This window comes from Amphiura filiformis, chromosome 2, assembly GCF_039555335.1.
Source record: "Amphiura filiformis chromosome 2, Afil_fr2py, whole genome shotgun sequence".
Taxonomy (NCBI): Eukaryota; Metazoa; Echinodermata; class Ophiuroidea; order Amphilepidida; family Amphiuridae; genus Amphiura; species Amphiura filiformis.
Genome location: NC_092629.1, coordinates 34,638,741 through 34,755,385, shown reverse-complemented (window position 1 = coordinate 34,755,385; position 116,645 = coordinate 34,638,741). Strand labels below are relative to the sequence as shown.

Sequence of the window (116,645 nt, the reverse complement as noted above, 5' to 3'; positions counted from 1 at the left end):
CATGGTTAGAATTTGAAAAACAGATTTGGCCCCGTTTTTTGAGCCCTGTTTTCTACTACACACGGCATGATGAAGGTTTCCACGAATTCGGCAGCCATGGCAGCCTCAACCATGCATGCACAAACCCACGGTCCATGATCATGACAATTGTGTTTTACAATCTCATTTCAAATTCTAACGGTTTGTAAGTTATTCAAAAACAAGCTTGGGAAAAATGTCAATAAAACATACCTTTCCATTTCTTCGACCATTTCTAACGGGCTAGAATCGGGGCTAAAATGTCCATCTCAAGACGCTAGATGTGCTATGTCTACAGCTGCATGTGTGAAATGTCGTCTATAAGCTAGTAGAGACTAGCTCTACTAGCTTAATTTGTCATAAGAGTCATGTCATGTGATCAAAAGGGCGGTAAATTCAACTTTAGTACAACCCTTGGTACGGTCCACAACCATGATTCGTTCTACCAATTCGTAAAGCCAGAAAAGTTAGTTGGACCAACTTTTGCGGTGCAACTAATTTTCACTTATTAGTAAAGTACCATAATTTGGTAAAGTTCGGCATGTCCGTACTAACAATTTCCCTCACTGCATGCTGTACTAGCCAAGCATACTAGATGGACGTTTAGTCCGACATTAAAAACTAGTTTACCAGGGGAAACTAGTGGTCCTACTAAACAAAAGCTTAGTTCAGCTTACATAATACGAGTTTTTGTTTTCAGTGATGCCTTGAATATAAAAGGCCGTTTAACCGTTTATAATACTCAGACTGCCCGAGATTTTAAACCAGTGTTCTTAATTAACCGGTTAATTATAAATGGCGGTTAATTAACCGGTTAATTAACGTTAATTAACCGGTAAGATTGGTTAATTATGGTTGGAAAATATATAAATCCGAGCTCGGAATTCAATATGCCATCATACTGAAGAACATTGTGCAAGCATTTAACATGAGCAGATGAAGTGTGCTTGTCCACCTTTAGCTTTAAAACATTCCATTTTAAAATTTTAAAATAAAAAAATTATTTTCATATAAACTTATAATGTCAGTTCACCAAAAAATTCATTCATTGACACAGGCGCACAATGACACTGTAGTCGCATACATTTTTAATTTTATCAACTTTTTATTTATTGGTTGAAACAATCCTGGGCAAAAATGGTATAATCTGTTTGGGTACTTGTACAACATGTGGTGGGGGTGGCGTTCTGCCTGGTTGAATGTGTACGGGATGTGCCACGGTTTTGGGATACCTTTTCAGCAATTTTGGTATATCTATGGGTAGGTGCAACAAGCGCCGAAAATTTGCGCATTTTGGGTCATATCAATTTGTAAGTGCTCTTTAGCAATGTCGTATTTCATTGAAACGTATGACAAAACAGGCAAAAATAGTAACTTTTTGCACAAGATTTAGAAAAATAATGTAAGGAACACTTGAAGTTTTGACTTTTAAAACCTACATTTTGGTCAAATGTGCTTGGATAGGTAGTTTTCAACAGATTTACAACATTTGCCTTGCTATAACATTGAATTGCGTTATCTGTTGAGTGTTGACCTAATGGGGAAAAGAAGAAAAAAAGTAAAATTTAAAAAAAAAATGTTAATATTGCAAATCCAAACTTTTTGGGAGAGAATTCATGCATTTTGGAAAAAAAAAGCGCAAGTTACACATTTTAGAAAACTGGCGCACATATTTTGCTCTCAAAAAATCGCACACTTTCCCGATGTTTATCTATGGGTGGGTTTTCAGTGGAGACCAATGCTCCTAAAAGCCCCCAATTAGAGCACATTTGGGTGCTTTTTGTGAAATATTGGTACACTGATAGCAGGAAATAGTAGGTATAGAGAAAGTCAGCATCCAAAAGTCTGCATGGCACATCCCTGTACCAAATTTGTCAAAGAACCACCCCCATGGATTTGTACAAGTGCTCATGCCTCGATGTGCTGTATGACACTCTAGGACTAGAGAACAAGAAGAAGAATACTATTTTAATATTTCCAGTGAATGAAGTGATATTAAAATGTTAAAACTTAAAAAAGCATCAGAATTATTCAAAATTCATAATTAACCTATTTTACCACCGGTTAAATATGATGCGGTTAATTAACCGGTTAATTAACCGGTAAGATTGAGGTTAATTAACCGACTAAGAACACTGTTTTAAACACTGCTTATAATTAACACCACCCTACACCAAGAGTTTAACATTTTAAAGCAATATTTACAGCTTGTACAGGGTGAATGCCAAGACAGTAAAACCATGCCTTGAACATATTTAAGGACCGTTTATAATACTCAGACTGCTCGAGATTTTAAATACTGCTTAACACTATACACTACATCAGAGTTTAACATTTTAAAGAAATATTTACAGCATCTAGAGGGTGAATTCCTAAAACAGTAAAACCATGCCTTGAACATATTTAAAGGCCGTTTATAATACTCACACTGCTCGAGATTTTAAACAATTCTTAACACTATACACTACATCGGAGTTTAACATTTTAAAGCAATATTTACAGTAAAACCATGCCCTGAACATATTCAAAAGGCCGTTTATAATAGTCAGACTGCTCGAGATTTTAAACACTGCTTAACACCACCCTACATCAGAGTTTAACATTTTTTTAAAACAATATTTACATTTTACAGCATGTACATGGTGAATGCCTTAGACAGTAAAACCATGACTTGAACAGGACCGTTTATAATACTCAGACTGCTCGAGATTTTAAACACTGAATAAAACACCACCCAACAGCTGAGTTTAACATTTTAAAGCAATATTTACAGCATGTACAGGGTGAATTCCTTAGACCGTAAAACCATGCCTTGAACATATTTAAGTGCAGTTTATAATACTCCGACTGCTCCAGATTTTAAACACTGCTTAACACCACCCTACATCAGAGTTTACCATTTTTTTTAAAGCAATATTTACATTTTACAGCATGTACATGGTGAATGCCTTAGACAGTAAAACCATACTGCTCGAGATTTTAAACACTGAATAAAACACCACCCAACAGCCGAGTTTAACATTTTAAAGCAATATTTACAGCATGTACAGGGTGAATTCCTTAGACCGTAAAACCATGCCTTGAACATATTTAAGTGCAGTTTATAATACTCCGACTGCTCCAGATTTTAAACACTGCTTAACACCACCATACATCAGAGTTTAACATTTAAAAGCAATATTTACATTTTACAGCATGTACATGGTGAATGCCTTAGACAGTAAAACCATGACTTGAACAGGACCGTTTATAATACTCAGACTGCTCGAGATTTTAAACACGGCTTAACACCACGGTCACCACCCTACCCCGGGCACCCTACATCAGAGTTTAACATTTTAAAGCAATATTTACAGCATGTACAGGGTGAATGCCTTAGTCAGTAAACCATGCCTTGAACATATTTAAGGGCCGTTTATAATACTCAAGACTGCTCGAGATTTTAAACACTGCTTAACACCACCCTACATCAGAGTTTAACATTTTAAAGCAATATTTACATTTTACAGCATGTACATGGTGAATGCCTTAGACAGTCAAAACAATACTTTGAACATAATTATTTAAGGGCCGTTTATAATACTCAGACTGCTCGAGATTTTAAACACTGCTTAACACCACCCTACATCAGAGTTTAACATTTTAAAGCAATATTTACAGCATGTACAGGGTGAATTCCTTAGACCGTAAAACCATGCCCTGAACATATTTAAGGGCCGTTTATAATACTCAGACTGCTCGAGATTTTAAACACTGCTTAACACCACCCTACATCAGAGTTTAACATTTAAAAGCAATATTTTTAGCATGTGCAGGATGAATTCCTTAGACAGTAAAACCATGCTTTGAACATATTTAAGGGCCGTTTATAATACTCAGACTGCTCGAGATTTTAAACACTGCTTAACACCACCCTACATCAGAGTTTAACATTTTAAAGCAATATTTACATTTTACAGCATGTACAGGGTGAATGCCTTAGACAGTAAAACCATGCTTTGAACATATTTAAGGGCCGTTTATAATACTCAGACTGCTCGAGATTTTAAACACTGCTTAACACCACCCTACATCAGAGTTTAACATTTTAAAGCAATATTTACAGCATGTACAGGATGAATTCCTTAGACAGTAAAACCATGCTTTGAACATATTTAAGGGCCGTATATAATACTCAGACTACTCGAGATTTTAAACACTCAATGCATCAAGTGGTGAGGGTAAAGTGTCATATGGGCCGTAGCTACGATAACTTTCGCTCCCTTATGATTCATTTCATGTTTTTTCTAGGTTCCTATTCTCTCCTGAATGAATCTTTTCATGCCTTGTCCTGTTACTCAATTGGCTGAAAGCTTTATTGCAATAGCTACATCGATAAGGTTTCTCTCCCGTATGAATATTTTCATGTTTTTTCTTGTTTCCCAAGTGACTGAACGATTTCTTACAATAGCTACATTGATTAGGTTTCACTCTTCTGTGAATAGTTTCATGTATCTTCTGTTCATGTTCTGTGATGAATGATTTGTTGCAGTAGCTACATTGATGAGGTTTTGCTACTGTATGTATCACTTCGTGTAACTTCAGTTTATGTCTTGTGATGTAAGATTTGTTGCAGTAGCTACATTGATGAGGTTTCTCTCCTTTATGAATCAGTTCATGTTGTTTCTTGTTTCCCAATTGGCTGAATGATTTCATGCAATAGATACATTTGTAAGGTTTCTCACACTTGTGAATCATTTCATGTGTCTTCACGTCTTGCGATCGCCTGAATGACTTGTAGCAATAGCTACATTTATGGGGTTTCTCACCCGTATGTATCATTTCATGTTCTTTTCTGTGTCCCTTTTGGCGGAATGATTTCTTGCAGTAGCAACATTTATGAGGTTTCTCTCCCGTATGAATTCCTTCGTGCTGGTTCTTGTTTCCCACTAGACGAAATGATTTCTTGCAGAACCTGCATTTATGAGGTTTCTCTCCTGTATGAATCGCTTCATCATGTTCATGTAAATTCTTTTTACGTTTCGTGATGAAAGTTTTATCACATTGATGGGTTTTTTCGCCGGTATGATTTTGTTCATGTCGTTTCTTGTTTCCCAAATAGCTGAACGATTTGTTGCAATAGCTACATTTATGAGGTTTCTCTCCTGTATGAATCTTTTCATGTTGTTTCTTGCTTCCCAAATGGCGGAATGATTGCTGGCAAGTGCTACTTTTATGAGGTTTCTCTCCTGTATGTGTCATTTCATGCTGTTTCTTGTTTCCCAATTGACGAAATGATTTTTTGCAGTAGCTGCATTTATGAGGTTTTTCACCTGTATGTATCATTTCATGTAACCTCTTTTTGCGTTTTGTGATGAATGATTTGTTGCAATAGCTACATTGATGAGGCGTTTCTCCTGTGTGAGTCATTTCATGTTCTTTCTTATGTCCCAGTTGGCGGAAAGATTTGTTGCAATAGCTACATTTATGAGGTTTCTCTCCTGTATGTATCATTTCATGTAACTTCTTGTAGCATTTGGTGATGAAAGATTTGTTACAAAAGCTGCATTGATGAGGCGTTTCTCCTGTGTGAATCATTTCATGTACTTTCCTGTGTCCCAGATGGCGGAAAGATTTATTGCAAAAGCTACATTGATGAGGCGTTTTTGCTGTGTGAATCATTTCATGTACTTTCCTGTGTCCCAGATGGCGGAAAGATTTGTTGCAATAGCTACATTTATGGGGTTTCTCTCCTATAGGATTCACTCGATGCATCACATGAGGTTTATCACATTGATCATGTTGATGAGGTTTCTCTCCTGTATGAATCTTTTCATGTTGTTCCTTGTGTCCCAATTGGCCGAATGATTTGTTACAATAACTGCATTTATGAGGTTTCTCACCCTTGTGAATCATTTCATGTATCCTCGTGCCATGCAATTGACTGAATGATTTGTTGCAGTACTCATCCTTATGAATATTTTCATGCCGCTTCTTGTGTCCCAACTGACTGAAGGATTTCATGCAGTAACTACAATGATGAGGTTTCTCACGCGCATGAATAAGTTCATGCCGATTCTTGCTTCCCAATTGCCTGAATGACCTGTTGCAATAGCTACATAGATGAGGTTTCTCTCCCCTGTGAATCGTTTCGTGTCTCTTCATGTCATACAGGCGACTGAATGATTTCTTGCAGTAGCTACATTTATGAGGTTTCTCTCCTGTATGAATCATTTCATGTTGTTTCTTGTGTGACATTGTCCCGAATGATTTGTTGCAGTACCTACATTTATGTGGTTTCTCTCGAGTTTGTGTTATTTCATGCATACACTTTACAGATGTATAAGCATCATTTTGCTCTTTTGAGCCCTGGTGATGTAAATTCCTCCGTGGTACATCCCCATCTTCACTTTCATTCTTTCCCAATTGTAAATCCCATTGTCTGTTCATGGTATCTGAAAAGGAATATCGGGAAAAGAAAGGGAACTGAAACTATTAGTAAGATAGGCAAGTCCAGCTGAACTTTTGATACTCTAGTAGTTTAAAATATAAATGTTGGATACACACTAAAGATAATATTTTCAAAAATGTAACAAACATTCGGTGCATGCAGGCTTTGCCGTTTGAGGAGAGCTAGCCTAGAACGACTCCCCATCACTCCCCTCAAATAAAGCTGAGGAGAGCTTTTTATTACTTGCCTACCTTTGGTGTAACAATAATAACCACATATTATACCAGTACGGTAAAAATGCTCTCCTAACAGCTGAACATTGCCTAATGCTCTCCTGGAGCACTCAAGGAGAGCGATTAAAAGCTCCCCGGCAAATTTCAAACGGCAAAGCATGTGCATGAACTTATTCATACTGCAGTACTCCGTTTTCCTATACACAATACACAGTGCTCTCACCATTGACGCGCGACCTTTACAAATAGTGTATGTTAGAAGTATATTGCATTTGCCTAGTTAACATCACTGTGTGAAAAATAACCGGCCAATATTTAAACTATTCTCCAAACTTCTAGCAAATATATTTCTCTAACATGACCTAAAATTACAGCTAGGTTAGATGTTCAGAAATAGTCGCACTTTCGTAGAATATGAGTGAGGGCAAAGCATAGCTAGCTCATAGCTAGCCAACTCCCCGTGTTAATTGAATGGAGATTTGACCGAAAATATTGAGCTATATTGGTAACGGACCGCTCCGTTCTGAAGAATGCCACAAAAAAACGGTACAAGCTACATTTAAACTATTCTATGAAATTCTAGAAAATATAGTTTTGTCCTAAATTTTTAGCTAATTTAGGTGTTTGGAAATAGTCGCACTTTTGTGTTTTAGGAAGGATATGTAAACGACAGATAACACCAAAAATATGAAGAAATTATTTCCAAACCGTGTTAAGTCAACAATCATTATGTTGCTCATTTTCAAGAATGCTGGTTAACAAAAAGCAGGCCATTGTCTCATTTCGTGAACAAAGGTCCACATACCATTGTTTCCTTGCGTTTCCTTTATAATCAGTTACCCAACTGAAGCTGTATTATAGCACCTCATAGCGATATCGCACATATAAAACAGACACATGTGCACAACCAGAGAAGATCCGATTTAATCAGTTGAGCTGTTTCAATGAGTGTTATCTTGGTTTAATAGCTTTTAATGGGGTTTAAGTCCTGCAAAGGTCGAGATTAATTCTACTGTAGACATGACTGCATCATGTTATTTTTCACACCCTGTATCACCAGCTCCCGAAAAAAAAAAACTAACCATTTTATTAAAGCTCATAGTGTGGCCTGTAAAACATTTGTAATTTCTTTTGAAAATGTTTGATAATAGTACTACTAGCAACCCAGCAAACACAGAACGTTTTCGACATCATTCGCAAAAGGTTATAAAAGGTTGTCAGAAAACGTTTAAATGTCGGGTTATAAAGGGTATATTAATGGTAAGGTTAAGGTATAAAACGTTTTCATAACATTAAAGAGGCTGATCGGTTTCGAGTTAGCATTGGTCTGAAAAATTAAATTTCTAATATTGATATTGAAATATACCTCACAGTTTTGGTCAATATCTCTACTAACTGGAACTATGAAAAAAAAAGTTGAAAATGCATCCAGTATTCTGGAACAGCCCATTATTGTTGAAGGGGTGTGAGTAATATGTGTCACGGACGGACATCGCCAATTCAGATTCAAATAGCAACATTTTCAAGTTAATGTTACATTTTCAAGTTTGGTGCTGTGATATAGCTAGATTAAACGTGTATTTATAAAATAATATAAATATTTTATAAAAAAAAAGTTGGTGGGAAATAATACAGGCGCTATCATTTACTAACAGCATGTCCGTCCGTGACGAAAAACACGTTTGAAAGTTTTTTAACTATTTGCTAACACAGGGTAGAAAAAAAAATAAAAACATGCTGAAGTATCAATCTCATTCATGACCTTTCCCATGCAGGAATGATATTTAACAAAGGCACTTATTAATTAAGATAAATCTTCAATTTAAAATTTGTCATGGACGGACAAAATAAGTGTCACGGACGGACATTTTAATTTCAGGGGGGTCTATTTTAAAGATGACCAACCTCTTGATGCTCAATCTTTGCAAAGCAACAAACATTAATTGGTTGAACATATATAAAGCAAAAGATGCCTTCAGTTCACTTTCATTGTTACTTTATTCACTACTGAAAATGGTACTTGGTGTCAGGAATATTGGTCCCCAGCCATTTTGAGACAATTTCAGGGGGGGTCTATTTTAAAGATGTACAATCTCTTGATGCTCAATCTTTGCAAAGCTATTAACATTAACTAGTTAAACATATATAAAGCAACAAATGCCTTTAGTTCACTTTCATTGTTGCTTGATTCAATACTTAAAATGACACGTGAGAACTGTGAATTACCTTTAATATTGGTACACAGTCATTTTGGGGCAAATTCAGGGGTGTCTATTTTAAAGATAACCAATCACTTGATGCTCAATTTTTGCAAAGTAACTAACATAACTGTTTGAATATATATAACCAAAAGATGCCTAAATTTCACTTTTACTGTTGATTGTTCGGGGCTGTTAGATATGGTGAAGTTCTTTACACAGACTTCGGCCATATGGAGCAAGTTTAGGGGGGTCTATCTGAAGAAATAAGGGTCCTTTGTTGATCAACTCTTGAGGACAAATTTAAACACGCGTGATTAACACAAATATAGTAAAACCAAGTTTAGAGTTCTTTTGATATTTTATTTATAAGCTGTCGAATATAGGACATTGTACTAAAATTTGTGATAAAATGTCCGTCCGTGACAAAATTTCTGAGCTGTCCGTCCGTGACAAAAATAGATATTTGTTGTCATAACTCAGAAAAAGTTTGGAGTTGCAAGATAATTTTTCTATGACAATGTGCAGTTACTGGAGCTGCTTCAACTAAGGGGTAAATAAATAACAATTTTAAAAGTTGCTACTCTGGTTAGCATTTATGTCCGTCTGTGACACCCAAAAGTGTCCGTCCGTGACAAAATTTGTCACATTCTCCTGCAAAAGATGAAGCTTGTTTCCAATATCTGTGTGTCAGGTAATCAAGCCATGTATCTTGGCTACTATTGTCCTGGAAAGTATTGGTAAGTATTGATTAGTTTAGATAGAAATGACAAAAGAGTACTGAAAAGTAGGGGAACCTATTTCTATCTCGTCCGTCCGTGACGCAAACATTTCTTTTGTTCTATTTTTAGTAGCAAATCATACCTGCCAATTTTTTTTTCAATAGGGCTAATGATACTCTTCATCATAAAACATAAAACAATGAAGTAAATGTCAGCAGTTGTTTTTCTATCAATTTCGAAAATGTCCGTCCGTGATTAAACCGATCAGCCTCTAAATAACATTTGTCATGTTTGTTGGTAATAACATTCCAAAAACATTTTTGAAAACTTGGTACAAATCATTCTAAACAGAATGTTATTTTGGGGTTGAAAAAATATTTTGCAAAAAATGTTTGCCCAAAATATTTACAAATATTTAAAAAGTTTCACGACCTTTATATAACCCGACATTTAAATGTTATTAAAACGTTTTGTAAAAACATTTTAAGAACATTTCTGTGTTACTGGGTGCAAATATTTATAATGTTATGACCTATATAACCCGACATTTTAATGTTATTTTAAAACGTTTTAACCTAAACCAAAACCCAAAATATAACTTATTTAAAACGTTTTAAAAACGTTTTTGTATTAGCTGGGAAATGCAAATTTACAAATATCCACGACTAGGCCTAGGCTAAGTTGAGATTACATAAATACATTTACGATTTACAATTATTGATTCGTAAACATAAAATTTGGACGATTAAGCTTTGTCATGTTTGTGCACTGTGAGCGTTTGTGTATTTCATACGTATTAGGCCTCTAGGGGAGAGTGGGGTAAGTTGAGCCAGGGGGTAAGTTGAGCCACCCCCTCTAGAAAGAAAATTTAAAACTTATCTTACTTTGCAGTTCCACTTATTTGTATATGACATAACAGAGGCTTCTCAAGTGTAATATGGAATCATTTGAACATAGGGTAAGAAATCTGCATTAGAAAGTTCATTTTTCGCACTTTTTTTTGAACTTTTGGCAAAAACCAATTTTTGTCATGTTTCACCCAGAAAGAAAAAGGCTAAAATGATAGCATTCTGGGTATTGAGGATGTGATATATGAACACTATTGTAGAAAACTATTTACAACTGTAACAAGCTTTAGTCAGGCGGGAGGCTTGGTTGTTGTCAAAAAGGGTCACATGGGGTAAGTTGAGCCACAGGCCATGGGGCAAGTTGAGCATAGGAAAACCTGCAGAAATTTCCCTAATTTTTTATTCAAAGTAAAATCTTGTCAGAAATTACTTGTATGCAATATTTAGATCAAACTACTTCTATATCAAACTATTTTTCGAAATAAATACCTGAAAACAGCAATTTAAAAAAAGGCAAAATTGAATTGCACAGCTATGGCATATACTGTGCATTTCTATGGTGGCTCAACATGCCCCCGCGACTGGCTCAACTTACCCCACCGTTGGGGTAAGTTGAGCCAATTTGCACATGAGTTTTGGCGTCTCACTGTGCGAAAGTGCAAAATATTGATTACAATTTTGTGGTATCATAACCAAGTAAACATAGGGGAAGGTGGGGCATAACGGACCCCGGGGCAAAACGGAACCACCTGGAAAAATAGGCCTTGGCAATACTGCCGTCTATGCAAATTATATTGAGGAACACAAGTATGGCTACGAGGATTTACAACAAAAATTTTATCTGAAACAATCCACTGACATTCGAGCAAGATCGAGTCAAAAAATTACTACCCGTCTGGTGTAAGATATGTAGATGTTTAATGCGCTGAAATTTTACTTCATTAATATCGGATTCCCAAATAATTGTGTATATTGTAAACACGAAGGTACTAGCTATGAGCTGTATTAAGTGCATGGCCTATATGCTACGATGTATTATGCATGCAACCAATTTCTAAAAAATCGGGTATGGGGCAAAACGGAACCCTAGGTGGGGCATAACGGAACAGGGTTCCGTTTTGCCCGGGCGTTTTGTCCCACAGATGGGTTCCGTTTTGCCCCAATTGGACATAACTTGTCTTCACTCAAGGAAATGTAGGCGTTATCTAGGGGCCTACTCGAACATGGTAAACACTTCGCTGAAACATAGACATATAACTAGACCTACAGATAGAAATAATGATTAAAAGTTAACCACTTACTCCACAGAGATGGTAGGCCTACTGAATATTTCTTTCTAATCAAATATTGGTCATACATATTATAGGCCTACTAGGCCTATAAGAAGTTAACTCACTCCACAGAGATGGTAGGCCCACTTAATATTGTAACTGAATATAGGCCTACATATAACTAGGACTAAGGCCTACCGATGGAACAACTAATATAAGTTTGCACCCAGGGTGCCGTTTTGCCCCATAGGGGGGTTCCGTTTTGCCCCGATAGTGGGGCAAAACGGTTTTTTTTTGTTGAAAATATTTCTTCATTTTTATAAAAATTGTAAGATTCAAGTTATATTGGTTAATGGTATATTAAAGGTAAATACAAACTTCAACTGAATATATAATTTTTACAGTCATATTACTTATGGTGACGTCACAGAGCATCCTCAAAGTTAAGTGTTCCGTTATGCCCCACCTTCCCCTACATATGTTTCATATGTAACACTGCATTTGGGTCCTGCTTTATTTATTTGAGCGTAGTGAAAGTAAATGTAAAAAGTGGCTCAACTTACCCCACTCTCCCCTACTAAGTCGGCCAGCCTAGCAGGCTTAGGCCTGAAATAGGCCTATTAGGGCCTAGGCTATAGTCATGATAGACATCATGCAAACCTGAACGGAAGCGAAGCTGAAGATTCCACGAACAAAATAAACTAATTAATGTAAAATTGCATTCCGATTGGTATGGTATACAAAAACAAGAAAGAATTAGGCCCAAGCTTTACTTAGTTATTAAATAGGCTACATAAATTATGTCATGCATGCATGCATGCATGTAGCATGTGTACAGTGTAGGGGAGTGTAGGCTTACCTATTAAATGTTACCAAAGCATGAATGCTGCAGCTTCAACGCTTAGAAAATACCCGAAAATAGTCACGCTATTTCAGACCCGGTGCAATCAGAGAAAAATGAGTGCAATCTTTTTTGGAGAATCTTTTGCAACAAGTGTCCGGTCCGGGAGATAAATTTTTAATTTTAGTCAGATTTGTATCTGATCTAGAGATCAGTGGTTTGTATGCACATGGCGAACGGGGAATTAATGGATAAAAAATCCCTTTAAAAGGGACGAAGACTAACTGATTGTGATAAATAGTAAACGTTGTTAATAGCTGTTGTTCAACGTATAGGCCTACTAATTATTTATAATACATTGTATAAAATCATGTGGCGCTTTCTTCTAATACGGTGAAAATTTATTGGTTTTGGAGAAATTGATTATTTTTTTGCAAATATCAGTAAAATATGTTTAAAAATTAAGCAAAGAATCGGCCTACTTTACTGGTGACAATGTTTCATTAATACGGTATGTGTAGGGTCTAGGCCTATAGACGAATCCAAATACACGCATTCCTACACCTGACTAGCAGCCTTTAGTTGGGTAGCAATGCACTCAAAATGTGAAATGATTCGGGGGCTGGCATTTTCTTCGGAAGTGGGGGTCACAAAAATACAGGGGGGTCATAGAATTTTCAGACCAAAAATAGGGGGGTTATAATTTTTTAACACCCAAAATAGGGGGGTTATAGAATTATTAAGGGCTGGTGACTCAAAATTTTCGCACGCTGCGCGCGCATTTTTTAACTTCGCAATCGAAATGTGCATACAATCTACACGCTCCGCGCGCCTTCTTTACACTTACAATACAAATTTTAACACGCTCCACACACTTTCTTCACTTTTAAGTTTTGGCGCGCTCCGCGCCTTAGTTCCAGCAATGAATAATTTTTCTTGAGTCTGCGTAGTTGGAAGGGGGGTCATAAAATTTTTCGACCCGCGATAGGGGGGTCGTAAAAAAATTTGCCCGCGATAGGGGGGGTCATAAAAAATTGACTCCGGTCACCGACATATTTGGGACCCCCCCTTCCGAAGAAAATGCCAGCCCCTTCGGCCTTGGCGGAAATTTTAAACTGCATTCCATCACCCGTTATTACACCTTCCGCGAAAACACAGGCAGACAAAAGAATAACACAATACAGTTCCCTTCGACAAAACACACAGCATGGTCTATTCGCTGTTGAAGTGACATAATAATCGGATTAACTACACGCGGACGTATCTAGCCTATGCATTGATGTACTTGGGAACAAAAGGACTAGGCCTATATGTATGAATAGATGCGACGGGATTAGGCCTACCTGCGGAATTATCTCCATATATTATTAGCTATTATTCTATTAACCCTCCTCGTCCTTGCATCTTCTCTAGGTGTTAGGCGGCTTTTATTTGCACAATTGGACGCTCAAAGCACCAGGTTGGTGCTGGCGGCTACCCAAAGATGTCCGACCAAATCCTGACCATGACTTGGCTACTTGGATTCGTCTATAAGAATACCGGTATAAGTTTTGAAAGTTTCGAGGATCTGATTGGGTATCACACCTTTTTGAATGAGTTTAAATCGGCAATAAAAAGGACAGAAAACATTCTGCATTGCATCAGTCATTTGACTCATTATAGAATAGTCTATAGGCCTAATGACTAACTATTTTACTTGTTAGTACTATATTGACTAGGCGAGTCTTTGATCTGTCAGTGTATTGAGACACAAATAAAGTTTTATTGAGACATATAATACTAGGCCTAGGACTATTATATATTATCAAATGACCCCCCCCCCCGTTACGCTACAAAAATGTACGAATTTTGACGATCGGCAGATAGCGACTGACAAAAATACACAGCCATGATAAAGGGAGTGCACAACAAAATTGCCCTCCACGACCAACCCAAAAAGTTTTTGTCTTCTTCTTCTTTTTTCATTATTATTGGGCCTGCTTTATTTTCATTAATCAGTTTTTTGTTTTTTTGTTTTCAAATTGTTTATAGAAGCATGTTTTTATGTCTATCAGGTTTTTTTTACGGATTTCTGATGTTATTTTATGCTACAGGGATTTTTGTTTTTGTTTTGTATATAATTTTTTACTGTAAAACAACAGGTTTGGTTTATGTAATCGCAGACATGTTTCTTGGAGTGAATACTTACGTATAAAAATATAAATCCAGTGCATGGTTGAGTGTATTTGATTGTTAAGCTTACACATGCATACTGAATGTCTAAAAAATTTAGAAATTCAGTTTATGAGTGAATCTGGGTTTTGGAAAAACTACTCTAGTGGCAAAATTGTCATAATAATAATGCCTAGTGCATGCTGTATAGTGTATAGATTTGAAATTTAGAAATTCAGTTTACGAGTGATTCCGGGTTTTGGAAAAACTACTCTAGTGGCAAAATTGTCATCACTGGTCATATAGGCCTAGTGCATGCTGTAGTGTAGATTTGAAATTTAGAACTGTTAATGACTGAAACCGGGTTTTGGAAAAACTATACTCTGGTGGCAAAATTGTCATAGGACTAGTGCATGCTATAGTGTAGATTTAAAATTTAGAAATTCAGTTTATGAGTGAATCCGGGTTTTGGAAAAACTACTCTGTTGGCAAAAATGTCATAGGCCTAGTGCGTGCTATAGTGTAGATTGAAATAAAAAGTGGGAGAAACAAGATTATTCCGTTCAAATGGTGTATTTTTTTTTCACCAGAGGAAAAACTGACGAATCCTGCAAGATGGCTTTAATTTTTGTTTTCATCATAGGCCTATAATAAGAGATATGGATAAATGACGAGTTAATATAGTCGCATTCTAATAGATGAACTTTTAATCTTAGGAATTTAGAGAGTATACATTGTGAAACAGCTTCTTGCATGTCCATCAATATAATAGCATGTGTTGTGCAAATTGTAAACACACCTATCACTGAAAAAACCCTCAGTTTTCTCACAAATTTGGCAATTTATTATTTCAATAATGGCTTTAAACACCTATTTAGGGCGTGTCTGTGCCAAAAATCGCTTCCCCCCTCTACATCTACATAAGGGGCTGTGCAATAATTGTGAGCCCTTGGGGAGGGTAAAATTGGGGGGGCAAGAAATTTTTGGCACACATTCTTGGGGCGCCTTTTAAATAAAACGCTCTATAAAAAGGCTTAGGAAAACCGTACAGAAACGCTTACATATGCAAATTTTCCTGCTCACAACATGTATAGGCCTATAGACCATTTAAAGTTTGCAAATTGGGATCCCAAAAATTTAACATTGTGCATGGGGGGGGGGAGTGATTTTTGGCGGGCCAGGGGGGGCAAGCGATTTTGGCGTGCCGTTTGAAATTTTACCCCCGAAGCTGGGGCTCATAATTATTGCACACCCCTAAATACGGTACTCAACAAAGTTGCATGAAAGTAATATCTAGTTGAGGTGATCAAAGGCGCCAGTTGAAAACAACATGGCTATACAAAACTGAGGAAAAAATAATAACTGAAGCAGTCAGCTGATTTGGCAATATGGCGTTCCATTCTACGATTGTCCGGGGGAAGAAACTATATTTTGTAGGTGTTTATGTGAGGTGTTATAACTCTAAACCTTTGGGGATGGTATTGACGAGTTTTAACTCAATTAACTGCAGTGCACTCTGTGTTTGAACATATTCAGGAATGGGTATTGCAATTTTACCATTTTTAATACAATACATTGTTAGCATGAAAGTACAATACATTGTTGTTAATCTATGTTGTCTTCTTCGCTGCTCAAGTAGCAAATGAAGGCCACTCCAGATTTTGAAGGATGTTAGTGACCATGCCCTCTGTTCCCATCCCAGGTAATTGTTTGATACTAACCGAGCTGCCCTGCGCTGCATTAATTCTTTGGATGTCGGACACATTTCGACCTGCCAAAAATCGCTTGATCCCCCCTTTCGACCTGCCAAAATTGTTTGCCCCCCTCCCTTTTGGCCTGCCAACAAATCTTTTCCCCCACCCCTATGAATTCAGCACCTCGGAGGTACACAAACACATAATTAGGCCTACTAGTATTGCACCAGTAGCGTAACCAGGGGGACAGGGTGCCCCCTGACAAAAAATTGGAAAAAAAGTGCCCCTCTGACAAAAAAAATTGAAAGAGAAAATCTGGAGGGCAAAGGAAAAGAAAAGGGGCAGGGAGCGCCTTTACCACAAAAATCCGATAAATGGGCCACATTGTCACAAATAATATAGCCCTTTTCATATACCGATCATGGGCGAAAATAGTGTAAAATATTAATTTTTTTTCTCTCTAAAAACTGCAATTTTTTTTTTTCGTTTGTGCCCCCGATATTTTGCCCCCCCCCCAGAGAGCTGGCTACGCCCCTGCTGGTAGGCCTATTGGGTGCATTTTCTAGAAATTAGGAAATGCTTTGAGCATGTTTTAAACAGATTAAATGAGTAGGGTAAAGTATACTAATCAATATGCCTTTTGTTTGAAGCAAATCGGACATACGGTTTCCATAATACATCAAATTATATTTTCTTTGTATCTTATTGTTTTTATCAATATAGGGTCAGTCCATGTCGAAACAGATTGAGTGTACACCCACCCTCTTGGATTTTGCTCTCCTTTGGCTCAGGGTACCTTTCATGGATCCCTAGGTGAGGTCACAAGAAAAAATTCAAATTCCATTTCGTTTGCGAATGGCGGGCAATCAAAATTTGGCGACCTCGACCAAAATTGTGAATTTAAGGGGTCCAAATGACAAAGTGCTCTCTTTGAGGGGCACTTTCTTCTTAATTGAATCAGTTGTGATCCTCTTTTTGAATGTGGTCACTCACTGGCTGTGTCTGAAATACCTAATGCCAAAAAAGATAGATTTCGGAATTTCGTTGGGATTTCAGAGGGGGTCAAAATCAGCACTCCATACTGTTCAATCAAATTATCTTTGATTTTGAAGGACCCATGATAATGCCACAGTGCACTTATAGGTCCTAATTATGTTCAGAATGGATTAACCATGTGCCAATGTCTATGAGCAATTAAAAAAGAGACATTTCTAGACCCCTACAGAATTTTAGGCCCCCCTAAAGTGGTTCAGCCACAAATGGCGCTTAAAATCGGCAAATTTTGACACCTAATAACTTTAGGTGTACACCAGATATGAATTTCTAGTCTTTTGCATCTGAAAGAATGTAGTCTAATGTTACTAGGAACATAAGATATGTTTTGTATTTTTGTGTTTTGATACTTTCAAAAGGTCGTTGACCTATGAACATTTTTCGTCATAGCGCCCTCCTGAAAGGTCTGACACATAACAAACTATACATTTTGGAATCCTCATGACCATACGAGTAATTTGATATATTACTTGACATAATTGGGAGCATTCTGAAAATTTGACCCCCATAACCTGTACTTTGCATGTGCATCGTTGCCAGGAAGTGCATTTTTGAAACCCATAAAAATCCATACAGAGGAATAGAAAGTAGTTTTTTCTTATTACTTGACTCAAGAGCAACTTGAAATATCAGGATAAATAATACAAATGGCTATAAAGTGATCAAAAATGTAAAAAAATATCATACTAAAATTGGCATTTTGTACCGTATCCTGTATGCATGGTATGTTAGGCAAAAATGACTATTTTTGAAAGCGTCAACTTAATACTAAAACACAAAAAATACAAAACAAATCTTATGTTCCTAGTAACATTAAACTACATTCTTTCAGATGCAAAAGACTAGAAATTCATATCTGGTGTACACCTAAAGTTATTAGGGGTCAAAATTTGCCGACTTTAAGTGCCATTTGTGGCTGAACCACTTTAGGGGTGGCCTAAAATTCTGTAGGGTCTAGAAATTTCTTTTTTGAATTGCTCATAGACATTGGCATATGGTTAATCCATTCTGAACATAATTAGGACCTGTAAGTGCACTGTGACATTATCATAGGTCCTTCAAAATCAAGATAATTTGATTGAACAGTATGAAGTGCTGATTTTGACCCCCTCTGAAATCCCAACGAAATTCCGAAATCTATCTTTTTTGGCATTAGGTATTTCAGACACAGCCAGTGAGTGACCACGTTGAAAAAGAGGATCACAACTGATTCAATTAAGAAGAAAGTGCCCATCAAAGAGAGCACTTTGTCATTTGGACCCCTTAAATTCACAATTTTGGTCGAGGTCGCCAAACTATGATTGCCGGCCATTCGCAAACGATAGGGAACTTGATTTTTTTTATTGTGAACTCAAATAGGGATCCATGAAAGGTACCCTAAGCCAAAGGAGAGCAAAATCCAAGAGGGTTCGTGTACACTCAATCTGTTTCGACATGGACTGACCCTATAGTTAATGAGCTAAGAGGACTGTAAAGGCTCATTAATATGTAATTATTGCCAATATTTTGCTAAAAATCAATGCATAAATGTTCACGGTACTTTTATTTTGCATACCGTACTTTTGCCCTGAAACTTGGTCAAAGTGTTTCTAATATGTTCTAATGTATTATATAGTGAAGCCGCCCCCTAATTTGCATAATTAATGAGCTAATTTGCATAAATGCTAATTAATTATGCAAATTAGGACGGCTAGCTCATTAATTATGCATAAATTATCTGGAAGTCATTAGGAACACTTTGACCAAGTTTGAAACCAATACTCTATTAAATAAAAATGTTATGAACATTTATATGCATTGGATTTTCGCAAAATATTGGCAAAAATTACATATTAATGAGCACTTTCAAGTCATATTAGCTCATTAACTGTAGTGATAAAAACAATACAATACAAAGACATTTAAAATGTATGTATTATGAAAACCGTATGTCCGATTAGCTTCAAACAAAAGGCATATGGATCATTGTTCTCTGCCCTACTCAATTAATATGTTTAAAACGTAAATAGAGCACTTCCAAAATGCCTCAACACAATTGCACCACCCCTTAGGTTTTTCAATCATGTTAAAATCGGACTTTTGACCAAACCGACTGGAAAACAAGACTATGCTTTTTACGCAACCAATTTTTAGGTCGAGGGTCATTTCAAGGTCAATTATCTCAACTTCGTTACGAGATATGTCACGGGTTTTCTGTGTAAGTAAGCTTAAAGAAAAAAAACTTGTTTACACTGAGCTGAACTAAAAGATACTTTGAATTTGCTGAAAACAGAAGATTCCTCTGGAAGTTAACTTCGTTTTAATACTGACATTGTAACGTGTATGCCAACATGGCATTGTATAAAGTGGTTAGTCGACAGTCAATCTGCAATCGTTTTCTGCCGGTTTTGTCCCGCAGTAAAGCAACGGCGTCATCCGCGGCCGCAACTCGTATCCTTATTTATGGATCATATGATTAATGAATATTAAATCCAAGTCAGTTTGTTTTTAGAAATATTTTTTACGATTCCATTGCATTCTCATGATTCTGCAGGGAGCTGTAAACTTGGCCTAGATGATTTTGGTTTAGTTTAGAATTAATACTCGAGCTAATTCAAGTCTAGCCACAAATTCTGAATTAGTTCACCCATGTCCATGACAATGACTGAATCATGTTTCACAATGCAAACTTAAAAAACAGGCAAAGCAGACATGTCATTTATCGTTATGACATTTTCGTTATTGATTGATGCTGCCCTATTTTAATAAGTTTGCACTGATGAAGAGTCATCTCAGTTTGGGTGCTGCGATTTGGATCATGTGCTAATTCATTTTGATTTATTCTGGATAAATAATGGAGTATTAATTACAATTTCAAGCATAGTAGTTCAAGAACCTATATGATTAATAATAATATTTATAACAAACATGCAACTATTTAAGCTACAGGAGCCTTGCATTTTTACATTATGTGCAAAATCTATCTCTATTATTGAAATCATGAAATTTGAAATTGTGTTGCACCCGATCTGTGTACAGATCCTCCTATACCGTTGAGTTGTGCAGAGCCAGAACAACTATGTCTATGGTATACATGTAGGTTCCAGTTCAGTGTTCGATTTACCTGGATTCGCATCGCAAAATGCGAGTCATTTTTTACAAACTGCTACTCAACTACACAGACCAGTAGCAAAAAATGCGATCCCAAAAAATTGGGGAAAAATGCCTACTTGCGATCGTGAACCACGCTGATATACCATCATTTGCAAGTTGCCATTTGTCGAAGTCAAAAATGTTTCCATAAATTCTATTTCCAAGAAAATAATCCACAAAAATATGACTCAAAAGTCCCTAAATCGTGATGTTTACGCCATTAAGGGATCCAAAATGAGCGTTTATTGCGTTTCGACAGTATTTTGTGTGGGACATGAGAGCACCTCAGACCTATCGAATTGCATTCTGAACACGAAGCATGTCTTTCTGATATCAAATAATATTCATTTTTTAAATCACAATATAATACAAATTTTATGACAAATTATAAAAATTTGATATTTTTCAAATTTTTGATATATAACAGTCCTCGAAGTAAATTATATAAATCTAATGATATATTCTTAAAGCGTATGTAGCAGGGAGGAAAAGCCGACGGTCAATTGAAAATTTTGACCTTTCATATTGAAGATATGTATTTTTTTCCCCAAAAGACCTAAATTTTTTGGTGGTTTGGGAAAAAAATCCATATCTTCAATACTGAAAAGGTCAAAATTTTCAATTGATCGTCGGCTTTTCATCCCACCTACATACACTTTAAGTATAACTCATCAGATTTATAAAGTTTACTTCAAGTACTGTTAAATATCAAAAATATCAATTTTAATGATTTGCCATAAAATGTGTATTAAATTGCTAATTTCAAAAATCAAAATTATTTGATATCAGAATGACATTCTTCGATTCAGAATGCAATTCGATATGTCTGATGTGCTCTAATGTCCCAAAATAAATACTGTCCAAACGCTCATACCCCAGCCCTTAAACTAAATACAGTATCCTCCCTTGTATGCAAATTTATTTCCATGACGTGTTGTGTTACAAACTTCCATGTATTACCAGATAACTAAAAACGTGCATTAAGGCTGGCATTTTCGGTCGGGTAAACGGGTACCGCCGAGATTACATTACCGGTAGGAAATACCCTCCCGGTACCGAATTCAAAAAAAAAAAAAAGTTTTTTATTTTTTGGTTTTGTAGTGTCCCTGGACCTAGACCTAAATGCTAGGATCATTCATGGTTGACCTAAAAAAAAAAAAAAAAAAAAAATTCAATACATTTTGAAATCATTAATAGACTATGACATGCATACAAATTATCAATTTTCATATAAAAAATAACAAAATATCTTGAAATTTTTTTTTTTTTTTTTTTTTTTTAGGTCAACCATGAATGATCCTGGCATTTTTTTCTAGGTCCAGAGACACTACAAAACCTTAAAATAAAAACTTTAAAAAAAAAAAAAATTTTTTTTTTTTTTTTTTTTTTTGGTACCCGGTTACCCGCCTGAAAATTGCGGCGGGTACCGGGTACAAAATTACCCGAAAATGCCAGGCCTAACGTGCATATTAATTTTATGACGTCATAGAAGTAGCACTGTTTATATGGTGTATAGTTCAGTGGTGATATGGAAATATCGTGTGTCCAGTGTCCTTGGTGACAATCTTCCAAAATTATACAAGATTTTTAGGATTTCATAGATTCCTCACATTATTTTAATGCTTAACAGCTAATAAATTAGTGAGTTTCCTCTACTCAAAAATGTAGGACTTCTCTTGATTACTGAAGGAAAATTTGCGTTTAGAAAGGGCACACGATAATCAGCTTAGGAAGTTTAGGTGCCGAATTTTGAACCACATTCGGTCTGCAACACTGCAGTTGCATAACATTTTTTAAGCATTGAGTACTGGGATTGAGTAATCTGTGAGAAGATAAGAAAATACAAAAAATCGATAAAATATGGTGAAAACAAACTGCTACTCAAAATTTTGGAATTGCTACTCAAATCTGAAAGTGAGTAGCAATTTTTGCTACACAAAAAAATAGATGAAAATCGAACACTGTTCCAGTTTCCTGTAGGCTGTAAAATACATTCGAGGCTATGTTTCATTCAAAATCTAGTCGGATTCGCTGAAGCATGATTGACACCATGACCATGTAAAGCAATGTAACTTACTGTAGTTCAGAAGTTAACACAGCTGATCACAACAGGCGATCGCATCGAAATTGTTTCTTAAAATTGCACTTAAACAAAATTTTGGATTGTTCAAAATCTTTACTCCAATCGTACCTAGTCGACTCATCAAAATAAATTTCATCCAAATTTCAACATACAAAATGAATAACATCTGCTGGCATCGAATGTGTAATTACCATGTGCAAATTTGAAGCTGGAGTTCTTTGACGAAGCCACGCGCAAAGTTCTCGAGTAAGTTTAGAACAACTTGTCTATAGGCCAACAAGTAGCGTAGAATTCTTGACCTTTTTTTTTCAAAAATTGTAACCACAAAACAAAACCAGTGGCATTCCATTTTTTGACAATAATGTTTGAAGGGGGATTCATGTTTCTTTCAGCAGTGCACTGTAGCCAGACTTTTAGTGTGTGTGGGGGGGGGGGGGCAAAGTTTTCCCCCCATGTGATGCGATCAAGCAAAATCAGTCGGGAACTCGGAAATATTAAATTTTCAGTTTCTTATACATTGTAGGATAGTAAAAAGCATTTCCTAAGCTGCATTTTGAAGAAAACTCCATTGAAATTGAGCAACCAGTTCCAAAGATGTGAGCAATTAAAGAGTCTGTTTAAAATCAAAGGGAAACAAAAGGAAATGTTTTCTCTGTTTGGCTATATCTCAAAATCAATAGTTCCGACTGATTTTGCTTGATCGCATCACATATCACAAAGTAACTCTTTGCTTGATGCTGTCCCCATTTTATCCCTGAATTTTTTTCCCTGAGTCTGAAAACTTTGCAATAAAGGAAGGGGGTCAAAATCACCCGTTTTCACTGTATACATTATATACGTATGTATCTGAACATGTTTTCTATGAACTCTGATCTCTTTCCTCTTTTTTTGAGGGGGGAGGGTGGGAACTAGGGTGCCCCCTTGTCCTTATTAGGTGAGGACCCTGGGATATACATACAGCTACACAGTGTAAACATAAGAGCAGATCTGGGGAGGGGGAGGGAGTGAATTTCAAATGGGGTTACCTGAATGGGTGACTTCATCTAAATCTACACCCCCTGTGTGAATATTACTACTGAATAAGGTCATGTCTTATACTGGTGATGTATGGATTTCAACTGGAATTTGCCCTTTGCAAGGAACTGCCATCTTTCTACCATTTGAAGTTCACCCTGCAAATGCATGTGCAAAATGTGCATTTGAAGTTCTTGCACGCTTTTCTAGTAATGTGCCAGAAGGCAACATATACGCGGTAATCAAAGCATCACACACTTTATGGGTAGAACCTCGTTTTGAGATGACCGAGTGATCGGTGAATAGCCCAATGTTTACCATTTGGATCCTTGACACACAACACAGAAACAGATCCCAGCGGTCAGCCACCATCGAAACCCAAATTGGCTAAATTTGACTACAAAGATGCGTTGAATCTGGATAAGTTACTGACAGAGGAAGAGATTATGGTGAGAGATCAGTTCCATGACTACTGCCAGGAGAAACTCATGCCTAGAATACTACTAGCTAACAGAAATGAAGGTAATTGTATAAACTATTCCAGAAATCAGTTATTGCTTTGCATTTTTTTTTTATTGCAAATTACTATTTATTCAGAGTTGTTCCCTCCAGAAATTGTTTGGAAGGGAACAAATCCCCTATAAACAGTGCTAATCATTTGAGCGCAACTGAAAGTTGCAGCAGAGAATCAAAAATTGTAGCGGGCAACAAAAAACGCAGCATCTTCTGCAGCAGCGATGTCATCACAGCCAGCGTTGCAGCCTGCAAAAATGTTGGACTCTCTACTGGCCTTTAAGGAGTCACCATCCATGGTTATGGCTCTAACTATTTGTTTCTTGTTTTTAGTTTTTCACAGAGAAATCATCCCAGAGATGGGTTCTATGGGTGTATTAGGAGCCACCATCCAGGGTTACGGCTGTGCTGGTGTGTCGTCTGTAGCATACGGCCTTCTGGCCAGGGAATGTGAGAGAGTAGACAGCGCTTATAGGTCTATAATGAGTGTGCAGTCATCGCTGGTTATGCATCCAATACATGCCTATGGCACAGAAGAGCAGAGACAGAAATATCTTCCAAAATTAGGTAAGATAAAAAGAACGGACTGATTTGGTAGTTCCTGAAATACTTTGCAAAGACACCCAGGTCTGGTCATGGTCAATGCCGTCATGTGATGGCGTAGTTATGAGGTTCTTTTGTATAAAATTTTGAGAATTATTGAAATGGTCAATTTAGAGAATAAACGATAGGAATTTAGGTGTAACAAATACTACATGGTTTATATTGAGGAAATAAGACACACTATTTTCCCGAGGTCACTGGCTACTGTAACAGGCCTATCACCTGAACCGGAAGGGTGAGGGGTGATAGGCCCGTACCAAGGGAAAATAGTGTGCCTTTACCCCGATATAAACCATGTACTTTTTGTTTTATTACACATCAATGTGACTCTGGCGATAAGATTGTAGAGAAACAGTCTGCACTATTTCCCTAGGGAAATAGCACCTGACAGTAGGAATTGATAAATGAATGGGCATGATTAGTTCATGAATGTTGATGAGGTGTAATAATTCACACATAATAATGTGATACATTATATGCGTAGCTAGTGCACACCTAGCACTAAGAGTGTGAGATTTCATAAGGTCGAATGGTTACTACAATGCTGAGCTTAAGGCCCAGTCCACACTAGTATATTTTCGTCATCGTGTCGTAATTACCCGATTATGACACGATTATGATAAATGAATGATGAGAGCGTCCACCCGGTCAGCATCTCGTCATTGTGTCGTAATAAATTCACGCTACGGTAATTACGAAGCCCATTGAGTAAACATAAATACAACGACAAAATGCGTACACACGGGTAATTTCCATCATTAATTACCACACGATCATGCTAGAAACCGGCCCAATGATGGAAATTTTCATCATTCGCGAATGATGACACGATTGTAGTATGCCGATGACATTGAGCGGACACACGGTACTAATATTATAATACGATTATGACACGATCGTAATCGACGGGAAAAAACACACTCGTGTGGACCGGGCCTAAGATACATCACTAACGCATGCGTGTGCATCAACTATAGCTTTAGTCTCCTCCGCCTTCTCAGCATGCTAGTTTGATTACACACACAATGTGGAGTGACTGGAATCACACTAATAATGGCAGAGGAGAATACTAGCTGGTCAGATGGTCTAATTCTATCAAGCATATAATACGTCAACAATCGTCGTCATATTCTACAGCACGTAGTGGTATTTATACTATTCAGCAAATTACTTCAGCGGTGTCTGTCTGCTCTGTCTGATTACCATATAAAAAGAAGTAGGTCACATGATGCTTACAACGCAGCTTAACCAGTGAATGAGGTGCTGATGTGATGATGTCGTGATTCAACAGCAAACCCCAGAAGTACTGTGCTGAAAACTATAATTGAATCATGTCATCATCACATCGGCACCTCATGCACTGAACAAGCTGTCTCACGCAGTGATCTAGTCATGAAGAGCAGTTGGACACTGCTGAAAGACTTTGCTGAAATCTATAATTTGCTTTCACAAATTCTTTCCCTGTTTCGCTCAACAATAATAAACTGGATCTCCACAAAGTTTTGACATTTTGTTACTTTTGGTTTGTTTGTTTGTTTGTTCACAGCTACTGGTGAGTTGATAGGTGCATTTGGATTGACAGAACCTAACCATGGTAGCGACCCAGCAGGCATGGAAACAAAGGCTGTGTATAACCCATCAAGTAAAACATTCACATTGAATGGAAGCAAATCATGGTTAGTAACATAAAAATACTAAATACATCACAATAAGTAGCTTGACTGAACCCAACCATGTTAGTGACTCAGCTTGTCGTCTATCACACGGTAGATGATAGTAAAAACAACCATCACTATTGTTTATTCGCTAAATCCTTCTTTGAATAAGCCCAATAATATATTGCACAATTTGACACCCAGGCACAGATCAAAGAGGTTTGGAATGAGGCTGATGAAAAGGTCAATATGGTGTACTGATGAGAAGGGGACCCTCCCACATGTACATCTACCTGGAGGTGGGGGCATCCCTGCTCCCTCACCACCCTGGGTGTCAGCAGCTTGCAAAACATGATTGTGCATTGAAAATTATGCACTGACAACACAGTTTTGTATTGGGTGCTTGATGGAACAAGAGACCTTTCTTAAACTGGATAAGGCTTTGTGATCTTGTTAAACACTTCTGCCTTTATTAAAACAAAATTGGTTTTGATTGCCTTTCCTTGTTTTTTTAGGATAACAAATTCACCAATCGCAGACGTATTCATCGTGTGGGCCAAGAATCAGGCAGATGACAATAGGATACGAGGATTTATCTTGGAGAAAGGAATGAAAGGTTTATCAGCACCAAAGATTGAAGGAAAATTTGCTCTCAGGGCCTCAATCACTGGGCAAATTGTAATGGAAGATGTGGAGATACCGGAGGAAAATATGCTTCCAAATGCCTCGGGTCTTGGGGTAAGTCTAATAATTGTTTGTTGGCTTGTTTGCTCCATAATGGAGTAGACTTGGGACAAGTCCTGGGAGTGAAAGGAAATTTGCTCTCAGGGCACCAATCACTTGGGAAAATCTAATGAAATGTGGAGAAAGCTGACCTGTTATGGAATGTGACAAATTACAACTCACTGCTATCACTTCTGTCACGGCACAGAAATGCACCAACAAAAAAGGTTTACTCCTTGCTCACAGTGCATTAATTTTGCGCTAGGCCATTGCAGCCATCTTGGATATGTGAGCGAGGGAAAGCATATAAAATTTGTCATAAACATTTCAAATAATTATTCCTCATTCTTCATAAACAAGCTTTTAAATTCATCTTGACTGCACAAAAAGATGGCTGCACATTCCATGGCAACCATCTTGGATGCATGCACAGGAAATGGAGTATTCCCATTTATGGATTGAGCACAGGAAGGGTTAAGTCCCTGAAATGCTGATTTCACATCATAAAATTGAAGACTTATTTCTTGATTGCAGGGTCCGTTTGGTTGTCTTAACAATGCTAGGTTTGGTATTGCATGGGGAGCTCTCGGAGCAGCAGAATTCTGTTTGGAGACGGCAAGGCAATATACATTAGACAGGTAAGTACGTGCATGTAGGCTATTCTAGTTGAAATCCATACATTCCCTATAGAAGATATGACCTTAATCTCCTACACAGGGGGTGTAGATTTCATATGGAGTCACCCATTCAGGTAACCCCATTTGAAGTTCACACCCCCTGTGTCATGTCTTCCATGGGGGTGTGTGGATTTCAACTGGATTAGCTCAATTCTCCCAAAAGGTGGGTTGGACAAGAGCATAACCTAGCCATGATTTCTTTTACTATACAGTAAGCCAAATAATTAAGGTACCAGTTATGTTCACCCTTGTATATCCTAAACAAAGACAGATATGTCATAATTGGAACCAGCAGCCAATAGCTACATCTTTTAGCTCAAATTTAAGACCTTATTTGTTGAAATTGTTCAAGAAATAAAGACACAATGATCCAAAAACTCAAGGAAGATGCCAATTTAAAAGTTGCAGTTTGCTCCATATGATGCCCTATTGATTTTTACACAACACGTTCGCGAACAAGCGAACTAGCGCCTTGCTTCCATTGATTAGCACGTTAAAACTACCGTTGTGCTTTCATTGATTAGAAAACAAAAGTGCAACTTTTGATTTTGTTTCTTCATTAGGTTTTAGATCACTGTTTCTTTAATTCTCAACTAATTTCAACGAATAAGGTCTTAAATCAGAGCTTGTTTTAATCTTTAATATTTGTCTTTCTTTAGGATATACAGGAGTGACACAACTGGTACCTTAATTGTTTGGCTTACTGTATACCTCAAATGTTTCCCTATCACTGGCATCAACAACACAGATGCATGCATAATGACCGTATCATCTACAAAAGTCAAAAGTTTGAACACTTTTGTAAAAGAAGGATTGTTTTAAACCATATTTTATTTATACTTGACATACTGAAATTTGTTTCCTACTACTACGTCTACAGCCCTCCCCCTTCCCCACCAATTAATGTTGAGGGTCTCTAGGGGTGCATGACCAAATAAACAACTGGCAACATTGACCAGGAGGAATGGGGGGGGGGGGTGGTGGGCATATTTGAAGTACCCCTATCAAAGTGTTCCAACCATTTTGACTGGGATTGTAGGTCTGTGACTGAGTGTACCTAAAGATTAGGATTATGGCTTACCTGATTTATCCAAAGGATATCTGGTCAATATACAATTGTGTCATTCAAACATTATTTTCTTTTCCACGCTTATTATTACAAATTATTTGTTTCAGAGATGTCAAATTGGTGTCCATCTGTGATTACGAGAAAACAACTGTAACAAACAAGATTTGTTGCAATGGGTTAATCCAGTTGAAATCCATACACCCCCTATGGAAGACATGACTATAATCTTCCACATAGGGAGTGTGAATTTCAAATGGGATAACCTGAATGGGTAATTCCATTTGAAATCTACTCCGTCTGTGTGGGAGATTATGGTCATGTTAGTTTATGGAATTTCATCTGGAAATAGCCCAATATCTGCATCCACAGTATCGTCTGTTTGCGACAACTCTCGCTTAGCCGCTGGTTAAGCTTTGGGCTGTTCCAGTTCAAATCCATACACCTCATATGGAAGACATGATCATAATCTCTCACACAGGGGGTGTTTGTAAATGGAGTCATCCATTTAGGTAGCCCATTTGGAATTCACACTCGGTGTGGAAAATGAAGATCATGTCTTATGTTTCCATGGGGGTGTATGTATTTTAACTATAATAGCCAATAATTGGTGATATCTTGATGTTGTATTGAGACTATGTCTTACACTTCACATGTGCTGGTTTTCTCTCACAGAATCCAATTTGGTAAACCCTTAGCAGTAAACCAATTGATGCAGAAGAAGATGGCAGACATGTTGACTGAAATCTCTATAGGATTACAAGCATGTGTGCAAGTAGGAAGGCTTAAAGATGAAGGAAAGTAAGTCAACCTTTAGCAATATGTAGTACTTAGCAGTAGGTGACCCTTAGCTGTATGTAGCCCTTAGCAGTGAGCAACCCTTAGCAGTATGTAGGCCTTAGCATTAAGTAACCCTTAGCAGTATGTAGCCCTTCGCAGTGAGTAACCCTTAGCAGTGAGTAACCTTTAGCAGTAAACCAATTATTGATGCAGATGAATATGGCAGACATGTTGACTGAAGATGAAGTAACTTGTACTTGAAGCAGCAAGTTTTGGATCAAACTCAAGTGAAATGTGATGCTGAACGTTCTGTATAGCGGGACATTTTTACAGGGTTTAAATTTCACGCTTTTCACAGGGTCGAACAGGCAGCCTTGATTTTTTAACCCTATGAAAATATTTATTACACATAGAACTTAATGTGAATATATTTGGAATCGTGTAAAATTAACCCAGCAAAAATATGCCACTACACACTAATACCCTACAACTTACAAGTCAAGATTTTCTTTGATAATGCACCCACATAAATTAAATTTTCTAACCATTCAGAGTTATGTGCCATGATTCGGACGTATACAAGCTTGAACGCAAAAGTGATAAACAATGGTTGACCCATTGGATTGGCAATGAGCGGGGGAAGAAGGGGCAGAGACTCCATCTCCTCTACATACTTGATTAGAGGTTAATTACTGCGCATTAGTTGTTTTGAGGGTATTGTGGAATATCTAAACATTGTGCTTTGGTACCAAGGAATATCGCTAGGTCCAAAGCACAATGCTTGAATATTTCACAATCCCACAAATTAAATGATGCAAAGTCGTTAACCTCATTCATAACCGTCACTTATCACTTTTTAAAATTCAATTTAGCTCACATTTTCTTCTTTTAAATTTGAAAACAAAATACAATTTTAACTGTATTATTTGTTTTCCCTGTAAAAATTGAATAGTTGATTAGGGAACTACCGCTAGTGACCAATCACACGAGGTGCAATAATGTGATGTCTAAATATGATGACAAGCATCCGCAAAAATTGTTCAACTGCATAACATCACACACAATGCGGTCATTGTAAATCGTACTTTTAGCTATGTCACGAGACGTGGTTATTATACTTTTACAATAAGCAGGTTATTCATGGTCTGTATTTAAAGGTTATTATCTGTGATGTAAAAAAACAAATTGGATGATGATATTTCGTTATAAATATATTTTAGGGAGGGGGTGATGCCCCATATAGCCTAGGCCAAAAAAAAATTGTTTGTTTGTCCACGTCCGACCGACCGTGTACTCTGGTCTCGACTGTGTCTTTTTTTTGTCTTTTTTTTAAATTTGCGTTGAATGTGCTAGTAAAACAGTGGTTAGTATAAATTTAAAAAAGAAAATGTAAAGAAAATGAACAGTATAACATGCAGAATCATCTCAAGAGTTAAACCAGTAAAGTGCTGTGTGTTTTGACTTATTTACCAGTCTTCAAATTGTCAGTTTCAAGTGCAATATCTGTAAAAAAAAAAAAAAAAAAATTCTCCGACCTACCGACCCAACTGTTTCATAAGCCTCTATGGACAAACAAACCTTTTTTTTTTGGCCCTATTCCCTAGACTAGCTCCCATAAATGTTTGATACCGCCCACAAGCCTTCTCTGGCCATGGGCCAGTTCGATTTTCACAAAATTTAGGAATTCCCCACTTGCATCCCTGCCTAAAGAAATAGGAATTATTTTTAATTCACTTTTCAGGTGTGATGTAATTTCCTCTTTATTTAATCTGTTTCTTTTCTATTTGTGTTGTAGGATGGCCCCAGAAATGATATCAATGATCAAGAGAAACAGCTGTGGAAAGGCATTGGAAATTGCCAGATTAGCACGAGATATGCTGGGTGGTAACGGAATCTCGGATGAATATCACGTCATTAGGCATGTGATGAATCTAGAAGCAGTCAACACTTACGAAGGTAAGCTAGAATTGCATATGGGTTCAACTTTTGGTTCACCTCAAGTTTGGTTGGTCGCAGCATTGAATCATGCATGTTAAGATAATCATGAGGAGCATACAAGGGCAGTTCGTCAGCATGCATGCGGCACAATCGCGAAAGCAGTGACGTCACTACAGCATAAGGCTGTCGATTTCCGTTAAATGCTCTAAACGTTTTAACTATACTTTTGGGATCCTTTTAAACATTAAACCGTCAATTTTTTTTTGGGGGGGAGAGATTGGTTTTGGAGGAGGGGTGACATTTTATTTTGGTTCGAGTTAGCAAACCAACTCATGGGGAGGGGTTCAACCCCTTAACTCACTGCAAAGACCACATAACACTGTTAGGCACCACGTTTTGGTGTGGCATAACAATTTTACAATATTGACCTTTTTCGGTAAATCCCATAAGCCTTTGCGAATACACCTGAGAACTCGTCATTTGACGTCACACCAATCTGCGTCAATACGCACATCGTTTATCGAACATCGTTACTGCACATTGCAAGACGACGTGACGTCAAATGATGAGTTCTCAGGTGGGATTTAACAAAATGGTCAATTGAGGCTTGATCAACTAAGTGCTGCTTGTTTTCCCTCTTTCCATTAACTGCACTTGTTTATCTTTAATTTATTTTCCTATTTATTTCAGGCACACATGACATCCATGCCTTGATACTCGGCAGAGCAATCACCGGTTTACAAGCTTTTATGAAGTAACTACAACTTGCCAGTGTTGAATATTCTAGAAGAGGTACAAAGTGCACTATGAACCAAAATGGGCTATTCCATTTAAAATTCACATTATCCCTGTGGAAGATTTAGCTAAAGTCTTACACAGAGGGAGTATGAGTTTCAAATAGAGTAGAGACTAATGCCTAATCCAGTTCTGGAAAATGATTAATCCTGACCAATTACATTTGAAAAACATACTCCCCCTGTGGAATATACTTTGAAAATCTTCCACAGGGGAGTGTGGATTTCAACTGAATAGCCCAATGGTCTCAATTCCAAAGGCATAGCTCATTGACCTCCACTCAACAATCATGTCTTAAAATCTGACCTCAAGTTGTGGAGTATGCGTTTTTGTTCTCAATGCTTTTAGAGGTCATTCAATGAATGTACAAACGTATTGGCGGTTAAAGAATTGAGCCTTAGCAAACCCAGCCAACAAAAAAATGGTTTTAATGTGTAATAAATGTGTTTTGATTTTAGTCAAAATGTTTTAATAACATATTTAAATATCAGGTGATATAAAGGTCATGAAAACATTTTAAAATGTTTTATGAAAAAACACTAAGCCAACATTCGAAAAAATGTTAAGAGCAAAATATATTTTGGCAAATATTGTTTGCAATTTGCTAAATATTTTATCAACACTTCAGTATTTGAAATTTGAAAACTATAATAGTCCAATGCCATAATACAACAAAATATCATATTTGTATGTTGTTAAATTTGTGATCTAACATCTATTCGCGAAAAAAGAAAAAAAAACCTCTGTTGTACGGGCGGACGGATCTTTCAAGTAGGGTCGGTCGGTCAATCATTTTTTTCTTAGATTTTTTTTTGTCTGGAGGCTAAAATTACCCTAAAATTGGGGTTTTTTTCATCGCCTTATTACTATTTATACAGTATTCAATATGTTCAACCTTCAAGAACATATGTTTGGGGGTAAAAAAGATAGTAAGACGTAAGTGCTGAACTGAGGCATCGCAGCTAAATTTGTGTGAACTTGCGATCAACCATTGATGCTGCTTCGATACTTGTTATTAATTAATGAACTATCAACTAATTAATCAGAATTAATGTCGTAAGTTGATATTGATCAATACCGGTACATATAAAAAACGGTCAATGATTAACAATTGTCAAACAAGCATCAATGGTCAATCGAATGATCAAACAAATTTGGTTCCATTGCCTAAAATGTTGTAAATATGTTAATCTGTATAAAATGATGTCAATGCAGAATTGGACACCTGATATTCTATTTTTTGTGTAGTGGATTGGTCCAAAAATGCATGGAATTCCTGCAATGCAACCAGATATTTTAGGAATGTGGGAAATGTTTTGTGTCCAAAGGGGTGTAATATGGACATATACAGGGCCCAACGATTTACACAAATGAAAAAAACCCAGGAAATTGCATAGAAAAAAATATGAAACTGCACGGAGAAAAATGACCAATTTGGCAGGGAATTGCACATAAAATAGCAATTTGTGCTGGGACCTTTGAAGTGGTTGTGCAAGGCTTACAAGGTTTTAAGATCATTTTTTGTGAGCAAATGGCAAAAAGCAAATAAAAAACCCTGTATTTTGCTGAAATTGGTGGATTGCATGAAAAAAAAAATCAAATTACTCAGACCAAATCGTTGGGCCCTGCCGCCCTGGACATATATTATAAACACATGTACATAGTGTCTGTTTATGGAGAGGGGATATTAGTGGTCTTTGACTATATTGCACACAAGAAAGCATCTTTTCACTTGTACAAGAGCCCATCATTTTTAAATTCAACAATATTTATGTAATTTACGTTTTTAATAGATTTTAATTCTGATCTAGTATTTTGACATCTCTTTCGACATGATGGGACCTCTACAAACATCTGGAAAAAAAATGCTCTCAGATATTTTGTGAGTGTAGAAAATTAACTTATGGATGCAGGAGAGGTTTTTTAATCCTAATATTTGAGAGTGGACACATCAGGGGGTGAAATTAACAGATGTGTGGTCAAGTCATCAAACTCAAGGCTCGAGTCGAGTCATCTATATAGGGCTTGATTTGAGTCATTGAGTCCTAAGAGTTTGAGTCTAATTTATTTTTGACTCTAGAAACAAGTCCCAAAATGTCGAGTTAAGTCATTTGGGTCAAGTTAGTCATTATAAGTATGGAAATTAATGCTTCAGGCAAAAAAAAAAAAGGAAATTGCCTATTATTTGCCAACATGCAAAATGTTACATATTTGTGTAGAAAAACCAAGCAATCAAAAACAATTTTTGAATTTATGTATTGAGATGTATTGGCCTATCTATCCACTTGAAATCCTCAATCCTCAATTGAACTGTTATATCGAGGGATTAGAAGTATCTGTTTTACTGATTCTGCATAATATTTGCCTGCAATTTGGAAAATATTTCAAATACTTTCACATTATCCCAAAAACTTCTTCATGTGTGCGATGGCATTCAAGTGGAATAGTCCATCTGATATATGTCAGATTCAATATCTGATGAACTCTGTTGATATTGAAAAATGGAAGTTGATATTATTTTTCCTTTTAGTCAGAAGTTTCAAAGTTATGGCAATTGTTCAGCTGAAATATCCAACCGAAGTATAGTTGGGCCGTAACCATATGTATACTTTATTTTTAGTATACTTGTTTATTGTTATTATTATTCTGTTTAATGGGCTATTCCAATTGTAATCTACACACCTCCTATGGAAGACCTGATTTTAATCTCTTACACAGGGGGTGTAGATTTCAAATGGAGTCACCCATTCAGGTAACCTCATTTGAAATTCACACTCCCTGTGTGGAAGATTAAGGTCATGTCTTCCATAGGGGGTGTATGGATTTCAACTGGAATAGCCTAATTCATAAAATGGTACATATTATTATGCATTAATTTTGTTCCATCAGTTTTTTAATTATATGGGATATTACAGTAGAAGAAGTACCCAAGTGCAAATATTTAGTTTAAGAAATGTAGGCCATATTGGGCTAGTCCAGTTGAAATCCATACACCCCCTATAGAAGATAGACCTTAATCTCTCACACGGGGAGTGTAAATTTGTGAATTTCAAATGGAGTCAAACATTTGTGTGTTTGCTGGGTTTACAAATATTTGTGACCTGTGCATTTTTTTTCAAGGAATGGATAGATTTTTGCATAAAACTATTTCTGAAAACTTTGGCACTTCTTCCACTAGTCAGCACTATTATTATTATTTAATGTGAAGCATGGCAAATTGTGTTGAAAGCCTTTATTACTAAATGACAATTCAAGCAGCAGAGATATCATTCAAAATAAATCATACTATCAAAGCTTTTTAAAACTTTCTGAGGACAAGCAACCAATAGAAGTTGCAGAAATATGTTTATAATATGGAATAATATTTTAAATTAAAATATTAAGGGATCTGGAATGAGCGTTTCGACAGTATTTTTTGTGACATGAGAGCACATCAGACATCAAATTGCATTCTGAATACGAAGAATGTCTTTCTGATATCAAATAATTTTCATTTTTTGAAATTCACAATATAATACAAATTTTATGGCAAATGATTAAAAATTGATATTTTTCAAATTTTTGATATATAACAGTCCTTGAAGTAAATTTTATAAATCTAATGACATATTCTTAAAGTGTATGTAGTTGAAAAGCCGACGATCAATTGAAAATTTTGACCTTTCATATTGAAGATATGGATTTTTTTCCCATAAAGACCTATTTTTTTTTTGGTGTTTTGGAAAAAAAAATCCATATCTTCAATACGAAAGGTCAAAATTTTCAATTGATCATCGGCTTTTCATCCCACCTACATACACTTTAAGTATAAATCATCAGATTTATAAAGTTTACTTTGAGTGCTGTTAAATATAAAAATATCAATTTTTAATCATTTGCCATAAAATGTGTATTACATTGCGAATTTCAAAAAAATCAAAATTATTTGATATCATCAGGACATTCTTCGTAGTCAGAATGCAATTCGATATGTCTGATGTGCTCTAATGTCCCACAATAAATACTGTCCAAACGTTCATACCCCACCCCTTAAAAGGAGTTGTATTCTGGAGTAGGGAGAAGCGTATCTGACCTAATTAGCGCCCAGGTGCCTCTGTCAATCACTGCCATGGGAAGGGGGCACTTATTAAAATGATAAAATGAAAGTCAGTTTGGAATTTAGGTTAACATAGTACAGAATCCTAAAGCTTTTAAGGTTTTGATGATAATTCTATTTAGAAATTTGACAGTATAGGTGTATTTTAAAGGGGAAAGGGGGGGTGTTTAGACAGTTTGACACTTGTACAGTTCTGTAGGGGCGCTTAAAGCCATATTATAACATTTGCTGAGGAGGACGCCCTCACAGATTTTTTTACATTCATTTTGTCCACGATTATATTGTACTTTATTAAACCAATATACCCTGCAAAAATCCAGACTCTAGGTGCTGTGGTTTTGTCAAAATCCGAGATTTTGAATAAAACGCCGGAACCGGCGTTTTATTATTAAGATGGAATTATCAGTCGAACGCATACACGATGTTCATAACACTCATTACGTACACGGCGTGCGGGGTGATATACACAACAAAAGGTCGTACTATAACATGACCGAAGGAGTGGTACGTATTGGCGACATATGCGCTGGTAGTAAATTCCAATTTTCTTTGCTTTGCCGTAGTTGGTCGGCTCAAAAATAAAAGGGGATATATCTGACAGTGTAAAACTAACATATTATGGCAAAGAAATGCTAATCTATTTTGTATGAAAATGTTATAATATGGCTTTAATCAAGGGTGCTAAGTAGGTCGAGTACGGTAGACGTTTTAATAAATCATGCGAGGATGATTAAGTTACAAGTATTATGTTAAATAAATGGAGTATTACTATGACAAAATATCTGTCTTATTTGAATTTTTAATGCATCAATCTCATCCAAACGTAGTTAAACATGACATCAACTGCTCAGTGCCAGAAGTGGGCAAGGGCAATAGCAGCCATGTGTAGATGAGTGCAATGTATATTGTGTGTAAATGTTCACAGGGCAGCTATTTCATTTACCCACTTCCGGCACTGGACAGTCGATATGAAGTAAATTTGGCGTAGCTCTTTCAGTACAACCAGGAACACTGCAAAATTTTGAAAATTTAAGAATATCAAATTTCTCAAAAGTTAAATTTTAGAGCAAGGATGACCATTGTTACAGAAGGAATGTTAATGAGAAATTGTGATTTTTAGATGAACGTACATTACAGTATGCATAATTTGGGTGGGAATATGGGTTCTTTTCACACATTGGCCTGCATTTGTGGAAGATTCAAGAAAGTCATACACAGAGGGAGTATTCTTTTCTAATGGAATTTGCTATAGCTATAGCTAAAATAATAGTTTCTCGATCATGAGAGCTCAATATTGCGTTGGCGTACAACATGTACCACACACGCTTTGGGTAGCGCTGCATTTCCTATGTGGCACAATCGATCGCGCTATTGTGTCATTCCACTAAACTTGCGACATTACACGGTGCACGCAGTACATCATGCCCTCATGATCGAGAAACTATTATTTAAGCTATAATCATGCTTATATTCCCCTATATAGCTTCCATAATAGAGCGAGTATTTCAAATGGAACTTGCCTAACTATATTTTATTTAGAGCACCCTCTTTGGAACTATGTGGGATATCAAAACAGGGTAATGTTTTTTTAATCCAGGGAGTAACACATTTCCCATACTTGTAAAAAAACTCAAATTACATTCCAAATACTTATTTTTGTTTGTTATTTATTTATTACAAAATATCTAAACAACTAGACATATCTTACAGATTTTGAAATTTATTACTACAAGATGTGTTTACCAGAAATAGGAAAGGAAATTAAAGACAAAGAAAATATCTTATACTTCCCACAATGCATTTCTCCCATTTCAATTTTCTGTCCTGGTTTGCTATAAGTGCAACATTGGTTGATAGTGACAAAATGTATCTCAATTGATAGATCACATCCAGATCTTGCAAAATATGTTTATTTCTTGACTATCAACCCATGTTTACCCAGTCAGACCTATTCTCAAAATGAAAACAAAATTAATAAAAAGGAATCCAGTACGAAGTAACCTAAAGAACTGTTAATGTCAAAAATATAAATTTTAATAATTTGCCATAAAATTTGTATTATATCGGAATTTAAAAAAATTAAAATTATTTGATATCAGAAGGACAGTCCTCATATTCAAAATGCAATTTGATGTGTCTGATGTGCTCTTATGTCCCCCCCCCCAAATACTGTGCAAATGTTGCTATCCGATCCTCAAGTATGGTACAGATTGTCAATTTGAAAAGATTGCAGCAGCTCATAAAAAAGGTCATATTTAAATGGATTAAATGCCCGGGCTAGTCCATTTGAAATCCATACATCCCTTATGGAAGACATGACCTTAATATCCCACACAGGGGGTGTAGATTTCAAATGGAATCACCCATTCAGGTCGTCCAATGTGAAATTCACACTCCCTGTGTGGAAGATTAAGTTCATGTCTTTAAAGAGGTGTATAGATTTCAATTAGCATAGCCAAATTATTGGTTAATGCACTAAAAACAAAAATAAATACATGTAAAATGAATTAAGATATATACAAGATGACAATCAAATGATACCTGTTCCCACAAAATTAGTGAAAAGTCGCCAGGAAGAAAAGGGAGATGGTTCATCCAACATGTCAGAAAACAAGAATGCAATCGATATCCATACACCCCAACGGAAACCTTAATCTCCCACACAGGGTTGAAAGAGAGTCACTCATTTAGGTAACCCCATTTGAAATTCACACCCCTTGTGTGGAATATTATTCTTCCATAGGGGGTGTATTGATTTAACTGGATAGCCCAATTCTTTAAATTATCATGTTTTGATGAATCCAAGTGTGTGAAAATATTGGATCCAACACATAATAATGATAAAATTGGATGCTTTACGCCCAATATTTATTGGTCTCGCTATGAGTTTTAAAATATTGCGACTCGACTACGTCTTGTCCAATATTTTAAAACTCGTAGCTCGACCAATAAATATGGGCTCAATCGATCCAATTTTATATCAATATTGACTTTTGAACACCAAGCGAGGGAGCAACCCTGACAGGCTATTTTAAAGCTTATGATCCAGGAATTCCGGCTGTAACTTACAAATAAGGATTTCAACTTCCCTCTCATTTTTGTGGGAACAGGTGTTGATTATCATCACAATGAATTAAAGATAAATAAATCAAATGAGATGTAGTAAAATATTAAAACAATACTTGAGTGGTGTTTTTGTTGATTATATGATTGTCACTATCTACATTTACAAAATTCTAATCATTAAATTAAATAATTACACATCGGGTAAATTGGTTTACTCCTTTTGAAATCCATACACCTGCTACGGAAGACATGACCTTAATCTCCCACACAGGGAGTGTGAATTTCAAATGGGGTGACCTGAATGGGTGACTCCATTTGAAATATATACCCATGTGTAGATATTAAGGTCATGTTTTCCATAGAGGGTGTATGATTTCAACAGAAATGCTTCTCTTGCATGTTGAGTCAATTGGTTTTTTTTAAAGGCACAATCAACAAATTAAAAATCATTTTTAAGAGAAGTGTATGTGTGTTTGCTTACAACTTACTTACATTGTAAGTGATAAGAGTTTGAAAATGTGGTTCAAACAGCTACATAATAAAGCAATGGGTAAAAAACTATTTTTGCGGGATATTAAATTTGCAGTTCTAAAATGAACACCTAATAAAAACCTCTCAAATTCCCCACTGTACAGTAAAATAAAAAATATACACTTATGCACTTTTATTGCTAACTCTCTTTCTTCACTTGTATACAAGTTAACAACAAGTATTTTTTATATAAGAATAGAATTCATTTTCATCACTTTTTAAATATTATCAGCTTCAAGTATGGGCTAAAATCTAAATTTAGGATATAATAGTTATACTGTTTAAAATGATTGTCAAGATCACAAAAGAGCATGCTTGTTGTATTTCTCCCCATTAAACAATTTTTCCTAAAGATCATGCTTATCGTGATCACTAAATATTGCTGAAAAGCATCCTATAATCCAGGGATGCCAATGGCCAGAAGTGACTTTGCAGGAGAAGCCTGAAAAAGTACACATATTTGGGCTATAAAGCCTCAAAATGGGCTGAAAATAAATAAAAGTAGAAATTTGGAGTAACAAAAAGTAGAAGATCCTACAATTCCCACCAGTCCCAAGTACAGGAAAATACAGGGAAAAAAAAGAAAAAGAAAAAAAGATCCTACAATTGAATTAAATTTGGTATCTCTGATAATATTTTGTTAACAGAGAGTGAAAACATTTTTTTTGTCTGTGAATTGCGTTAGCCACCATGCACATATTTTGGGGTGCCAGCCCCCCGGGGTAAGGGGTGGCAAAAACAGGGGCAGCAAAAAACGAAGGGGGCGGCAAAAAGAATTAGTAAATAAAAAAGGGCGGACAATTTTGATAAAGCATAAAAAATTTTGAAAAAATGGCACTATACATCAAAATGTGCTGCTTTTAGGGCGCTAGCGCCTGAAACCTTTTTTTTTTTTTTTCTCTTCACTTTTCAAACGACCGAGAAAAAATTGGGTCAACCTTTTCGGGCTGTTGAGGAAGGGCGGCAAAATTGAATTTTCTTCAGCCCCGGGGGTTGGGGCGGCCACGGTACACCACTGGCCACTTCACAGACTATAGAGGGGTGGTTTATAATAAACTGTTAATCAGTATTATGCACAAATCAATAAAATAATAATTAAAGGGCATTTTGTGATCCACAGCATCACCCCCACTTTTCTCAAAAAAAGTTGAGATTTTTATATCACTGGAAACCTCTGGCTACATAATGTTTATGTACAAAAAATTCTTGCAGATTAATTCATTTGGCAAAGATATTGTGAAATTTGAATTTCGTTCCGGTATATCAGAACGAAATTACAACACATTGTCTATGGAGCCGTGTAATACACATAATCATGCCTAACTCGCAAAGCGCAAAACCGGAATCAACTGAAATTTTGGGAATAAGCTTTTTTCGTGGATATCTACTGAAAAATGTCATAAAAAGAGGATGCTAGGATCACAAAATACTCCTTTAATAGAGTCCGGGCCCTTAAAAAATGATGAAGGCCTGTATATTAACCTATGGGCCTTAAATGAGGTCAAAGTTTGAGTTGCAGCATATATGTAAAAAGATTATCTTAAAAAAATCTATTGTCCAACTATTGCTCCATTGTAACTAATACTACAATTGATAATATTGTAAAGCTTGGTATTACAAGTAAAAACTACATAGATAATATTTCTTATCTACTTATTTTACACTTACAGCGGTACCATACTAAGCAGTCGCAAGTGATGTAGCGTCATAAGGGGGTGAGGGGAGGGGGTCACATCGTCATCATCCCTATATCTTCGTGTTAAAAATTGCCATGATAGTACAGCGAATCCTCTCGTTTTTTAACAGCTACGCATCGCGATTTTGTTCGAGATAGGCCGAGCGACTCAGGCTAAGCATACCATGACTATCATATGAGATACCACAGCGTTTCTATATTCTACACATTATTACGATTTGTGCATGCTCTAGTACCCCATATGATGTTTCTATTAAAAAAAAAAATTTGTTTTCAGGTAAAACCAGGGTTTTGTTTCCAGTACACTCACTCGAAAAGCAGTACACTAATTAGCAGGGCCTTGCAGCTTGCTGTGGATATCTTTTACTGTATTTGTAAAGTAAAAAAATTGAAATCCGAAGTAAAAATTGAGATAAATTTAATTTTGAGAATGACAATTATACTTTATAGGTATAAAGGAATGCGTTTAGCCCATTCAGTTAAGTTCCAGGTGCACGTCCTATAACACAATGCATATGTAAACTTTCTTTATCTGTATTAATAATAGAATATTGATTTCAACGGAGTATTGAGCTGTATGGAAAAAAAAAATTTATAATACAGGGTGTTGACACTGTGGGGGTATGGACCCCTAATCGATTTGAAAATTAAAAAAATCCCAAAGGAAATTGCCAAAACATGGCTTGTGCCCCCCAGGTCTGGTGCCCCACCCCATAAGATGACTCACGCTACTCCACTGGCTGTCGCAACCAGATAATGATTGTTTTCTCCATCTACATCCATCGTTATTGATTAATGATTGCCGATATTATCAGAAGTCGCAGTGTAAAATCCCACGTTGACTTCTAGGCAATTAATACAATTATGAAGATTATCATTAATCCAGGTAATAACAACTATGAGCTTGGGATTATAATCAGATGTACTGGACTTACGTTTTGATGAGTGGCAATATTTCACATCCTATCTTGGATGCATCGGCTAGCATCAGTGGGCCTGATGATGCATCCCAGATCCAGTAGATCTGTTTATAATCTGTTTATAATCTCAAGTTCATAGTCTGTCTAGGCAATTAACTTTATAGCAACAGTAAATGCCTAAATAATACTGCTGATATTAGTTGTGGCAACTTTCAAGGCATGACTGAATACTGGACAGTGGTCACATTATTGATCAGGAAAGTGATTGTCGATATTATCAAAATGAAGTAGCCAGCATGACCCAGCATATAAAATCCCAATCAGGTCACCTCAAGGCTCTAGTCATAATTCCTACATAACAATGCTGATACCAGCTGTGGCAGCTTTCTAACCACAACTGTATAGCGTTTAATTGATCACAAAGCGATTGCCGATATCAATCTGAAGTCACTAGCATGCTCCAGCATAAAATTCCAACCAGTTGACCTCAAGGCAACTTAAGGTAAAGGTAAAGGAAGGCAAAGGAGACGATAAACAGTAATCGGAGTGCCCATCTCTCTTTCATTGGCGATTGGGCCAGACTCCTCCATGTAATATTGCTATAGGGGGATCGCTACACCTCATCTACAGCGAGTCTGTTACCTTCCCTGCATTTAAGCATGCCAGTACCCATTTAAACACCTGGGTGGGAGGAGTAATCGAGATAAAGTGCCTTATTCAAGGGCACAACACGATGGTGTCGCCGGGGCTCGAACCCGCAACGTTCCGATTACGAGTCAGTGCCCATTCCGCTTGGCCACCGTGCTCCTATACCGTGCTCTTTCTAGCCATATAAATGCAACTTGTTCAACCATATAAATGTCTACGTAACACTGCCGACACCTGCCGAGGCAACTTTCTAGCCGTGTCTGAATGTTGATAGTATTGCATTTCACTACCGACTTTTGATCGCATTTTTCTGTTACTTTATGCGACTACTATAGCATGATAAAGGCATTACTGTTAAATTTTGCACCATTTTTCCTATAAATAACATAATTAAATTACAAAATACTCATTTATGAACAAATTTAGGGATATAGGTTTTGTGTGTTGGACCACAGTGGTCATCGAATTCCTGTTTTGCAGAGGCTTGTGTGTAATGTGGCCAGGGACAGGCGATTTGCGCGGAAAAAAATAGCAAATTGCGCGGAACTCTTTTTTCAGAGCAAATCCTGCATCCCTGCCCATAGGAAAAAAATAGTCAATTGCGCGGAAAAAAAGTTCCGTGCAAATCGCCTGTCCCTTGCCTCTGTGTAATGCATAATAAATCACTGCACTTTAAAAAAAATAAAAGCACCACATCATTCCCCATGGCACAGTTCATTGACCTCAAATCAACAATCAAAGCTCAAAAGTTGACCTCAAGTTGTGGAGTATGATTTTTTGTAACCAACACATTAAGAGGTCAAGCTTTGAGTGTGAAAGCATATGGGTCAAAGGACTGTGCCTTGGTAGATGAGCATGTTTTAGATCTTAGTACTTAGTGGTTACAACAGGAGTTCCCAACCAGTGGGTTACAATGGGCTTTTCCAGTTAAAATCCATATAGGCCTACCCCCTATGGAAGACATGACATTAATCTCCCACACAGAGGGAGAAGATTTCAATGGACTAACACATTCAGGTAACCCCATTTGAAATTCACACTCCCTGTGTGTAAGATTAAGGTCATGTCTTCCATAGGGGATGTATGGATTTCATCTGGAATAGCCCAATGATTATCGCACCCAAATGTTTGACCATTTTTTTACAGTGTCAAGTTGCTATGGGTGCTAAATGAATTGCCTAAGCATCTCATGGATTACCGTATTTCGTCAAATAGTCGCCCCCTTAAATAAATGCCCCCACCACTTTTTTCAACCAAGATGTTTCAAAAATGCCGATATTTCCATGCTATCTTGTGTAGTATAAGCTTACCAAGTTGCCCACATGGTCGATAATAGCGTCACTTTTTGGCGAAAATCTGGATTGGAAACCCGGAAGTGAACCAGAAGTCAGTGTTTCTAGTTCACAGTTTGTCATTTTAGTGTGAGTTTTGAGTTTATCTAATGATTTTAACGGGAATTATCATTCTAAAATTGACCTTGAATAAACGCCCTCCCTTGGGAAAATGTAACGCCCCGGGGCGTTTATTTGACGAAATACGGTATATTGGGAATATTTAGAGTAATTATAATTTGTTCATCAATGTTGAAATTATGACAACATCATAATACATTGAAAGATCCGGCTGGTGTTTCAAACATTTAAAAAACATTCTGGATATCTTCTTAAGCAGAAATGTTGCCATCCCCATTTACTGTTTACATGAAATTACATGTAAATCAATACATCTATATCCAATTAAGTGATAAGGTCAGCAACACATCACACCCATCTAAACACTTGGCTTCATACACACAAAGAAATTAGTTCCTTCTTCACAAGATGAATCCATCCATCTCATTCTTCGTGATACCATGGCACAGTTAATGTTGTGTTGCTCGTCAAGATGCGGTGATCCTGGCTTCCATCTTGTGTACGTCACAGGATCATTAGATATCCACTCCCAGTTGCCCTCTACAAACTTGTCATTTGCACCTAGTATTAAAAAAAATTGAAAGAATTAAAGAATGATAAAATTTGAAAGTATTGTTTGTCAAAAACGCAATTTTGATTCTACTCGCAATTATACTACTATACTATTGGCCATGGGCTATTCCATTTAAAATCCACACTACCCCTGTGGAAGATTTTGGAAATATCTGCTACAGGGGGAGTATGAATTTCAAATGGAATGAGCACATTGGGCAGCATTTTGAATTTCATACACCTTTTAAGAAAGATTCCACCTGAATCTTCCCCTGATGGAGAGTGAGTTTCAAATGGAGCTGCTAATGTGTTAATTCTATTTGAAATTCATACTCCCCTGTGGAAGATATTTAGAAAATCTTCCACAGGGGGAGTATGGATTTTAAATGGAATAGCTTATTTCAACTCTCAGAGAGTCAAAGCACATTTCATAGGATGCAGCTTCAAATCCCAAGAATTTGCTTAAAGCGCTGGTTTACATAGGCTGGCATCACACAATAGGCAATATGTTTAAATTTAGGTTTCCCAAAATCTGGTTTGTGTAAATAAGGGGCTCAATGATATTTCTGCACATCAAAAGGGAGCCAAAAGATAATTTGATGCACCAGTGTAATAATAAATTTTATCAATAAAAAGGCCCTCCTCATCTTTTTGAAAAAATCCAGACGATCAACTTTACATTCTAAAGCTGATACGTACTTATTATATAAAGCCAGTACTATGTTGAATTAGGTTCATCTGGGTTGTCAATAATAACTGTTTGATGGGAATTCATCAAATCCATTTTTTGGTGACATACCTTGTTACAGTTTCATGCTGCTATGCAGCACTTCATCAGACTGGCAACCTTGCTTCTTCTTTCCTGATGTTGCTGCCGGTGGCAGTGCCAGAAGCTGGTCGAAAAATATTTGGTAAAAAATAGTTCCCTTCGTCTCTGTTCATGGTGTTTCGCCCTTGTCTCCTGATCCAAATTGCCTTTTTAATCTATAGGCCTCCCTCTTTTGTTCCTGTTGGCCTCCCTTGATCAAATATTAGCGTCATCCCAACCTATGACATAGTTGCATATTGCACAACGTGGTCCGTAATAGCGGATTTATTCATTTTTGTAAGCGATTTCTTTCTCTGTGACTGGGTATGTATACCCCAAGTGCTGCTTTTCCGCTTCTCCTTGATGTTCTTTGAGACGTGTACCAACCAAGCGTGAAGTTTTGCCAAAGTAGGTCTTGTTGCAGTTCTTGCATGGGATTTCATAGACACAGTCTGAGAGAACTGTTTCTTAACAAACATTTTCTACCATCTTCTGGTGCCACCACAGGCAGCAACTTCAGGAAAGAAGAAGAAGAAGCAAGGTTGCCAGTCCCAAAAAAAATGGATTTGATAGTATAAATTGATTGAATTCCCATCAAACAGTAAAGCTAGTACTTTTGGCATTTGACTTGTGAATATCAACCATGTGTTCTTACCTATCCATATGTATTGCCCAGCAACCAATGAGGCTATCCATTTTTGTTCTGCTTTAGATCTGATGCTCACTAAATTACTATCATGTCTGTTGAAAGCAAACACACAGAAATTAACATATGCTATCAAACAAACAAATACAAACAATTGTATACACTATTTGTTGAATAAGGTGTTCATGAGGTACATACATAGACCTGAATATACCAACAAGCAAATATTATACCAAAGATTTAATTAAAGAGGAGGCCCTGCCAGAGCAGTTCTTTTGGGATGAACAAACCTGCCTGGTTATCAAATTAATCAGTGACGAGGTGAATTTGATAGGTGTTTTTATGTTATTGCATCAGTTAGCACCTGTACTGATTTCTTTGGTCCTCATGGACTATCTCTGAAAGTCCCTTCTAAAGTTGACATAATGAGTTCTGGCTCCATACCCTCAATGTATAGACAGCAATAGAATTAAGGTTACTAGTTATGTTCACCCCTGTTCACCCCGAGGACACGGTGGCTCAGTGGTTATGGCCTTGGACTCATAATCTGAGAGCTTGCTCGACGTGCGTTCGAGTCCCCGTCCCACCACCGTGTTGCGCCCTTGGGCAAGGCGCTTTGTCTCGCTTGCCTTACCCCACCCAGGTGTAATGGGAAGCTGTTAGGGGTAGTCACAGTCATTGTACTGTGGAACCCTGTGCCAATTGTAGGCTGCAAACGTGGTTCTGACATATTCTAATGACGGCGGAATAAATGTAAAGTGCTTTGAGGCTATTTACGGCATAAAGCGCTATATAAATATCTACATTTATTTATTTATATATCCTAAACAAAGACAAATATGTCAAAATTAAAACCAGTAGCCATCGTAAAGCCAAGGAAGGAACAAAATAATTTTAATGTTCTAATCAATGGAAAGCACAGCGCTAGTTCTGTAGTGTAACAACACAATAGGGCATCCAATGAGCAATCTGCAACTTCTGAATTTGCTTCTCACTATGTCTTTATTTCTTGACCCAAGCTAAAAGATGCAGCTATTTGCTGCTTGTTCTAATTATTATGACATATCTGTCCTTGTTTTAGATATACAGGGTGTAAATAACTGGTACATAAAGCATTTGCATAAAGAATAGAATCCTGCTGATCACATTGCCACCTCTTAATTTCGAGCCAAACAAATGAGGTAAAATGAAGAAAATTGCTATTTCATTGCAGCTATTACAATGTGTGTATTAGATCACTGATCGTATTATTATCATGATTATTGGCGGAGCTTCACACAGTTGGGATGTTCAAACAAGACGTAAGACAAATAGCAATATGCACACAGCTTATACATCAAGACATAAGACGAATAGCGATATGCACTCAGTTTATATGTCAATGATTCACATGCACGCAATGTGGAATTTAGCCACCACTCGATCAGTGAACTCTGAATGAAACAGGAGATCTCCAGTTTTATTATAAACACTTAAAATTAATTACTGTAATTAAAACACTTCAGGCTTAGTCTTTCACCTGGTATAGTACCAATGGGCATTACAATCATGCAAAGAGTAGAAACTCAAAACTTGAGGGTGTCGCTGTGGAGCAAATCGCACATTATGGCTTTAATTCTTTTGCTGTGTGAATTACATCATCACTAGTGCAGACTTACTGTTCTCTACATATCCTCTGAGCTTCATTCCATGTAGTTTCTATAGTTGACATCAGGTAGCATCTAGCGTTGTTACCATGCCAACCTAGAAAACAATTTGTAAACAAATTCAAAATTTAAAAGACATATAATGCAGAGTAAGAGGTCATGGTCTTCAGACCTCAGCCAGTCTAGTTGAAATAAGTTACCATCCAAGAGCTGCGCTTTATTCTGTGATGATGCACCACTCTTAAAAATAATCAGGGGTGGATAAGTTCTGTTAAAGCTATATTATAACATTTCCATAAGAAATAGAATTGCATTTTTTTTGGTATAAAATGTTAGTTTTCACTGTCAGATATGTCCTCTTTTAATTTGGGCCCAAACAGACAAGGCAATACAAAGAAAATCACTATTTAATACCAGCGTATATGTAGCCAATGCAAGCCACTCCTTCGAACGAGAGTCTTGTCGGCTCTTTTGATATGTCACGACTGCCCGCATGCCATGTACGTGCTGTGTTATGCACATCGTATGCTGCGTTCGACTAATATTTCCATCGTCATAATAAAATGACCGGTTCCTGCAGGGTTTTTTTTCAAAATCTCGACTTTCGACAAAACTACAGCACCTAAAGTCTTGATTTTTGCAGGGTATGTTAGCTTACTAAAGTACATAACAATTGTGTAAAAAAAACAGAATTTTGCAAAATATTGACAGTGTCCTCATCAGCAAATGTTATGGCTTTAATTAAGGTATTTTTGGTCACTATTGACCCATGTTGCACTCTGGGAAGTGTAAGTTTACTTCTCTGGGCTCTTTTACCTTAAGATCCCAACAAGAATGGTCCCTGTCCTTATTTGCTAATAGGATCTTTATTGAAGGGCACATTAAGTTTGTACCCACAATTCCAGTTATATCAGGGGAGCTCATAAGCACCATTAGGCGAATCTTTAGGGTATGTAGATGGACGGTCTGTGGGAGTAGTTTCCTTCTTACCTAAAGGACACCCAGTTGATTCAGGTGGTTGTCTGGTGGGTCCTTGTAGGCCTATAACCACCCAGTCTCTCCACGTCTGTCCATCACACTGGTATACCTTGGCTGTACGCTTATCATGATAAATCTCTCCCCTATTATCTCTGGTACAGCGTGTAGTAAAACTTGTATCATGTGGCTGCATATAGAAAGGAAATTTATACAAAATCATCATTTATGTATGCAGACTGTATTGGGCTATTCACGTTGAAATCCATACACCCCCTGTGGAAGACATGACCTTAATCTCCCAACACAGGGAGTGTGAATTTCAAATGGGGTTACCTGAATGGATGGCTCCATTTCAAATCTCCACCCCCGGTGTGGGAGACTAAGATCATGTCTTGCACAGGGGGTGTATGGCTTTTGACTGGAATAGTCTATTATTTGCGTGTCCTCACCTGACAGACCATTCCAAATGTTAAGACAGATTTTTTGCCTTCATAGTTTTGTTGAATGTCACAAATTATTCTGCCGGCCGGGATGAATGGAAGAGTAGACTTGTTTCAAGTCCTTTGGCATCCATAGTTAGTGAATGTAAAATTCATGGAAGCTTTGCCACATCTTCCAAAAATTACTATTTCTTTCCAAAGTTTTGAAGTTAATATCTATTCTTTCAAAATAATTATTTACCATCATAACTTTGTGAAAATCTATTTGACATTTGAATTGCTAGATAGTGGACTTTCTTATCATACTTTACCCCAGGCATACTGTGCACTGCAGGGGTAGTGTTTGAGCAAAATGCACGCCATGCCCACAAGGTATACTTCCTCCCTAGCTCATGTTGCAGTCCTACACAAAAATTCTGACCTGACTAAAAATCTGAGGGAATCTAGTTTACAGTATTATGATACTTCGACCATGGGTCCTAAGAATAGCATGAATAGAGAAAAAGTAAGGAGGAAGACTTGATCAAGGCTAACTGGAAGAGAGTCTTGGACAAGACTATCCCTCACCCTTTGTAAAACTACTCGAACAGATTACAGCACAATGCATATTTTTGCATATAAAAAACCATCATGTTTTTGTTTCCCAAATTAAACATAGCTCAATCCTAATCTTTCTGTCAGAACTAACCAGAAGTGGCACTGGTGCCAGGGGGACATGGGGATGGGGTGGGGGTGCAAATGCTTACCCAGTCAGAACTCTCCCCAGTTTAAACCCAAAATTTCTTGATTTTACCTCCCGCCATTCACATTGCCCCCCTAAAAAAAAAATCCTGGTGCCACCACCAGAACTAAATGGCAAATAAAATTAAATTTTAATATTTGGCCAATATTTGGTAATAGGGACAAAAACATGCATTTTAGATCATCAAGTCTAAAGACTTATCTTTAGCAAACCCATTTTCTATTCTGTTTACCAGTTATCAAAAATCAGCATAAAATAGTAAGATTAAGAAATAATAGTTTTTTAATCCCAAAAATCAGTGCAATATTTTTTCTGGGCTCTGGAGTACATATAATTTTGTTTCTAGGATGTCATGGATATTTTGGTTGGTTTCCTTGGTAACCTACTAGTAGCTTTACCAACAGGCTATTCCAGAAATTAACAGTACCCCCTACGGATTTTTCATATTGGGATTTCCCAGTATTAATGCTACATAAAAAATTGGGAATTCAAAATATGCTTTAGAATTTGGGAATTCCCAGTGGCATGGCAAAACTGAAATTTTTTGTAGTGATTCCCATGTCTTCTATACCATTTCTGAAGAAACACAACCTTATTGGGGGGGGGGGGGGGAGATTCCCACAACAAAAACTTTTTTTGGGGGGTGAACCAGTAATATCTGGAATAGTGTCAATAATCTCTGTGTTAGCAAGTCTATATGGTTATTATTGGTATTAAATGAACTTTGTCATATTTATGTTTGCACACAAAAATTATCAATCAGTGATAAGCAACATCCAATTTTTCTAAATTTACCTACGAATAAAAGTTTGTCAATTTCATCATGTGATACGTCAGATCTGCTTGATGCCGCTACTGTTTACACAAGTTGTGAATGCGCCATTTTAGGCAACATTTTATACGCTACAAACAAGATCCTGATCATGAATTCAACTGTGCAGCTGTTAAAAGGTAAGGAACTGTTTCTGTATAATACTGGCAGATTTTCACATTTTAATATTATGAATGGATAGTTGTGATAAAGTTGTATATACTTGCCATTCAACAATTGTGTAAAAAGTTTATACACTAAATAGACTACATGTTCCCCTCTCAAAAATAAATAATCTCAAAATAAGTTTCATGTACTGATTTTGCCTTTTACAGGTCTAAAACCCTAAACCAAGATGGCTACCAATGTGAACAAAATCAAGCTGGATACACTCCAGAAAGTTAAGAAAATTGGAAGTGGAGGCTTTGGTGCAGTTTACCAAATGACCTGGAGCAGCCCGCAAGGAAAAGTACAAGTGGCAGCTAAACATCTTTCTGATCCGGACTATCATGAATTGAATATGCTCGCTGGTCTTGATCATCCAAGTATTGTCAAGCTGTTTGGTTATGTTGATGAAGGGATTAATTTTGTGTTGGTTTTAGAGCTGTGTGAAGGTGGCTCATTACGTAGCTATATAGATGAACATGGAGGTCTATCTACAAACCTAGACCAGTTTCTTGATTGGGCGGAGCAAGCAGCCATACCAATAGAATACCTCAGAAGAAAGCAGATCGTGCACAAAGACGTAAAATCGCCGAACTACCTGATAACGCGAGATAATACGCTGAAGTTAGCCGATTTCGGATTGGCTAAGAACATTGACAGAACAATAAGTAATGCAACTGGACGAGCAACTTTTTCCTGGATGGCTCCGGAGCTATTCACTGAGGGTAAACTGTCTCCAAACTATGACATTTTTGCGTTAGCTATTGTGATATGGGAGCTATGGACAGGAAAGTATCCATTCAAGGGGTTAGAGTTTCAAGTTATTGCCTATCGAGTCTGTCAACTGAAAGAGAGGCTACCAATCCCTGCTGATATGCCCAAACCAATAGCTGACTTGCTGAGACAGTGCTGGGATGAGGATTGGCACAAGAGACCAAGAATTGAGCACATTATTTCTACGGTAAGTGGTTCTTGGAAATTACTCCATATTAAGGGTGTGTGCAGAGATTTTCTTTAGTTTATACTTCCTATGACAAGTTGGATTTTTGCAGATCCCACTCTGCACACGATGCAATAATGCAACCTGTCACAAGCCCATGGCGGCCATTTTGGATGTGCAGGGAAGGTGATTTCAAAACTGCTCATGAGGAATAATCATTTGAAATGTTTATGAAGTAATTGTGAAGTAATTGTGAAGTAATTGTGAAGTAATTGTGAAGTAATTTTTATTATGTTTTCCCTCACCATCCTACTGGCAACTCTCCAGGGCAACTCTCAAAGTGTATGAGCCCGAGCCCGAAAATGGGAGGGGTGTACCACACACCGACATCGCCTGGTTAATAATTACATTATACAGCCAGAGACACTGAAATGAATACCCGGGATCGATACACGTAAATGTGCTATGCACGATTGATATTCAGACGATCAATCTTTGGATACCGGGGTAGAAAATGATGACTATCTCCCGTAAATGATTTCGTATAAAGAAACCAGATCTGGTTCCTTGCACTTGAACATATATGTTCAACGGATATGATAGTCATTAGCTTGCGTCTTGAGAAAGAAGCGTGCGTCTTGAACTCATTAACTGACAAAAATATTCTGATTTTCTGATGTGAGCACTCACTCACATGGCGTATACATGTTCACTCACACACAGAGGTCACACACAGCGTAAATATGTGAGCACCCCCTCACATGGCGTATACAAGCTCACTTACACACTAGAGAAGTCAATTACCGAGGTATTGACAGTAGCCTTAGTCGGGATGTCCCTCGCCTCATTATGTGTCTTAAAGGTCGGAACAAAATGGCCATGCGTGGCTGTGGATTTAACCTACCATGGCGATTTCTGCCATGAAGATATCGGGGCGATGACGCTGTGTACCAGTTGAGGGGTAAATCTGCACTTCTAGCTAGTTGACATCATGGGTTACACAAAAATGCACAATAGCATGAACTGAAGTAGGTTTTGGCAGGATAGGGTCATCAAACTTTATCACAGGGACACATTTCACACTTGCTCAAATTGTGTTTAACACCATGTATTCCTCTAGTCATAAGCATTTAGCAAATGTATAGTTTGACCTACCTAGGATGTACCATTCTTGAGTTGAGTTATTGCTAGAAAGGTCAATTAAGGTCACATTTTTGGCTCTATGGGGGTAAAAATATAAAAATCCTTTGACTTTGACAAAAGAAGTGTCAAAATGTTTGTTTTCAATTTATTCAACAATTAAAATAAAGTGTTAAAAAACAAACTAAAATAGTACCAACTGCAGTGAAGTTGTTTCTAGTATTTTGCAGCACTCAGGCCGGTTAGGACTAAGTATAGGCAACAAAACATATCATATTAACATTTTGACACCTTTGGACAAAAATGGAGCACATTCATATTTTTGACCCCCACAGAGCCTAAAATATGACATTGGACCATTTTTAGCAATAACTCAAGAACTGTACATCCTACATAGGTCAAACTATACATTTTCCAAATCCTTATGACTAGAGTAATACAATTGGTATGGTTTTTACACAATTTGAGCAAGTTTGAAATTTGACCTTGTAAAGTTCAATGACCTTTACCTGCCAAAATATACTCCAGTTCAATTGCTATAATGCATTTTTGTGTAACCCATGATGTCAGTTACCTATGGTAGCAGTGCAGCTTTGCCCCACCCCTAAGAGGTACCTCCCCCCCTCCCAACCATGCACCCAACTCACCCACAATTAAATCTGGAATTTGTCAATATGAAATCCAACAATAATATTCTGTCAAATACCCCCACATACGCTATGTTTACAAAATACATCATGGAAAATTGCAGAATATAAACATTATTGTTTTTGCTGAAATTTCTGATTTTTCAGAAAGAAAAAAAAACATTTAAACTCAATCCATGACAGTTTTGGACATGTCCAGTCCTGGTTCTAAGTCCTTGATTTAATCAATTTTCTCTCATGCTGTCACATCTTTTATATATCCTAAAACAGATTGCTGCATGTAAACCAGCACTACCAGCACCAGCACCAGCAGTACATATTTGGCAGCAGCAAATCCTAGCTGGTCCTTGGGTGATGGAGAAAAAGTTTGGTTCAAATGGACCAGGTAACCTTCAAGGGTGGGTAAGAGACGTCACAGTTAACCCTAATGGTGATATCGTCATCGTTGATAGGTCTACAAAGTTCAAAGTATTCAGCAGTGAAGGGGTATATAAGTGCAGCATGGATACTACACAAGGACTGGAACCAGGGCAGAGGTCCGAACCATGGCAAATCACTACTAGCTGTGATGGAAGCACTTATTTTTTGACTAATCTAACTAATTGTGTAAAAATTTATAGTGCTGACTGTAAGTTCAAAGGTCAGTGGGTATCCTCATGTCCACATGCATCCTCTCATACACCACATCTAGGTGGCCTGGTAGTAGATGCTAAAGACCATGTGTATGTAGGGGATATTGGGTCAAAGCATATAAATAAACATAAACAAGATGGGTCTTATGTGACTAGTATCAAGGTAGGCATCCAACCACGGTATCTAGCTATAACATCACAAGACACAATCATTGTAGGTGAGTTTGATAAACCTCCCCAGATAGTAAGCAATACAGGACAGGTCCTACATATTCTTAAGCCTCCTACAGATGAGTTTTACCGATGTTATGGAGTTTACTGCTATAGGGATACAGTATTCACACCTACTCTAAAGAAATCATTGAAAAGTGTAATACTTTGCTACTCACTATCAGGTCAATACCTAGGCTGTATTCCAATCAATTATGACTTCCCACTACGCCTTGCAATGACAGCAAATGGTAAAAAGTTAATTGTAAGTCAGCCTGGATATTGTGACATATATGCATTACAGAAGTAGCTCATCAAGGTTTAAAGGAGGATAGTCTGATTTCATCACATGTTATTTCTAATGGGTTGAATGACCTATAAATAACCTGTGTAGATTCATGCTCACAGTATTTCAATCCCATTAATTGTAGGTGAATGGGGTAGAAACTGTATCATTAGGGTGATTCACAAAAAATGAAATTGGTATTTTTCAACAGGATACCTGCAAAATATGAAAAAAATTCAAAAAAGTTTAGGGGGTGCTACCGGTCAATGAACTTTTGTACACAAAGTCAATGGGATTTATGAGCCATTTTCTTTACAACACAAAAAAGCCATGTTAATTTTTCCTGATTGTGCCAAAAATATTTGATCATAGTGTGAGTAATGTCCTTAAAATAAATGCTAAAGAAAATTGTAAAATGTTAACCCGCTTTCCAGAAAATTGCATTTTTGTGAAAACTGTTACATTTGGGGCAAGGCAGTTGCTGGAACAGCCAAAATATTATGGTACTTGGCTAATATAAAGTTGTGTTTATGGGGCTCTAGTTCTTTCTTTTTTAAATGTTTTTTTTTGTTGTTTCTTTGTTTGTTTTTGCTTTGTTTTGTTTTTACTTGATCATGATTAGGCCTATGTGTTGTTTTGTTTTGTTTTGTTTTTGTTCTGTTATGTTTTGTTTTTGTCTTGTTTTGTTTGTTTTTACTTGATCATAATTATGTTTCCTATATTGTATTTTGTTTGTTTGTTTTCTCAGAGCATGTAGGTCTAGTGTAGAAAACTCAAGATGGTATGATTTTTTCTTTTGAAAAAAAAAAGATTCAAATAAAATTATAAAATCTGGAAACAAAAGGCTGAAGTGAAACAGATATATTTGTAAAACTGTAATATGTACTGGGGTGTAGGAAGTTGTGTATTTGTATGTGTTTTTGATGTGTCAAAATGATTGAAATGTATGTAGGTTTGTAACTGTAAATTATGTTATCCATGTGTTGAATGTGTGTTGGTTTGTAATTTTATGTAAGTGTAGTGTAATGTTTAATGTGTAATCCAGTAGTAAATGTGTCTTAGCCACTCTAGCTCTTGTCACAAGTACCTTGCACAAGGTGTAGTTTTGAACTGGCCACTATCCAATGTTGTGACCCCAATTTATATACATTTCTTTTCAACCATGGTGAATCCCCGGGGGTGAATCTAATCCTTCCTGTGGTCAAATTATGGGATAGGCTTTTACGACGGGAATTCATAACAATTAGTAGGTTTTTAGCGGGTTCGCCGTCGGACAAGTTTAGAACTGTCAAGCTTTTTTGGCACGGCCAAAGGGGGGCAAGCAAATTTTGGCAGACCATTTTGAGAATTCACCCCCCCAGGGGTACACATAATTATTGCACCTTGTAGGTGAATGGGGTAGAAACTGAAGCATATATGCATTACAGAAGTAGCTCATCCAAGGTTTAAAGGAGGATGGTCTGATTTCATCACATGTTATTTCTAATGGGTTGAATGACCTATGAATAACCTGTTTCATGCTCGTATTTCAATCCCATTTGATATCAGAGTCAAAAAATGTGGATTTAAAGGCCTGTTGATATATGGTACTGTGTGAATAATAACAAATTACACTTTATGGGTAAGCACTTTCACAGTAGGCATACATGTAGGGTACCAGCACATTTCTATTAGTTAGCTGCCACTGGTATCAGGCCAGTACACAGGGGGTACAGCTGCAATCCCCCCTCCCCATGTGCAAGAGTATTAAAAAAGTCAAACAAAATTTCAATTTGTAAGTGTAGCGAGCAAAAACAAATCAAGGTTTTTCTTTGTTTTTTATGCTTTTTTAGTCAAAAATATGTCAAAATCTTGAAAGATTTTCTTCAAAATATGCACTCTCCTCAGGGGGTGACTGAGATATGTATTCTTTGTATTTATATCACTTACATACATTCCTCAAAGTAATTAAAGGATCAATAAATTTCATTCAGATTATCTTGCACCTAATCAAAATATCTTTCTATATTATGTGGCCTTGTCCATGCTCTACTAAACACTGTTAACCCTAACACTGACCCAGGTTTTTTGCTATCGGAAGTCACAGAAGATCTGAAAAAGTGAAGAAGAAGAATTTTTGACTTGGCACCCCCGGGATTCGAACCTTTGACCCCCCGCATGCCAACCACACAATCATGGACCGGGAGCTACACAGGTTATTGCTGCCCGGCCAGCAATTCCGTGAGCATTTGACACTTAGGGTGATTGCATCATTGTAGACCCTGGGATGCATGCATGCGCAGAATTTTTCATCGTGGTATTCTGTGGTATTTATGGGTGTAAGGGTTAAAAGTCTCTTCATGAACGTTTCATCTGGCACTTAAAACATCTTAAAAGATCATTTTATTTTTGAAAAATATTGAATGAAATTTTTTGATTCTTTACTTACTTTGAGGAGTGTACATTAAAAAAATACATTTATATTATCATCACATTGGGTGTAGTTATAATGTATGTTTTGGTGAATTGGAGATTGTAAGCCTACTATTTGATTCTGAGCTAAAAATGTGCAATTAAATGCCCATTTTAGGATATTATGTGATATTAACAAATCAAATTAATATTGGTGATGTAAGCACTTTCACAGTAGGGTACCAGCCCATTTCAACAATTTATTCTGCAGCCACTGATATCAGGCCCATATGCGGAGGCAGGGGTGCGACTGCACCTCCGTATACATAAAGTTAAAACCCCAATTTTTGCGAGTGTATCAAGGATTAAAAAAATCAGGTTTATTTTTCCCTTATATACATTGATAAAAAATACATTTGTATTATAATCCTTCATAAAATATAACTCATATTGAGTGTACCTGTATAAAATGTAATTTTATAAAATATAACATGTTTTAATATAAGGCCAAAAAAAAAAAATTGTTGTGTTGCCCTCACAAGGCCAAAATCAAGAGGACCGGACGGTCGGATTTGTTTTATTTTTTTTTTATTATATTTTTTTATTTTATAACATGCTATTTCTACTATTTTAAGGTTACAATGAGTGGCTAACAGTATTGTACACTAAATTTTCCACACAAAATTAAAGCATGAGCATTTAAAATGCCAAAGAATTGTTGAAGATGCACTTTTGTTGTGACTGAAAATGTTAAAAATCTGACTTTAAAAAAAAGAAATCTGAATTTGAAATCTGAAAAAAAAAAAAAAAAATTAGGGTCGGTATTCTTTTGTACACTAAAAACTTTTCCAGAATTTTCAAAAATCGGACCGGTCGGGTGAGGGCAACACAACAATTTTTTTTTTTTTGGCCTAATGTTATATATATCTCTAAAATTGTTATCATGTGCCTTGTTACTATGTGATTGCTATGTAAGATGGAAAAACATATTTGAATAAATTACTTTGAATTGAACATTTAAAACAATGAAAATTTGAAGAGCACAGATGACACCACTTGAATTTTATTCCACTTGTGCAAACTTTTTAGTAAAAAAGAAATTTGCATTTTTATTTTACGATACTTTTTACGGTACATGTAGTTGGGGTTGAGTGACCAATGAGGATGCTATACCACCCAATTCTGGCCAATATCTCTGTAATGGACTATTCCAGTTAAAATCCACACACCCCTTATGGAAGGCATGACCTTAATCTTTCACAAAGGAGGTGTAGATTTCAAATGGAGTCACCAATTCAGGTAACCCCATTTGAAATATGCATTCATTGTGTGGAAGATTAAGGTCCTGTCTTCATTATTTTAACAACATTTAAATATCGAGTTATATCAAGGTCATGAAAACATTTTTAAACATTTAATATGCAAAAACACGACAACAACATTTTCAATTTTTTTTTTTTGCAGAGTATTTTTTGGCAAAACATGTTTTGTCAACACTATGTTATTATTATGTTTTGCATCAAGTTTTTAAAAATGTTTTCTGAATGTTATTAAAACATTTTATACCCTTGTAACCTGACATTGAAATGTTTTGTGTAAAACATTTGGTGTTTGCTAAAACTAAATTTGTGATGTGATCAAGCAAAATCAGTTATAAGTCGGAAATTTGGTTCCTTTTGTTTTGGAAACTCTTTAACTGCTCACAACTTTCAAACTGGTTGTCCAAATTCAATGGTTTTTTGCAAAATGAAGCTTTGCCAATGTTGTTTACAATGCTATAAGAAACGGGTGACAATTGAATATATCTGACTTCAGACCGATTTTACTTGATTACAACACATTTGATCATGCAACATTACACTTACCACATCGACTCCTTGTTGTCCTTGCTGTGAACCTTGTCCTGAAATGACCGGCAAAGATTCCTGGGTAAAACCACTGACCGGTACACCGGCAAATTGGCCACTAGAAGAAACATGCTGTTGCTGTTGTCGATTTTCTTGTTGATTTTGGTGTATACCGCCCTCTGGAGTTCCACGATCCTGGTTACTTAGAGGGATGTGTCTTAATCCTGTGCTCTCAAAAGCTCCCTGGTTTGGATCGCCGGGTGGAACGTGTTGAAAAGCGCCCCCTGATGGTGTTTGACTACCAGTTCTACTATTAGTGCTACTGCCTCCTCGACTTTGTACATTGGTAGGCATGGATCCTATACCATGGAACTGAAACAAATTGATTTACTATTGGTAAATTGTGGGATAGGCTTTTACGACAGGAATTCATAACAATTAGTATGCTTTTAGCGGGTTCACTGTCGAACAGGTTTAGAACTGTCAAGCTTTCGTCAGGAGTAGATCTTACTTCTTCAGGACAAAGAACCTAAGTATGAGACATGTAGGCACTCCTTGCCTACTGATGGCTCTGAAAAGAGCCGTTCATTGAAGATTGCCCCTTGGGAACAGTGAACAAGCAGACCTCGCCTATCTGCTAATGAAAAGTTTTTGGTGGCTTCAGAGCTTGACAGTTCTAAAGTTATCCAACGGCAAACACGCTATAAACTTACTAATACCATTGATACTTCAATACTGCTATTTCAAAATGTCTAATATACTGCTATTTCAAAATGTGACCGTACAGCACGAATGAGCCGTAAATGTCCTAAATTGTATTCTGAGTTACAGTGTAAAATGTACACGAAGGTCGTATTCATCGGTATCTCAAGTTGGCGCGACATCTATCTCATTTTGATAGTCAAACACCAACCAATAATCCTATTGTTGAAGAGCTTCTACCTTAGATGGCTATATTATTTTAATAGCCCTGGTCTTTGTTTGCTTTGGCTAAATCCTGATCAAGTTGTGGGTTACCAGGCATTGTATTTTGTTTAGGTATGTATAACCAACAATTAACAATGAGAGAACTTTCTTGAACCTTGTTGACTTGGGGATGATTTGAAAAGCCATATATAACTGGTTGATATTTATTGCCAGCAATGTGGAAAACGCGACACATGTAGAAACGAAAAAAGCTACCATTTTGTTGTTCAACAAACCATAACCCCGCTTCTGGTCAAATGATATACCTGTTTGATGGGAATTCATACTATCAAATCCAATTTTGGTGAATACCCTGTTACAGTTTCATGCTGCTACGCAGCACTTCATCAGACTGGCAACAGGAAAAGTCGGCTGGTCGTGTTCCTTTTGTGGAAGGATTATTAAGAAACACGATGTAGCCACAGCCTTCAAACCACATAAAACAATTCGCAAATTTTAGTTCACCACAAATGATATACCATTTTAAAGCTTATGACGTATATTTTTTAAACACGAAATAAAGCAAAATTGACCGGGAGGAATTTACGGCTTATTCGTCGTGTACGGTCACAAATGTCTAATATACTGTTTAACTGGACATTTTCACAGCACATTAATGCTTGCACCAAATGAAGAAATATTGCACACACAGAAATTTAAAGTACTTAATATATATTAGGCAGAAGTTCCTCATTTTTTTACTCATGAAGCATGTACAATGCTTAAATTCAGAAGTAAGGTCCCATTGGCTAATTGAATCTCCACACAATCATAACAACAAACCGGTAATCTGATTGGCCAATTACGAATCGCCACACAATCATAACAACAAACCGGTAATCTGATTGGCCAATTACGAATCGCCACACAATCATAACAACAAACCGGTAATCTGATTGGCCAATTACGAATCGCCACACAATCATAACAACAAACCGGTAATCTGATTGGCCAATTACGAATCGCCACACAATCATAACAACAAACCGGTAATTTGATTGGCCAATTACACATCAAAACAGCTAAATAAAAGCTTCATTCCGTGCTCATGGTCACTAAGCCCAACTCCTGAACAGAGGGCGCATGTGTAATCCAGTGCGTTTCTTCCGTGGTAGAAACTGTTTGTAGGATAATGTCTGTTGAATACTCATGCCTTCAATAATAGGGCCCTTACAAACATGGTTGGCCCGGCTGGTAAATATCCGGGCAAAAAATACCAGAAGGGAAATACAGGTGTTTTACCGATAAATACCACCATAACAATTATGGGATATACTATGATCAGCTCATAATAGGTGAGAATTACTTGTTTTTTGTTATAGCGTCCATCAATAAAATCCCAACTTAAACCATGCATCAGTCAACAATACTCTTACTGCAGTTTGCGTAGGTGTTGCATCCAGCCTTCTACATTTAATATCAGTCCATGATGTTACTATAATGAAAGACAGGGATAAAAAGAATTTATCACGTCTGATGTCACTGTCAATTACGATCTTTGATTGGTTTACACAGGTTAATAGCGCGTAAAAGGAAGGCCGATCTATCCGGTGCTGATCGGAGAATAGGAATAGCAGCAAATGGCGAAAAATTACATACTTTTACAAGGCAAAAAGCAGCTTTTCTAGGCTTTAACATGGTGCCTTCGCCAAAGAAAGTTTCCTACTATCAAGACCTAACTTTTGAGATGGTTAGCATGTTTAAAGGTGCAAAATTAACAATAAGGCGCCCGGTTGTACCGCCGCGTTCAGCAAGTCATCATCACAACACTTGTAAACAAACCGTGCTCGAATTTGATTGACAGATGACATCAGATGCGATAAATTCTTTTTATCTCTGTCTTTAATTATACGAGTCCTGCCTATTACAAGCTGATCAAAGTATAAGGGGAAAGTACGCATTCACGAATGGTAAAAAAACTCACTGTCCATCTCGTATGTGTGCCATTCCTCCACACGCTGGTTTGTGTATTAGATCCACCTTGACCTCCTGACCCCTGACTTCCTTGTGGATACGGTCCTGGCTGTTGCTGGGTACCTGGAACTGGGTAGGGACCACTGTACACATCTGGTGGACAGCATTCACCATCCGGTTGTCCCGGATATAAAACCGGCTGATCCTGTCCATCTCCATGACCTGGATATACGCCTTGAGGAAACCCGTCTCCACCGGTAGTCTCAAAATATTCACCATTGTAGATTGGCATATCTTGCGGTGGAATCACCGGTCCAAGATACGGACCATTTGGACCCAGATGTGGCATACCGGGAACTTGTTCATCCGGGTGCATTCCGGGGAGAAGAGGTTGACCCGGTTGTGGTACCCCCGGTGGTAGTTCAGGCATCAATGGTCCACCATCTGGACTGTAAGGTAATCCATCTGGTCCACAGCATGTCTGTGTTCCTGTAATGGTGGGACCCCCTGGTCCTTCTTCACCACGGCATGCACCTGTCACAAAAAAAAAAAACAGTTTGTTTATTAATATTTGTGAGATCTGCTCCACGGGGCTAAATTATGACCTTTTAGGCTATCATATACTGAAAACACGAAAGGTCTAGCATACTTGATTCTTAATTTGTGATGCTTTGTGATGTGTATTTTCTTATGTATTTTTATTGTTTTTTTACTCCATATTCCTTTTTTCAATTTCAAATTTGCCGCCTTTGGCACCCTTGGATCAGATCGTATCACATTTAATTTATCTATTTACTAGATATTCTTCAGCATGGGAAAGGAACTCAAACACTTTTTTCTGTTTGGTCCAGTAATATATTGATACTCAGAATTTGGTCAACTGCTCTGTAGCAAAAGCAGATTACAGCTAGCATTATAAATACCATATATAGCATTATAAATACCATATATCCTCGAATAGGCGCCCGCAGAGGCGTTGCATTTTCCAAAAGGGGGCGTTTATTAGAGGTCATTTTTAGAATGATAATTCCTGTTAAAATCATTAGGTAAGCTTAAAACTCATGCTGAAATGACGAACTATGAACTTAGGAACGATGACTTCCGGTTCACTTCCGGGTTTACAATTAGACTTTCACCAAAATTAGCGATCGTGTGTGCACCTTCGTACGCTTACTACACAAGATAGCATGGAAATATCAGCATTTTTTAAACATCGTGGTTGAAAAAAATGGTGGAGGGGCATGTAATTGAAGGGGGCAACTATTAGAGGATATACGGTACGTAGGAAAGCACCAAAGGGGTTGCGAGTGACCGCAACTATACTTGATCATCTAGTATATCAGGTAGGCAATCAAGTTAGCTCAATTGATAAGGTATTTTAAAAGACTCCCGTGTCTTGGTGTGTGGAAATGTGAGTTCGAGCCCTGGTGCAGTTACTGTTTGTTGTTATGAAATAACTGTATTTGAAATTCCCCAATAACATTTTTCACCCTGATGTGGTAGTGACATCAATGCGTTGAGCAGCTGTTTTGCGCATGTATCTATGTGGCGTCTTAAAATGCGTGCCTGTGTACACCAGCACTTTGAGCGTACACAAGTGATTTGAACCTGCGCCCAATGAAATACGCATTGACGTCACTGCCACATCAGGGTGAAAAATGGTATAGGCAAGGAACTAACTTGTTTATTGTCTCGGTTACCCGTATGAGAACTGGCTCCAATGGTTTATTGTGGTATGTATAGGGTGTGCATTTCTTAGCTGAGTCCCTGATTGTTGCTAAATTGTTTATGGTGTGTTTTGGGCCACAGTGGTTAAAAAACATCATTTTGTTTATTGAAAACAGACTTCTACCCCTTCAAAGTGGACTTGTCTGTTTAAAACATTTCACTCAAAATAGTGAACCCGATGCGACTTTTGCAGGGCCTAGATTTCGTCTTGGTTTGCGAGAATCAAAACCCATCATAGTCACTGCACTTACTGTATGATACAATGAGAGAAGTTGATTCTCGCAACCGAATCTTACGAGAATCATTACGAGAATCGATTCTGTGATTCTCGTTGAAATCTAGGCCCTGTTTTGGGACATATGTGACCTGCTACTATGAAATGAGGGTAAAATCGCAAGTTGGTAGTTTCGAAACGTTCCAATTGTTGAGTTGCTGTTTTTTGTTTGAAGACACCTGTGGTCAGTGTCCTTTGTGAATGGGGACATAATAAATATGCTGTAGTGTAGTCTGAATTCAATTTTGTCCGCATTCACAAGGACATACTATTGACTATGCATGTGTCTTCAAACAAAGAACAGCATCTCAACAATTGAAATGTTGCAAAACTCCCAACTTGCGATTTTACGCTCATTTTGTGGGAGGAGGTCATATACCGTAAACGTTTGCCTAATGGCGCTATGGGCTCCCATGACATAACTGGAATTTTAGACACAAACTAAAGTGCCCTCCCATAAAAATCCCCCCCAGCAAATAAATGTACATACCCTTAATTCTTGTTGGGATTTTTAGAGGAGGGAGCTCTCTATTTGAACATGAAATTTACCCCAAGGCAAAGGAGCCCAGATGCACCATTAGGCGAACGTTTACAGTATTCACTAAAATGTGTACTTTTGATGGATGGGGGAATTGCACCCCCTGGTTCTGTACTCACCATCCTTAGAGTCTTTGATGACTACTTTGACCTGGTCATACTCCCCTAGTACTGCATTGACTGGATTACTCAGCATCACTTTAAACCTCTCACGATTCTCCTCCAGATCATCTGGTATGATATCAACGGTCCAAACAGCCTGTGTGTTAAACACAATACAGAAAGGAAGAAATAGGTATAATTAGTAATGTATTATTGCTTGTCCAGACAGCCTGTCAGAGAGTTTTACAAAAATACAAGAAAACAATGAAAATGTGAGCAACTTGTAATACTTGCAACTTGATATACAGATCACAAACATCACCCTCCCCCACTTCTGAAAGTTTGAGAACGGCAAATGGGCTATTCCAGTCGAATAAAAAATTACACCCTCTTTGGAAGACATGACCTTAACCCTAACCGCCTAAGGGTTTTTTGGTGACAGGAAGGGAAAGAAGGAAGGAATAAAGAGAGAAAACAAATAAAGAAGTTTTGTTTGCTCTGGGTGGGATTCGAACCTGAGACCCCTCGCATGCCAAGCACCGGGTCGGCAACACTTTGCCATGGGTGTAGGGCTTCGCTGGCCAGCAAAACCGTGCCTATATATCACTTAGGGCGATTGCGCCACCACACCACGTGGGATACACGCACTAACAGCGCATATATCAAGTAGTATTTTGTAGCACGCCATCCTGTTAGGGTTAATCTATTCAAAGGGGTGTAAATTTCAAATGGGGCTACCTGAATGGGAGACTACATTTGAAATCTACACCCCTATGTGGAAGACTAAGGTCATGTCTGGGGTGGGTGAGTTGAGGGAGGGAGAGGAAGTGAATTTCTGGGGGTAGATGAGAACATGTGCCTAAAAATACTGGAATTTTCAGAACTTTTTTGTTTCGACTGTGAAAAAAACTGGGGTAGGCTAGAAGAAAATAGAGAATGCCTCATGGTGAAATACTTGCTTAATATGCTTTCTTAAAAACTTGCCCACCTTGCTGAAAACACTCACCTGCGACACACCAGGGTCAAATTGGATCTGATTAGCACGATTGGGTGCAAAGTCCAGTCCCTCTTTAGCTGTAAGACTGTGTGATTCTATACCAACGAATGATGACATGAGAAGATTACCAACACGTAGGATACCGATGGAAAGCGTCCCCATTGTCTCGCATACCATAAACTCCTCACGGTTGAAGAGTATTATTGACCAACGGAATTCAAACCTGGAAAAGACAGATTTATGTGAGGAAAAACATGATTATTGATAGTAGGAATTAAAAAAATGATCTTCCACTGGGGCATTTTGGCTATGGGAAAGGAGAGAAGGAAGGAATAAACAGTGAAGATGAACAAAGAACTTGTTTGCTCCCTTGGAATTCAAACCCCAGACCCCCAGCGTGCCAACCACTCGATCAGCGACCCGTAGCCACAGGTGTTTCGCTGGCCCGGCCAACAAAAGAGTGCTTACAAATGACTTAAGGTGATTGCATCATCCACTCACCTAGGATACACACATGCACAGTGGCTTTGTGCTGTTGATATAAAATTGGATGGTTTGAACCCAATACACAAATTTATTGGTCGAGCTATGAGTTTTAAAATATTGGACGAGACAAAGTCAAGTCCAATATTTGTTAACTCATAGCGAGACCAATAAATTTTGTATTGGGTGAAAAAACATCCAATTTTATCATTATTATGTTTTCAGAATCTTTTCTTGGTCAAAAACATGACTTTTGGTCAAAAACATGACTTTTGGTAAAAAATGTGATTTTGGGTCAAAAATGTGATATTTGGTCAAAATGTGATTTTTGGTCAAAAATGTGATTCTGGTCAAAAATGAGCAAGTCAAAAATGAGTTTTGGTCAAAAATTGTTGAAAACAAAATTGTTGGGGAAAAATTGAGCCTATCCAACACAGTCCAAGTTTTGAGTCCAAGTGTTGATTATATTGGACTCTTCAACTCTGTACAAAGTATAGGAAGGAAGATTCTGAGAACATAATAATGGATTTTGTTGGATTATGGAAGGTTAGTGGACTTTCAAGAAAATGTATGTGGGGTAATTGCCAAACAATAATACTGCACTAAAAACTGTCAAAGTGTAAACTCAGTAAATAAGATTCATTATATCTAATCCAGAAAATGCACATACTTTGTGTACGTTTCTGCAAACACTGTTGCCTTTGTCAACACTTGATAATTAGTGATTACTTGTGTACATTTTGGCAAACTCTGTTGCCTTTTAAAGTGTTGACAAAGGCAACAGTGTTTGCTGATTCACCCATCATCAAGTGTTGACAAAGGCAACAGAGTTTGCTGCAACATACACAAGTAAGCATGGTAGGTGCTTTTTCTGGATCAAATACAAAGAACCTTGTTTACCTAGTTTACACCAATGATTGCGATAAATTAGGCCAAAAAAAATAATGGTTTGTCTCAAAGCTCACGAGTGGTTTGAAAACAAATGCGAAATGCGATTTTTTTTTTTTTTTTTTATTTTTTTTTTTTTCATGGTATTTGGAGAAAAATATCTGATTTTTGCCGAATTTTTCCGGAAAAACTAAAAAAAAAAAATTTTGAAATAAAAAAAATTCTGCATTTCTTTTTTTCCAAATCTCAAAAATTTACAAATGCGCGTGCGAGCTTTGAGAAAAACCTTTTTTTTTTTTGCCTTAGTTCAATCATGTAAAAGTGCAAGTTTTTATGCAATATTTTGCACTTTGCCAATTGTACACTGAGTCACTTGTCTTTAAATTCTCAATTCTAAAATTCCTTACATTGATCTGTACACACAGGGAATATATTTATGCGCTGTTATTTTCACGGTAATTGCTTGGAATGCAAAACCATCAAAATTAATGTAGCACAAAACTTTCCACTTTTACATTACTTTATTATTACTAATTCCTTACAAGCTGTATTTTAATTGGTCACTCAGATGAAATCACATAATTAACCTATCAGAAATGATGCAAGAAATAGTCACTTTTCACTAAGATATCTAAAAGCTCTATTTTGATTGGTTACTCAGATGATTACAACATGTAATTAACCAATAAGATTGACTGTAACAAAAGCAGTAGTGCCCATGGGGTTAATTACTTGACTAATAATTCCTTACCTTTGGTTTCTAAGAGCATTCTCATTGCAATCCCAGAGGTCAAAGGTGAAGCTATCATTAGTCACTCTTGCAGAATCCCTCATGATGTACTTGATAATCCTATCATTAACATCTTGTTGCGTAAATTTTCCCTGCACACGACGTCTCGTAGCTACATTTTCAAAATGACCAAATAACGGTTCCGCAACAACCGAGTATACCACACTATCTGCATTACATTCGTCGTCTGCTCGTAAGAAGGCGTCGCTAAGGGTGTAAGCGTAGCGGCCATTTTGAACTTCTAGTTTGTTTGGTATTACTTTAGCGACAAGCCGTGGTGGGGAATTATCGACCAATTCAATGTTTATAGCATACCTCAAAGGTTGATTGTACACCAAGTTATTGACGACATATCCGACATTAGTTCCATCAAAGACATTGAAATAGAATTCGTCTTGCGCTGCTTTCTCAATCATGTGCCTATACACAATATCACCATTATCGATATCCGCTTGAGTGAAAGTGTCCTCTATTGGTAGTCCACCCTTTAATAGTTGTCCATAGAGTGGTGGCTGAGTGATGACATACTCCACTCTTGTTGAAAATGTGTCTTGATCGACCGCTTCCAAATTGGTTGGCTTAATCACCTGGTAGCCATTTTGCGGAACATTTAACGCAACATTTGTTGTCAAAACTGGCAGCTGATCGTCTATCGGAATCACCACGACATGGAAAGTATCGTTTTTCACTTGTAATCCATTTGTTACGCTAAACGTGAACTGGTCGTTTTGTACCTGGTCTATTCGCAGATGGTTATAAACAATTTGCTGCCCCGTTAAATCAAGCTGTGTAAAAGCCGTAACTGGATATCCGATTTTGCCTATCCTTTCTACATGACCTTGAGCAGGGGGAGTAGTAACGGTAAATTGAATTTCAGCTAAATTGTTGCTATTATCATACGCCGATAGCTGCTCAATAGGAATTATCTTCCGTTCGCCTTCACGTAATTCCAATCCATAGTTGTTAATCCTCAACGGCTCTCTTCTCGTATTTTTTATCGTAATAAGAACGCTTTCTTTGCCCGTATTCCGTACGCCATCCGTTACATCAAACCTGAACCTATCTAACCCTTTGCTTCCGAGTTCCGATGTATGCAAATAACGGATAAGATTCATGTTCAGATCTTCTTGGGTAAAATTCCCGCCGTTGGATAAATCTTTCCATACGCCCTCTACATAGCGTTGCAATACACCTCGACGAGGGTACGATTTGATTACATAATACAGGTGCGTATCCGGAGTGTCTAGATCTGTGGACTGTAATATGACAGCGGACATGACGCGATAATCTTGCAAACTAACAGTAATTCCTGTGTTCTTAATGATCCGTGGTGCCATATCATCAACCGGAATGATTTCTATATCCAACGGTTTTCTCACCGTATGTTTACCGTCAGTGACCCGTATGCTAAATCGGTCGTGCGTCGTTTCCGATCCATCGTGTTCGTATGTAAACTTAAGCGTATTCTGAAGTTGATTCAAGTTGAAATCAAATATGGGCAGTCTTACATGCTCCGGAAGAGCACGATCCACCAACATTCCATGTTGCGGAGGGTCCACGATGGAAAACACAAGCATTTCCATAGGGACGTCAAAGTCGAATGCATCAATGTATTCGGTGGTGATTTTAAAGAAGGAATTCTCGAAAATAGTGAAATTCTGTATGGTTAGGACCGGGATTTCATCGTTTTGCGGGATGATGTTGATAATGAATGTAACATTGGCAGAGTAATGTTGTCCATCTGTCACATAGAGTATGAGGCTGTCAGACCTTGGTTCGAATCCCTCGTGAATAGACTGCACATAATTGATGTAACCTGTAATTTATTAAACAAACAAAAGAAACAAGTTCATCAGGTTTAAAGAGTAATTTAATAAATTGGTATTAATGTTGACAAAACCGGGTGGATTTTTATTGGCTACAAAATTTCGTTCACTTTCTTGGGAAAGTGGATAAGATTAGATGATCACATCAGTCATACCTCATAAAGTGAAGGATGAAATACTATACTATAGTGAGTAAAAATTCACTTGGATTTGTCATAAAAACACTAATTAGTTTAAAAGAAACTAGAATACGGTATTACATTAATTTGGGAGTTGTGAGGATGACCCCAAACCAAATAGAATTTTGAAGCCATCCCTTAACCATCTCTGTGGGGTGGTAGCTAGCAGAGTGTGAATGCTGGGTGGCAGTTTACAGAAACTTTATATTTTTAGCAAGATTTTACCACTACCAAACACTTTAAAATCCAGTCAAAATGTATTCTGTCGGCCGGCGTGATGTCACAGATTGGAATTCTGGCTCCTGATTGGCCAGATATGGCTGTTCCATGTTACTCCCTGGAGTGAAAAATTATCTTTGGAATGAATGACCAAGTCAACGAAATGTTTACAGCTAAATAACTTATTGTTTAGAATTGTTTCTCTGATATATTGTCAACAATATATAATGTGCTACGTACGTCATTATGTATTTGAAGAAATTTAACACTATCAAGTCCAAAACATTTTAAAATTGGAAAATTCAGGAACATTCCACAGACACCCCATGAAAAGTTTCACTGCAGTTATGGGGAGTCAGCATGTCAAATTCAACAACCCTGACTGACAGAGTACACATAATATGTTCTATGAGTTTGAGTGGTGGACTTCATCACCGAATTAACTTTTACTGGTGAGCTCCAGATTTGAGTGGTGAGCTCCAATGCCACTACTGTCCACCATAGCTACAGCTCTGGCACTTCTTCAATAAGGTATCTGTGCCAAGATGTAAATGTTCTCTATTTTTATCAAGGGGAATTAGAGGAAATCACTGTTTTCCCTAGATTTCCTGACTTTTCAAGAAGGTTCATCACAAACTTTCAAAATTTAACATTTTCCTACCAAGCTCTTTATATCAAAAACAATAACACACATCACTTACATTAGTTTACATGTACCTGGGGGAAGAGGGTACTGTAAAAGAGGAAATAAAAATATGGAAATTTCCATGTTGAATTTCAGATTTTTTCAACAAAAAAATTTTTTCCTGACCACCAAAAAATCTTACCATGCCATGCCATGTCATGCCATATGTGTTCAAAGGTGAAAAATGTTATTCACCCTTTGCACGGATCTGCATCTTGCTATCAAAACAAGGTTCTCCCTGCAAACGCATGCGCAAAACGTGCATCTTTATTTCTTTCTAGCAACGCGCCAGAAGACTTTTGCAAAGCTTACCCGGTAATAAAATCACATGTTTGACAGGCGTACGCACACACAACACGCACTTTGCGAGTACAACCTCATTTTGAGACGACAGCGCAAAGGGTCAATAGGTTTGCAAGCAATTTTTTTCCAAACCCTGGTTTAGGTATGATATTCTTCTAGACCCCTCCCATTTGCCCCCCCCCCCACCACCCCCACGCAATTCCACCATTGATCTTTAATGCCATATAATTACCATCACATAAATGTTCAAATATGAAGTATGTTATAGGTTTGTCAGCCTCTAGCCCTCCGCCCCTACCCACTCCCCTGGTGCCCACACTGATCTAGATACCATCTTCACAACCACATTCCTATTGCTGCCTCCCCTAGAGTTCTACTGCTGCCTAGCTATATCGGAATCACATGTACAGTACACACACTGGTACTGGAATGGTACTGCAATCTTAGGCCTCGTATCCATAGGTTGTTCCCTTGTGGCGTGTGCCCTTGTTCCTTGTTTACATTTTCCCATGTGACCTGCCACACAGACAACGAACCTTTGTTTTGCTTAGTGGCCGCTACGGTTCGTTGTCTGTGTGGCAGGTCACATGGGAAAAAGTAAACAAGGAACAAGGGCACACGCCACAAGGGAACAGCCTATGGATACGAGGCCTTAGAGTGCCTCTTCCATATGGCCCAGTTTAAACCTAACTGGGCCATATGGAAGAACAGGGGAATACTTAAATTTTCCCCTGAATATGGACCCAGTATAAAGAAGAAATAAACAAACAAACAAACAAAGTAGCCACAAAGTACCTGTGCAGCAGTGTACCTCTTGGTCCGCCAGCAATAGGAATCTGGTGGTGTACTTACCATCACGTAAATGTTCAAAGGTGAAGAATGTTATAGGTTTGCCAGCATTGCTTTTCTCAAAGCCTGGTTTAGGTAGGATATTCTCAACAAACCCCCATTCTGGCTGCTCCGTTATATAAAAGGTTAACTCGTCGAGAGCCGTGTCACGATCGACAGCACTGAGCACATCCAGCGTGAAAACTTCTTTACTGCCTTCGTTGACAAAATACGGATTACCGAACACGATCCGTGGTGCTTGGTTATCAATTGGGAGAATTGTAATTCGCAAATCGTGCACGGGTAGATTCTCCGCTGTCGGAATGCTCTTATCCGAAACGATGAACGTGATTTCATCGTAAACCGGTTCATCGCCTGTTTCTCCACTTGCGTGTCTATACTTGACAAATCCCTCTGTGATATCCATCTGTCTAAACCTGGTTGTCGTAACGCCGTTTTTAACCAGTATTCCTCGTTTTGGTGGTTTGACGACGATGAAATGCAGAAGCATGTCGTTCGTGTCGACATCTGTAGCCAGCAGAATATCGGGAGTTATGATAAGCTCTTCGCCTTCATGTATGGTTACCTGGGTAACGAGTCCTTTAACAAGCTGTGGGATTTGGTCGTTGATGGGCAGTATGGTAATGTGGATAGTTTGCGATGCTTGTTGAGCGCCATCAGATGCGATAATTTCAAACTGGTCAGTGGAGTCTTCCGACCCATAGTGAACATATCTATACAGGAATAAAAGATTAGAATTGAAATTATAATGTGCTGTGAACAAAAAGATGGTTATACTTTTACTCAATAAAGAATTTTAATGATTCTAATAGAGCTAGAAATGGGCTATTCCAGTTGAAATCAATACACCCCCTATGGAAGACATGACCTTAATCTCCCACACAGAGGGTATAGATTCAAATGCAGTCACTCATTCAGGTAACCCCATTTGAAAGTCACACCCCTGTGTGGAAGATTAAGGTCATGTCTTCCATAGGGGTAGACAAAAATGCATTTTTTTTTTCATTTTCAAAGAGAATTACACAAATAATTTCACTAACACGCATGACAGCTTTGAGACTCGGGTTTTAATTAACCCCATGAGAACTACCTGCCGATTGGCCAAAGAGAAGTTTTCATTATCAATTGGCTCAATCAGCAACATTGTTAGAATAATTTCACCACAAAAAAAAATTGGGGTGAATTATTTGCAAAGCTCCATTCTGATTGGTGATTAAAGTGAAGATATCATGTAATTGACCAATCAGAGGCAATGTTAGAAAGGCAGGTAGTGCTCAGGGGGTTAAGGCATGTCATAATGGTCCACATTATGTGACACAAAGATCATCTGTCAAAAAAGCTCATCTGTCAGGGCATAGTTCCTCAACCCCAATAGACTTCTACACTCATACAATGACCTTTTCATGTGTTGTGTACAGAACTCATCCTCCACAAGCCAAGGTCAACCTTTGAACTATGAATTGTTGTATGGAGGTTATTGAACTTTGCTTTTGGAGATGCAAGGAAAAATATGTGTGTCTTTGAACACATTCTTTAGGAGGGACTTTTCTCTGGTACTAAGGATCGCTAATCCGAAAGTAAGGTTTGCTAGTCCGAAAAATAAATGGGTCACCAGTCTGAAAATTAGGGTTAGGGGTGAGGTTAGGTTTAAAATGCTGGCCATTGTGATATTCAAGATTTTTAGGCCTTTGTGTACTCTTTAGTTGATTTTTTTTCATCAAATTTTGCCCGAAAGTTCCCTCTGAAAAAGTCTACTGTACTAAATGTATACCAATACCATATTCAATCTAATCACCGTCCCTGGTATTCATTACAATGAATTTGTCAATTTACAAACTTTAACATTAACATACAGTGTAGTCCTACCTGAACTCAAAATCAATCATCATCACGGTTTAGATGGTAAATATATTTAGAAATTTGATTAAATTCAGACATACAGGAGCATCCAAAGGATGCATTTAGACATTTGTCACTTTATAAAAAGTAGATGCGTTTATTAGGGGACAGGTGCTAGTTACTGTTGGAATTTCAATTGAATGAACACAGCTTTCAACAGCTGAACTCAATCCAACCGTGATCGTATATCGTGTATGTAGTTCAAACTACAACACAATTGCACTACCTTGGACACAATACTAACCAATCACAAGTGTGTTGGCATGGTTAGCTTCACCCTCCGTGTTACGCACGCACAGTCGCACACGCTGGCGTACATTGCGCAGTGTACGCAAAAAAATATCATGCTATGTCAGGCTGTGTTCATTCAATTTAAATTTCCACTGTAGATTGAATATGGTACTGGCCCTTACTTAATCATCCCATAAGCTGACAACTTAGTCACATGCATTGAATATCTTTCCACAAACAAATTCAAATAACTTTTTTTCTATTCATACCTGACTCTATTTGCCGTAATATCCTCCATTGTAAAAGTGCCTCCAATCGTCATGTTCTCGCCACCTACGACAATACGGCCCTTAGAGGGCTCCTTCCATAATGTAATCACAAGTTCTGCTGGTAGTGTGTCCATGTCAGTCACTGACAGCTTCGTGGGTGAAATCGTCACATCGCCACCTTCATTTACCGTCAAATCGTTAGTGTAAATAACAGGTGGTTTGTCATTAACAGGCGTTACTGTGATGTCAAAAACGTTGCCAACAACAACATTCCCAAATGGATCTGAGACTGAGTAAACAAACTGCACTTCTCTTGGGTTCGGGCCAATTTCTTTGAACGGCGGCATGTACGCTATCGTTCTCTGATTGATGTCACGTTGTTGAAACGATTGTAACGGTGACATAGTTTGGTCTTTCATCGGCATTATTACCCCAGCTGCGGAGTAAATCCTTCCTGCATCAGTGACACTCTGCGTTGCGATAAAATGAGGTGGTGTAGTTATAGTGTATTGAAGATCGTCGTCTGGTGATTCGGAGTCTGTGTACTGCAAATTTTCGCGTGTTATAAAAGCGATATCTGTTTCTGGGACTGTAATGGACAGTACGAGTCCAGAAACAGCTTTTGGAGGTATATCATTAACAGGATTTACTTTAATCATAACTGTCTGCGTAGGAGATATGTTAGGCGGCACATGGCTATCTAGCAACACTAAATCGAAGGAATCATCGAATATTTCTTGCCCCAAATGTTGATAATAAAGCAAGCCTCTGAATAAATCTCGTTGCGTAAATTCTGTAACTGGATAACCGTACGAATCTTCGGAAAATTTCTTTAAGATTTCTCCTGCTGCAGGAGGGCGTGTTATTCTATAAATGATATAGTCATCATTGGAGTCTTTGTCGGAGGCTAGCAACATAAAGCGAGTCACCTTTACGGCTTTTCCTTCATCAACTTCAATTTGGATATTTGTAATGAGTGACGGAGGATTATTATCGATTGGAAGAATGTTTATCGGCAGCGTTGTGCGAACTGTGTCGCGCCCGTCTGTTATTCTTAACTCCACACTATCTTTTTTTGTATCGCTGCCATCGTGATGATATACGACAACTCCGTCTTGAATGTCAAAGGGCGAAAACATAATCGCGGGTCTGTTGTTAACTAGCAAACGTCCGTGATGCAAACCACCGACTATTTTTAACCTAACCATGAATAAATTATCATTATCAACAACTGCTAAGTTTTTGTCTCTGATAGGTCTGGATTGGCCTTCCAGCAGTGTCAGCCCTGTGTTTGTGCTGACACGAGGGCCGTTCGTATTAGACGCCCTGACAGATATGAGAAGTCTGATTGGTTGGCTTACTTGGAAGTACGAATCTGCGATTTGAAAAACGACTTCGAAAACTCGTCTTTCCGGATCACTGGTGCTTGGCGGTTTGTATGCAATGTTTAAATTATTTAGGTCTTGTTGACTAAACGACTCTATATCCTTTGTATGATCGTCTAAGTGAACTATACTTCCTTCGCCAGGTCCGAGTGGTTGGCTTATAAAAAATACGAGCTGATCAGATGCCGTTTCACCATCACTCCCCGACATTATTTCCGGAGTAATCGTTGTCATGATAAACTGGTCCGCTTCCATGACGTAAGCACTTGAGAACGATGCAGTAGGGGGCTGGTTGGGGAATCCGGGGACGATTACAACAGGATGAAAATATCGCTCTTCAAACGGTTCATGATGAAGTGTCGGGTCGTCTACTTCAACTGTTAATACTATGAAATCTATATTTGGAGTCGGAGGTATTAGATGCTCATAGCGGATGTTCATAAAATGAAAGTCATCGCAGGTTTCATAGACTGCCCTCGCTTGTTGCGCATTTTCACCTTTGATAAGCTGTCCGTATCGAGGCCAACCGCTTAGGACGCTATTCATTCGTACACGACATGAAGCATTCTGCCACCGATCGAATATGAAATCAACGACTCTTACATCCAACGGATCGGATCTGCCGAAGAACTCGTCGACCTCCAGGGGCATCATGGGGGATATGGAACGATAGGGGTCAAGAGTCACATTGACAAAGATGAAGATAGTCTCCTTCACAGTTTCAGTTGCTGTAAATTTGTAGATTCTTGCCTTGACTATGTCAAAGTCTAACATGGGTGAACCTGTGTGAATGTACTGTACAGAGTTTGGGTAGTAGTGGCAGTCAAAAACCTGGAAGGAGAAAAAAAAATAACATAAAATTAATAATTTGGACCAAAATAATAGTAAAAGGCCACATAATTTTTTTAAATCACTTTTCTGTATTTTTGTGTGTATTTCAATGGGAGGTTCATTTAGTGATCTGCCCAAAAAGCATCTTTTGACTCTGTTCAGCAAATTAATATTTGATAAAGGTCAGAGTGTTTACTATAAGTAGAAATTTGGATCTCAAACAAACTCATCTGCAAGTTACACAGTTCTTTAATCCAATATTCTCAAAGAATGACATTTGAATGTCTTGAGTACAAAAACTCATACTCCACAACAAATTACATGTATGCTTATTGAAGAGCATATTGAACCTGTGCCACTGGATATGAGACTGTGGCTCCTACTGAATGGTTGTAATTCAATGGCACAATTCATTAACCCCAACGCCCAGGCCTATTTTGGCGAAGGAGGAAGGGAAGCATAATGAAAGACAAAGATAAAGATAATTTATCGCGTCTGACGTCATCTGTCAATCAAACTCGAGCACGGTTTGTTTACAAGTGTCATGATTTACTGAACGCGGATTTATAAGTCATTCACAATGTCATTTGATATTTTTGGAATGAAACATTTGCAAAACAATGAAGAAACAGCAGTTTTGACGAAGTTGAAGCCCCATTCAAATACATGTAGCTAATTTATATACTGTCAGTGTATAAATTAGATTCATGTAAAATATGCCTTATTTCATCTTAAATACACTGCTTTCGGCTGAATCACTAGCAGGCTATGTTAGTACATCTATGACAATGACATAGGTACCAAAATCTGAATTTTGATAATTTTTACGATCGTCCGGATAGGCAAATCACTGAATGGGCCTTTAAAGGTTATTCTATGATTACAGGACTATATCCTTCTAGATTGGCTTGTTTTTTTTTATAATACAGGTTGAATAAAATTATTATTATTAAAATAATTATGTCATTTTTGCCTTCTTGCACTTTTTTGACTCACCCTGTACATCCCATTTCCTGACCACCTCAGTAACAAATGAAAACAAAATAATTTTACAATCAGTTGTTATCACAAGTTCAAGTACATGGCAAAGCATAACAAAACTCTGTTGGGCTATTCCAGCTGAAATCTATACACCCTATGGAAGACATGGCCAATAATCTCCCACAGAGGGGTGTGAATTTGAGTCTGAACCTGACTGACTGCCTCAATTAGAAATCTACACATGGTAGACATGACCTTAATCTCCCACACAGGTAGTGTGAATTTTGAGTGTGAACCGGAACTGGGTGCCTCAATTAGAAATCTACACACGGGAGATTAGAGGCCTAATCAGAAATTTACATATTTGGAGAATCGTAAAATTCATCAAAATTCATTTTTTTGCACCTTGGTTAGTAGCATAGTGCTAATATAGCCAGCTAGTGGTCAAGCCTAAAGCCATGTTTTAAAGACAAAATTTGACATTTTACATGAAATTATAATATCTCTACTTTTTAGTATTGGTGGGGATTAGTGACACCATTTTCCGTTTTTGGGGAATTTTTGAAGTGTGTCAACACCTTCAAAGTTTCATTTAATATGGATTTACCAATTCTGAGTACAAAACTCTCTTTTTTTTTCAATAAACAAAAGGTTTCATTTGTTTGTCACCTAGGTTTCATTATCATTGACATATAGGACTTTTTATTTTTTTCTGAGAAGAGCAGGTATATACAGCAACTACCGTACTTGATTATATTTCTACATGGTCATACTATAGGGTCCACAACTTAAAAGTTCCCCCTAACTACTTTTTTAAATAAATCGAACAATATTTGACGAAATGACACATGTGGACCAAATTTCAGTGTCACACGTCATTGCGTTCAGTCACAATGGTTCATTATGTTAAAAAAAAGAGACTGTTTTAAACAGTGTTAAAAGTTGCATCTGAGTCCAGGACTCAATTCTCAAACAATACAGTAGGCCAGGAATATTCATGTGTTTGTAAAAGAAAACTTAATCTTTGGAATTCTTCTTCTTCTTTTTCAAAAGCAAAGCAGGTGTTTAATTCTTTTCTTTTTAATGATAAATGGCTGAGATGGAAGGGATATGTATTGTAGAATAGACCACATCACCAGTAGTTCATCACATTTTAATAATATTGTAACGCCCTCAACGGGCACTCTCCCCATAAAACTACATGTAATGACTAGTTACAGAAAAACGGCCCTCAAATAAATATGGCCGATTCATTCCCCCCTAAATTTGGCATACAACGTAGATTTTTTTTGTATTACATTCCAGATGTTAAAACATCTGGAATGTAATACAAGTGTTGCCATTGCTGCATTTTTAAAATGTCCCCTCCAGACCAAGGTGACCACGCTCTCTGTCATTGCTATGGGTAGGCAGAGGTAGATTAATAATAGAAATATTGCTTGATAAGATAAAGACACTATTGGAATTATTTAAATGTCATAACTTCAAGTTTACAAGCTAAACCAATGATGACATAAAAATTTAGTCAATCTTGGCTCCCCCCCCCCCCCACAAAATATTTTGTTCAGGAAATCCCAGATAATCCCAACATCAACCTGTTTGAGTTGGATAACCAAGGTTCAGAAAAGATATCTTACACTTCCCATAATGCATTTCTCCCATTTCAATTTTCTGAACTGATTTGTTATCTAATGTGCAACATGGGTCGATAGTAATGAAATGTACCTCTGACTATGAACAGAGCACATCTACAAGCAAGGAACTAAATAGTTGGCACACTCTGACAATATGTTGGAATTCTTCCTCGCCGCTTTGAGAGTTCAGTGAAATTAATAGGCCTATATCAATGCGGATGAAAAGTTCAAACCTTCCCCTTTCCGCTCCCTCCCCCATTCCCCCTCAACCAATGTTGGGGAGACTGGAGAGACTAATGGGAAAAGTGCTTTCATCAACATTAAACGAGAGAGCCCGGGGAGAGGGGTGGCAATTTTCATTTAGTATGTCAGAGTGTGCCAACATTAATTTCCTTAATTGTAGATCTTGCAAACCATGTTTATTTACAGTCTACTCTCAAAATGAAAACAAAGGGAATCTGACAAAGTAATGGGAGTCCGGGGGAGGGGGGAGCACTTAACACAAATGACCATATGGGTATGTTCCCCCGGAAAACCCCCTTTTTGGATTTCGCAGCTCCGAAAGACCCCAAAATTTGACCAAAATAGAGCTCTGAAAGATGTATGACTTTCAATTTCAGCTCTAAAATACCCCTAAATTGCTCATTCCTCACATTTCTGATCTTTCAGGCGATTTTCAATCAGAAAGCCAAAAAAGACCTCTTGAATTTGATTTTTCGCAGCTCCCACATAAATACGAGTGATATTTGAAGAAATGAGGTGATGTATCTAGTTGCAAAGGATTCTGGGAAGAGTAAGATGTCTTCTTTGGCTGAGTTTGGATTTAGAGAATAATGTTGAAGTTTCAAATATATATATATATAGGTGAGGTTTTAAAAGGAAGGTCTTCTAGTAGACAGGAAGGTGGTTATGGTATATTTAAATTATTGCCTATTACTGACTAGGCCTACATTTTGTATATGTCAAGGGTGGTAATTTCAGGGTCTATGTTTTAAATTGATTTATTTCCATGGTATCATGAATTTAAGGGTACATGCATTTCCCTGGTACACCAGGTACACATCATTTGTGTGTGGGAATAAACTCTGGCCATAGCATTATTAGCATTCAAAATCATGATGGGTTTTTTCTTCTTCAAATAACCCCTTTGTAAGCACTTAGTAAATTTACCCTCTTTTTAGGCAAAATCAAAGCCAGAATTATTTTGTTCAAAGACTGCAATTTGAAACAACCTTTTCAGTGTACTAAGTATCTTAATGCAGCAACCTAAAATGAATGCAAAAGATGGATCTTACGTGTCCTACAGTGGCATCGCCAGTGGGGGCCTGGGCCGATGCCCCCCCCCCCCCGAATCACGGACCTTAGGGAACATCACATGTCCCTGGTGAAAAAATTGGGGTCTACAATAACTTTGTGTACAGTCCAGGTGAAGAATCATACTATGTGTTACCATGGTTACCATAATCTGTAATGTACAGCTTCATTCTTTAGGGGCTGTGCAATAATTATGTATATCCCGGGATGGTCTGCCAAAATTGCTTGCCCCCCCTCCCTTGGCCGTGCCAAAAACCTTTGCCCCTGCCCCTTTTGATGTGCCAAAAAATCTTTGCCCCTAAGATTTTGGGGAACCCAAATTTAAAACCTTAAATTGTCTTATCATATAATGCGAGCAGGAAATTTTGCCTATTTGAACGTGTTCCTAATGTTTCCATTCACCTTTTTAGGGCATAATATAGAAACGGTGCCCAAAATATCTGTGCCAAAAATTGCTTCCCCCCCTTGACCTGCCAAAATATGCTTGCCCCCTTTTGGCCTGCCAAAAATCTTAGCCCCCCTATAATTCACCACCCCGGGGGTACACATAATTATTGCACCACCCCTTGACACCTTTTGACTTGTTTCTGTCAATATGATTCTATGCCATACAAACTTCAGAGATGCATGTGTTTGCCATTCTACATCTACATGTAGTGTCATGATAATAGCATTGACATTGAGAGTAGGAGGTTAATAAGCTTCCATATTAATGTGTGTTTTCTATTTGACAATGTCACAAGGTGAATGGTAACAAGTAAATAGCTCCCCTGTGTAAAGTCCGATTCAGACTCCACATCGCGTCATGCTGCGATGCCTTTTCATTCTTGCATTCTAAGGGAGCGATCGTTATTTATGGCAGGGGGGGAATGGGTAAATTTAGGGGGAACACGAAATTTTTTGTGGTCTTGAGGGGGGAACCTGAAATTTTAGTTGAACCAGGAGGGGGGATTGTTAAATTTTAAATGGAGAAAATTGGGAAAACAAGGGGAACGCGAAAATTTTGAGCGGACGCGAGGGGAACGCGAAATTTTTTGTCGATATTTTTGCCAAAACACCCATTCCCCCCCCTGCCGTAAATAACGATCGGTCCCTAAGTTCTAGCCACTCCCCCTTAAATTTCAATCCATTTGCTACCACTATACAGCATAACATAAATATTTACATATTAGAACAAGTTCTGAACTAGTACTGATCGATTTGTTTGACTCCAAAAAAGTGCCAATACGGCAGCTGTTATTTGCTAGCAGTCATTCAATCAATTTGTGGTGGGTTGTAATAGGATATTACTTGTCTATTCAAGTTGAATGCATTGTATTTAAATGTTCAATTCCTGTGACTTCTTTGTGACTCTTCTTGCTGTCTATGTAATAAGTCATTCTGTAATTCAATCATTCACATAACATTGACAATGATCTAGACCTTTAGTAAGGGTCTGTGCAATAATAATCTGCCCCCCCCCCAGGTCCCGGGTTTATAAAAAGAGGGGCCAAGCAATTTTTGGGAGGGCAAAAGTGGAAGGGCAAGCAATTTTTGGCAGTCATGAGGTGGTGGCAAAAGATTTTTGGCAAATCAAATGGGGGGCCAAGAATTATTGGCCCCCGAGGGCACGGTGGCTCAGTGGTTACGGCCTTGGACTCATAATCTGAGAGCTTGCTCGACGTGCGTGGGTTCGATTCCCCGTCCCACCACCGTGTTGCGCCCTTGGGCAAGGCGCTTTGCCTTGCTTGCCTCACCTCACCCAGGTGCAATGGGAAGCTGTTAGGGGTAGTCACAGTTGTTGTACTGATGGACCCTGCGCCACTTGTAGGCTGCGAACGTGGTTCCGACATATTCTAATGATGGTGGAATAAATGTAAAGCGCTTTGAGGCTGTACGGCATAAAGCGCTAAATAAATATCTACATTTATTTTTTTTTTATTTATTATTTTGGCACAAATTCCTTAATAAAATGCTCTAAAAAGGCTTAGAAAAAGAGTACAGACACATTTATACAAAATTTCCTGCATGCTATGCTCACATTATATATTTTGATATTGAAGGTTTGGAAATTATAGGATCCCAAAAAATATGTATATATATGTGCGAAGAGGAGGAGACAAGGATTTTTTAGCAGGTCGAGACGAGTGGGCAAGCAATTTTTGGCAAGCTGAGGGGGACAAGGTATTTGGTAGGCCATGAGGGGGGCAAGAATTATTTCGAGGCCATTTGAAATTTGCCCATGGGCTAGAGGGGGGGAAATAAATATTGTACAGCCCCTAAGGTAACATTAATGCACACAATGAGATCATATTATAGCAAGCATGTTCTCTGTGAAGGCATGTTATTAGCATTGTCATCATTTCATAAAGCTGTCAAATTTTAGAAGTGACTGCCTTTGACAGAATGACCTGCTTTACACTTTTTATGAACGATGAATATTTAGAGAAGTCAATTTACATTTGAGTTAGACAAAATCGGAACAACAATGTTTTTATTACAAGTATCTTTAAAAGGCATTCAAATTGTTCCGCTTTGAACAAAGTTTTGAACAAAGAATAGTTTGCCATATCTAAGGTGTTTTGTTACCTGGGTAAAATCACAAAATAGGTCAAAGTTAACATGGGCTTTGACTTTTTTGCAAAATGGTATGAACACATTATTTAGGTAGCTGACCGTAGCTCCATTTGAATTTTATACTATCTCTGAATCCGGAATCTTCCACGGATGAAGGGCAAGTTTTAAATAGAGTTGGTAATGTGCCGATTCCATTTGAAATTCATACTCCCCCTGTTGAAGACATTTCCAAAATCTTCCACAGAGGTAGTGTGGATTTTAAATGGAATAGCCCAACTGATACACCCGTCAACCTTTATAAGCCCTACATGTACGTCACTCCTTTTCAAAATTACTAAACCCAAACCGAATTCATGGAAGCATAGCCACACAAAGTGATTCATTTCCTTCTGAACACATTATCCCTATCACCTAAAATTAACTCATTTGCAATGGCAAGATTCATTCCTTCCAATCAACACTGATAGCTCCTATTATATGACATCACGTTGTGGGGGTATGAGTTTTTGTACCAAGCACATAAAGGTCATTCTATTGTACATACATATGTATTGGGGTTAACGAACTGTGCCCTTGTTAGATGAGCACGTTTGAGATCCTAGTGATGGTTAAGTACATGCTCACCTGTCAGTACAAAGTCCTTTAACCCCAATATGTTTGTGCATTCATACAATGACCTTTAAATTTATTGGGTAATAAAACTCACCTACCATAACTTGAGGTCAAAATTTAAGCTATGATTGTCAAATGGAGGCCAATGAACTGTGCTATTGGGAATGAGACTATCATGGTTCATAGTGAAGGACATCAAAACTACATTGTAGGGAAGATATGCTTTGAAATATCATGCTCTGCATGCTATTGCTAGCCATAGGCTTCAACATAAAAAAGTCATAATAGTTCTGAGATATTTTCTCAAAATATCCACTTCTATCTTAAGAACCACTGAACCAATAACTAGGATTGTTTGTACTCATGCAAATTTCATGCTGATTCCAAATATGAAAATTTAAAATTTCTGAAAATTTTAAAACAAAATTTGAAACTTGTCGTCCACATTTACGTGATCTGGAGTTCACTATGTCTGTACATAGGCCTACATTTATGAGGCATCATGAAGCCCAAGAACCATCAGAAGTCATAAACCCATTGGCTATAGTAGGCCTATGGCCAAGTTTCAGCATTTAATACCAGATAGCTGGTACAGAATTGGCTGGTATCTGAAACTTTTTATGTGATCTGAAGTGCATTCCACAAATTTATGAGGCATCATGATGAAGTCCAAGACCCATCATAAATCTCAACCCATTGGCTATTCAGCTTTACCAATAGTACAGACCAAGCCAGTTGCTATGTGATCTGAAGTTCAATCCATCCACCCCATAGGTATTGGAGGAATACCTAATCCACTAAACATTATTTTATGAGGCATCATGAAGCCCAATACTAGATCCATCAGAAGTCCCAAACTCATTGGCTAGCTAGTATAATTATGGCCAAGTTTCAGGAAGACCCTCTCTTTTGTAAATCAGTTCCCAAGAGCCTACTTTTCAACACCTGTACCTTTTTTGTGTGATAGGTCTTAAAGATGGGTATTTTTTCAGTTTTCCCAAATTTGTCTAGAATTATTACCCAATTTTGTGAATCTTATGCCAACATTTCCCCAAAACATACAAACATTTTGAGAAAGTGCCAAATTTGCATTAAATTTCGATAAAAAGAGGTCCCATTTTTGATGATTAGGCCTATAAATATGAATCCTACTTCCAGACATTGCACATGTACATGGAGGCACATCCCAACCGGGATCCCAACCCAAACCAAACTTGAGTACCCCCCAGAGGCATAGCCAGGGACCCCCCAAAAAAAAAAAATCAGGGATAATATGGGGATGACAAAGAATAAAGTATCCTTAAAATGACTAAAATTGGAACAAAAATTGACAAATGAGGATGAAAATTTGGTTTTGTCCCCTCACACTGATATCCTGGCTACACTACTGGTACCCCCCCCCCCCCATAAAAAAAATTATATCAAATAATAATTTACTGATTAACCATATTATGCAGGACTTATAATGAGAACATTCAGGTCTTTCCTTCCCATAGCATGTAAACATTTGAGTTGGATTTCCTGTATTTAAGCTTCCACTATTGTGTTTAGGAATTGGTTAATTTCTGGTACAGGCTAGTTCAAGTTCATTTGATGGCCAGATGGCCAGACTGATATAGACAAGTCATATAAATAGCTGTGCAATTTAATAATAGTTTGATGGATCAGACCAAGACCTGTTCTGATGAAGGTCTTTGACCAGACTCAAAGCTGGGTTTCAATGTCAGCAATATGCATTGTAATTTAAAGTCAATAATTATGAGCCCTGATGGGAGTGTAAAATGGGGGGGGGGGAAGCAATTTTTGGAAAGCCAAGAGGAGGGCAAGCGATTTTTGGCACACATTCATGGGGTGCTTTTTAAATAAAATGCTCTGAAAAGGCTTTTTAAGGAAAACAGTACGGAAACGCTTAAATATGCAGATTTTCCTGCTCGCTGTGCTCGCAACATGTAGCTATACCATTTAAGGTTTGCAAATTGGGATCTCAAAAATTTGGCATGTGCAAAGTTGAGGCAAAGAATATTTGGCAGGCCGAGAGGGGGGAAGCGATTTTTGGCGGGCCGAGAGAAGGGGGTAAGTGATTCTTGGCGAGCCGTTTGGAAATTTTACCCCCAGGGAGCTCATAATTATTGCACAGCCCCTTATTAAAATTTGCTAAATTTTTCCACAAATTGGCACAATCTGAGGTCTGGTTTTAGTTAAAAGCGAGTAGTTTTTCGGAGTCCCAGATCGGATTAGGCCTATATGCAAATTATAAACCCTTTTCTTGCTTCAAATTTATTTTCATATTTGTAAATAAATGTATCTGGTGTCGCAATTTGGCATGAATATTCTTCAGGAAAAAAATAAGTTACCATTATGAAAACTCCCCTAGGAAACTCCGCGCTAAACCACATCCATGGAGGAATAAATGTAGGCAAAGAAGACTGAAAATCTCTCAACATCCCTTTAAGCAAAATCAGACAAATAGGTAAACCACATCCATACTGATCTCATACCCAATGCCAAACTTCAATGACCCCCATAATACAAGCAAAGCTATAATTTTGACCTCAAGTTGTGGAGTGTGAGTTTGTGTACCCAACACATCAAAAGGTCATTCTTTGAGTGTAGAAGCATACTGGGGTTAAGGAACTTTGTCCTACAGATTGTCATGTTTGAGATCATAGCAAACTATGAATGATATGGCAATTGACACTAGGATCCATAACATGCGCATATATCATGGCAGTTCTATAACCCCAATATATTTGTATATTCATTGAATGACCTCTGAAATTTTGGGTACAAAAACTCATACCCTGCAACTTGAGGTCAAATTTTGCACTATGATTGTTTAATTGAGGTTACTGAACTATGCCATTGGGATGAGGCCATTGTGGTTCATAGTGAACAGAAAGGAAAGCAGACCCTATGGGGAATCATTTGGGGAAATATTAAAACATAATGTTCCATGGTTCAAAGGGTTCATGTTAGAACTCTTTTGTAGAAAAAATAGTTTGTATTTTTATACAAAAATGATAATAATAATTCATGTGGACTTGAAACTCCAAATTACTGCACGTTTGATGTATGGTGGATAGTTAAGGTAAAAATCAAAGGTCGTCTGCGAACATTTTGTTTGTTCTATAGAATATAAATATTCTACATTCATGATTATTGTTAGGAGTAATTTATTTTAAAGGTAAAATGTGTGTGGTTTTTGTTTGTTGCCCCCCCCCCCCCTTGCCTGATGTAGGGGAGTGTATGCGGGATGTGCCCCAGGTGCAGATTTAAGCATGTTCAAACTGGGCCCATGCCCCCTTTTTTTTTTTAGGGTTCTAAAAATAAAATCTAATATACTTCAACATGCGGCCCTGATACCCAAATCTCATCTCTCTCCTGAGGTCCTATCATCAATATTACAATGGCATGCTAAAGAGATGCTTATCGTCAGCCTGCTACACTAAATGCCAAAGTCATTTTTACATGTTTCTCATTTGCAATTTTGATTTTCTGAGTAATAAACCCATAATTCATCAAATTTCCAGCTACATTCTTCATTAACTTGTGGAATACATCAAAAGAGATGTATTCCACAAGTTGATGAAAAACGTGGCTGGAAATTTGATGAATTATGGGTTTATTACTCAGAAAATCAAAATTGCAAATGAGAAACATGTAGGAATGACTTAGGCATTTAGCGTAGCAGGCTGACGTTATGTATGTTAATTAATGTTTGAGACCCAAATGCTAACTCCATCAAGAGGGCTGAAACCCAAATCCCCTCTGTTCTGAGCATTAATGAGGTTATGCATCCTAATTTTTTTTCTTTTTTTGAAATGTCACAATATTGCGGCATTTTAAAAGTCCATATAACTAGCACCGGATCGTGGTTCTTCGTGGTTGAAGGTATACGGAGGTTTTGAGGTATCTTTTCAGCGACTTTGGTATATTCGTTGGGTAGGTTCTTAGTGGACTGGGCTCATTTGATATAAAATTGGATCTATTGAGCCCATATTGATTGAGTCGAGCTATGAGTTTTAAAATATTGGACGAGGCGTAGTCGAGTCCAATATTTTAAAAACTCATAGCAGACTCAATAAATATTGGGCGTAAAGCATCCAATTTTATCATTATTATGTTTTGGATCCAATATTTTTATTTACACACTTGGATTCAACAAAACATAATAATGAGCAAAAGTACCCTTGAAATACATCCCCGTACAAGCACACCTACCTGTGGTTCCAATCTGCCAACCCTCTGATAAAACGGCTCCTGCACAGCCACCTCAACTTTGCATACTTCTCCTGGCAAGGGCGGCTCTATGTACAATGTACTGGGATCCACGTAGACAGACCGACCAATAGGAACGTTTAATCCACGATTTGTTACTACCAACTGGCCAATCACAAGCGATGAATGAAAGGTGAGGACAGCGAATAGGAAGGCTGTTACCATTGCTGGGTTACACGTCTCCATGATTACTTGTAGTTACTGGATATGGAGGATTTGGGGTCAAAGGTCAAGGTGTAGACTTGAGTGCAGGATCCTATGTAGTACTTATTGTCATGATGTCACCTGTAAAAAAAAACCAATGCAAAGAAAATTGTAACTACAATTTGTACAGTACTTGAAAATAGTTAAGCCTTTCTGCAAGGCCTGTTGGTTAAATCCCCATAAAATCAGTATCAGTATAAATACCCAGTAGTTTGAAGAGCGCCGTCATGAATCACCAAGATTCTCAGCAGCACACCCCTACCCAAACCAAACTTGAGTAGCCCCCCCCCCCCACATTGGAGGACAGAAGATGACAGAGGGACAGGTCTCTAGATCAATTCCACAACCATTTCTACAATACATACTACCTGTTTTATTGTATTATCATAAGAAATTCCCCCTTGGGAAGCCCCATTGCATGGAGGAAGATTTATTCACAAGGATGAGTGATGTCATATTGCATCTAAGGTGATTAAAAAAATATTTTTGTATAAAAATAATTTGCTAAATTTACCTATATTATCAATTGCAAAGTTCAAACTATTGGCTCAATTCAAACATCAAAATATCAATGGTTAAATATAATGTGATAGCTTAACTTCACACAAACTTGAGACAGGGTTGCAAAAAAATTTCAGCCCAAATCGCGGATCAAATAATCGAAAAGTCGCCCAATTTTTCTCTTTACCATTGGTTTGTATGGGGCAGGAAACTATCGGAAGTCGCGGGAGCCAATGTTGAACAGTCATCCAATTTTTTTCTTAACCATTGGTTTCTATGGGACAGGAAATTGTCATTTATAAGTCGTGGGGAAAATCTTCAAAAGTCGCCCAATTGGGCTACTAAATCGCAGGTTTTGGTTTGGCAACCCTGACTTTAGACAGGAATTGCATCACTATAATTATCTGCAGTTAAATCCAAACACAGGAAATTTATTTATCCTCAGAATAAACCTACCTTGCACCTCCATAGAACTACTTTTAAGGGGACACTTGATCTTAACACCTTAGGACAGTTTGACATTCTATTAGCAAGGTAAAGAATACAAGTGGCTATATGCACATCTTAATGTACAGTCTTGCGGGTCATGTCGTATTAAACTAGTAGTAGCCTCAGTTCAAGGCGTTAGGGTGCTTGAATAGTTGGGGGGGTTATCAAGTAAAAGTCAAAAGTCATGACTTTTGCTAATAGTCACAACTATGACTATTGGTGACATTGTCGAGCAACCCCAGGTAAGACCCTGGTGTGAACATTGCAAATTTTGAAAGCGACACAAAAATCTTTCAAAATTGAAAGTAAAAGCATCAACTCAGTGATCAAGCTCAAGAAAATCTGCCGACTCTAAAAATTATTTCAACTTTTCATGACACAGGAAACGTTTTTACACAATGTATTTTTGATCTTTTTTGAGCTCAGAATGAAATGTTAGTCACCTTGGATCAGTATTGCACTGATTTCTTTCCGACCTGAAGCATGGGATAGAGACCAGCTTTCTGTGCTCAGCTTCTTCAGGGTGTTAGACTCTTACCCATGCATGTCTTGATCATCTGTCCATCATGGATCTGTAATGATAATGAATGGAAATCACAAGTTATTATACAAGTCTTTCTGCCTGCCTGCTCTTATTTTTTGGCTCAGATATCCCTAAAATTTATAAGTGATATGCATGTAGATTCCATTGGGCTATTCAATTGAAACCCATCACCCCCTATGTATTCTCCCACACACGCAGTGTCCCACACACGCAGTGTGTAGATTTCAAATGGAGCCACCCATTCAGGTAACCCCATTTGAAATTCATACTACCTGTGTGGAAGATTAAGATCATGTCTTCCATAGGGGGTATGGATTTCAACTGAAATAGCCCAATTTATGGTTCTAACGAGAGGAAATGAGTAGGTGTTCCTAGTGAGGTAATCAATCAAGGAATCACACGATCAATCAATCATCAAATGATTAACCCACAGATCAATCAATCATGCAGCCAATTATAGTCAAGTTTCCGAGCTCTATTATAGGCCTTCCACCAAACATAAATTTTTAAACATTTCCAAAAAGGCGTACAAAGGTGGTTACCAGAAAACATTTTAAATGTCAGGTTAAAAGGTTATAAAATGTTGTCATAACATTTTCAAAACATCAGTTGCCACATAACATTGTAATATTAAAATATGTCGGCAGAAGAATTTAGGAGAATTTGACAAAATAATACCAGGAAAACTTGATACATAGAAGCAAAAGTATGTTTAATCAAAATCAGCTTCGGAAAGAAAATGCACCACTTTACCCAGATTCAAAAAGAAAATGTACCACTTTACCCAGGTTTGGAAAGAAAGAAAAACTTGGAAAATATAATTTTTTATTTATAGTAGCGGTATATCTCTAGTAGTCCAGTTTCCAACCTTGAATATTCAAATAACTTTGGGTCTATAACTTTTTGTTTTTTCTTCAATTTTTTATTCAAAAAATAATAATTTTGTGTGTGGGTGTGTGCCCGGGGTGTGTGTTTTGCAGGAAAACATAGGGTTTTTTGTGTGGAAAAATTGGGGTGTAGTTTTGGGTTGAAATTTGCAATGGTGCATTGAAAAAAAGGGGGCTCTTAAACAGTTGTCATCCCCATTCTGTAGGGGGCATTCATTAGTTGGAGGGGTGCTAATTCAGTCAGATACAGTACCTCTTCTTTATGTGTTTCACGAATCATTTTTTTTTTCATCAGAAATCACACCCAAATCATCACTATAGAAAACTTGCTTTATGTACATACATTGACATGTTAACTAGCTGTGGCAGACATAATTCCAGGTTTGGCAAAATCTGATATTTGGTTACCATGGTTACCTCTCAAACCACCATATTTTGTTCAATGGACATTTAGTCATGGTAGTATTTACCTGCACAACCTTTGAGCTATGATTGTTGAATAGAAGACAGATCCTTTCTACTCCAAGGTTATTGAACTATACCATTGGATTTTGGTTCATCAAAGTACAAAATACTCTGCTCTACCTGGCATGCCTAGACTGGCAGAGCAGTCTTACACTTCCCATAATGCATTTTTCCCATTTCAATTTTTTGTACTGATTTGCTGTCTTGTGCAACCCGGGGGCACTTCAACAAATTTTGGTGGGTATGTTCCCCCGCAATTTTGAGGTGGTGGATCTTTGGGAGCTGACTGCGTACCGGTAAAAGGAGGGTCTTTTGGAGCTGCAAACAAGTAACATAGGGACTTTTGGGGCTGCTAACATTCAAAATCAAGGGTGTTTCTTGGCTTTCTGGTTGCAAACCCTGAAAAAAAACCAGAAATACGAAGAATGAGCAATTTTGGGATCTTTTAGAGCTGAAATTATCAAAATCAAGGGTCTTTCAGAGCTCTATTTTGTTCAAATATAGGTAGTCCTTCAAGAATGACTCTCGGCTTGAGAAGTTTAAAACTACTAGTACTATTATACTAATATTGAGGCTCGGCCTTCGGCCTCGTTGTTCGGCTTCGCCGAGTCCCCCCCCCCACATTCATTCTTGAAGGACTAAATATAGGGGTCTTTCGGAGCTGCGAAATCAAAAAAGGGGGGTCTTTCCGGGGAGGCATACCCATATAGTCATTTGTGTTAAGCCCCCCCTGGAGCGCAACAATATTGGATGCAACCCTGAATGGACAGAGCCCATCCAGATCTTACAAATATATCGACTCATGTTAAGCCCAGTGATGCCAGTGGCCTGAAGTGGAAAAGCATTTGGGTTAAAAGCCTCAAAACCTGCTGAAAATAAAAGTGCGGAAATTTGGAGTAACAAAAAGTAGAAAATCAGGCAAACTGGCATCCTTGTTAGCCACTCTATTCTCAAAATAAAAACAAAATTAGGGAACCTGTACAGAGTAAGGGAAATTATTTTGATGAAATGAGGTGATGTATAATGTTGCAAAGGATTCTGGGAAGGGTAAGATATCTTCTTTGAGACTGGCCCATAGGGTATGGGGGAGAGCTTTAACAGTTTGACCTCAAAAGAGGTCAATGTGATTTAGAACAGTAACATGTTTGTGACCATGATCACGATGATAGGTCTAGTAAGCCCATTATTTATATAGGCTGGGCCCACACTTGGGCAGTGTCATGATGATAGGTCTAGTAAGCCCATTATTTATATAGGCTGGGCCCACACTTGGGCAGTGTCATGATGATAGGTCTAGTAAGCCCATTATTTATATAGGCTGGGCCCACACTTGGGCAGTGTCATGATGATAGGTCTAGTAAGCCCATTATTTATATAGGCTGGGCCCACACTTGGGCAGTGTAGAAAGGTAGTCAACTGTCAGGCAATCATTCCAAGAAAAATCTGAAAAATTTTAGGGTCCATGCTCACATGAAAGACCACAAACCCATAGGCAAAACTGAAGAAGCAACAGCTTTCCAGTGTAATGAACTCATACTTCTGATAGTCAAAAGTGGCCAACAGTGTTTGGTGAAAAACAATAGGAATCCCCCCTGGAAATGAAAGCTTTTCATAATCATCATCATCACCTCCAAATCTCCAGACAAATATTGAAAATGTTGTATACCAGTACTTTAATTAATTAAAAGGCCCAGAGAAATTATTTTTGCAGGGGTGAATTCATGAAAAAGTGGAATTTTTTTTTTTTTTTTTGGGGGAGGAACAATGAAAAAGGTTTACCTTTTGGGGCACCGCACCTCACAAAATTCTAGAATTTGGGGAAATTTTAGGCGATCAATGGCCCAGGTTGGTGATTGGGGTGGGATTATGGATTTTGGGGGTATTTTGGATGGATTTGAGGGTTTTTCCCCTCAGTGGATTGAGGGAATGCCTTCCCCCTTTCTCCTCCCTGGCTGCCTCAGGGAAGTAATCCAACATTGAATGATGGGGAAGGGGAGGAACTACGGGTAGGGGAAACCTTCCACACTTTACAAAGTGCAAAACAGGAGAAAAACAAAAGACTGTCACCCCAGTGTTCCAAGTAATTGGGCTATTAAAGTTGAAATCCACACATCCTCTATAGAAGGCCCATTCAGTGATTTGCTTATCAGGATGATCATAAAATTCATCAAAATTCAGATTTTGGTACCTTTGTCATTGTCATAGATGTGCTAACATAGCCTGCTAGTAGTTCAGTTGAAAGCCGTGCATTAGAAGACAAAATTAGACATTTTACATGCATCTGTAATTTAGCTGTACATGTATTTCTAAGGGGTTCCAACTTTGACAATGATGCTATTTCCTCGATTTTTGTCCAAATTTTTCATTTAAGAAATACCTAATGACAATTGTAACAACTTATCCTTCCCTTTTAATGGATTTATACACAATTTTTTTATTCTTTCGCTGGGATCACTGAATGGAACTTTAATCTTCCATACAGGGGGTGTAGATTTTAAATTGAATCACACATTCAGGTATAAATCCCATTTGAAAGTCACACTCCCTGTGTGGAAGATTAAGATCATATCTTCCATGGGCATACGCTTAGGAAGATTTTCAACATTGGGGGGCTGAAACTTGAAAAAATATTTTGCGTGGCCAGACTGGGGGTGCATGAGGGTGGTTTCCCCCTCTTAGTCAGAAAATTTTGCAAAATAAAGGTCACAAAGACCCCTTTTCCATATAATTTATCACAATTTTAAAGTTCACCTAGGATTATTGGGGGGGACTGAAAGGTATTCCAGCCCCGAACCAAAATTGAGGGAGCTGAGCCCCCTCAAGCCCCCAGGTTCCTAAGCCTATGATGGGGGTGTATGGATTTCAAATGGAACAGCTCATAATGACTAAGAAATAAACAGTTTTGTTCATCAGAGGGCTACTTCAATCAGTTTCTGTTCTCCTTAGGCTATCTTTTAGTCTGTTCCCTAAGGGACACATCATTAGATATTATGGGGGGGGGGCTAGGGAGTTTGGGTCAGGCAGAAATTTTTTTTTTGCTGCCTTTGGAGGCAATTTTTTTTTTCGCCGGCGAAGTTGTCTTTTTTCAATTTGCTCATCAGTGAGCCAAATTTTTTTATTCATCAGATCAGTGAGGCAATTTTTTTTTTTTCAAAAAACTTCCTAGTTCCCCCCCCCCCGATAATATCTAATGGTGAATCCCTAAAGGTCTCTGACCATCTCTGGCCATACCAGAGATCCTCACCTGTACTGGTCAAACCCTTAGGACAATCTGAGATGATACATGTATTATGGCCTAGATTCTACTACAACTATAATTAAACTTGAAATGTGATATATCCAAGATGCCATCAGTGATGAATGCTCTTGGCCTAATTTGAGGTCAAACCAAGACACTGCCCCTCAGACCATAGACCTATAATCATGGGGTCTATGCTCAGACCAGTGCAATGGTCAAATCAAGCAAACTACCCATTCCATATTTAAGCCAAAAATGGTATAATTTCCAGTTACCATGGTTACATTCAACATATTTACACTGAGCATCCACATCAACATGCTTTTATTCCTCTGTATTTTTTATCCTCTCACTGTTAACCGAGTCGTTTCTGCTGCACTGTAAATGCAAGGTATCAATTCACTACCCACGTATTTTAGTTCGGAGGACAAGAGTGTTTCTACTGGACACGTTTCGGTGTATATTGCCCACTAAAAACCACCTCAGAAGGTGCTTGACAGTGAGGTTAACACGCATTCATTATGGGAAGTGTAAGATATCTTCTGAATTTAACCACATAACTGGAAATTACCATTGCATGCACTGCACTGGTAAGGTCTGACTGGTCAGTGCCTGGTTTTGACCTCAAATTAGGCCAAGAACATCTCTTGTCAGGAATGTCACTGATGGTTATCTTAGGTAGATCACATTTCAAGCATAATTTAGATGTAGCATCAAATAGGCCTATATATTAAACCAAGGACTATGATTAAACATGTGTCAATGGCATTCCCATCAGATATCAGGCCTGTAACCAGGATTTATTTGGGGTGGATTTTGAAAAAGTGGACTTAAAAAAATTAGACCTTTTTTTGACCAAAAAGGCATAAAAACCTTTATTTTTTCGATCATTACACTCGCAATGGGGATACATCCAGCCCCCTTGCACCTCCCCTAGTTACGGACCTGATTCCCATCACTGTGCCTTGTAAGATTTAAATGCACCCTGAAAATAGGATACAAAGTGTGTTATGTGAACAAAGCAGGACACTATTCACCTGCCTAATTCGGGATGATCCATTCAATCAACAGGAAGACTTGATTTCAAAGGAAATTTTCAATTACATCAATCACCACATCAGAGTTCATTACTGTCAGTGTCATGATCACCAACCTAAACAAGAACTCCTTGTTCTAATACATTTTGTATCACCCCAGCAAACACAAAATGTTTTACAGAAAACATTTAAATGTCAGGTTATATAAAGGGTATAAAAACGGTTTAATAACATTCCAAAAACATTTTGAAAACTAGCAAAACATTCTAAACAGTATGTTATTTAAGTGTTGACAAAATATTTTGCATTTACACTGTATTTGTTTGTAAAAAAACACACCTAAAATTCAAAAACATAACACCAGCCAGCACCCTGGAGACAGAAGGAGCTTCCCCCTCCTCCACACCCTCTTGACTGTACGCTAATGCTACTAAAATACTACATATACGCTTAAAATTGTGAATTGGGTTCAATATTGGAAAAGCACACAAATAGGAAAAGACTTATCTTGACAACTCAATCAGTAATAGCAGAAATAAGGATATAATCAAGAGAGTATTACCATGATTACCACCATGGCATTACAAGTGCATGTACCTATAGGTGATAGACTATAGCCGTGTTCACATTTTGAGTTACACTGGGCGTAAACTTAACCTAACATTGATCAAAATGGCACAAATATTTTCCCTACTCCTACCGCATGTCCAAACCTAGCCTACTCCTAGCACTACGCCGACCAGTTCCACCAAGTATTCACTTTTGGTCGGCATAAACATCGGCTACCACCAGGGACTGTCTTTTAAAATTTGCAGGAGAGCATTAAATAGCTCTTTTGGAGCCTTCAAGGAGAGCTGTTTAGCATAGTTACAATTGAATGTAAGGAGAGAATGGCCAACTAAAGGAGAGCTAAAAATCACTCTCCTATATCAGATTTAAGGGGAGCAGTAGAGAGCGATTGCTCTTGCTCTCCTCAAAAGGCAGTCCCTGTACCACATCCGGTATTTTTGTGACCTTTATCAACCCCGGGATATGTTGATTTGTAATTTCTTAGTTCCAACCAAAAAAAGGTCAAACTTACACCAGGTGCCAGATGGACATAGCAGCGTTCACATTGCAATTACACCTGGCAGAGTTTACACCCAGCTCACTACCCCTGACTTTTGTTAAGAGTAAATCATTGGACATATCCAGCCTGCCACTACCCCTAGCAGCGCCTACAGATACTCCTAGCAACCATGGCCAACCAGGGATATCCCTGGGCCAACCAAGTTCAACTGGGCGTAGGTCTGACAATGTGAACTCAGCTTATGACACCATACAAATGTATATATTGACAACACATGTGTGACCTATATGACATTTAATAAGTTAAATCAGCATACATGGTTGGAACACAGTATGTGACACAATTTGTCCTTTACAATTAATTAATTTACTGTGCTAAAAACTTTCAACATGATATTTGTGTTTGAGTATTTGACAAAGTTGAATCAATTTTATAAGCCTCTATACAATTTCTATATTACATAACGAAAAAATTAAACATAATTTATATTTTATTAATATGAGATTTACCGAATGTTGACAAAGTAAGTTCTACTTGACAACAGCTCTATATTCAAACGGTCAAACCATTGCTCCTCTCCCACATTTAATTACAATTTTCTCGATTACTGGTAAGGAAGCAAATTTCAAACTTCCAAATTTGCATTATGTTCCTAGTTTTATGCAAACTGGTTATCCCAGGCTGGTTATCATGGTTATTTAGCTTCATTTCAGCGGTGTTGTAATGACTTTTCTACACCTTATAAATAAATTATAATAATTTATGCATTACAAGTAAATATTTAAGTCGGTCAGTTCTTGTACTACACAGCAAATATTGTGTTTATCTAGTATCAAAGTTTGTTTGGACTGATCACTGAACTGGCTATAATTTAGTCTACTGTGTGTGAACAATTGTCATACAGAATTATAGATGCACATTTTTGAGCTGCAGGAATTATCAGTAGTGAATAACTTTAAGGGCTCGGATAGCAACGTTTGCGTAGTATTTTTCTGGGACATGAGAGCTTATCAGATTACTCAGTATATTGCATTCTAAATATGAGGGATGTCCTTCTGATATCAAATAAGTCTTGATTTTTTGAAATTTGCACAAATTTTGTGGCACATTATTAAAAATTTATATTTTTGATATTTAACAGCCCTTAAAGTTGTCTTTATAAATCTAATGATATGTAGCCTAATTGAAGTGTATGTACAATGTAGCTGGGAGGAAAGCTGACGATAATTTAAAAAATTTAACCTTTCGTTTTGAAAGTACACATTTTTCCCCAAAAGACCTAACATATTTTTTGTGGGACCTGAAAGCACATCAGACACACCAAATTGTATTTTGAATATGAGGAATGTCTATCTAGTATCTAGTATCAAATAATTGCATTTCTTTGAACTTTTAAGACATTTTTGACATTTACCAGTTCTCAAAGTAAATTTAATGATATGTATTTGAAGTGTATGGGTTAAAAAGTCATCCATCATATGAAAATTTTGACCTTTCTTATTGAAGATATATACATTTTTTTCCTAAACACTTAAATAAAAAGGTCTTTTGGAGGAAAAAATGTATATCTTCAATACGAAAGGTCAACATTTTCCATTGACGATGGGCTTTTCATCCCAGCTATGTACACTCTAAAACTACATTAAATTGATAAAGTGTACTTTGAGGACAGTTAAATGTCAACAATTACAATTTTTAATAATTTGCTATAAAATTTGTATTGTATCGCAAATTTCAAAAAATCAAAATTATTTTATATCAGAAGGACATTCCTCTTATTCAAAATGCAATTTGGTGTGCTCTCAGGTCCCACAAAAATATTGTGCAAAGGTGGATGACTGACCCCTTAAAGTAGACTGCAGTATTTATCCTTGCCATACCGGTACTCCATAGATTTATATCCTAAAATTTGATCATCTTTAATAAAAAGTCAAAAATATGGTGTTGCACGCATAATATTCAAACTTTCAGTAACTGGCATTGACATAGAGTGTGCCGTTCCAATGCTTATTCGCTTTTCATTCGAATTTTAAATTTTCTTGTTTCCAAACAATGGTTCTATGATGCATGCATGCATATGAAAATTGGCAAAGCATGGAACAATACAACCAATGCATGGTCCAATTTTACCCACGAAAACCCAATTTTCAAACCTTTCATTTTTTTTTCACATGTGTCTCAAATCATAGAGAATTTTATTGTATTCAACAACGGTAAGTATTTTGTACACCATATAATAAACCACTATACTACAATGCAGTACAAGTCATATTATAATGCTTGTTAGAGCTTTAGTCAAAAAAAAAAGAACAAAAGAACAAAAATTATTGCAGTCAAGACTCCAGAAGAATTTTACAGTTTTTGTCAAAGAAGAACAGAAGTTGTTTACATTTTGAGAGCGTTCACAACATAAACACTGAAGAGGGGTTCTCATTGGCTGAATCAATCGTCTGACAATCATGGCAACAGACCGATAAATCTGATTGTCCATCAAAACATTGTTTGGCGTAGATTGGCGCCCTTGAAGGGAACACAAAGCTCTGCGTAATGTATGTCACTCATTAACAGGGCGCGTGCGTCAATCTGAGCAAGGGACTGCCGCTCTTCTCTGAAACCCAGTGTAATATACGGGGGCCATCAGTATGAGGCCTTCTTTGAAGTGCAAAATGCTGAAAGGTGCAGGGTGGGTATAATTTTACCTTGAAATTATGCATTTTACCCTAAAATTATGCATTCTACCCTAAAATTATGCATTTTACCCTAAAATTATGAATTTTACCTTAAAATTACGAATTTTACCCTTAAATTATGATTTTTACACTTGCCCCTCTCCCGTAGTGCCGCCACTACAGTAGAGAAATACCAATCAGGTCAATTTATCTTTTTTTAATTAGACTCATACATGACCTTAAACAAAAATTATTTAATTTTTTTTTTTTAATCTGACCGACTAACCTACCCCTTGGATGAACTATAAACAATCAAACAATTATTTTGTTTTGCCTCAATGCTCAATGAGTACAAGCACTGCTCCTACTAAAAAAATAAATGGCATAAAATCAAAACAGTAGTGACAACGTGACAACCAAATCAGATGATGCCATTAATATTATGAACTGGTTTTGAACTTTTATCTATTCACAGCTCTAGGCAGATTTACAGGTTCATACAGGGGTCTTTAGCTAATTACTTCCACTGCTAAAATTAATTTTACTATGCTTCGTTATAAAGAGATATTCATACTGCTCCAAAGAATCTCCTGATTCCAGTAAAATACAGCACTAATTACTGGAAATATCATCTTTTTTTGTCAAATGAAACATATCTAAATTGTAAATCTAATTGTGGCCGAGTGGGTCATCACATTGGGGGCACTGTTTGGGACCCATACCCTTTCGAAGAAAATGCCAGCCCCCTTAGTTCTAATTGGCAATAAAAGTAAATATTTAATATTTTGGAAATAACCCATAACGGCCAAAAGCATTATAAAATTATGGGTGTTTTTCAAAAGCTGTGTCAATGAAACCAAAGACTTGTATTTTTCAGGTAACATGTACGAATGCATGAAAATATTTGTGTAAGACTCATTTTCTATCTTTTCTATTATCAAAAAGAACATAAAATATTACAATTTTGAGTTAACCCTTCTACTATCACATGACATTGGGTGCAATTTGGTTTAGTGAGGTGATGCATCATGTTGCAAAGGATTCTGGGAAGGGTAAGAGATCCTCTCTGGGTTTCTGAATTCAGCAGTCTTGCTGCATGTGCCATAGACTTTGAAGACAAATTTATTGTCTCCTGGGACAAAAACCTAACAAAATTTATTGTCTCCCGGGACAAAAACTTAATTAATTAGCATGTGTGGAAGGAAAATCTTTCATTTCAACATGAAAATATTTAAAACTAAAACTTAAATTCACAGTATGAGTAAACATCATTAAAGGAGTATTTTGTGATTCTTGTATCCTCTTTTTATGACATTTTCATATTAGATATCTACGAAAAAAGTTTATTCCCAAAATTTCAGTTCATTCCAATTTTGCGTTTGTGAGCTATGCATGTGAATTATTGACGACATTTTTGCTAAAACAATTAATCTGCAAGAAATTTTCTTGTACATAAACATTATGTAGCCAGACGTTTCCAGTGGTATGAAAATCTCAACTTGGAATGAGGCTATGGATCATGAAATACCTCTTTAAAATCAACAGGTTATATATTTTGAAGTGTGGAAACAGTGTGGGTTGGTGACTACCGATTTGTGAGTACACAACCAACATAGAAACACCAACGTTAATTAACGCATGATCGGTTGTGGGTTCATCTACAGGTCTACAAATTAAATATAACGCTAATTGCTTCCACCACAAATATTAATTCTAACACGCTTCATTAATAAAATGACAAACCTTTTCTTGTTCCTCCATGCTTTTCCTCCGCTCCCCATTCAGGCATTCACTCGTGAAAAACAAACAATTCCTCCCTCTTAAATTTTCCACATGAAATAAAGTCACAATGTAGTCTAGGAGGAGCTAAATCTCATACGGGCCTTGAGTTCAACACCCATGTCAACCAATGTTTAAGGTGGTTCTGGACCCATTTTGGAAGTGCTCTATTTATGTTTTAAACATATTAATTGAGTAGGGCAGAGAACACTGATCCATATGCCTTTTGTTTGAAGCTAATCGGACATACGGTTTCATAATACATACATTTTAAATGTCTTTGTATTGTATTGTTTTATCAATAATCAATACAGTTAATGAGCTAATATGACTTGAAAGTGCTCATTAATATGTAATTTTTGCTAATATTTTGCTAAAATCCAATGCATAAATGTTCATAACATTTTTATTTAACAGAATATTGGTTTCAAACTTGGTCAAAGTGTTCCTAATGACTTCCAGATAATTTATGCATAATTAATGAGCTAGCCGCCCTAATTTGCATAATTAATTAGCATTTATGCAAATTAGCTCATTAATTATGCAAATATGCAAATGAGGGGCGGCTTCACTATATAATACATTAGAACATATTAGAAACACTTTGACCAAGTTTCAGGGCAAAAGTATGCAAAATAAAAGTACCATGAACATTTATGCATTGATTTTTAGCAAAATATAAAAAAAAATTACATATTAATGAGCCTTTACAGTCCTTTTAGCTCATTAACTATATTGATTATTGATAAAAACAATAAGATACAAAGAAAATATAATTTGATGTAGTATAGAAACCGTATGTCCGATTTGCTTCAAACAAAAGGCATATTGATCAGTGTACTTTACCCTACTCAATTAATCTGTTTAAAACATGCTCAAAGCATTTCCTTATTTCTAGAAAATGCATCCAATACCACCTTAATACCATGAGGTGTTAGGGTAGACCCTCTAGATCACTGCTAGGGGGTAGTGGACTATAGTAAAATTGTAGGGTACGCTTTTCGCTAGAGGACACAAAAGGTCACCAGACACAGGGGTAAAAAACTCAAAATGCTTTGATCTTGTTGAAAGATATTAAATTACTCGTCTGATGACAAGGATTTAAAAAATGTATAGTTTGTACTATCTACGACCTACATGAATTGTTATTGAGTTATTCTAACTAGATATACCGTACTCATACTGTGCTCATACTTGAAGTTGTAAGCACAGGGACTTTGCCTGTGTATGTATTATTATGTATATTTATGCTGGTCACACTATACTTTTCACACTGCTATTGCGCTATTCCAGTTAAAATCCACACACCCCTATAGAAGACATGACCCACATGGACACTGTCACAAGGGGTGTAGATTTCAAATGGATTCACCCTTTCAGGTATTGAATAGAAGATTATGGTCATGTCTTCCATAAGGGGTACAGATTTCAACTGGAACAGCCCATTGTGATTATTAAACAAATATCCTGGATAAAGTGTTAATTACTTTAATTACATTCTAAAGTAGGCCAAATAAAGATCAAATGTTGTTTAACATGTTCAGAAAAAATTGGGATGGAAGGAAGGGAGGAAAAAAATTATTTTATAAAAATATTTTATTTGCACATACATAAAATTTCAACCTAATTTAACACTTGAATCTAAACATGGAAAAACAGTATGATAAAAGCTCTTGTTGAGTACCGTACTGTCCAATATTATTTAGCTACCCTCTGTCATTCACTGTTCTTGCCAATATACAAGCTTTCTTTTCTGTTTGTGCAATTATTTACACAAAATTTGGAAATTTATGGCAATACAAAACAGTAAACAGATAAAATAATATTTTGAAACGACCAGGGTAGCAGGCCCGTACGCAGGATTTTTTTTGGGGTGCCAATTTTGAAAAAGTGGACTTTTTTCAAGAGGGGAGCGATTTTGTGAAAAGTGGACTTTTTCCCAAAATTTTGACTTTTTGACCAAGAAAGTGTAAAACCCAGACTTTTGCAGCCACCCCCTCTGTACCCCCAGTGACAGGCTTGAGGTAGTCCGACGAGTAGGACCTTTTATTTCTAAGTTACCAGAGTGTACCAGACTATACACATTTCACACTATGATCACTATCTCATATGGCGCAAGAAAGACGAATCGCGAAAGTCCAGTGACCGCGCCCCCCAAAATAAATATTAGGCCATCTTAATTAAATCTCGTGTCTCAAAGCTGCCGTGCGCGTTAGTAAAACCGTACGCGTTGTCCTCTTTGAAAATCAAGAAATTCATTTTTTTATATCTTTTATTATTTTTTTTTTAACAAAAGGCGAAAATAAAACTCAAAATTCGTATTTGATTTCAAGTTTTCGATTTTTTTCGCAAACCTTGGACACAAAAATAATAAAAGAGAAGAATAATACGGCCCTAATTTGGTAAAATGATCTAACTGTTTCAGGAAAAAGAGCTTTTGAACACTTGACACTTTTTCTTTTTGAATAGAATAAATTACTAAACAAATCTAATATCTTAGAAAATATATAAATCTTTTTATTTGCAAAAATTTGGCTAATTTTGTTGAGTTATTTTGATATGACAACCATTTTTCTCAAAATGTCCAAATTTCAAGTTAGATCGTTTTACTAAATCAGGGCCGAATAGTTTGTAGCAGTGACTTTTTTGTCTGCTATTCCAACATTTACAGCATTGGATATTATTTGCACAAAGTGTTTGTCCGAAATCCTGTACGAAAAAAACACCGCATTCCGCATTAGGTTTTGAATTTCTCACAAGCTTTGAGACACAGGATTTAATTAAGATGGCCTGACTAATTATGAATTTTCCAAATACTTAGAGGAGGAACTGCACTGTATACTGAACTTTCAGCAAATAGGGCAGGACAAAAGGGAAAAGAAAATCTACTTGCATGATGATTGTTGGTGTCTGTCTGTTGTGTTTCCTTTGGCATACACAACCATCTGGTCATTGCAAGTTCAAAATTTAGGGTCCAGTTAAAAATCACAATAGTTTCACAACTAAATGATAAAGGTCTAAAATCCATTTCAAACGATTTATAAACCTGATGATCAAGAACAGACAAAAGGGTTATTATTCTTATCATAATTTTGGTTGGTTGATGGATCACACAGTTGTGTCCTTTATTCCTAAGTCAAGGACTTCACTTGAAAAGTAATTTTAAATAGAAATGGGAAACAAGTGAGTGGATTAATTTAAAGGAAAACAAAGGCAATATAGCTAATTTTTTTTGGCTAAAATGAAAGATAAAATGTATAATTAATCACAAGGCTTATAATTTAATTTACTAAGTTACTTTTGGATTACTTTTAAAGTGTACTCTTTCAGCCTCTGATGAATGCTTTTCATAAGTACATACTATAGTGATACAATAAACAACTTAAAACAAGAACATAATTTTTCACAATACTTTTTTTGAACTATATTTTTTAAAAAGTCCAGTGATTTATATTTGATCCACAGGCCTCATTTTTAAATTTTGACTTTTGCCAGTAAGAACTAACTGATTAGGATTATAGCTGTTCAATTGGAAAAACATGATAATATTTTTTTAATCGAAAAAAATTAGTGCTGTATTTTTCTGGAATTGGGAGTAGAGGGTATGTAGGCCTACATTCGAACACGTTAATTGATCACAGAGTATCATCATTGATACTAAGTATGCATTAGTTATTTTTGAATCACTCTGTAGGCCTACACATAAATACTATTAGCATGTACATGTAGGCCTACATTGTAGCTCCTATTAAACCTTTCAAATACATGTAGTGCAAGTATTAACACATGTTTCAACAAAGCTTCAAGCTGGAAGCATGTAGCCATAGACCATCCAAACATGTTTTGATTTAGCTCTCATGGGTCTGTACTCTGTACAAATGTACTTTGCATTTTCTGTTATCACTCATCCTCAAGGCAAAGGTCTACGACCTGCATTAGGTACTATGTTAGTTTACCAACTTAAGATATCCTGGTTGTTTTAGGCCAAACAAAAAATATACTTCTAAAGTAATCTGTCTCAAAGCCCTTGGCAGTTTCAAAAGTGAATGCGGAATAGATTTTTTTAAACTTCATTTTGAAGAAAGATGTCATTTGCTAGTTCAATGTAACTGAAGACGGAATTAAAAAGACTAGTTTGCGTCTGACGCAAAGGCAGAAGGCGCAATGTGATTGGTTGCTGACCTGCGCAGTATAGCATTTTTGGTCTGGTTGACAGGGCGTCATACACAAACTAGTCTTTTTAATTCGGTCTTCAATTTAGTACACAGCATCAAATTGTGGTTCATTTTATTACACTTGTTGAAGTACAAATAACAACTGTTTTGGCTATAATCGAATGAAGTAATTTTATGTCTCAGTAATTTTATATCTCAGTAATATATCTCAGAATTTCATCACTGATTAACAACTCCCGTCTGCATGGCTTACTTTGCGAGGGCAACTTTCGCGAAGTAAACCACGCAGACGACGCGGACGCATTGTTAATCGGTGATGAACATATCAACATTGAAACATGATCGAGTCCTATAGCAATTTTTAGCATAGCCATACTGGACCAAACACTTCTGATGTTCTGATGAATACAGCTATGAACTTTACCCTGCTGGGTAGAGACTTTTGGATCCACCATCAAAGAACATACTACGTCAAAGAAGATATCTTATACCCTGCCCAGAATCCTTTGCAACATTTACACCAGCTCAACTGCATGACACTCCTATAATATTGTACAGCTTCCCTTTTGAGCTCCTTTGTTTTATGTTGAGAATAGATTGGCTAAACATGGGTCGATGGCAGGCACGTAGCAAGTTGACAAAAATTGGGTAACCCATAGTTACACGAAGCTGCAAAAACGTGCAAAAAAGTGGGGTGCCTGCCCGGTGGGTTCAGTTTGTATTTAAAGGATTTGAAAATGACCCCTATTTCACGGGGAATCAAGGACATTTGCAGCAATTTTACCCCTATTTTGAGCGAAATCAGGGAAAATTTGCACCCAAATACCTCCCCTATTTTTATCATTTTGAGGACGCATTTTCATTTCACCCCTTATCACGAGGAATCAAGGACATTTTTCCGAAATAAATACCCCTATTTTTACCATTTCAAGGACGCTTTTGAATTTTTTCCCTATTTCACGGGAAATGAGGACAATATTTATCGGAAAAAAATACCCTATCAATTTTGTGTGGAACTACTAAAACGGACAGAAAAAATACAAAAAATGAAAACTGTAGCGGTAAAACATGGATGAAAGTCCTAGAAATACACCCTATTTTTCATTTCAAGGACAATTTTGTTCCAAAACACCCCTAATTTGGACAATCGCAAACAATTTTGTCCTCGAAAATTCCGCCGACATTGCTTGAAAAGTACCCCTAATTGGAACCATCATGTGTACACATCGTCAGTAAAGACTGAACCCACCGGGGGTGCCTGGCCACGCACCTGGTAGATAGTATAGTAATAAACATATTTTGTAAGATCTGAATCTGCTCTGTTCTTTGAGGTAGGGGAGATTGGGGTTAGTTGAAACATTTTTCACAAAATCGTCTTTTTAACGCAAACCGATTACTTTCAAGAAACACTAACCATATCAGTATAAACATATACATACATGCTACAAATACAGCCTTAAACTTTATTGGACCTGCTTATGATTATTCATATAATCCAATTTGAAAATTTGAAAAAAGTGTTTCAACTAACCCCACCCCTGGGGTAAGTTGAAACATTGGTGAGGTTAGTTGAAACATGGCTTGTAAAATGTCAAAATAATTATTATTGTGTTGTTAGGGTTATACTTCCCTTGAAGGCACCCTTTAACATACAATCAGTGTGAAAAAATGAATAAATAAATATGTGGAGTGTGGGTCAATACTTTGGGACGCAAGGTGACGAAAGTGTCACCATGGACCAAAATATGAGAAGCCTAAAATATTATAAATGTACTTTCTGTGTGCACTTTTTGCTTGTATTATTGCTTTTTAACCATATTAAAGCAATATTGAAGAAATGGTAAACATGTTACAAATTTTTTAAAAAGTCAAATTTTTAACCATATTTTTCTATGCAATTTTCATGTGTCAACTAACCCCACCTCAAAAGTTTCAACTAACCCCGATGCCTATTTTTACATTTCAAAGTTCATTACACAAAATAAGAAATACAATAAAACTTTTATTTAACATTTAATATTCTGGGACTTACTACTAGTGCTTATGATACTCTGAATCTTCAAACAACATGGAGATAACGATCTTTTCTGAGGGGTATAAAATTAGTCAGCAAGTCAAAAACAGATATTCCTTTCCCAAGCCAACACTGGTGGGGCATCAGTGCTGTTGTTAATTTGGTGGATGACCCTTACTAATACCTATTACTAGGTGCCAGTATTTTACCAAATTAATTTTTTGTGTCAGAAAAAAATACAATGTTTCAACTTACCCCGCGTTACAACTAACCCCAATCTCCCCTACTTTTGCAAATCAGTACATTTGTATGTATACAGAAAATTGAAATGGATGAAATGCATTTTGGGAAGTGTAACATTTCTTCTCTGCTACTAAATAATAATAACAGTCTCAACAGGATAATTTGTTTACAGTCCAAATAAATGTACATCAAATATCCTTGAGCACAAAACAAGCTCTAGTTTAGACTTTTTACAAATCTTGATATCATGTATGCAAAGCTGCGATTTGCACCCAAACATACATAGACTATTATCAAGACTTGATTTCTGATAAACATTGATGATCTGTTGAAGTATTCTGTGAAGAATCATGGAAGAATCTATTGAGAACATGTAGAAAGATCCAATAATTTTAAGAGTACATGTAGGGTGGCGGAACCAGCTCCCCACTTTTTTCGACCCGGGGCTGGGCCTCCAACTTTAATCAAACCCAAATATGCAGTACGGTAGTGTAACTAGGGTTGGTAGCACCCGGGGCAAGAAACAAAATTGGCACTCCTACACCCCCCCACCCGGGTAGTGGCGTAGCTAGGGATTGTTGCGCCCAGAGCTACGGATACATAATGCCCCCCCCCCACATTCTTGAAACAATTGTGCGCGGACAAATAAAGCCTACCACTAATTAATTTTGGTTACTAGAAGTTGATAATTGGTCTTAAAATGTTCTTTCAATTGAATTTGTGCTGAAATGCACGCGAGGCGTGCACAAATTGTGACTTTCATCGCTTCTGAATTGGTCAATTTGGTGCCCCCTTAAGGGTGGCGCCCGGGGCATGTTGCCCCCTGCCCTGTTTCCAGATTAGGGTCGGTCGGTGGAGGACAAGCAAACAATCTTTGGGAGGGGGGGGGGCTACAGTAATTAGCAGCGTTTGGGTTAAATAATTCAAAGGCCCTTACATTTGTTTGTAAACAAAGGCTTCCCCAATATTTTTTCAATATTATAGTTGTACTCATCTGGGTACATCCATGTGCAGATTCATTCGTACTGGTCACTCTGAGGGCTAAAGGGGCATTCCATCATCCACAGCCTCATACCCCACTTTTCTCAACAAAATAAGATTTTTATACCACTGGAAATGTTTATGTGTACATGTACACCAGCACCAGATATTGATCACTTTCTGGTTAAGGGGTACTACACCCCTGGCCAATTTTGTGCCTATTTTTGCATTTTTCTCAAAAATTATAGCGCATTGGTGACAGGTAAGATATGTATATTATAGGGCCAAAGACTACAACTACTGCACTGAAAATTCAGCAACTCAAGGCAAGTAGTTATTGATTTATTGATCAAATATTGGTTTTCCCTCATTTTTGACTGTAACTCCACAACTGTTGTCTGTGCTGAAATAAAATTTCCAGAGCAGTAGTTGTAGTCCTTGCCCCAATAATATACATAGCTTACTTGTCACCAATGCGCTATAATTTTTGAGAAAAATGCAAAAATAGGCAAAAAATTGGGCAGGGGTGTAGTACCCCCTTAACCATAACAAAATTTAAACACAGTGATCTATGGAGCAGTGTAATAAACGCAATCATGCATCTAGGCCTATTATTAGTACTTGCAAACACAAAGTTAGAATGAAATTTTGGGAATTAAGCCTTTTTGGTGTATATCTACAGAAAAATGTCATAAAAAGAGGATGTTAGGATAATTATTAATTTGTTTTATTCATGAAAATGTTCTTACCATTGCATGATTGTATTCAATGCAATACTTAAAAACATAATAATTTGTAAACTGCCAACAAAATTTCTATGTGTAGCTTTGCTCGAGAAGTCTAGCCACAAATTTGCTCACCGATATAGCTTCACATTCGAGGCTAGAGACCTTTGCATTCAAAATCTAGTTGGGTTGTCTATGGATACTTCACTTGACCCAAATATATGATTTTTTTTGGTGATGAGACAATCGCACATGGAATTTTAGAGGGATTTTGATAGCAGGCCACATATAGTCAGTCTTCTCTGAAGTACAAAGTACCGACGCGAACGCAAACATTGTGCCGACTTTGAAGGCACGCATAGGCCTACCTGCAGCAGAAACGCAGCACTGCGCACTGTTTACGGCTTACGCGCTGTATACGCACGCGTTGTTACTTTGTACTTCAGAGTGGACAGACTGTAGAAAAACTGCTATCATCATTTATGAGACTAAGATCTAGAAACACCACCGAAATGCTGTTTTGTTAGCTGAATCTTTTTGATGATTTAAAGTCAATCGTTGACAAGGTGTAACTTTGCTACAGAAAGTGCTATGACAAAACGGTTTTCAGTTTGGCTTTCTTTAATACTCAAGGGCTGTAATTTGATAAAATGATGTGGTTTGATGGCAAATTTGAATTCAACTTTCATACCTATTAACTTACGTTCACATACGCTATAACTTTAACTGTTGTCAATGCTCGTTCCTGTTCAAAAAGTATTGACCCTTTGGCTTGCCCCAGCCTTTGCACGGTCATCTCAAAACGAGGTTCTACTTGCAATGTGCACTATTTGTGTGCGTACATGTACGCCTGTCAAATGCGTGCTTTAATTACGGTACTGCATACGCTTTGCAAAAGCCTTCTAGCGCATTGCTAGAAAAGCGTGAAATAAAAATGCACTTTTTGTGCATACGTTTGCACTTGCAGGTAGTTCACCACGTAAACTTGTATGGCTCAAAATTCGGACCACTCGCCATTAAGTTTACTGTCATTGCGTATTTTGAAACGGTTGATGTTTTAATGATCCCCGATTCCCAGTCTATTATTTTAGCTGTGTCACATGCATGACGCTGGTGGGAAGCAGCCAAACTTCAGTAAAAAAACACGATCGCCGATAACGATGTGATGTACTACGCTACGGACTAGCACAGGCTCTGTGCGCGATGTCCAAGATATTCCATGTGTTCGCTATTCGAGAGGCGCCGCGGTTTGTGGAACGGGGCTATAGTTCTAGTACTAGTACGGACTTGCATACAATGTAGGATTGCACAGCGATTAAATTTGGCAAAATTTGACCTTTCTAGACAAGTTGACAAAACTTTGTGTGCGTATTAACATGATAAAAGACAGTAAGTATGTGCATCGCTTTTGGTGTTTTGATGTTTTGGGAGACTGTGAGGGATCCCAAACGGGTGACGGAGCCTATTCTTGACTGTGTAATATTCCTTCAACACGCTGCCGTACGGTAATGTCTTATACATACGTTGGACAGATACAAGTAGTATCAGTCATGTCAGTTTGTGAATGAGGACAACGTATTGTAGTGCTAACTTGCAGGGAGAAAATCGTTTTGATATAAGCCCGGATATAAGATGGCAGCAGATTCGTGTGTGATACATGTACTGTGAATTGCAACACCAATATTACCGTAGTACTATCAGTGTATCACCTATTGCTCATTTGCTGGTCAGAAATCACAGCCACAGTACATGAGTACAGCCACAGCCACATCAGAATCTCAGCATACACAGTCAGTCACACAGTAAACCAGACTGATCATTCTCCACACACAAAACAAACACCTCTGATTTTAATCTTACCTTTTTCCTTGAGCTGAAACCTACTCCGATCTGTTAATAAGTAAAATAAATGCTCACTATATTTCCATATAATTTCCTTGGTAAAATCCAACAGCAAATTGAACTACACTACCTGACGAATTCGGCTACCCACCTTCGGATCTCATAGCCGTGAATGGGACGGGAGATTGTTTACCAATCATAAAAGCACTCAATAGGACTTGTCGAAAATATTTATAGGGTCTACTCAAAACTATTATTATGATAATCAAATTATTTCAACTTGTGTATGATGTAAATCCATTGATATTGTAGTCTCCAAATATAAAACACACATTTACACCAGTTAGAAATTAAATCTCAAAGCTAATTTGTTGAGACGCTTTCCAAGTTTGATTGCAAAAATGATCTGTAATATTATGCACCCCTTTAGAATATTTAACGAGTCCAACAAAGAAAAAGTTTTTGACAACAGGTGGCAGTATTTTCAATTAGCGCTCAACCCAGGTCAGGGCAGCAGCCAGACAGCAGCTGCACATAAACAACGCCAGAAAAAAGAGAGGGGAGGGGAGGCAGGGGATCAGTGGCGGCGCCAGGAATTTTTTTTCAGGGGGGGGCAAAGTGAATTTCAGAGGGGGGTCAAAATTGGCAAATATTGCGCAAAATTGCAGCAAAAAGCGGAAATTTACCGTACGTGATTTTGCCTCAAAAGTGGGGGGGGCAAGACAAATTGGGGGTTTGCCTCAAAAGTGGGGGAAAACTGGGGAAAGACAAGTGCCCCTTGCCCCCCCCGTAGCGCCGCCACTGGATGGGATGTGTGTGTGAGAGGAGAGGTGGCAGGGGATATGAGGGAGAGACATAAACAGAAGCAGACAGACATACCCGGACGCAGAAAGTGTGCTTGAGGAAGATGCATATATGTCAGGGGTGAAACAGGGACATTTGCCCCATAGTGTCAATTTATTACAATCATGATGATAGGAGGGCAAGTAATGGTAAGTTTACATTAATTAGTGTCAATTTATTACAATCATGATGATAGAAGGGGCAAGTAATGGTAAGTTTACATTAGTGTCAATTTATTACAATCATGATGATAGGAGGGGCAAGTAATGGTAAGTTTGCATTAGTGTCAATTTATTACAATCATGATGATAGAAGGGGCCAGCAAGTAATGGTAAGTTTACATTAGCGTCAATTTATTACAATCATGATGATATAAGGGGCAAGTAATGCTAAGTTTGCATTAGTGTCAATTTATTACAATCATGATGATAGGAGGGGCAAGTAATGGTAAGTTTGCATTAGTGTCAATTTATTACAATCATGATGATAGGAGGGGCAAGTAATGGTAAGTTTGCATTAGTGTCAATTTATTACAATCATGATGATAGGAGGGGCAAGTAATGGTAAGTTTGCATTAGTGTCAATTTATTACAATCATGATGATAGGAGGGGCAAGTAATGATAAGTTTACATTAGTGTCAATTTATTACAATCATGATGATAGGAGGGACAAGTAATGGTAAGTTTGCATTAGTGTCAATTTATTACAATCATGATGATAGAAGGGGCAAGTAATGGTAAGTTTGCATTAGTGTCAATTTATTACAATCATGATGATAGGAGGGTAAGTAATGGTAAGTTTACATTAGTGTCAATTTATTACAATCATGATGATAGAGGGGCAAGTAATGGTAAGTTTGCATTTGTGTCAATTTATTGATGATAGGAGGGGCAAGTAATGGTAAGTTTACATTAGTGTCAATTTATTACAATCATGATGATAGGAGGGGCAAGTAATAGTAAGTTTACATTAGTGTCAATTTATTACAATCATGATGATAGGAGGGGCTGGCAAGTAATGGTAAGTTTACATTAGTGTTTAAAAATGTCAAAGGTCACCAAAGGTCATCCATACAAACATAACACATCATGAATGTAACTCGGGAATGTTATCAATTTAATCTTTTAAGCATCAAATTTCTTATGTATTTTATTGAACATTCGTACATTTACAGTGCCGATTTCTCCCAATGACGAAAAATGTGCCATGGGCTGTTTTTATACTGGGCCACTCAATTATTTTATAGGTCCAATTTTTTGGTGAAATAATTTTATTCCCTAATTTCCCTTTGAGGGTTGATGCAAGGGTGTTGGGATAGTTTGGCTTGGGCGAGTTTGTACTGTAGTTATAGCAATGTTTGGGAGGTGGGTTAGTGTTTGTGTACGGCTATGAAAAACTTTAAAACAAAATCCATTTCATTTTGAAATTTGAAAATTAAAAAAAAACCGACTGATTTTTTTGGGTCGGTCTGGAAAGGGCAAACAAACTGATTTTTTTTTAGGTCTGATGAACCAAATCCAGTTGAAATCCATACATCCCTTTTAGAAGACATGACCTTAATCTTCCACACAGGGAGTGTGATCAAATGGGGTTACCTGAATGTGCCATTCATTTGAAATCTACACTCCCTGTGCAGGAGATTACGGTACCGTATGTCTTCCATAAGGGTGTATGTATTTCAACTGGAATAGTTAGCCAACTGTTTTGAAAAGACATTCCCAGAATGCAATTGGATTCCCAAAATGGATTTGTCTCCAAGTTCATTTGTTCAGATTTATTCAAGATTCGGACATTTTCTTGACTATTTCTTAACTTTTCTTGACTATTTCTTTACAATTTAAGTAAAGAAATAGTTAAGAAATGTCAAGAAATAGTTAAGGAATGTCCAGAAATAGTCAAGAAAATGTCAGAATCTTGAATAAATCTGAACAAATGAATTTCCTAGTATATAATCCTGATCTTATACTGTAAATAAGGACGGCTTACATAACTGCGGGTTTAGTTCAAAAACATTCTAAGACTGTAAACTTGAGTTTTAGGGATTTTGGCGATGTTTGGGATTTTGGTTGCCATCTTGGATTCCATCTTGGATTTACATGTAAAGAAAAAATTGAGGTGGCCCCAGAGCTTATTTTACTTCTTTCATCCAAAGTAACATACATGCTAAGTATGATTTTGGTAGGAAAAAGCAGTAGTTTTTTCCTGGGATGGACCTGCCTATTATGAAAAAGACACAGGGGAGATTTGACTTAGTTTGTTCCCTAAGTAAAAAAAAAGTGTAGCTACAAGAAAATGACACAGCAGATGTACTGCTGGAAATATCCAGCCCTTTTTATTTGTATCATTCATTATTAGAAAGATAAAGGTTGCAGTTGCACTCTACCCCAATCCACATTTTGATCAGGGAAATGTTGGGCTAGCTGAAATTCATACACCCCCTATGGAAGATATGATAATCTCCCAAACAGGGATGAATTTCAAATGGGTTTACCTGAATGGGTGACTCCATCATTTGAAATCCACATCCCCTGTGTGAAAGATTAAGATCATGTCTTCCATAGGTGGTGTATGGATTTCAATTGGAATAATCCAAAGCCCTTGAAACTACTACAAAAACTAATTAAGATTCAAATTGACAATCCTGAATACCTGATTGGCATTCCGTCTTTTCTGTTCTCATACCTGAGAAGTACTGAATGAATCCAATTTTATATGTTAGTGTTTGACAAATTCTAATAAATTAGTCTAATCCTTTTATTTTTTTATTTTAGTAGATTATATTGAGTCATACCATTTGTTTCGATCCTAATGGACTATTCCATTTGAAATCCATAAACCCCTGTGGAAGACACAACCTTAATCTCCTACACAGGGAGTGTGAATGTCATATGGAGTCACCCATTCAGTGTCGTCTGCTCCAAAATGGGCAATTCCAGTTCAAATTCATACACCCTATGGAAGACATGACCTTGATCTTCCAATAGGGAGTGTCAATTTCTTCCCTAAATAGGTGACTCCATTTGAAATTGACACCCCCTGTGTGGAAGATTAAGGTCATGACTTCCATAGGGGTGTATGGATTTCAACTGGAATAACCTAATCCAAGACTCTAGTCTATATAAAGAGATAATCAGCCAGGGTCTTAGCTAGCCACCTGTCTGCCTGTCATTTTGGACAGGCAGTTTGCACCTCGGACAGGCAAGATTGATTCCTTTGACATATGCTTAATTCCAAAAGTTCAGTGAACTCAAAACAAGTTGAACAAGACCAAACTTACAAATCAAGGCAACATAGCATTACTTGAACTGACTGAACCCTCCACACGATGCAGAGGTCTGTTTTTTATGTTGTCAGTGTCACATTTTGGACAGCCAGATTTGGTGAAAATACCTAGCTAAGACCGTGATCCATACCACTTAAATTACAGCTGCCTTACATTCAGCACACATTAATTATACAATACTGATTAACAAATACAGTTAGCTATGAATCCAATACATGTATGCTTTGGGCTTATAAGGCCAAGAAAAAAAGAATGTATGTCTCAGACATCCGCGTGCATTGCTATGTGAAATCCAATTTAGCGCTTAGCGCTACGCGTTTTTTGCCCCTATGTTAATTTTTTTCAGTATCGTATAGCGATCCAATATTTAATTTTGTCTTCTTTTTGCAGTTTGGTTGTTTTTTTTACACATTTCGCCATGATTGTAAAAGAGACAAACAAAACTATTCATTGTGTATATATATTACACTGTTTCTGTATTTGAATATCAAAATGTACATAAATATTGTGCCTTGACTGTAAAAAAATAAATAAATAAAAATATTGCATATCGCATAGCTCATATGTGACTCCTCGCCACAACTGAGCCCGGATGTCGCCAGTGCCACTATTGAGATATGCTCCATCGAACTTAACAATAAACAATAGGAAAGAAAGGATTTATTGACTGTTTTATTGATTTTTCACTACTTAAATGTCAAGAACTATATACATGATATACATCATTTTAAAGCTACTTTCAAGCAGAATATTTTGGTTGAATATCTCAAAAATGATGATTGGCGACATCCGGGCTCAGTTGTGGCGAGGAGTCACATATTCTTAAAAAAATTTAAAAAACGCCTAGCACTTAGCATTTTTACCAAATGTGTCCGAGACATACTTTCTTTTTTATTTGGCCTAAATTAGAAAAAAATCATTTCTGTTACTGCTAGGGTGAATTAAGTCCCAACAACTCACTTAAATTCTCAAGTTACGCATAACACAATGCGTAACAATGTTATGAGTACCATTTTTGCTAATTATAAGCCAAATAAAGAATAACATTTGCTGAACACATAAATTTTTTCCTCAAGTCAAGGAGAAATTGGACCATTCCAGTTGACATCCATACACTCCCTTATGGAAGATAGGACCTCAAATTTCCAAAAAAGGGAGTGTGAATTTGAAATGGGGTTACCTGAACGGGTGACTCCATTTGAATTCTTAACTCTCTGTGGGAGATGAAGGTCATACAT

General features: G+C 37.4%; 2 protein-coding genes and 1 long non-coding RNA gene across 3 annotated transcripts; 1 reads left to right on the top strand and 2 right to left on the bottom strand.

Moving 5' to 3' along the window:
- Positions 1–19,645: 19,645 nt before the first annotated feature.
- On the top strand, positions 19,646–33,516 carry LOC140146126 (glutaryl-CoA dehydrogenase, mitochondrial-like). Its single transcript, XM_072167882.1, has 9 exons — positions 19,646–19,889; positions 24,034–24,210; positions 24,535–24,768; positions 26,351–26,480; positions 26,975–27,197; positions 27,717–27,820; positions 29,601–29,726; positions 31,501–31,661; positions 32,334–33,516. The coding sequence occupies exons 1-9, from the start codon at positions 19,790–19,792 to the stop codon at positions 32,399–32,401; spliced, it is 1,323 nt and encodes a 440-aa protein (XP_072023983.1). The 5' UTR covers positions 19,646–19,789; the 3' UTR covers positions 32,402–33,516.
- Positions 33,517–38,184: 4,668 nt separating this feature from the next.
- LOC140146125 (uncharacterized) lies at positions 38,185–42,517 on the bottom strand. Its single transcript, XR_011858192.1, has 2 exons — positions 41,145–42,517; positions 38,185–41,013 (listed from the first exon to the last, which is right to left on the bottom strand). It is a non-coding gene; the product is annotated as an uncharacterized lncRNA (long non-coding RNA).
- Positions 42,518–44,072: 1,555 nt separating this feature from the next.
- On the bottom strand, positions 44,073–111,443 carry LOC140146124 (FRAS1-related extracellular matrix protein 1-like). Its single transcript, XM_072167880.1, has 14 exons — positions 111,299–111,443; positions 90,056–90,184; positions 88,362–88,703; positions 74,828–77,043; positions 72,432–73,141; positions 68,329–70,183; positions 66,216–66,429; positions 65,228–65,366; positions 62,579–63,102; positions 59,707–60,060; positions 49,450–49,624; positions 48,472–48,556; positions 46,823–46,908; positions 44,073–45,368 (listed from the first exon to the last, which is right to left on the bottom strand). The coding sequence occupies exons 3-14, from the start codon at positions 88,602–88,604 to the stop codon at positions 45,166–45,168; spliced, it is 6,804 nt and encodes a 2,267-aa protein (XP_072023981.1). The 5' UTR covers positions 88,605–88,703; positions 90,056–90,184; positions 111,299–111,443; the 3' UTR covers positions 44,073–45,165.
- Positions 111,444–116,645: the final 5,202 nt, after the last annotated feature.

Bases quoted from the DNA above. Each gene is read 5' to 3' on its own strand.
- LOC140146126 (XM_072167882.1), top strand. From the start codon at position 19,790: ATGGCATTGTATAAAGTGGTTAGTCGACAGTCAATCTGCAATCGTTTT. The intron at 19,890-24,033 runs GTATCCTTATTT...CACACAACACAG, and splicing joins GTCATCCGCGGCCGCAACTC to AAACAGATCCCAGCGGTCAG. The intron at 29,727-31,500 runs GTAAGTCAACCT...TTTGTGTTGTAG, and splicing joins AGGCTTAAAGATGAAGGAAA to GATGGCCCCAGAAATGATAT.
- LOC140146124 (XM_072167880.1), bottom strand. From the start codon at position 88,604: ATGGAGACGTGTAACCCAGCAATGGTAACAGCCTTCCTATTCGCTGTC. The intron at 60,061-62,578 runs GTGAGTTTTTTT...AATTTGTTTCAG, and splicing joins GCACACATACGAGATGGACA to TTCCATGGTATAGGATCCAT. The intron at 46,909-48,471 runs GTAAGTCTGCAC...TGCTTTCAACAG, and splicing joins CAGAGGATATGTAGAGAACA to ACATGATAGTAATTTAGTGA.